The sequence below is a fragment of the Cupressus sempervirens genome, chromosome 2, assembly GCF_028749045.1.
Source record: "Cupressus sempervirens isolate cs-2001-9-10 chromosome 2, ASM2874904v1, whole genome shotgun sequence".
Taxonomy (NCBI): Eukaryota; Viridiplantae; Streptophyta; class Pinopsida; order Cupressales; family Cupressaceae; genus Cupressus; species Cupressus sempervirens.
Window position 1 is genome coordinate 290,255,689 of NC_143119.1, and position 144,179 is coordinate 290,399,867.

Here is a 144,179-nt window from a genome sequence, read left to right on the forward strand (position 1 = left end):
ACTCCACAAATGCCTCGACTGGAACAAGACCAAGAACTAGCATAGGAAGCACAAGAGGTGTCACCACCTATACAAGAGGAAGAAGCCTCTCTTTCACCCACTAAGAAAGCTAGGGTTTGACCTATTATCAGAAGGACTATAAAAAAAGGATACAAAAAAATGTTATACGTATTCCTTAGGTGTCGGAAGCCATCCCTGAGGTGGATGAAGAAGATGAAGAAGACAACCTCCATTTGAATACAATGACACGCTTGGCTAGGGCTACCTAGGAAGAGAAAAGGAGAAGCTCCACCATTACGCTGCCATCTATTCCTAGGAAACCTATTGAGGTTACCAACTTAAGAGGATGAGCAACAATAGTGGATGGATGAGCAAGAGGGGAAAGGAATAGATATTTTCACCATATCTAATTTCAACTTTATGCCAGTAGGAATTGTAATGGTGGATGAAAAAATATGAGATACACCCACAAAGCAACCTTTGGGAGAGGATTGGAACCAAATGCCAACTCTACCATAAGGATCTTTGGGTACCTCACCACCATCATTTTAGGATTTTTCATCTTTAGAAGAAGGGTCAACCACTCCTCTCCCTCTTGTTACCAAAGAAGAATGAACAAGGTATGAAGAAGAGCTTGAACAAAGGCCACCCGATGAAGTATCAGAGGAAGGACAAATACCTAAAGAACCTCAAAAAACTTCTTAGGAAACAAAGGTGAGAACTTTGGATACTACAAATACAAGGACACTAAATCTAGATCTCTCTCTAAAGGAGAAGACTCTAGAAAGGAGGGATAAGGGAAAAGGTCCTACAGGGAGAACCTTCTCTTCAACCAAATACATATCTCCTATGGGCACTGCATCGACTTGGATGAAGAGGGAGGTTATGGTTCAACAAAAGAGGCAACTAAACCTAAATGAAGAGGAGAATATGGATGCTCTAGTAGAAGTCATCAAGAGACTTGAGCCACCTATGGGTGATGCACAACAATTGATCTTCATAATGAAGAATAAAGATCAGGAGTTACTATCTCATATAGCCATTCCTCCTCCACATGTTGAGACTAAAGATTTAACTCCTAAGGACTATTAGATTAAAAAAGTCCTATTAGAAAAGCCCACACTAGATATGGCTAAAGTAATGATCACTATGGACATCAAGGAGGTGTTCAAGCATTTATTTGTAAATGAGAATGAATTGATAAAGCTATGTAAAGAGAACAAGCTACTAAGAGGCTATCTACATGGAATAGTAGGTCCATAGGATTAAGATCACCCAGAGGTTACTCTCATTGTGACACTAGAAAGGAGAGATAAAGGAAGTGTCCAAGTTGATTCATTTTTGAGAGCATGTTAGCAACGGTGGGGCAATTTTGAGCAGAAACGTGTAGAGATAATACATGTTAATTTGAACCTATTACATAATGTTCATTGTAGTGCGGAGAAATTAGTATCTATGGTAGACCAAGATTTTAGACTTATGGATGAGGTACATACCTAGGGAAAAGACCTTCAAGCACTCCAAACAATAAAAGGCCAAAGGTATCGTACACTCACGAAAGTGTATACAATAGATGAGATTGATAAACTTGAGGATTGTATTGAAAAGATAGTTGTCAAAAAAAAGGTTATGGAAGAACTTCATGAAGCTATTCAAAAGTTAAAAGGCAAGTCTCAATAAAAATTTTTGGATGCAAATAGGTATTATGATTCTATTTCCCTTGAGATTTTTGAAGATGAGTCAAAGACAAAGCTCAAGTTAGTGCAAGCAGTGGTTGAAGAATTCCAAAGGACTTTTGAGGATGCTTTGTCTAATGAAGATATTAGGCAAGCATTCAAGACTGAAGAGTTATTGTTGAAACTTGATAGTACAATTGATGATTTTGTCGAAACTCGAATGAATATCAGTAATTATCGACAAACAACCATGCATAAATATGAGGCTTTACAATTTCTAGAATCTTCCCAAGAGATGGAGATTATAGAGAAATTCAAGAGAACATTTAGACATTGCTCTAGTATAAAGTGGAAGAAAACCTAGAAGCTAAAAATTCAGTTTTGACACTTTGGGAAAATTTTGGAATTTTTTGAACCTGTCATTAAGTTGTACAATGTGTGCTACTCCAAAGGTGCACTAGAATATTTGAAGAAGTCAGAGGTGCACTAACAATTAATTGCCAGTTCAAAATTTAGAGCTTTCTATGCACCAAAAATGCATTCTGACAGTAGTTTAACTGCTAGAAACATTCAAAGAAGGCCAAGCTTCCATTTTTAGAACTTCTAATGATTTTGAGATCTTCTTACAACTTCCTTATTCTTATATATTGCTTCTAAGACATGTAAAAGCTCATGCACCCATTAATTCATATAAACAAGGATGGATTCCTACTTAGCACCATTTAGAGAGTCAGTTTGTACATAATTAGATTTGTCTTATTATTTTTAAGCATATATTTGCATGAAGAGATCTCTCACTCTCAACACAAATTGAGGAGATGATTTCTTATAAATTCATGAATGTAACATGTATTCAATGCCGTTATTTTGATGCAATAATATATGCTATTGGTGCTTTCATTCTGAGCGGAGTTATTCTTGCTGGAGTGTGCTATTTTTGGGGATTCTTGTTCATGATAATAATGGAGCAAATAGTTTTTTGTGTTGATTTGATTGTGCAATATTTTAGTTCCAGTGTTTGCCACGTGCTGACAAATTTCACTAACGTACTGAGTTGGAGAAGAGATCACCCTATTGTTCCTACATAGCTTCTCGTCTTGCATGAGCGCACTTTCCATGGCCTTGTAATTTGAGAAGAAGTGAAACATCTTTCAGTTTTATTAAATTCCCATTGATGATTGCATCGGTAGATTTGAGGAGGCACTACTCCTATTTTTATTGGTTTCCTACTCGATCTTTTCAATGATTTAACTTTGAGACATGTTGTTACCGTGGTTTATGTCCATTAAGAATTTCCCTTTTATACTATTTGTTTTCATTTCTTGTTACCTTTTATTTGTTTGCTTTGCTAACCCTTGGTTAAATTAGGAATTCATATAGTTGTACTGTTAGATTGCATTCATAAAAAATAGAAAATACCAAAAACACATATCTTTTATGGTTAATTTTGAAACAAGCAGATTGAATATCTTATATGAAATTGGTTCGAACCAGAAAAGACATCCTTGTGAACAAACACATTTATCTTTAATTGAGTTGATTCCAATAGGTCACAAGATTGCCCAAAACCTTGGAGTTGATCCCAGATTAGCTTTTCAAGAGAGGATTATGAAAGGATTCCTTTCGTTAAGCATTGTGCAAAATGATAGGTCAACACTACCCAAAACATAGCATAGGTGGGGGAAACATTTATCAGCATGTATAACTACTTCATTATACCCTTTATGTCCAAGAATTTAAGCAAATATCTCGTCTTTAAACTATCCATGTTTCTACTTCATGTCTTCACACACACACACACACACACACACACACACACACACACACACACACACACACACATAAAAAGCATAAGTTCATATGCTTGAAACCATAAAGTCATGATTGTTTGCAAAATAATTGTTTGAAAGTAAGATAAAAAGAATTAGAAAGACGGCCTTTTGGAGGCCCATCGGTAACTAGTAAATTCATCATAGCTTTTTCTGTACTGATCGTACTGTCATGCAAACTTGCACATGTCATCTTTATTATCTTAGACATCTATACCTAACTCTAAATGTGTCCATAATATGCCTATGAATCCTTCCAATCAAAATTCTCTATGTTCTTCCAAATAAAGCATATAACACTTAGGCAATTTTCTAAGACTAAAGTGCCATAACTTCATCTTCATGCTTTATACACTTCATGTGACTAATATGTTGCCATGAATAACAACATCAAAATGTCTAACCTAGTGAAATTGTCAACAATAGACAACCAAATAACATATTTAATAATTCAAGCTAAGGGCCAACTGACATCATAAAACTAGTGGTTATTCAAAAACATCACCACCTCAAAAATAAATTCATAAATAATCTTGTTCAATCCAAGAACACAACACTTTAATACAATAAAAAAATAGAGAACTTCCATATACAATCATTCATGTGAAGACCCTAATGAATTTCAAAAATAAAATAAACATCTCCAAAGCATCCCAATAGTTAGGATTCCCTTGAGAAGAACCATCAGTGCTAAATTCAATACTCTTTGGAGGGAGATAATAACTATCCCAATTTATCTTTCACATGGGATGCATGCATTTTTTATTCATTGTCTATCTAGTACTCCTAGCACCAAGAGAAAGAGAATTTACCCAAAAAGTAGGCTTGAAATAGTTATAAATATAAACCTCTACGATCTATACATACAATTAGAGTTTGATTTAAATTACAATGTGAAATTATGTTTAAAGTTCTCTATATCACATTAGATATGTCAATTAATTTGTAAGTGATGATATGGTTCCACAAAAATATAAAATATAGATAATTTAAATGCATTAAAGATTCCTAAATGTACATATGACGTTGCTTGGTTATTTTATCCCTTTCGATGAATATATTTATAATTTTTATCACACAATAATCTAATATATAAATGGACTATGAATGTACTAGATGAATGGTCAAAATATATGTACTTTTTTTGGGGACTTATTCATATTAAAACTATATTTTTTAAATGACATAATTATAATGAAATCATTCATTTTTTTTTTTTAAACATCGGATTATTAAACCAAGTAAAAAAATATGCACAATTTTTTAATTTATTTTTAATATAGTATTACATGTTTAATATTTAAAAATATACTCTAGTCCATATTGGTATTGAGTATATTAAAGTCCCAAAAATGAATGTTGGAAATAGAGATAACAATATATACACATAAGCCCTCCATGAATGGTTACTTTGATGCATGGCTTGAACTTCTACTACAAATGTTGACACGGTACTCATGCACCCTAGAAACCCAAGTTGAAAGCCTTCTATCACAAGTTTCCATGTATGATCCTTAACCTGCAGTAAGAAAAATTTATGTTCAATACACTACTATAGTGAAAAAAAATTGAACTATAATACAAAATAATTTTAAAAGAATGTTGTACCACTAGATGAACTGATGATAAAGTGGCCATCATGATGCTTGCCATGAGATTTGTAAGTAATGTTCCCACTGGAAGCCATTTGAAGTGTTTTTGTGATCCGATTCCTTGGCCATTGAGACGTGCCATAAACCATCTTATCCACACTCCAAATGGTCCAACAATACATGCTATCCATAATTTTTTCTTAGCATGGGATGTAAAATCAAACACTAATAGAAGAAGGCTTCCTCCCCATAATATTCCACTGATGGACATAAGCATGATAAAACCATATAAGTGAAAATGGTTGTGTTTATTCGTTTGAATCCATGTCAAGGTAATTTTCTTCCTCTTGAGTTTACTATGAATATACTCAAATAACTTTGCAAATTCAATCCCCAGTATAAGTGACATTTGAGAAAGCTCCATTCCTGTCAATATTTTTTTAAATATACATAATTTATTCATTAGATTCTGTATATTGAAAATCGCTAGAAAATGTTTATACAAGAATAGAATTATACATACACATACACACTTAATTTATAAGTTTACTTTTTGATAAGTAAATATTTACTTTGAATATTTTTTTGGTTTCATAACTTACCCAAAAGGAGACCAATTATTCCAGTTATCCAATGTCCCTCAGTGGTTAGGTTCACTATTTCTTGAATCCATGATGTAAAAGTTGTAATGCTTCCCATCAATCCAGTTGTTAATCCAATGGCTAATGCTTCAGAGAAATAGGAAATTTTATTTTTGAACACAACTCCAACCCATCCCATGAAAAAGCTTCCAACCTATCACCAATGAGTAGATAATTATAAATAAGAATATTTTCAATGAATAATAGGGGTTAGCAATTTCTAACATCTGTAAAGGATAATTATATTATGCATTTAAAAAAGTCATAAAAGTAATGTAAACTCCTTACCATATTTGAAGGCAAATCAATATATAGAGCACTATGATGATTTGTCGCATTGGCTACATTTGATTCAAATAAGATTTGTAATGTGTATCTTATAAATATCTACAAACAAATGAATGTCAATATTTCAATATAAAAAATAATAATTTTTACATAATATAATTTTTAATCTTATTGTTTTAGATCTTATATTAAGATATTTTTGCATAGTAAGAAAAAAAGCATTGTAAACCCTCTTTGAAATATTAAATATATAAGATAAAAATGTATATACATTACTTCCTATACCTCATCTAACCTAGAGTTATATTTGTACATTTCATGAGCTAATGTGATGGTAACAAGTTATTATATACTTCTTAAGACAAAAATTAATAATTATTTATTTTCATATTTGTGACATATAATACAAGTTTATCTATTTTTCTTTATATACAAGAGATAAGAAATGTATATAAGAAGATTGTACATGTATACGTAGAAAAGAAAAAATCTCGTTTATTTATGATATTTAAAAATATAAAAAATAAAAATATTAAATCTTACCCCAATAATCCCAAATATTATTAAATGAGAAAGGATCATTATGTATTCCATGAATAGTGAGCATTTTCCTCGATTAACCTGTCAATTATTTTCGTTAGTAATATGGATTGAGTCTTTAAAATTCTAAAAGCTAAATTTTTTTTTGAAAAACAAAAATAATGAAATTCAATTGTAGTAATTCAAACTTCATCAATGGTTAGGCAAGAGCCTACAACACAACGGTAACTTGTGAGCCTCTCATGTGGGAGATCTTGGGTTCAAATTCGCTTATTAAAAAAAAAAACTTCATCAATGGCAAATATTGTTGAGCCCATCACTATCATTTGAAATTGCTATTATGTCATCTAAACAAAAACATGTATACAAATATTAACATTTAATTCATAATTGACATCACTATAAGGTTAATTCAAGTAGTCATAAAATCCATTATCATTCTTACTGAAAATTAAAGATATTCCTTTTAAATGAATCTGGAACTACAGTAATTTTTCAAAAATTAAACTATTTATTTTCTTACACTATCTAGTATCTATAAATATAAAATAAACCTCTACACTATAAAATATTAAATTTAATATTTAAATGTACGTAAAATTCTTTTATTCATAAGGAGAGAAATATTAGACAAAAATTATTGTGATAAATAGATTACCAAAGAAAAATTAGTAGCTTTAGATGAAATGGATTGAAAGACAAGACATGTTTAATGGTGGGGAGGTGGAACAAATGTGCGTAGGAGCCAAATCACATGTGTCCTAGCTTTCGTCTTGTGCTTGTGCTATGTAGGGTGAGGGATTTGCACAAGATATTGAGAGGAGTGGATAGGGATGGGGGTTTCTTTTTTTGTTTGGTATTTGGTTTTTTTTTAATCCATTAAGAGTTCTGTTATATTTTGTGGGTTGTTTTTTGCAACATTGGGTTTTTTGTAGTGTAGTTAGTTCTTCTTAGAAGGTTTTTTGTGATTTTTGTAATGCAAATTTAATTTATTTTTGGGTTTCATGTGTCAAGGAGGTGGGAGTCAATTTCACTCTACGGGGTTTTTATGGACCAACTTGGACCTTCCCCAACTATTGCACTCTTGCAAGAAACATCTTATTTAGATCATTATTCTCAACATGCAAGCATTAAGGACCATTTAAGCAATAATTCTATTGAGGGTGTTATTTCTTTGTTAGGAGTTTTGGAGATATCCCAAAAACATCATGTCGTTGTCATTCAACCATAAATGGTATTAAATTATGTTTTGCATTGGAATAATCATGCTCCCAAGTGTAAATTCATGGGACTTCAAGTTTCTTTTCTACTCCTAGAATCTTGAAGGCAAAACGTTTGGAACCTTGAAGGGGATATGAACATAGTGTTGGTATATCACATTTATTTTTTGGGGGTTTACTCATGGATGAAAGACAAATATAAAGCTACGTAAGGAGGCTGACACTTCTTTGATCAAGTTGGGACTTTGGTCAAACATTGACATGTGGGCTTCAATTCATGTGTGGGTTCATCTTCTAAGGCTTTACATAGAGTTTTTGAGAGGTGAAATTCTTCACTTCATTAGTCTTCTACAATGAAATTTTTTTATCTCTACTACTTGTTAAGGGTGAAATGTGACTCAAAGAAAGAAAACCTAAGCTCATCACATAACCACACTTACACAACTAAAAGAGGGAGTCAAGTAAATTGATCCTTTCAATCCCAATTCTAAGTGACTATATCTAGAAAGATTAGTTCTACCAGATTGATAAAGGAGAACTAATGACAATCTAGCATCTAGTGAGTAAAATAAGAGCTAAGACAAGATTTGTGAATATTATAAAGAGATATGTTGAAATGACAAAGGAGACTAGGAGACTCATCTTTGGATTTGAGTATTCTTTTTGTACAACTCAAGGTGGACAAACATTGTCGAGCGTAGGCCTGAAAATACCAAATTTGCAAAACCCAAAAATTGTTTGGTAATTTGGCAAGGTCAACTTTTGGACAATGTAAAATTCTCCAAAATTAGGGAAGCATTACATCCCTAATCAACTATGTCCAATCATGAATCTGAATTCACAATTCTAACAAATGACAAAAATGGTATCTGAATCTACAATTTGTTTGTTGATCCAAGATTAAAAACCTATAATTAAAAGGCTTTTGTTTGTTGTTGTGGGGTTCACCTTGGTCAAACCCTAGTTTAGGGATTAACCTTGAATTAAAATAGTTGAACTGTAGAAATTTAAAGAAAATGTATAAGCTCACCTTACAATAGTAGGATCTTGTGAAATGAATACAATATGCTCTCTTTACTAACCAGCTTGGATTAAGAATGTGGGTGAATGGATATAGAAGATGCAATAAAGGATTTTAAATGGATTGAAGGAGACCTTGAAGATAGCTACTTCAATAGCTTGAATCCTTGATCTTCAATGGAGGGGTTTTCTTGAAAAATGCTTGAAGATTTGAATGTTTAAATGCTAGTGTGCATGAATGATTGTATGTACTTGAACATGTGAATGATGGATTAGATAAAAAATAGAGAAAATGGAGAGGTTTATAAAGGAGTCAAAATTAACTTTGTCTTGCAAGCAAACATACCTCAAATTTTGCACCACAGGTAAACCCTAACTTAGGATTTGAGAAGGGGATTAATGAAGGGTACTCCTCGACAAGGAATCTAATGCAAGGGACTCCCCTTAATACCATAAACTCATAACTGAAAAAAAAAAAAGAAACAATAGAAAATGCGAGAAACAAAATATGGACTTCTTATGATCATCGCAAATGCAGAATTACAAAATTCTCAATTACAATATACTAACCCAAATGGGTGCCTTCATTATAGAAATTTGTAGGGTAGCACTGCGAACTATCACCCATAGTTGTCCTAGACAATCTTCGAGCCTTTCTTAAATAGGCAGTTCTATGCCGCCCGGGAAGGTTCTAAATGCTTAAAATTAATACCCAGGGCCGATAGACCCTAAAAATAAACATAGAGTTGAACAAATACATCTTTGACAAATTATTTTAGAAATTTCGGCAGCCCAACTTCCGAAGGCCATAACTCAAAAATCGTTGCTCCAATTGGCTATTATAACCACTTTTCGGAAAAGCCAGGGCCTGATCTATAGGCTTGGAACAACACTAGTGCTCTTTTGTTGAGTTTTCAGACCTCATCCGGGCACTCTAAGGCCTCCAACGATGAGCCTGAATATTTTTCTACAAATTTTTCCATTGAAAATCTGCAATAACTTCTCTAACACTAATGCTTGAGCAATGAGATTTTTATGGTAGGCTTACAACTCTAAAATGAATCTTCTTGTAGAAAATGAGAACATTATGAGCTCGTATGACAAACTTACTAAAAATAGCAACCTCCCTATCTACTAGTCCTTATTAAAATAGAAAAGGCTGAAAATGAAAATATTTTTGGGTGATGCAAGATTGCTCATACACCTAGGATGCTCCTGCATCATAATCTAATCAATGGGACAAGATATTCTTCAAATATTTGGTTCCTTTTATTTCACTCAATATAACTATCTAGTATCTTTTTGATTTCCTTTGTAGCTGAAGTAGTTGTCAAAATAATCCACTTACCTTCTTTGACCTCATCTCCAATACCTCCATCATGATACTCTATCAAATCTGAAATGTTTAATTCAACAAAAAATTCTACTTCATAGGGGTTTCCTAAATCATACTTTTTTAGTATCTTGCATGGTCTAAACTTCTTTATTTTTAGCTTGTTATATGTACCTATTAGAAATCTCTCCTTCATCAAATAAACCATGACTTCATCTCTAAACTAAAACTTATTCTACCTCCTTTATCATCTTCCTTATCCTTGTATTGTGTATTCATCTTTGAGATGTTCTTTCTCACCTCCTCATGGATGTTCTTCAAATGTTCTGCATAATTATTGACTTCAACACTACTTATCTCTCCTTTATCAAACTTCCTTAATTCAAAAGAATTTTTGGGACTACTCCATATAAAATCTACAACGGTGATTTACTAGAACTCCTATTGATAGAATTATTATATGAAAAAACTACCTATGGTAAAATCAAATCCCATCCTTTCAGCTTATCTCAAACCAAACATTTCAAAAATTCCCCAAACTCCCAGTTACAACCTCTGTCTATCCATCAGTCTATGAATGATGTGATGATTTTAACTTTAAATTTGTCTCCAACTTCTTCCACAATGTGTGACAAAAGTACCCAACAAAATTGGTATCTCAACTTGAAACTATAGGTTCTAGTGGATCATGTAGTCTCGCCACTCCTCTAAAAAATAACTATGCCACATAAACAAAATCACTAGTCTTCTTATAGGGAATGAAATATACCATATTTGAAAAGTTGTTAACCAACAAAGAATTTGAATCATGCTCTTGTTGAGTCCTTGGTAAACTAAGAATGAAATCCATAGTGACATACTCCCACAAATTATCTAGTACATGTAATGGTTTATACAACCCTATATTTTGCTTCACTCCTTTTTCCATATGACATACTTTGTAGATCTATACAAACTTCTTGACATCTTTCTATAATTGTAGCCAATTATAATTCTCATTAACCAGAGGAATGGTTTTATCTCTACCAAAATATTTAGCTAATCCTCCACTATGCTTCTCTTTGATGAGATTCTCCCTCATAGAGCTTCCTAGAATGCATATCTAACTTCCTCTGGATAACATACCATCTTGGATTATGATATCCATCTACTTTGTCCTATTTAGTTTAATAGGTTCTTTACGAGCTTTCCAAGTTTCACCAATATTAGAATCCTCTAGATACAAACTTGTGAGTTCCTTTAATACAACCAGCTCACTCTACATCTCCATTAATAAAATTTGTCTCCTTCTAAAAACACCTAGAATACTACTAGAATTCCTACTCTAGTATTTTAATAAAAAAGTGTAGCTCTACAAAAACTCAACCCATTTTAAATTCCTTTGATTCAACTTTTCTTGACTATTCAAATATTATAAAGCTTGACGATTAGTATATAAAAAAAACTCCTTAGGAATAAGATACTGTCTCTACTTCTTCAATACCTAAACTATAGCATAAGACTCCTAATCATAAACAAAATATTTTCTTTTAGCATCATTCAACTTTTTAGTGAAATAAGTAACAGGTTATCATCTTGACTCAATATAGTTCCTATTATAGTACCACAAGCATCAAAATCTACCTGAAACATCTTGTTAAAATTTGGAAGTGCTAAAATAGTTTGTTCTATAACATTCTATTTCAACGGATTAAAACTCTCCTACAATCCACTTAAACTCTTTACTATCCCCTCTCATTGTTTCAGTCAGGGGTCCACAAATGTTGCTAAAACCTCTAATAAATTTATTGTAAAAGCTAGCCAATCCATAAAAATATCTTACCTCAGTAGCACTCCTTGGAGTAGGTAATTCTATGATAGCCTCCACTTTCTTAGCGTCCACCTTCAGTTGAAACTAAAAATCCTAGATACGCTAACTCTTTCTTCACAAAACTATACTTCTTTAAATAAATCAACAATGTTTTCTTCCCTCACTTTCTCAAACACGCTAAAAATATGCATGATATGATCCTTCAATGTCATACTAAATATCCAAATATTATCTAGATAAAAAATGAAAATTTAGCCAAAGATTACTGTAGTGCATCATTCATGAGCTGCATGAAAGCTCTTGGTGCATTATTTAGCCCAAAAGATATGACTAACCACTCATACAATCCTTCCATTATCTTCAAGACATACTTCTATTCATCTTCTTATGTGATCCAAATCTAATGATATTTACTCTTGAAATCTTTCTTTGTGAAATACACAACTCACTAAAATGCTCCATAATATTATCCAACATTGGCAATGGAAACTTGTACTTTATTGTGATCTTGTTGATAACTAGAGAATATTTATACATCCTCCATTCTCCATTCTTCTTTGGTGCTAATACTTATGGTAGAGTACATGGACTCAAACTCTCTCTAATCAACCCCTTCTAACTCGTATACGTGTCTATTCAGCTCTTCAGTTTCTACTGGTGTTATTCTATGCACTACCTTAATTAGAAATCAAGTCCATCCAGTAATCGATCTTCCTCATTGGTGGTAATCCATTAGGAACATTATTGGCCACAATATCTCGAAACTCATCCAACAGATTTCCAAGTTCTACAGGTACCTCTTCTACTTCTTCTTTACCATCCTTTGGAATTATAGAAAAATGCATATGATCATGCCTCACACCCTCTAGGAACTTCTTTCCATCAATAGAACATACTATGGTAGTACTACATACATTGTCTTCTTTATCCTTCAATTGTTTCAATTATGTTTCACTCCATCCTTTTCTATAGTGTAGGTATTTGCACAACCATCATGTACAACATGCATGTCAAACTATCACACCCTACCTAGCAAAAATGACATATGTCCATAGGTACAATATCACATAGTACCTCATCATAATAGCTACTAATCTGAAACTTGACAAACCATGACCTTGTAGCCATCCTACACCTAGGAAATATGGTTATGGATATAGGTGTTTCTACTTATTGAGCTTTAACTTTGTGACCATCTATTCAAACACCAAATTGTAAGTGCTTCCACCATCAATAATTACATTGCAAAATTTATCTTCACACTTGCACTTGGTGCAAAACATGCTCATCTTCTAATCAAGTTCATTCTCCCCACTAAGAAGGACTATTCTATAAACTAGGACTTCTCATCTTTTAACAACCCCAAAATGTGATGAATTGGAATCCTCATCCACATGTGCAACTCTGACCTAACCTTATTTTCCTATATTTCCTTCATTGGCACTGGGGATATTCAAATGCCCTACTCCCTTCTTCTCTGTAGTGAAATAATGTTCCATGAAAACCTCCTCTTCCAAATCCTTTCCCTCTTCTTGTTCCTCTCTTATCTCTTTTTATTTTGATCATGGAAATGATTGAAAATATTTACCCTCTAGTTTTGATTACTACTACTTGCCTCAACCTTCTTCTTATGATATTCGTTTCAACCTCCATAAGATTGTCCACCAAACCTTAGATCATGACCTCTTTTGCTTTGTGGACTCTAAAACTTCTTGTTAAGATTCTCCTCTACTCTTTAGGAAAACTAGTATGCCTCCTCAATATTGTTCATTCCAACCAAACTTAAATCCACCTAAATGGTTTGCCTCATAGCCTTTATTGGAAATACTAAAATAGAAATGGAAATATTTTTGTGTGATGTAAGATTCCCCTTACACCTAGGATAATTTGAGAAGTGGCCCTATCACATCTCAGGTGTTTAGAGGAAAACCAAGATGGTCAACCTCCTCCCTTATTAGCCATGATGCATCTTCTATTGGTCATTATTTTCATTTGACTATATATTCGTTATATATTTTGTTCCTTGTACTTTTGCCAACATGACTCTCCAATATCTCCTCATTCTCTTGTGTAGTTGAAGTAGTTCCCCAAATATTCCACTGTTCTTTTGTGATCCCATTAGCAATACCTCCATCTAGTCAAGTATTTAGTTCAACAAGAAATTCTATTTTATAAGCCTTTTTTAAATCATTATTTTTCAATAGCTTGCAAGTCAAAACTTCTTCATTTTTAGCTTTTTATATGTACCTACTGGAAACCTCTCATTCTTCAAATGAACCATAACATCTCCAACCTAAAACTCCTTATAACTCCTATTTTTCATCTAACTTAGCCTTATATTGTGTATTCATCTTTGTGATGTACTACCTTGGCTCCTCATGGATGTTCTTCAAACATTTTGTAAAATCCTTAGCTTCAACAGTACATATCTATCCTTTATCCAACTTCCTCTATTAAAAATCATTTCTAGGATCACCCCCATTACAATCTAGAATGGTTATTTACCAATAATCCTATTGGCAAAATTATTAGATTCATACTATGCTTGTAGTAAAATCAAATCTCATCCTTTTGGCTTATCTCTAACCAAGCATCTCAACAAGTTTTCCAAAGTCTTATCCACAATTTTTGTCTATCCATCAATTTGTGGATGATGTGATGAGATAACCTTCAAATCTATCCTCTTCTTCTGCCATAATATGTTCTATAAATACCCAAAAAACTTGGTATCTCGATCTGAAACTATACTATTTGGTAGACCATGTCGTCTCACCACTTCTTTGAAAAATAACTCTTACCACATAAACATCATCACTAGCATTATTGTGGGAATAAAATGTTCCATCTTTTAAAACATGTTTACCAGCAGAAAAATCGAATCATAACTTTGGTGATTCTTTGGTAAACTAGGAATGAAATCCATTGTTACATCCTCCCATGACTTCTTTGGTGGATTTAAGTCTGGTTGGAATGAAAAATATTGAGGAGGCATACTAGTTTTCCCTAAGTAGAGGAGAAGCTTAAAGAGAAGTTTTAGAGTCCACAAACAAAAAGAGGTCATGGTCTAAGATTTGGTGGATAATCTTACAGAAGCTTAAAATGATTATCAGAAGAACAAGGATGAGGCAAGTAGTAGAAATCAAAATTGTGGCCATTAATAATTCTCATTAACCAAAGAAATCATTTTATCTCTACCAAAATGTCCACCCAATCCTCCACTATGCTTCTCCTTGATGTGTCTCCCCAATAGAGCTTCTTGGAATGCACAACCGAATTCCTTTGAATAAAATATCCTCGATTATGAAATCCAACCACTTTTCCCTATCAAGTGTAAAGTGTAACAAGTTATTTATAATATTTCTAAGCTTCACCAAAATTAGGCTCCTTTAGATACAAACTCATGAGTTCGTTGAACCCAACCACCTCAATCTACATTTGCATCACCAAATGTTGTCAATTGCTAAGAGCATTTGCAATCTAAGTAGACTTCCCACTCCTATTTTTCAAAACCTAATTCAACTTTATTTGACTATTCAAAAATTGTAAATTTTGCTGATCAATATATAAATAAAAACTCCTTAGTTTAATGACTGAACTATAGCATAATATTTATGATCATAAATGTAATATTTTCTTTTTGTATCATTTAGCTTCTCACTAAAATAAGTAATAGATCTACTTGCTTGGCTTAACATAGATCCTATCAAAGTACCACTAGTATCACAATATACTTGAAACGCTTTGTTAAAATATGGAAGTGTTGAAACTAGTTATTTTGTAACTTTCTGTTATGACAAATTAAAACTTTTATCTACTCTTACAGTCAACTTATACTCTTTCCTATCCCCTCTCATTGTTTTAGTTAGGGATCCACAAATGTTGCTAAAACCTCTGATGTTTTTTTAGAAAAGCTTGCCAATACATTAAAATATATTACATTCATAGCATTCCTCAGAGTAAGCCATTCAAGAATAGCCTTCACATTCTTAGCGTCCATTTTTAGAACTTCTATTAAAACTACAAATCCTAGACACACTAATTCTTTCTTCAAAAAACTGTACTTCAAATTAATAAACAATTTTTCTTCCCATAACTTCTCAAAAACCCTATGAATATGCATGATATGATCCTCCAATATTGTACTAAAGATCAAAATATTATCTAGGAAAATAATGAAAAACCTACCCATAAATTTGATGCAGTGAAAGGCTAGGTATACCCCCTTGCATATGACCTTGCTGCCAACAAATAACCACATAATGGAAACCAAAGAATGGCACAGAGACTCATATCTGAAATAACACTTATTTTAATAATAGAATCATAATATTTGCATCCAACATGTCAGGTTATAAGGCCTTCCAACTTATAGCAATTGCAAAGAAGAATAAAACTCAAATCTCATATGCAAAGATCCACCTCCTATCTATCACTCCTCAAGATGCTCCTAGATAGTCAATGTTTAACTACACATTCTCTAGACATGTCAATACTCTGTACTTATACCTATCCATCCAAAAGTTGGCTTGGCATATTACATTAGACAAACATTCAACCCACAAGTCAGCCTCATAGATTAAATTAAATAATACTTAGGATAGGCCCCAAGATTACAAAAATAACTAACTCATAAGATAAAATAACATTATGAGGCCTTAGACATAGGCCCATGCACCATCCAACAATCTAGATCCAAGACCACATAAGCTAACTCCTACAGATTGAAGATCACAAAAAATAATCTCCAATGTCTGCCTAACAAATGAAGAGCATGTTAGCAACAACCACCAAAAAGTGTTGTAAATCAAACATGATCAATAAAAAAGTTATGTGAACATATGAAAAGGTCCAAAATGCAACCCTAAGATCCCCAAACATAAGGTCCACAAAAACCAAGATCGATGCTCCTACATTAGACTCCCAAGATAAATAGAAAAGTGTGTTGCACACTTTGATGGCAAAAGAAATATCTACACTCAACTTTATCTTCACCAAAAGCTTCCAATACATTAAGGATAAGAGAAAAATCTAAAAATCCACCATCTTTGCTACATCCATTCAAACATCAAAATATTTAGTGTCATAGCTAGCCAATTAGCATGCTCACTCATAAGACAAACTGAAAAACATAATGCTTCACCAATCATTTTTGCAACTAATCGCAACTAGCTATAATAATATCTTCAAAAATGAAATCCATGTTAGAAACATTATGAATATACAAGCCCAAGTCCATAATAGTAGTAACATGTAAACTCTTAACCACGTCAACAATAAGTGAATCGACATCATAAACATATAAATCCAACTCCACATTAGTAGCATCATCCATATCATCAACATGTAGATCCATGTCCATATAAATAACAATAGAATCCCCAGCCATATTAAAAAAATATGTGAATCCAAAACCATATCCACATTAGCATAAATATGTAACACCTCATCAAGACAAGTGAAAATATCACCATCAATGATCTCATTGTCCACAATAATATTCTCTTCAATCTTAGTGTTAAATCCATCCATCTACTCATGAAAACCAACACATACCTCATCAACTTCAATGAATTCAACCTTTACCTTTCCCCCTTTAGGAAAACATTTTTTTCTCTTAACAATCCTTCTAATAGGTTAGATAGCTCTCTTCCTGATCAAAAGTTGCTAACTTGAACAAAAATTCATCATATCTTCAATCATTGTTGATTGAATTTAGCCCAAAAATGATCCAACTTATCCATCAAGTTACTCTCAAAGTGCAATCGCCCCACATCGGTAATTAGATTGCAAGACTCGAACTACCTCACACTTGGAGATCTTCTTTCCATTTTTGCAACCTACAACAATTTAGAAATCTACTCACTCAAGGAAAAAATCATCTTCTTGTATCATATCAAGGTTTCATAATTGAAATGGTCCATCTACAATTCCTCTTTAATTGCAAGCCAAAGCCATGATCTTCCACCTCACAATAAAGAGATCTAGGGTGCCACATTTAATAAATCAGCCAAAAACCTAGTACAACATGAAATCTGTTGTGATACTATTTTATTCACTACAATATTAGGTTCACCCCCCTTAGAGGTGGCCTAGCCCCCAACAAATAACTCCATAGTAGAAAACAAAGAATAACAAACAAATTCAGATCCACAACAACACTTATTCTCATAATATAATCATAAGATTTACAACCAACAAGTAAGTTGTAAGGCTTTCTTGGTTATGGCCATTATAAAGAATAATACAACTCAAATATCATATGCAAATATCCACCTCCTAGATATCATCCCTCAAGATGATCCTAGCTACTCCATGCTTAACCACATATTCTCCAAACATCTCAAGACTCTATACCTTTATCTAGCTAGCCACTAGTCAATTCGGCAAATAAAATAAAATAAAATTTAGGACATGCCCAAAGTTTACAAACATAACTAAATCATAAGATAAAATAACATTATAATGATTGAGATCAAGATCGCATAAGATAACTCCTAGAGATTAAAGATCACGGAAATAATATCCAACGTCCACCCAAGAAATGGAGAACATGCTACCAACAATCACCAAAAGAGTTGTAGCTCGAACATGGTTGATCCAAATGTTATGTTAACATAGGAGAAGGTGCACAAAGAGGCCCCAAACATATCCCTAAGATCACATAACATAGTGTCCACAAAAACCAAGCTCGATGCTCTTGCATCAACATTCCTTCAAGACCTCATTCATGAGCCAAATAAAAGTTCTTGGTGTATTGGTTAGCCCAACATGCATGACTAACCACTCATACAATCATTCCCTTCTCTTGAAGGAAGTATTTCATTCATCTCCTTTGATCTAAATATGATAATATACACTCTACAAATCTATTTTTGTGAATTAGACAACTCTACTCAAATAGTCCATAATATCATCCATCCTTGGTAATATAAGTCTGTGCTCGATCATGATCTTGTTCATAGCATAAGAACCTTTACGCATCCTCCATTCTCCATTATTATTTGGTGCTAATAATTATAGTACATAACATGGAATCACCCTCTCTCAAATCAACCATTTCTTTAATAACTCATGTACTTATTTGTTCAACTCTTCACTTTCTGATCATGTCATTTTATGTCCTTCCTTATTTGGGAAACTAGCTTCTAGAATCAAGTCCATCTAGTGATAGATCTTCCTCACTATTCATCAGGCACATTATCAAACACAATATCTGGAAACTCATCCAATAAATATGTAACTTTTTTTGGTACTTATTCTTTACCATAATTTAGAATTATAGAAAAACACATTCTTATGACTCATACCCTCTACAAACTTCCTTTCATTAACATAACATACTTTAGTAGCATTGCATGCCTTTTCTTCTTTATCCTTCAATGGATTAAGATTATGATTCACTCCATCCTTTATCTAAGTATAGGTACTCACATGACCATCATACATAGCATGCATGTCAAACTACCATGGCTTACCTAGAAACATGACATATGTCCATAGGTATGATATCTCATAGTATTGTTAGAAAGAAAAGTCCACCAAGATAATCGAGAGTGGGGGGGGGGGGGGGGCTGGGTCCGAATCAGTTATCATATTAATATAACTATTATCAACCTTATTAAACCTTAAACATGTTATCAATATACAACCATAAGAAGATACACATACACAATAACACTAAATATGTTAACTAGGGAAACCCTTGATTAGAGGGAAAACCCTAGTGGGGATGGTACCCAAAAAATTATGTACTAATATATAAGTTCCCTGTAAGAGGATATACCCTATTAGGAGTCAATCAAATATATTTAGTACATATTAATTCCTATTAGGAGACTTTGAATCCATGTTAGGAGACTCAAACCCTATTAGGAGTTGTGTTAACCCTATTAGGAGTTGTAGAAGGAAGATGGACCCAATGTCCAAACAATGTTAGGGGAAAGACAACTAAACTCATAGTCCAACTAACCTCTGTATTATTCCTTTCAAAATAAAAGAAGTGCAACTGATTTCAACAACTCAAACTCTTGCTATGTCCTCTTACTATGCCAATACAACACCCAGTACTTCATAGATCTCAATACCAGATCTCCAACTTCGCATCACAATGATCCCTTTGATCGCTTACTTGCATTTACCAAATTTGCATATCCAATGCAATTCTCTTCCAACTCATACACCCATATGTCATCACAAGGAAAATAACTTTCCTTTGTACCATGTCCTCAAAATAATTCATTAAGTTGGCCTTGAGACTTTCGCGGTTAATTACAATTGGACCTCATTAAGATAATACAATTCATTACAACTTTTCACAATTATAAAACACTATCGGCTCACAGTCTTCGTAACTTTTCACATGTGCGACCTCCAACCTTGCACACTCACTGACATTATCATCAGGTTGTCTACTATCACTATTTAAATTTTCTCATCATGATTCTATCCCTATTAGGAGATACAATCTAAGCACCAGAAACCACTTCTCAGGTACTTTGTCTATACTTTGTCTTATGTAAATCACAAGTAACTCTCGCATATCTTTGACTTCTTGCACGTTCTCTTTTCCATGTCATCAGGGTACATTGTAGAACATATCCTCAACTGCACTTGACCTCATCATCAATACTCAATCCATATGACCTAGTTCTCTATCAACTACTCTTGTAGTCTGTATAGAAACAATACTATAAAACAACCATAACAAGATACTCACAACAATATAATCAACAACTATAACAAGATACTCATACATAATAACACTAGATATGTTAATTAGGGAAACCCTTGATTAGAGGGAAAACCCCAATAGGGATGGTGCCCACAAGATGATGTAGTAATATAAATATTTCTTGTTAGAGGATAGACCATGTTAAGAGTCTATGAATAGATTCAATGCATGTGAGTCCCTATGAGGAGATTTTAAATCCCAGTTAGGAGATTCCAACCCTATTAGGAGTTGTGGAAGACAGTTGTAGCCACTTTCCAACTAGCTTCAAGGATAAGACCAATGAACCCACTATCCAAATGACATTTGGATTATTCCTTACATACTAATAGAAATGGAATGTACTTCCTTCCTCTTCCTTTGTCCTATCAACTAAACCTCTGATCCTTCTAATCTTGTAACCAGATCACAAAACTTGCATCCAATAATCCCCTAGATTGCTTACTCGCATTCGGTAAGCACTCCACTCATTTTTGCACTTTGCACTTCATACAAAAATGGATACTTTTACAAACAAGGAAAACATCATTCCTTTATACCATATCTTCAAAATAATTCCTTGAGTCAGCCTTGATGATATCCCAAATAATTATAAGACAATTAATTAATTACAATTACAATAGCACTCTTGGCTCATAGTCTATACAAAACTTCACTTGTGCGATACTAGGGCTTGTGCACTTATTGATGTCACCAACAGACTGTCCTCTATCACTGCTTGACTACACATCTTCTCATTACATCTCAAAAGAAAGATAGTGAACACACATCAAGAACTACTTTCCTAATGCTCTATCTCTGAATTGCTCTCTATAAATCTGATACAACTTCCATATGTCTTCGACTTAGACTCTGTGCACTGAACCACATCATCAGGAAATGCAGGAAACTGTGCTAAACATATCCATCACTACACATCACCAGACAATCAAACCATTGTTTGTACGACTAAGATCTCTATTTGTTATTCAGGCAGTCTTTGCAAAAACCATACTATGTTGACATCAATGACAAATATAGTCATGAATGCAACATGTTAATACTTTCCAATGCTCAAGATACTCCCCCAAAGTAGTATCATCAAAATTCACGCTAAGAATCTCCCCCTCTGGCATTGATGGTAACAGATGAAAAATATCTAAGTTCCAGAAATACGAAAATAGTACTCTATTGTTGTTGTCATCTTCTCAAATCCTCTTCATTAACCAAGCCTAAAATCCTCTAGATTCTAGGATTAGCGTGAGTTGTTCACATGCTAAACAATTCTCAAAATATCAAGTGCATATCTCCTACTTCCTTACATGAACCTTTCTAAAGAGATATCTCTCCCCCATTCATACTTAGCACTTCTTCTCCCACATTACTTAGGATATTTTTTCATCCATATTCTCTCGCATTCACATCAATGTCAAAGGACTCAATATTGCAAAATAACAATTTTTAAATACTAATTGTGAATACATTGCTCTAATTCTTCAACTAGCTCGAGTGTCCAAAGACACTATTCAAAACCAAACATGAAGAGTCCTCAATGACTTAGCGCATCATAGATACTCCCCCATATGGGAAGCATCAACATGCAATCCAATCTAACAATAGTGCTCTGTACCACTAGACTAATGTACTTACTGCATCAGCTACTTAGAAGTAGGAAGGGGCATAACCCCAAGCATACCTCTCAAGTATCCAAATGTATCTTTAGGTAAGGGCTTCGTAAAGATATCTGCAATCTGATCTTTATTACTCACATACTCTAATCTGATTTTTTTTTTGTTTATTTCTCTCTTAGTACATGATACTTAATAGATATATGCTTAGTATTAGAATGCAATACATGATTCTTAGATATACTCACTATACGTGTGTTATCAAAGTAAATGATAATAGGTTCTTCAAAATCAATCTTGGTATCCTTCAACATTTGCTTCATCCACATAACTTGATTACAATTATTTGCTACAGCAACATACTTTGCCTCAATTGTACTCTGAGAAATACAATCTTGCTTCTTGCTTAGCCAAGAAACCAATATTCCTCCAAGAAAAGAATGCTCCACCATTGGTGCTCTTTCTGTCATCCATACTACCTTCCCAATCCACATTAGTATATTCACATAGAGTGAATTCACTTAATCTATCATACCAAATTCCATAATCAGATGTTCCTTTCAAATATCTGAATATCCTCTTTACTGCTACAAGATGATACTATTGTTTAGTGTGGAGCTTGACCAGTCCCCAAGTGGGAGATTTTTAGATTGTGGTGACTAATCAAGGAAGTACTGTAAATACTCCATAATTCCTTGGCAAGGAAAAATAAATTTGGACCCTATTTTATTGGGATTTTGGGTTGACGTGTAAATATTAAATGTAACCCTAAAGTGGTAAAATACTTGTATAAAAGGTCTTAGGGCTAGGGATTGTTTCATTGTTGTGATGCAAAAATTAGTTCTTGCAGTAGTATTAAGCTATAAGGGATTATAGATTGTAACTAGGTTGTAATCACTGGATCGTAGTAATATCAAACTTGTTGTTTGGCAGACGTAGCCCAAGGATTGGGTGAACCACGTCAAATCTTGATGTCTAGTGTTCTTTTCTTTGTCATCTATTATTTTCTAACACTGTTTATATTTGCATGTAATTGTTATTTCTATTTGTGGTTTAATCCTAACAAATACTCCTTAGGATCATCTTGAAATCTAGCTACAATCCCAACTATAATTACTATATCTGGTCTGGTGTGAGTCAGATATTGCAAACCTCCAATCATGGATCTATACTTCTTCTGCTCTACCTATAGGTGTCTCATCTTTGTTGGATAACTTGTGACTAGTTATCATAGGTGTACCACCAAGTTTACAACTTTTTGAACCAAATATTCAACAAGTCTTTTAGATACTTAGCTTGTGAAATGAAAATACCATCATTGTTTTGTACAATCCGTAATCCTAGGAAAAACTTCATTTTGTCTATCATGCTCATTTCAAACTCATTCTTCATTTCTTCAGCAAACTTATCACTTGCTTCATCATTACCTCCAAATATGATGTCATAAAAAAATTGCTCTTATTAGCAAACCATTCTCAATTTCTTTCAAATACAACTTACTATTTGTCGTACCTTTATCTAATCAAAAAGCTTTACCAATAGTTGTCCAACCTTGCATTCTAGGTTCTAGGCGCTTGATTCAGACCATATAGATCTTTCTTTAGTTTGTATACACTGTCTTTGTCTTCTTTCAAAGGGAATCATTCATGCTGCTCAATATATACCTCTTCTTCATGTTCTCCATTCAGGAAGGCTAATTTAACATCCATCTGATATACCTTGAACTTCTTATTTGATGCATAAGCCAGAAACAATCTTATTGCTTCCATTCTGGCTAAAGGTGCATATGTCTCCTCATAGTCTATGCCTTCTTGCTGTGAATATCCCTTGTATACAACTCTAGCCTTATTTCTCACAACTTCGCCTTGCTCATTCATATTGTTTCTGAATACCCATTTCGTTTCTATCACATTCTTATCTTAAGGTCTAGGAACTAACTCCCATGTTTCATTCTTCACAATCTGATCTAATTCTTCCTTCATTGCTTGAATCCAGTGATCATCTTTACATGTTTCATCTATGCTCTTAGGTTCAACTTGAGAAATCGAACATATCTCTTCATTAACTATGTTTCTTGTCATCACAACTTTGTCTTTGCATCCAATTATCTCCTTAGGAGGGTGATTCTTTGTTAGATTCATGTTAGGGGTAGGAGTTGACATCTCAACTCTTATCTCATCTCTAGGTTCAGATCTTTGCTCTCCTCTTTGCTCAACAATTAACACATTATTTTGTAGATCATTGTTACTCTAAAAAAAGACTTTTGCATTTTGTCTAACAATTCCAGAATTATCTTCTTCTTCATCTAAATTATAATCTACCATATTTTCCTTAGTACCAAACTTTTCATCAATCCTTACATTTGCGTGTTCAACTATTGTATTAGTTCTATAGTTAAAAAATCTATAAGCCTTTCTTTTCAATGAATAACCAAGAAATATAACTTCATCACTTCTTGGATCAAATTTGCCAATGTCATCATCTAACTTAGTGTAACATTTGCTTCCAAATATTCTGAAATACTTAACTGATGGTGAATGACCAAACCATAGTACATAAACTACCTTGCTCATACCTTTTCTCATATGTACTCTATTTAGAGTGTATACTATTGTATCGACTTCTTCTCTCCTCATTGTTTTAGAAACATCATTCTCAAACAACAAAGCTCTTGCTACCTCTGCCACTGATTAATTTCTTCTTTCAGAAATCCCATTCTACTCAGGTGTTCTAAGTGAGGATAGTTGTCTTTTGATTCCATTCTCTTCACAAAATATATTAAACTCTCTAGAGGTGAACTCTCCTCCTCTATTTGATCTCAAACACTTTATCTTCACATCAGATTCATTCTCAATTCTATTCTTAAATATCTTAAACTTCTAAAAAGCTTCAGATTTATATTTAAGAAACTCTACGCACACCATTCTAGTGAAATCATCAATGAAAATCATAAAATACATTTCACCATAAAATCCTCTTGTTTTTGAAGGACCACTCAGATCTATGTGAATGATCTCCAACTTCTCTGTGGTAGTGAACTTCTTGTTAGGATATGACGCTTTTTTCTATTTAGCCAAGATATATTCTTTGCAAACAACATTAGTAGGCTTTGTTATCTTAGGCAAGTCTTTGACTACAAATGTGCTAATAACTTTCACAATATTATCAATATTTATGTGACTTAATCTTCTATGACACAACCAACTATTGTTCACTTTAGCTACCAAACACGTCATTTCAATAGGATTCAACTAAAATACATCACCTTTGGATCTTGTGCTCGTTCCTGATGCAAGAGCATCCTGGGTTGCCTTGTTATCCTACTCATTTTTGTTCATTCTGCAAGTTGGTGCCTAGCAGTTCCTTCATGTCCCTAGCAGTCGTTCATGTGCCTAGTAGTTCCTTAATGTGACGAATTACTATAGCAATTCCTTCATGTGCTAAGTTACCCAGCATATGTTGAGTGACTCTTCATGTGGCGAGTTACCCAATGTATGTCGAGTGTCCATATTTGAATGTTATTTTTGCGAGCTGACTTGCGAAATTTATTTTCGATCGTGACATTTATGTTAAAATCTTGTCTTGGGATGTGTCTAGACCATTGTTGGGTCGACCCTCCTCTTATGTAATGTTCTAGAATAATCTATAAGCTATTTTGGTAAGTATATATAGAGTGTTTAGGCTTAGAGTTAGGAAAGTTTTTGGAAGCAGATTGGAGAGTAGAACTTAAAGTGTGAATTTGTAGTTGGATCTTTGAATGTAATTATATTTGTAATTGGCCATAATCTAGAAAGCCTTATAGCTAGGCATGTCTGAAGATATTTTGATGAATCAATAAAAGTATTTCACTCTTCTTCCTCCTTTGGTTGTTGTTCCCTGTGTTTGCTTCTGTTGTGTTAACTCTTGCAGGGTAGTTTGGATAGCTGGGTGAGCCTTTGGCCCTAGTTATTCATCCCTTTGTCTGCATCAGTGCATCAGTTGGTATCAGAGCTTGACGTTCATCCTTGTGGAGATTGGATCATGTAGAACTCTGATTTGGATTTGGTTGTAAGGTGCCAAATCTATGGATTTGACCTATAACTTGCAGAGGGTTACAATCTTGTAAGAACCTAATTTGTAAAAATGGGTCGTGGTAGAGGAAATAATGTTGATGATGCTATATTGGATCAATTAAGACAAATTGCAGCTAGATTAGATGATGTGGAGACAACCCAGAGGAGAAGAGTGCATCTTGAAGATATAAGTGATGATGAAGCAACAACACCAAAACATAATCCAGAACCTGAAGATGATCAAGATGAGGAAAGATTGTTGCAAGTGTTGTCTAGGGAAAATTCAAAGCCTGCTGTAGAAGTTGTTCCTTATGATGAAAAATTGGATACCAATGTTGTGTTGGATTGGATCTCTAATATGGAGAAGTTCTTTGAGTATGAAAACACTTCTCATAATAGAAAGGTGAAGATTGCAATCATTAGGTTGAAAGGTCATGCATCATTATGGTGGGAGCACTTGCAAACTGATAGACAAAGGAGAGGAAAGGAGAAAATCAGAACTTGGCCAAAGATGGTGAACAAGGTAAAGTACAAATTCCTTCCTGCTGATTAACAGGTTAGCTTGTTGAGAAAGATGCAAAATTTGAAACAAAAGGATATGATTGTGAAAGAGTATATTGAGGAATTCTATAGATTGGACATCAGACCTAGACATATGGATGATGATGTTGAGAAAATTGCAAGGTACATAAATGGATTGTGATTTGGAATACAAGATGAAATAAGCTTTGTGAAGTTGGAAAGAGTAGAAGAAGCATATCAATATGTCTTGAAAGCTGAGGAGATCTTGACAAAGAAGCATGAACAAAGACAAAGAGGTAGAGGTGGTAGATTTTGAAGAGGCAGAGGTAGATCTTATGGAGAAAGTGGCAGATCTAATAGTTCTATGCAGGATAGAGGCAAATCTGAATGGAAGAATGATGACAAAGGCATGACCGAATGGAAAAGTGGTAATTCTTATCGAGGAGGCATTAATTATTACCGAGGAAGAGGTAATTCCTATTCTAGAGGTGGATTTCATGGTAATTGTTTAAGATGTCGCAAAGAGGGACATAGATCTTTTGAATGTAGATCCTCTGAAAGTAGGCAAGGTAACAAAAATGTTGTGATTCAAGAAGATGGTGAAGATACACCAAGTGTACCTAAGGCTAGAGAAAATCAAAGGGTCAGAAGAACCTTATGTAATAAGGGAAGTGATGAGGAACTTTTTTTAAGGAGAAGTCTTTTCAAGACAAGATGTAAGATGGCTAGAAAATGTTGCAAAGTGATCATTGACAGTGGATGTTCTACAAATCTAGCATCAGAAGAACTGGTTACCAAGTTGCAGTTGCAGAGGCTAAAACATTCCAAACCTTATCATGCTTCATGGATCAAAGATGAGCATAAGATATTGGTAAATGAGCAATGCCTTGTGAAGTTCAAAATTAGACATTACTTTGATGAAGTTTTGTGTGAATGCCCATGGATTGTTGTCATATTTTGTTGGGTAGACCTTGGCAATATGATAGATATGTTGCACATGACAGAAAATTGAATCAATATACTCTTTGGGTAAATGGGAAGAAACAAACATTGCTGCCTTCGATTGAAGGTCCAGATAAGGTTAATTGTACTGCTGTAAAAATTTGCATGGTTAATGGGAAACAATTTGAAAAGGAAATGAAAAGGAATCAAGTTTGTTTTGCCATAGTTCCTAAAGGACCAAGTGTTGGTACTAATGGTCGAGCAAGAAAAGCTAGTAATGACCAAGTGATAGCCGATAGTGATAGCCGAATACCAGTATAAATTACAGAATTTTTGAATGAGTATAATGACATTATTGCTAATGATATTCCTGATGGTTTACCTCTGTTAAGAAGCATAAGTCATTGTATGGATCTAATTCCTGGAGCTAGTTTGCCAAAAAAGCACCATATATATTGACACTTGCAGAGAATGAAGAACTTAACAAACAAGTGCATCAATTGTTGCAGAAAGGTTTGATTAGAGAAACCTTGAGTCCATGTGTTGTACATACTATATTAGCACCTAAAAAGAATGGAGAGTGAAGAATGTGTACTAATTCTAGAGTCATTAACAAGATAACAGTGAAATATAGGTTTCCTATGCCAAGGATGGATGACATAATGGATTATTTGAGTGGAGCAAAGTATTTTACCCAGATTGATTTGAAGAGTGGCTACCATCATATCAGAATTAGAGAAGGTGATGAATGGAAGACTGCTTTCAAGAGAAAAAATGGTTTGTATGAATGGTTGGTTATGCCTTTTGGTTTGACTAATGCACCTAGTACTTTCATGAGGTTGATGAATGAAGTTCTGAAAATATTTTTGGGTAAGTTTGTGATTGTTTATTTGGATGATATTTTGATATTCAGTAAGACTAAGGAAGAACATTCTAAGAATATTAGACAAGTATTGCCGAGGTTGAAAGACGAAAAGTTGCTGATTAATCTGAAAAAAAATGTTCTTTTATGCAAGAGGAGATTGTGTCTTTGGGATTTGTGATTTCAGCCGATGGATTGAAGATGGATCCTAAGAAGGTTAAAAGAATTTTTGAATGGCCTACACCTGAGAATGTGAGTGAGGTAAGATCATTTCATGGTTTGGCTAGTTTTTACAAAAAGTTTATAAAGAATTTCAGTGCTCTTTGTAATGGTATGACTGAGACAATGAAGGGAGATAAAAAGGAATTCAAGTGGACACAGAGCTGATAAGAGTTTTGAGACTTTGAAACAAAAGGTTGTTGAATTACCTGTAATAGCTTTACCTGATTTTAACAAAGTATTTCAAGTTGAATGTGATGCAAGTGGTAATGGAATAGAAGCTATATTAAGTCAAGAAGGTAAACCTATTGCTTTCTTTAGTGAGAGGTTGAATGATGCTAAAAGAAAGTATTCTGTGTATGATCAAGAATTTTATGCCATTGTTCAAAAATTGAAGAAGTGGAGACATTATTTGATTCCTAAGGAGTTTGTGTTGTATATTGATCATAAAGTTTTACAATACTTAGAAAGTCAACATAAATTGAATCAGAGACATATGAAGTGGGTTGAGTATTTGCAAAGTTTTAGATTTGTCATTAAGCATAAGAGTGGAATTACTAACAGAGGTGTTGATGCATTGAGTATGAGATGTTCCTTGCTGACAAAAATGAAGGTTGAAGTTCTTGGTTTTGATGAAATAAGAGTTGTATGATGTTGATCCTGATTTTTCTGAGGTGTCAAGAGAGTGCAGAGCACCAAATCTGATAGATCACATAAGTAAATATGATGAATATTTCATTCAAGAAGGTATGTTGTTCAAAGGCATTCAGTTGTGTATTCCTAAAAGTTCTATGAGGTTGAATCTGATTAAAGAAAAGCATAGTGGTGGATTAGCTGGACATTTTGGAATTGATAAACAATTGAGTTTGCTGAAAGAGAAGTATTATTAGCCACAAATGCATAAGGATGTTTAGTAATTTGTAAAGAGTTATGGAGTTTGTCAAGTTGCATAGGGAGTGAATCAAAATACTAATTTATATACACCTATCACTATTCCTAAGAAACCTTGGACTGACATCAATGTGGATTTTGTTCTTGGATTGGCCTAAGACAGTGAAAGGGTATGATTCCATATTTGTGGTAGTGGACAAATTTTCTAAGATGGCTCATTTCATACCATGTAAGAAGACATCAGATGATGAGCGTGTTGCTAAACTTTTCTTTAAAGAGATTCTGAGATTGCATGGATTACCAAGAAGTATTATTTCTGATAGAGATAGTAAGTTTGTAGGTTATTTTTGGAAGACTTTGTGGAAGAAGATGGGCACTCATCTAAAGTTTAGTTCTACATTCAATCCACAGAGAGATGGACAGATAGAGGTTGTGAATAGAAGCTTGGGTAATTTGCTAAGATGTTTAGTTGGGAATAAGCATAGTAATTGGGAGATGATATTGGCATATAACAATTCTGTGAATAAGAGTACAGGGAAGATACCTTTTGAGATTGTTACTAGAATGCATCCTAGAGGTATATTAGATTTGAGAGATGTTGCTGGTGAAGAAAAGAGAAGCGTTGCAAGACAAGAATTTGTTGATTTTATGGAGTTTTTGCATAAGGAAGTGAAGTTGAGGTTAGAACAAAGTAATCAGAAGTATAAGGAGAATGTTGATCAATCTAGAAGACATCATGATTTTCAAGTTGATGATGAAGTGATGGTTTATCTAAAGAAACGAAGATTCCCAGTTGGAACATACAGCAAGTTGAAGATGAAGAAATTTGGACCTTATAAGATCTTGAAGAAATTTGACAGTGGTAATGTTTATGAAGTTGAGTTCCCTGATGACATGGATATAACTCCTATATTCAATATTGCTTATTTGTATAAGTATCATGAGTCAGAGGATGAAGTTGTTCTATCAAATGATTATCCTAAGAAGTAGATTGAAGAATTTGAACAGATATTGGATCAAAGAGTTGGCAAGAGCACAAGAGGAAAAGATTACTATGAATATTTGGTGAAGTGGAAGAACTAACATACTAAAGATGCTTCATGGATTTTTCAATTTGAGTTGGATTCAACTCAAGTTGTGACATCTCAATGATTCAGAAGAATCATTTCTTTCAACCTCGATTGTTTGATGCAGGAGCATCTTGGGTTGCCTTATTATCCTGCTCATTTTTGTTCATTCTGCAAGTTGGTGCCTAATAGTTCCTCTATGTGCCTAGTAGTCCTTTATGTGTTGAGTTATCCAGTATATGTCGAGTGACTCTTCCTGTGCCGACTTACCCAGTGTATGTCGAGTGTTTCTTCATGTGCCAAGTTACCCAGTGTACGCTGAGTATCAGTATTTGGACGTGATTTCTGCAAGCTAACTTGCGGGATTTATTTTCGATCATGACATTTATGTTAAGATCTTGTCTTGGAATGTGTCCAAACCGTTGTTGGGTTGGCCCTCCTCTTATGTAATGTTCTAGAATAATCTCTAAGTTGTTTTGGCAAGTATATATAGAGTATTTAGGCTTAGAGTTAGGAAAGTTTTTGGGGGAGCAGATTGGAGAGCATAACTGAAAATGGGAATTTGCAGTTGGATCTTTGAATGTGAATGTATTTGTAATTGGCCATAACCCAAAAGGCCTTACAACTGGGCATGTATGAAGATATTTTGATGAATTAATAAAAGCATTTCACTCTTCTTCTTCCTTTGGTTTTTGTTCCTTGTGTTTTCTTCCGTTGTGTTAACTCTTGCAGGGTGGTTTGGATAGTTGGGTGAGCCTTTGGCCCTAGTTATTCATCCATTTGCTTGCATCAATTCCAATCAACTTACCATCTCTATCTTTGATAATGCAGGTCTTCTTAGTAAATTTTAATGGATAGCTCTTGTCCACCAACTATCTTATACTCAACAAACTATGCTTCAATCCATCAACAAAATAAAACATCATTAGTGTTAGTTTTACCATCAAGAGTAATGGATCCAATTCCTATTATATGATAGGCAACATTGTTACCAACTCTAACAATACCTCCATCAGGATTCCTGAACTTAACAAACTTACTCATATCATCAGTCATGTGATGTGAACAACCATTGTCAATTATCTAATTAGATTTCTTTTCAACTTGGGAAACCATAGCTCTTTCTTTTGTAATTTCTCTATCAAGATCATCTTCCTTGATAGCCACAGATCCCAATTCATCATCACTTTCACTTTGACCTCTTTCATTAGATTCTTCATCTTCATTTGCATACAAATAATTTCTATCTCTTCTAGGCTTGATCTTTTCCTTATACTTTTTCTCTCTTTTAGGATATTTAGATTCATAATGACTGAATTCATCACAAATCCAACATTTAAAGATTTTCTTACCATCTTTTTTATGTTCTTACAATAAGGGCTATACCTTCCTCAATCTTCTTATCTTCATCGGATCTGCTGCTACCAGCAAAATCTCCATGTGTGCTTGCACTCCTTGTTAAATTAGGTTGAATGTTAAGGGCATTGAAAGTTGTTTTGACTATTACTAGATCTCTAGATTGTCTCAGATCTACTTTTGCAGGTTCTAATCTTCAAAGCAATGTTTCCTTGGTGAAATCCTTAGTGCAGGGTATCAATAGCTGAATCATTTGAGCTACTTCTTTGAATGGTGGCATCAAAATTTTCAAGATCTTCCATACTACCTCATCTTCTTCTTTGGTTCCACCATGAGACTAAATTCCTCCAATAATTTATGATATTCTACCAATATAGCTACCAACCTTTGAACCCTTGTTAGGATATTCCAACCTTGTTAGGAGTTGTGCCAAACCTGTTAGGAGTTGTGTAAGACAATTGGACCCATTGCCCAAATAGCCTCAAGGATAAGACCAATGAACCCATTGTCCAAATGATCTCTATATTATTCCTTGTAGAATAATATAAATGAAATGTACTTCCTTCCTCTTCCTCTATCATGTCAACCGAACCTCTGCTCCTCCTGATCTTGTAACCAGATCACAAAACTTACATCCAATAACCCCTTGGATTGCTTACTCGCATTTAATAAGCACTCTACTCATTTTTGCATGTTACACTTCATACAAAAATGGATACTTTTACAAACAAGGAAAACATCTTTCCTTTATACCATATCTTCAAAATAATTCCTTGAGTCAGCCTCAAGACTTTGCCAATTAATTATAGTATGATAATTAATTAATTATAATTACAATAGCACTCTCAGCTCACTATCTATACAAAACTTCACATGTGGGATACTAGGGACTCTGTACTTGCTGACATCACCAACAAACTATCCTCTATCACTTCCTAATTGTGCATCTTCTCATTACATCCCAGATGAAAGATAGTGAACACACATCAGGAACTGCTCTTTGTAATTCAAGTACATCTTCAATTTAGACTCTGTGCACTAAACCACATCATCAGGACATTGTGCTAAACATGTCTATCACTGCACATCGCCTAACAATTAAACCATTGTTTGTACAACTAAGAACTCTACCTGTTGCTCAGCTAGTCTTTACAAAAACCATACTATGTTGACATCAATGACAAACATAGTCATGAATGCAACATGCCAATACTTTCCAATGCTCAAGATACTCCCCCAAAGTAGTATCATCAACATTCATGGTAATAAAATCTCTTCAACAAGTCTTTCATATACTTAGTTTGTAATTGGAAAATATCATAATTGTTCAGCACAATCTATAAACCTAAGAAATATTTCATCTCACCAATCAAGCTCATCTCAAATTTATTCTTCACTTCATCAACAAATTTTTCACTTTCTTCATCATTACCTCCGAAGATTATATCATCCACAAATATCACAATAATAAAAAATGATTTCTCAATTTCTTTCAGATATAAGTTACTATCTACAATACCTTTTGTAAATCCCAATTTTTCCAAATACTTCTCCAACCTCACATACTAGGTTCTAGGTGCTTTCTTTAGTCCATACAATTCTTTCTTCCACAATGCACTTCTCATTCTTTATCAACAACCAATATCCTGGACTCATGCATAGTAGATATATCTTCAACTTCTCTTTCTAGTTGTCATAGTTAACTCTCTCACTGTTAGGACTTTCTTTTCTAAAATGACCTATCATTGATCTCCTTAAGCTATTAATCTTTTCCTTCAAGGACATGATGCTCTGATACTAGTCATTGATAGAAAGTAAAGCCCACCAAGATAATTGAGATGGGGTGGGTGAATCAGTTATTAGACTAATATAACTATTATCAACATTATTAAAACTTAAACATGTGATCAATATAATCAACAACCATAAGAAGATACACATACACAATAACACCGAATATGTTAAGTAGGGAAACCCTTGATTAGAGGGAAAACCCCAAGTGGGGATGGTACCCACAAAGTTATGTACTAATATATAAGTTCCCTGTAAGAGGATGGACCTTGTTAGGAGTTAATGAAATACATTCAGTGCATATCAGTTCCTATTAGGAGACTTTAAATCCCTATTAGGAATTTCAACCCTATTAGGAGTTGTGTCAATCCTATTGGAAGTTGTAGAAGGCAGATGGACACACTGTCCAAATAACTTCAGGGGAAAGGCTATCGAACTCACTATCCAAGTGGCCTTTGTATTATTCCTTTCAGAATAATAGAAATAAAAAACTAATCTCAGCAACTCAAACTCTTTCTCTGTCCTCTTACCGTGCCAATACTGCATCAAATACTTCATAGATCTCAATATTAAATCTCCAACTTCACATCACAATGATCCCTTTGATTGCTTACTCACATTTACCAACTTCTCATATGTAATACAATTTGCTTCCAACTCATACACCCATATGTCAGCACAACGAAAATAGCTTTCCTTTATACTATGTCCTCAAAATAATTCATTGAGTTGTCCTTGTGGCTTTCTCAATTAATTACAATAGGACCTCATTAAGATAATACAATTCATACATCTTTTTAAAATTACAACCAATGTCATCGCACAACCTTCAAAAACTTGCTGACATCATCATCAGGTTGTCTACTGTCACTATCTAAATTCGCTCATCATGATTCTATCCATGTTAGGAGATACAATCCAAACACTAGAAACTACTTCTTAGGTACTCTATCTGCACACTGTCTTGTTTTGCAAATAAAAAATAACTGTCACATATATTTGACTTCTTGCACATGCTCTTTTCCACATCATGAGAACACACTATAGAACATATCCTCAACTGCACTTGACCTCATCATCAATACTCAATCCATATGACCTCATTCTCTATCTACTACTCTGAGAATCTATACAGAAACAATACTATGTTGACATCAATGACAAACACAGACATGAATGCAACATGTTAATCTTCCAAATGTTTCAACAGTGCTTAGGATACTCCCCCAAAGGAATACTGTCATCATTTATGCTAACAAGTACATCACCATGATAGCTTCCAATCTTGAAGTTTACTAAGCACTATTCAAAGATCATGACCTTTTGGTCACCCTACACCTAGGTAATAGGGTATAGATGTGGGTGTTTTTGCCTCTTAAGGTTTAACTTCATGACCATTTCTTCTGAAATTTTTTTTTAAGTGCTTCTACTATTGATAATTGCATTACAACACTTATCTTCACACTTAAACCTAGTATAAAATGAGCTCCTCCTTTGATCAAGTTCATTCTATCCACTCAAGATGACTCTTCTATTAACTTGGAATTCTCCTATTTCAACATCTTTAGAATGTGATGATTTGGCATCTTCTCCACATGTCCAATTCTATCCTAGCCTTTGGTTCTCCTATTTCTCCTTTCTTGGCACTAGGGACATTCAAATGCCCTATGCCCTTCTTCTCTGCAATGAAAACATGTTCCACGAAAACCTCCTCTTCGAGATCATTGCCTTCTTCCTACTCCTCTCCCTCTTTGATCTCTATTATTTTGATCATGGAAATGATTGAGATGATTTCTCCTTTGGTTTTGACTTCTATTACTAGCCTCTTCCTTCTTCTTTTGATCTTCATTTTGGTCTCCATGAGATCTTCCACCATGACCTCTTTTGTTTTGCTGACTCTCAATCTTCTTATCTAAATTCTTCTCTACTCTGAGGAAGAATTGGTATACCTCCTTAATACTATTCATTGTAACTAGAATTCTTGAATGGTTGGCCATAATCCATTAAGGTAATATGAAACTTTCTCCTTGTTAGCCTTTTCATTACATGTCCTAATGAGAAGTTGGTAGAACTCTTTTGTATAGTCTTAAAAAGATCTCCCCACTTTCTTTAATGCTCGGATTCTCTTCAATGGATCAAGCTCATAATCAATGGGAATGAAATGTCATTTCAATTTATCCACTATTCGATCCCATCTTATGATCTTCTCCTTTCCTCGTCTATTTCACTCCAATTGGATCTCCTACCACTAGATATTTGTATCAACCTTTAGTCTAGCCTTTACACACTTGACCCTATCAGGATCCTCAATATCTTCATACTCAAAATATTCTTGTAATTCATTGATCCAATCAATCAATCAAATATGTGGGAACCTCAAACTTAGGTATTTTCCAAATCTTGCAAACAAACCTAAAAAGCCTTTCTTCCTTTGAGTTAAGACCTTCCTCTTTTTCTTCCAAATCAACTTATTCTCATTCATCATCACTTTCCTCTCTTATGGAGAGAGTCATACCTCTATTCATTTGTTCTTTCAATGCTTGCATAGGTCTCTACATGTAAAACTCTTGTGTCACACCTCGATTCTTCTGCCTCATTCCCTTTGTACAATTGTTTTAAATCATATTGCTAAAACTCCAATACAAACTATATCTACAGGCTCAATCCAAACCACGATCTCTGTGCAAACTACCCCATGATCAACAATCTATTTTTAACACTTTGTTACATACGGTTGGATCAAGACAATTTACAAATTATATTTTGGATGGCCCATAAGTTACAAAGTATTTATCGGATTGGCTATTATAAATTGTTTTTAGAAATGGCAACTACTTTTCTATAGCAGCTAACTACATAACCATGTGATCTCATTTTAGAGCCATTTAGGTCTTCATCATTGAGCCTAAACTTTTGATACCAAAAATTCATATTGAAAATCTACAATAACTTTCCAATACATGTGATATTGAAATGAAACTCATTTGGTGGGCTAATATATCTAAGATAAATCTCTACATATGAAATCAACATATTTTGAGTTCACATGACCAATCTACTCTATATGGAAATAGCCCTTGTTGAAAAGAAGAAAAAATAGAAATAGAAATATTTTTGGGTGATGCAAGATTTCCCTTACACCCAAGACGCTCCTACATTAGGGACCCAAGAGAGGGCTCAAGAAGGGACACACTAAATCCCAATAGTGAATGGACATGTTGTGTCCTTTCCAACCAAGGCACAAAACCCTAGGAACACTGTTGGGATCCCAAAATAGGTTTCAAATCTTAAAAATTAGGTACAATTTGTAAGATATGACCATTATAGTGCAAAAATAGATTCCAAGTGATTAGATGAGGAAAAAGGAGGACCTATGTGGTTAGATCCTACATCAAGATTTACTTCATAAAAATAGGATTTTTAATGAGGATCAATTAGGTCTTACCCCAAGTCCACCTAAGAGGAAAGAGAAGGAAGGGGAATTAAGGAGGAGAGGTGCAAGGAGATAATGATCTCACATTAAATAGGTGCTAAACCATCATTAAATTGCAGTATTTCTAATTTAAGATGGTACGCTACTCAAATTCAAGATAGAAAGGTAATATGTTATGTTCACATCTGGTTTGAGGGTTATTTAAACAAAGGAATTACTAGATTTTTAAGAAATATGTCTTACATTTTCTTCCTTTATCAAACAACATGTGCAACTACCATTTAAATATATGATTTATCATGAGTATGAGCATTTGCAAAGGAGATGCCCTAGGTCTAGGCCATCATTTACAACAAATAATGCCATTTAAAAAATTTCTATTAAAGTGGATATAATGAAGGTTCCTATATCTAAAGTGAAATTAATAAAGAGGAATTCATCTAGGTTAAATATGACATTAAGTAAAGAAGTGTAGTGCCTTTTGTGGTTATATTTTGTCCTTTTCTACTTTGATGCAACCTAGACATTTTGATGTGATTATTCGACTATTCACATGATACTATTTTGGTATTGCCATTGAGGGATGCACTTAGTATAATTCTATTTTTTTTTCATATTGATATCATTCTTGTTTTAAATGGTAGATTACTTGTGTTTCAATGATAATCATAAAAGCATTATGACTATATTTTATGTGACATGATGTTATATGATGATATCTTATTTATTTCATATCCAAGGATATTTGATTATGTTCAACTTAGTAGAATTAAGGAAGATTCACTAATATGTGTTATGATGGTCATTGAGATGTTAATAATGATTAATTAATGAATATTTCACTGGTCACTATGATATTGTTTTTTACTATGCTTAGTTACTTCTTCTTTTTTTGATTTCTTTCAGGTTGGTATTATTATCGTAATTAATAGTTAATGTCTAATAAAGATTAAATATGAAAGGAATTGTTTTGTATCATTCAAATGCATAAATTTCATTAACTTAGTTTCTAGATTATTATATATGTGATTTGGCTAATTATCACGTGAGTAGTTAAACTTGATGTGCATATGTTTTAGCAAGGATAGGTACCAAACATCATATCTGCCAAGTTCCATAGGTTTGCATTTCTTATTATTGATAATGAAACATGAGATAGTTGTGTTGGTTCTTTCCTTGCATCTAGCCAATATTATCCTAGTATGGATGATGAATTTGTATTATACCTCAATTACCATATGGGTAAAGTCCACATTGATATTGCATACTTATGTGAGACAAGTGATGCTTGTGCATAGCCATGTGGCTATAGTTGTTATAGCTAAATGATTTGATTATATGCTTATTTTATTAATTAATTGGTTATTTTAGATTTATCGTAAATCGATCATAGTCACATTCTATTTTATTAGAATATGTTAAATAATCAAGTGGGTTTTTTAGAGATTTGTGACATTAATTTAATTTAAGCACTTTTATTTTACCCTATTTTTGGTTCAAAAAGTTACTTTATATGTTATAAAAAAATTATTAATAGAAAATATAGGTTAACATCATTTATTGAGCAAAAAGAAAAATAAAAACATGACTTTATATTCTATAAACCAAAAAAAAGAATTCACACTTGTGAATTTTAGGAATATATTTTTGTGAAAACCTTACAAGAAAACTATATCTTTTTCTCACTGGGCACATGATTAGTTCACCATATTTTTGTGGGTGTTAGCTTGTTAGATTTGTGCCATAATTTCTTCACTTTTTAAAACATTATTCAATTCCATGGGGTGTAAAAGTTTCTCCTTCATTTTTTGTTTTTGTGATTGTGTGAGGTAGGATTCCTCATAACTAATTCCTTTCTCTATTATACGGTTACGTATTGGATGCATTTGTGTATTGGGATGATTTCCTTTCCTTCTCTATTATATTTGATTCGATTGGATGTTATTTGTGGGTTAATGGGTATTATTGGGAATTTGAGTATTATTCTTGAAATTTAGGCAATGTCACTCTACCTGTCTTTTTAAATAAATATAACTTGAATTTTGTACGAGAAATGAGTTGTGTATGAGAAAAATAATAGATTTTCCCTATTTTTTGTTACTTGTACATTTAAAATTCAGTCGAATTTGGAAGTTCACAATGGAAGCTATTGATGTGGGGGCATCTTAGGTTCTTGGCAATCTCGCATTATCTTGGGGAATTTTCTTTTGGACTGATGAAGTTCCTTATTTCAGGAAGTTTTCAAAGATTCTATGTGCAGTCAATCTATGAGAATTTCTAGCATGTAAAATGAAAAGTGTTTTTTTCATTAGTGTTCATGACCTAGGGAGAAAAAAGATAGGTCTAAAAAAGATAGGTGGAATAAATTGAGTTTAGATAATCAACACTTCCTACCCAGAGTTACACACATAAGCTACAAATAGATTAAAGAAACCATAGAGAACACAAGGTAAGATGCAACATGTATGTAGGTGTAATAATTTAACTTCACATAAAGAGAAACCATAACATGCTCTATTGTGAGGCCTTCCAGGTTGTGGCTTTATACAAAACAAGAATTCCTTAAGCTCAAAACCTTAGCTCATATATTATATCTTTTATTATCTAAGAATGATATTTTCCTATATCAAACAAAGCTTCTTTTATAGCCAACGAAGCTAGAAATTGGCTAGTCTAGCATTTATTTACAATTTAGGCCCATACATGGGAGAGTAAACTAAATCTCACACAAACAATCATATTAAGTGGCACACATTTCAAGGTAGGTCCACATGAGTGTTAGGAGTCGACTCTAAACTACGTAAGATGCCACATATTCAACTGAAACTATGCCAATCAGAACAACATGCTATTTAAGGTGGAAATAGTAGGAAAATATGACCACATAGAAAAATGCAGAAATCAAAAAATAGAGAACATAAGAATTCACACACTTAGAACAAGGATCAAGGATAGGTCCTTGGCATGATAACAACTGCACACAACATGGAAAAAGAAGAAACAACTAATTCACAAATAGTAGACTGGTACAAAAAACTGGAAATGTTTTTGGCTGATGCAAGATTACTTAGAGACCCAAGATGCTCCTGCATCAAACACTTGGGGTTAATAAAGAACTAATCTCCACATCAAGCGTGACTGATATTCTAACTAAATCATAGAGATCCAACTCACCTTGCATAATCTTGTCTTCAGTTGGTTTGTTATTTCACTGAACTAGCTATTTAGTCTTTTCCTCTAGTGCTTTTACTTACTCGGCTTCTCAATATCATTTCAATGCTATCTATTTTCTTCTTAAGGTTATCCAAGTTACCTCTTAGCTTTTCATTTGATTCAAAATAATCAAAGATATCTGCAACATTAAATATAGGCAAAATATCCTAAATATCCATGTCTTCTAGCAATTCAACTTCAAAGACATTTCCACTTTCAAACTTTCTTAGAATATTACAAGGACCAAACTTCTTTATCTTCAGCTTACTATATGTGCCAACTAGAAATGTGTTTTTCTTTAAGCGAATCATTACCTCACAACCAACTTCAAAAGATTTATGTCTCCTTCTCTTAGCTTCTCTATGTTTGTATTCTAGATTATTGTCTTCCAAGCTCCTTTCGACTTCCTAATGTAAAGTCTTCATGAAAATAGTGAATTCTTCAACTTTAACATTTCTCTCTGTCTCAAGAATTAGATTTCTTAGTTTTGTAATTCCTTTAGGATTCATTCTAGTAATAATCTCAAAAGGTGTCTTCTTAGTGCTCCTATTCACAGAATTATTGTATGCCAACTTTTCTTGTGCCAAAATCAAGTCCCAATTAGTAGGCTTATCTCCAACCAAGCATCTCACCAGGTTACCCAAACTTCTATTTACAACTTCAATTTTTCCATCTATTTGCAGATCAGTTGTAGAACTAAACTTCAACGTCTTCCAAAGTGTCCTCTAGAAATAACCAATGAATTTAGTATCTCTATCCAAAAAAATAGTTTTGGGCAATCCATGCAATCTCACTTCTTTAAAGAATAATTTAGCTACATGTACAACATCACATGTCTTTTTGCAAGATATGAAATGGTCCATTTTTTAAAATCTATCAACTATCACCAAAATAGAATCATTCCCTCTTTCATTTATAGGAAAACCAAGAACAAAATCCATACTAATATCTTGCCAAGGCTTATCAGGTATAGGCAATGGTGAATATAATCACAAATTCTAACTAGTCTATTTTGTTGTTTAGCAAATTTTGTGACTTATTACCATATTATGCACATCTTTATGTATCTGTGGCCAAAAGTATCTATCTAAAATCAACTTCATTGTCATATCAATTCCAAAATGTCCAACAAGTCCACCATTATGTTTCTCTTTTATGATGTTATGTCCCATAGATCCATGCAAAATTGAATTCCCTTAAACAACATGTCATACTAAATAAAATAATCAGTCCATTTGTCCCTCACCATATGTCCCTTACAAGCTTTCCAAGGATCTATAAAATCAGGATTAGTTTCATGCAAATACTTCAATTTATGAAAACCAAGTACCTCAATTCTCATCTTCATCAGCAAATTCCTTCTTCATCTCAAAGCATCAACAACCTTGTTTGACTATCCACTCTTATGTTTCAAAGAAAAGGAATTTTTTTGAAAAATTTCAACCCACTTCACGTGTCTTCAATTCAACTTGTTCTAACTTCCCAAATACTACAAAGCTTTATGGTCAGTATACAACACAAAATCCTTAGGCATTAAATAATGTCTCCATTTCTTTAGAGCTTAAATAATAACATAGAATTATTGATCATAAACTAAATATTTCCTCTTAGTATCCTTCAACTTCTCACTACATAAATCTATAGGTCTTCCTTCTTGACTCAAAACAACTCCAATAACACTTCCACTAACATCTTGTTCTTGTTTTGAGATCAATTGAGTTCCCTACATCTCATCATAGGTTTTTCTTTTGAGTCTTGTATTACTTTGTACATTTGTTGCATTAAAGCTTGTTGTAATGAGATGATCTTGTTTGGTGTTTCAATGGTGAAGTGGTTCTGCTACGTGGCTTGGTACAAAAAGAAGTCACTAGGGTAGCCCTTAGGGAGTTCTTGATAAAGTGATAATTAGATAAATGATTTTTTTTAGACATGTCAATAAAAATTAATATGAATATTTGACACAAGAGCATTCTAGGCATAAGGAAGATCTTGCATCATCCAAAAATATTTTTCTTTTGTCATTTGTCAATAAGGGCTATTTAAGTACAAAGTTACTATTTGTGAAAACTTACTATTTTTAGTAAGTGGGTCATACAACCTCAGAATGTTCTGATTTCATAGGTGGAGGTTAATTTTTGTCATGTCAACCTGCTAGTGGAGTTGCATTGTCATACCATGTGTATTCTAAAAGTTATTGAGGTTTTTGGGTATGAAACTTTTGAGATCATGTTTAAAGGCCTTAGAGACTCCAAGATGAGGTTGTTCCTAGGCTAACTAGTACTTTCACATGTCAAGCATTGTAGTTTATGAGCCAACAATTCCAAAAAGTACTTATAGTTGAAAATCAAACATACGGTTTGAAAGTTATGGCCTCTAGAAGTTTGGGTACCTAAAAACACAATCAGGGTTGACCTAATGTAATAAGTTAGGAAATAATTATTCATTGGAATTTTTTTGGCCTCAAGGACTAGGGTTAATGTCTAGAACCTTCCCTGGTAGTGAAAAATTGCCTATTTAAGGAAGGCCCATAGTGATGTTTAGGAAGTTTTGGGTGGTAGTTTGTGGCTCTATGTTAAAGAATGTTGTGGAGAAATTGCCCGTCTAGATTTTCATAATGTATTTTTGAAAGTTTATAATTTCACATTTGTGGTGATAATAAGAAGCCCATTTTCTATTCATGCAAAAAAAAAATTGTTCTCTATTTTTGTGTGTATTTGTGGTATCAAGGGGATTACCCTTCATCAATATCTAGATGTCCTTTGAGGACATTGATATATGGTATATCATTTTCTTGTCATTGTTTAAGGACATTTATATGGCACAATGATTTTCCATTATTTGAGGATATTGATATGGAACAATACCTTTGTGTTATTTTTTGATTTTTTGATTAAGTGCCTACAGGTTTTGAAGGGACTCTGAAACCCAATACAAGGTAGATTTTTAACTGGGGGACCTAAAACCCACAATGTAAGATATGCAATAAGCTCCACCAAGAGAAATGGAACAAGGACAAAACAAGATAAACACAAAGACAAAGAAAGGGTAGCTAAATAGCACTCTTCCCCCACAAACTAGATCAGGCAGTCAAGAAACAATAAGACAATCAATCATCAAACTGCCCCATAATAAAAAAATATATATTTCCCCTCAATTCCCTTCTTCTGGGATCTAAGGGTCGTGTCAGAAGAAAAGATCTTTCAATATTTTTCTTTGATCATAATTCAACCTTCTTCAAACTCTATTTCCTCATCTTTCCAAGCCAATAAGTCATTGGATCTATTAGAATTAGTAGAGGAAGCAGGCTCTCCAAGGACATGGATAGATGAAGAAACAATGCCTATTGAAGACATGATGCCTCAAATAGCAATAAGCACAATGAGATCCTTACGAGTAGAAGAAGAAGTAGAGATAATAACAATAGTTGAATCTACACAGTTACTTTTAGAAGGGACAACAATCACACCTTTATATCCAACATTAGAAGGAACAAAAACAACATGCAAAGAGGAAGAAAACATAGTGGGATCAAGGAGAGACTTGCATCAAGGAACAACTCCAAATCATTAGCATGCCCATCCAAATGAGGAGAGACCTTAAGAATTGTATAATGATGAGTAGAGGAACCTTCCACCATGAGGATGAAATTTTTGGTTTATCTTTCTCTATCCCAAATTTAGTCATTGCATGCCCATACTTGAACATTTTCTGCATCTGAAAGAGATGCCCTCATAGTCCAAAGTCTAGATCTGAGAACCCTCTGGATATTTGAGCTTAATCTTTGCAACTAGAACATACTATGGATTTATCCTTTCCATTTATAAAATTGGTACAACATGGTATAGCATCCTTGATGAGAGAAGGGTTTCTCAAAATAGCACATACCACTATGTGTTATGTGATGATATTACATTCTTAAGTCTTGACAAAACCCATTTTTTGGTTTGAGCAGTGACTTTAAGATATATTTGTTGGCTATCTTTTATCCTAAGAGTTGTATTATATTACATCATGCCTTCTTGAAATTTTTCACTTGTATGGCATTTTTAAGCCTACTTCTTTTGTGTGTATTATGCTTTCTTGGTCCATGTGACTCTCTCTGCAAGTGTGATGGAGTAGTCATAAGGGTTCACATGGTCCAATAGTGTCACACATCATTGTTAGGAAGTGACATATAGGTTGTAAATTGGATCCACTAGCTACAATACTGATAATTGTTTGTTCTTTTCTATCCTTATGTTATTTTCTAAGTTTTTGTACTAGTTGTATATCATGTTCTATGGTTTCATTATTTTCTTCTTATATTGATTAACTTGAGTAATTATCATATTGATCTTGTTGTGTATTTGGTACTCCCCAATGTGTGGCTAGATGCTTTATAGCCATATGTTGGAGTTGATATAGGTTCTTGAATTAATTGTCTATGTTTACAAAGGTTCTTACAAATCAACATCTACACATGCTCAATTCATTACAGTAATCTGTGAATCTATCTTGTAGAGCAGTATTTCTACCTCTCTAGATTGAGACTTTTTTAATGTTTGGAATGCTATAACTAGTTTATGTGACCTATAAATTTGCATCATCATTATTAGTGTCTTTGACCTATAGTTCACTATCTCTACCTCTATGAGTAAGAAACTCTAATCAGAAATACATTATTTATATAGTGGCACTTGTATTCATAAATTGATGTCTACATGGTTCAACATCCTACCTACATCAACATTTACACTTATATTTATTGTTGGTTCATTTTCTCGGAATAAGTTATTACGCTTTCTTTCATCAAAACCTCTATATGGCGTATAGCCTAGTTAAATAATATTGAATGCTTGATCATCTTAAAAACACATGACTTTTGATGTTTAAAATGAATCCTTGTTTATATGGTCTCTAAGGATTGATTTAGTCTCCTTTATTGGTTGCCCTGATTTCTTGACCACCTTGACCTCTTAAATCTTATTGGACATTGTTTGAGCTCCTAGCTAATTATGAAGGATAATTGTACTCCATTTTGAGTGTGTTTGGGTTTTCTTGTAAGACTTGGAAGTGTGTAAATACTTCTATTTATGCACTATCATAAAATGGTTATTGTCATGTTGTTATTGCATGCCTTTTTCTTATGATACACACATGTAATTGTGATCTTTCGAAGTAATATTCACCTAACCTTATTTATTACCACATACCTCTTGAATTGGGTCAACTCTATCATATCTATCTCACTAACCAACATAGATTGCCAACCTATTGGGATCGGAGACCAATTTACCAATTGATTATCTTTGTTCAACATTGTTCTCTACAAGACTGATACTCAAACTATCATAACTTTATTACTAATCATCACTAACTAAAGAAAAGCTAGAATCTTGTAGATTAGATTGTCTTGAAGCTTCCCCTGGGTTCCCCCTTTATAATTCATCTACATCTATATCTACCAAATCCTTTACTATACCTTGCTTGTTTTCCCTATTCTACCATACTTAGTCAATTTTTTATTAAGACTTTCTATAATCCTTCACACTGACAAGAGACCATGGGAAACATGTAGTGTTTCCATTATTCAAAACATACAATTTATAATGCAATTTCTCTTACCAATTAATTTGATCTGGAAGGATGTAGATTACTAGCATTAGAAAATATGGTTACCATTACTCATAGATAGTTATAAATCCCTTAAAAATTCATGATTGTATAATAGTTGGTAGGGCATACAAAGATGTTTGTGTGCAACATGAGTCTTAGGTTTTTAAGTATCTCACATGAAGATTATTGATTATTTCTTATGATCTTTAAATTTTTCTTTGTTAAAGGGATTGTTGCTTTCTAACCTTATGGACTATATTTTTTAATGTTTAATGGGTTAGGACCCAATAAATGCCTCACTTTGCCAATTAAAAATGAGAAAAAAAAAGTACATATGAGCTCCATGGAATTTTTCATAATGTAAATGGATTGGCAAAATACTAAATTAAGAGACAATGATATTCTAATAAACTTAACCAAAAATACTAGAGAATCCAACAATAGCTTTTTATAAACTCATTTACATTGAAAAGATATTATTATTATTATTATGTCAAAATTGTGAGATGGTTGATAAGAAATTTAAGATTATTAAAAATTAAAAAGGGTAATTTCTCTAAGTTAATATTGCATACACAAACATATTTTTATGATTATATGGTAAAGATACGATATTTTAAAAAAAAATGCATGAAATATATCATATCAAAATAGGTATTTACAAACTAACTTACTTTTGTGGGTGTTGATGTTGTTACCTTTTGGTCCACATCTCCTCCTTCTGGTGCTAGTGATAGATGGCTTGACAAAGGTAGCGCAATAATATCAGAAGGAAGTGGTGTTACAAGTGAAGTTGTAGTCCATTTTGAATCTCCATGTGGGAAAGAATAAATCAAAGCATCATTTGTCATTGATACCACATCAATTGTATTCTCATTAACTTCAAGGCGTGTTCTACTATTAAATGACCGCCTTCTACCATCATCGCCAGCCTCTGCCACTTTCTCACTTTCATCAATTTTCTCACTTTCATCAATTTCCTCCATCACCTTTTTTGTCACATCATGTGAAAGGCTAATTGAGCCAATATCGTGCCAATTAGCATTCCCATGTTGAAAAGGAGAAAAGTTTAAATTTGAAATTGTCTTGATATCAAGGCTTGAAATATCTTCTATTATTGGGCAATTTTCCATCCACCGATAATGATTTTAGCACCAGTGAAGCTGCATCAACCAAAAACATAGCTATATAATACATGTGTTTTAAAATAATTTTTTTATGATAATACTTGATGAATATTATCAAATCTATATTTTTCTAACTCAACTATTCTTAATATTATTTGTAAAAATAAAAATCAAATATTAAGCCACAAGAGAAAAGAAAATTATAAAAACTAGCAATTATGCGTTCTCATATTTACACTTCCAAACTTAAAAGGCTATATATTATTAAAGATGTGTTATCAAGAAAAGTTACAAATAATATTTTACTATTTAATTTATTCAATATTATATTCAACATTATTTCAATAGTTTTGGACTTTATTTTTAACAAGAGCTTTGGGAGAGCTTGAGTCCCTTCCTTGTGCAAGGGTTGGAAGGTATATGCTTGCAATAACATTGTCAATCTATTTATGTTTTCTATGTAGAAATGGAGCCCGATGGAGTGAAAATCTTATGTGAGTGCAGAGATAGAAAAAAATGTCATAATGTTAGATTCATAGTAAAACCAAAAGGCATAAGTATGAGGTTGACAACATGTTTTAAGCACAATTAGCTTCAAATGAGGTTAGTTGGGCAAACATCATTTGTATTTCTTAGAAAATTTAAAATTATGTTTTAATAACCCATATTGTGCATATGTTCTAACCATTACAAACTATTTTGAGAGCATTTGGTATGAGCTACAATATTTGATTATAAGTGGGAAAGAATGTATTTATCTACATGCATTGGCAATAATGCTAGGTTGAAACTTTTTTGGACAAAAAACCTATGTATTTTTGTTGATTTTGTATCCCTCATAAAATACAATTGGCTAGTATAGAGCCTATATCTACATACTTTCAAACCATAGATGATTAAAAGTCATCTATCCATTCAACTAGATCTAAATTATGATAAATGGATAAACCTTAGGCAATTAAAAGTCGTCTATCCATTCTGCTAGATCTTATGGGTTTGACTCTTTAAGGTGTAGGTGAGGTTTTTAGCCTATTGGGTTTTCTTTTATTAGGAATTTGGAATGCTCTGAAACTATGTTAGATAAAACATAAATGCATAAGCATAACACAATTCAGAGACATAATACAAATTCTGCTGAAATGGAGACTATGCCATTGAAATAGGGGAAGAGAGAAATGTATTCAAGTTGTTCATTATATGATTCAACAACATAATTGTATGATTACATATGATTAATCTACATAACAATATATATCACTCATTGCATTACAAACATACATTTGATATATATATAATAGAGAAATAAACATGAGCACCAAAACTCTATTTCAAATTATAAAAATGGGTGCCTAAATCTGGAAACTTCTTTTTGCCTAACGTTCAAAATTCCTATGAGGTTAACAAGTAGGTTAACATGCACGACAGTTTTTGTTGGAGTCATAATTACTTCTGACACTCCCATTTAATTTTGACTCCATGAATGCTTCTGTATTTTCAAATTTTCTACTTCTTTGAAACTTTGTCAATCCATATTGCTGCTTTATTTTGTTGAAAAAGATTTTCTTCCATTTGAAAGTTTCTGTTGTAGTATATTTTTTGACTCTGCAAGGTAAACATGACTGGTTTACCATATCCTTTCTTTGCAAGGTTCTTCTATCAATGCAAGGGAGAATGCAACTGATTCTCCTTTTGTATCTGCGGGGTAGAACATGACTGGTTCTCCCAAATCTACTTGCTTCCTTTTCTATAGGGTGGAACATGACTCTTCCAGCCAAAAAACCTCTTTCTTTTGTCTTTACAAGGAGCAAACACGACTAGTTTTCCCTTTATTAGCACTTTCTTTATCTCAACCATTCAACAAAAATATTTCTGATTCCTTTTTTTTGTCATCTTCTTGCAGTCTTTCACTTTATCTCATCCATTTAACACACTTGTCATTATATTCTTTAAATCTTTTCCTCAACATTGCTTCTTTTCCTTCATTTCGATTTTCCTTCTTTCTTTCTTCTTGTTTGTTTCCATCATATCATGTTGTTGCACTTTTTCTTTTTCCATGTTTTCTCTCTTTCATTCTTTTTATCCATGCTCTTTTACTCATCATTCTTTTTTCCATTTTTTGTTTTCTTATTTTTCTTATCTGCAGTCCCTTAGCACACACTTCTACATCTTTCCACACTTCAACTTAAACTTCTCAAACACAACAACCAATTTTCTACTTCTCCTTTTTGGACAAGCACAATGGTGCCTTTACATTCTTCGTTGCTCTCTTCACTTGTCATCACATCTCACTGCATTGTCTCTTTCACTCTCCCTCGCCATTTTTCTTCATCATCTTTTGCACTACACTTTTGTCTCTTCTTCTTCACCTTTATTTTTATATCATCCACATGCAGCTTATCATTTCTACAACTTTGCTTTCACAAAGATTTTTGCACTTTTTTACAGTTTTCTTATAAACAATATACGTTGTAAACTTACAGTTTCTTCAGCTCTCACTCATCCATTAACACATTCAAACAAACGTATTTATTTTCTACCGCCATATATTCTCCTGCTGATATCTTTTCTCCTTTTAAAACATCTAATCTTCCAATAGTTGTGGTAGTCCTTCATCCTTTCTATAATTGCTGATATTTTTCACACATGAAAACTTATATGATCTTTTGAACTTTTCTATAATCTTTCTCAAGCTAGATCCATAAATCCATCTGCAATCCATTCTTACACACTCTACCACTGATTCTTTCTTCCATTCTCTATTCCAACACATCTTTTTAGAATGATTTTTCAACCCATAAATCTTGCATGGATACAAGTCCCAACACTTCTCTTTGTTGTGACCTTCTCTATCACAATGAGCACATTTATTATCTTCCTTTGTGCTGATTTCTTCACACACACATCATACTGAACATTATTATCACAATTATCATATCCGAAACATACATTCTTTGGTCTCCAAATGGCCTCAATTGGCTCTTTCATTCCTTGTTCATTCTTTCATAATCCTCTTCCTTCATAACCCATCTTTTTCATTTTTTTCAAACCAATACTATTATTATCATAACAAACAAAATCTGCAAACTTATTGTCATTTTCTTGCTTACATTTTTCATCACAAACACTTTCAACTTCACCAAAATCACATTTCTCAATTGCATAATCACTCAAATCATTTATGTCACATGATACATCACACAAAGATGGATTAGACTTCAAATTTCTACTCTCTTGTTTCAAATTAAACAATTCCATCTTCAACATACTATTTTCCTCTTCCAATTTCTTCATCTTTTCTTCTAAAACTTTGTTCTTTTTCTCAACACCATCAAACACGTTTAATTCTTCTAATTCTTTATTTCTCTTTTTGACATCATTATATAGTGTTAACATTTCTTCTAATTTCTCATTTATCTCTTTAACTTTGATCAATTCCTTTTCTAAATGTTGAATTTGACACAAATACTCATAGTTTTATTTTCCAACTTCTTTGAAACTTTTTATCAATTTTGAATTTGACTCTTTAACACTCATCAATTCTTCTTTCAAACTATCTTTTTCCTTCTTTACTCTTTAAACTGCTTTCCCATTGAAACACAAGAACTTAGACTCACCTTTTTTTCTATCAAATTTTTAGAACAGCTCCCTTCTCTTATTTTCCACAATATCTCAGATCTATTAAAAGAAAGAAATTAACCCAAGACAATAGAACTCTCTATTGTTCATAATACAAAATTTTCAAACATTCTAAATGAACAAAACAGGGGAAATGATTATCTCACCCTTTCAAATCAGCAAATAACATTATAGAGTGGTAGGACAGTTGATTTTTCTACACTTACAAATTTATCTCTTCATTCTCTTTATGAGATTTCCAACAATCTCCTTCAATAATGCTTGTTCTTTTAATCTCTAACAATAGCAAGAAATCCTTCGCTTCTCTTCTCTAACTTTTTCACACACTTTTTGTTTCTATTTACATAGATCTCAAACGTCCTTTGGAAAACAACACTTTTTCAATCATCTCCATGGATCTGCATTCTTGTCTACCACAATCTTTAGGTCTTACAAACATTCTTCACACTTAATACACTTATTCAAAGAGAACTGGAACTTTCAACTATTCACAACAGAACATTTTCCATTTGTTGTTTTAACCACTCAATATAGAATATTAATAAATAGTTACCTTACCTGCATTTTTCAGCTCCACACAAGCTCAAATCTCTTAACAACTTACCTCTCTTAGCTTTCAACACAACATCATTACTTCAAATTTGATTTTGCTTATTTGTTTAACACTTTTAGACACAAAATTGATAGCAGGGGGGATTAATCGTCTCGACAGAGACACTCAACAATAATAGAGACTGACTCAATCAATCAACATAGAAACAAAGAGATGACCGAGCAAATGTTAATCTTTAGAAATCTGACGTGTTAACCCACCATGAAGATGCACATATCACTAAAAAAAAGTCTTCTTCTTGTTGCACACATACAACTTTATTCTTTGTTGAACTCTTCTCTGCTCTCAACCATCACTTTTCACCCATTGGCTTTCATATCTTCAGCTCTCCTTTTAAAACTTGAGCTCTACCTCTTCTTCTATGCTTTTATTTCTACCTCTTCTTCTATGCTTTTATTTAGCAATCTCCAACCATTATCTTTGCTCACTTTGTCTACAACAAATCCTCACTGGTACAAATCTTTAGCTTGATTCAACATTCATATCTCTTTTATCATTGGCTCGGATCCACCATCAACACTAAACTCTCCATCTCCCCTAGATTCTTTACCATGGGCTTTGACTCTTCTATTGGTTTCTCCAACACTCTCCAACCATTGGCTTTGTAATCTTCAACTCTCCAGGATTTCGATCCTTGGGATCTAATACCATATTAGGAAAATTAAGAATGCTTTGAAACTGTGTTAGACAAAACATAAATGCGAAAGCATAACACAATTTAGAGACATAAAACACATTTTGTTGAAACAGAGACTATGTCATTGAAATAGGGGAAGAGAGAAATGTATTCAATTTGTTCATTATATAATTCAACAACATAACTGTATGATTACATATGATTTATCTACATAACAATCTATATAACTCATTGCATTACAAAGATACATTTGATATATATAAAATAAAGCAATAAACATGAGCGCCAAAACTCTATTTCAAATTTAGAAAACAAGCACCTAGATCTGGAAACTTCTTTTTGCTTAACATTCAAAATCCTCACACGGTTAACACACACGACAATTGTTGTTGGAGTCATAATTACTTCTGACATCTTTGTCCACTCTAACCAAAGGGCTTCTCACTCTTTGCAGCCTATGAGCACGATTATCTTAGGCAACCTTATGAAGGATTGAAACCCCAAGTAGAGGATTGACTGGGACGTGGTAGCTCCCAACTAGCATGGATTCAAGTAGAGATTTGGCATAGATGGCTTTGAAGAATCACTTATTTCATTTTACAAAAGTCTTCTTTCCTTGGAGAGGGAGTGATTTTATATACATCACAATAAAAATGACTTTGGTTTAACCAGAAGGGCAACTTCTTGGACTACTTTTATTCTAATGATTTCGCTAGAACCTACATTAAATAGGTTTACAGATCATTTAATTATGTTTCTAGGGCCTCAGAGTGTGCCAACTTGCCCCAAAACTAAATACCCTAATTTATGGTAAATTGGAACAATATCATTTGGCGAAGGCAGTTCAACTTGTCATCGTTAAGCCTCTAAATAATTGAGGCAATATCCATAGACTATTCAAGCATATGTCCAAGTTTGAATGCTTGATCATCCATTCTCCTTTAGCACCTCATAACACATTGCTGATAATATTAATGTTGCAATGGTGTTTCTCTATCTGACAGGTAATGTGGATGATAGGAAAAGTACCAGTGGTGGTGCGTTCTTCTTGGGAGGAAGATTGGTTTCTTGGCTAAGAAAGAAATAGGATTGCATTCTACAATAGAAGAGGAGTATATAGCAAAAGAAAATAATTGTGATGAGATAATTTGGATGAAGAAAAATGTTGAGGATATAGCTATTGAGTTTCAAAAACCTATTATTAGTAATTGTGATAACACAAGTATAGTAAGCATGTCAAATAATTTAGTTCTACGTTCAAAGACAAAACACATTGTTATAAACTATTAATTTTTGAGAGATAAAGTTGTTGAAAAGGATATTAGGTTGGAGTATGTCAACATAAAAGAGAAAAAATAGCTAATATCTTTACAAAACCTTTGGCTAACAATACTTTTGAGTACCTTAGAGGTATGCTTGGAATAATCTCCCCGCCTATTTTAGAGTAATCGATGCAAGCATTGCATCAGTCCAGTACAATCAGAGCACTATTCATTCTGGACTAGATGCTTGATGCTTCTCCTATTGGGGAGTAGTTCCTTTGGGCAGAGTTATTCAAGAACTCTTATGTAATGTTTTGGTACAAAAGCATTTGTTGTCACTTGATATTTGCATATTGGTTCAACAAGTAAATAATGAGAGAACTTTGGATTCTAAGATTGGCATAATGGCAATTTTATCTTTAATGTCAATGGGTAAGAGTGGTACATGAAAAAATCATAGATGAATGAGGAAGAGCAAAACATTTATGTATGAGGGAGAGAAATATACATGGGATAGAGAATGTATGTTGAGGATATACATAAAATTGTATTGTGATGTTGATATTTTGGGGAGATTATTCACTAAGCATATTTCTTTTTTGGGTTGATGGTTTTCATCATATGTAGCCATCAATACCAAAGGGGGAGATTGTTAGCATTTGGATTGATTGCTTATGTGTCACACTCATAGCAGGTTTGTCATTGGCATCAACATATATGTGATTTGGTATGTGACAAACAGAGTTTTTGTACATCAAAGAGGCATATATGATCAACCAGGTTTGGATATGGTGAGTTAAGCTATCCAAAATTAGATTCATATTCATGGATGTATTTAGATGATACATCTATGTTTTCTCGTGCTAATATGAAGGATTGGATGAGTTATAGTTAATTTAGAGAAGATTGGTTATAGAACAGTGTGTAGGAAATTATTTATGAGATGGAATGAAAGTAAGTGAGCTTATATCATAGTTGAACACTTGTTCATGGTGTCATGTTTGTGATATAAGATGTTGAAGATTACTTTGTGGAGGTTGCTAAAGTGTAACGTGTGATATGTTCATTGGCAACCAAATTTTGTAACAAGATTTATTTCAAAAGTTTTAAAGTGTAATATAGTGTGTGGAACTTAATTTTAATATATTATTGAGTTCTTATATTATTCATTGTATATTGGGAAAGCTCAAAATGCCAACTTAATTAGTTATTAGGACAAGGTATAATGGAAAGATTATTTCTTTGGGTTGTTAGTGTAAAATTGTGTAATTGATGTTTGGGTGTTGAGGAAGCAAATTTGATAAAAAAGAGAGTAGAGTATTATGTTATGATTGATTTGAGAACTTCAAAGTAATTGTATTGGAAAAGAGGTTTTTGTATTGGATAGTTCACTAATTAGAAATGTTATCTTGAATATATATGTCTTGTGTAACAATTCAAGAGCAATTCAAGCAATGAGTTTAGTTGACTTCTTTATTACTCCCAATAGGGATAAAATATTTTGACAGATATTCAAAGTCTCCTAACGGGGGCTATATGCACTGATTGAATTGAATTGAATTTTAACAGGATCATATCCTCGTGCTAGGAACCTTTATATCAATAATCATATTGTGGGTTTAATCTGTACCAATGTTTTCCCTCTAATCAAGGGTTTCCCAAGTTAACAAATTATTGTGCCATTGTGTATGTTCTATCTGTTCACATTATTCACTTTATTGGTTATTGAAGTTGGATTTGATAAGTTAAGTTTGATTAAGTGTAAAACTGATTAACCCCCTCCCCCTCTCAATTGCATTGGTGGACTTTACTTTGTAATACATCTAGGTAAGAGAATTTTTAAATCCAATTTCACTATTCAACTTATATTTATTACAAGTATACTGGAAAAGATTTCCAACATGTTATCTTGAACTTTGTGTTTCTATTGTGAAATCCCTATATGACACATATCTAAATATGTTAGGCATTAAATTATGTATAAAATCCATATATTCTAACTATAAACCTAATCTAAAGCATAATATTTATTTGAAGTGTAAACATTACCTCAATAGTATTAAGTAACCCTTCATGCTACATTTTTACATAAAGCATAACTAGTACTAACCAGTGATCTAAATATAAACCTAAATAGGAAAGATTGTAAGTCTAATTAAGGAACAACATAATCCTTCTATTGCTTCATTAAGTTGAGAGGCATGTAAAGTGGGAGAAAGAAATCCCAACACGAGAACATGTCAATGGAATAAATTGTGTACCCCTAACGCTTTTTGTAACATCACTACTAAATAATAATAGTCCTAAACATAGCACCTATGATAAGTCTTTCCCTAACCTTAACTCTAACCCTAACCCTAATCCTATCTATAACCCTAATCCTATCTTTAACTCTAACCTTATCCATATATATACACGTCTAGTCTTATCCCTAACCCATTTGCACAATTATAATCCTTTTTGTAACTCTTATAGCATGCTTAACTATAACAATTACTCTCTTTCTAAGCCTAAGCTTAACTTTACTCCTTAACCTAACCCTAACCATAATCCTAACCCCTATCTTATCTACACTTCACCACTAATTATAACTCAAAACCTAACCCTTACCCTAATTGTGACTCTAAACCAAAACCATAACCCTAACTATAACTCTAAACCTAACCTCAACCCTCATTGTAAGTGTGTTAAAAAAATTAACTCTAACTCTAACCATAGTCCTACTCCTATCCCAAACCTTACCCATAATCAAAATCCTATCACTAACTCTTATAGTATGCCTACCTATAATAATAAATCTAATTTGAAATCCTAACCCTAACTCTACTCCTAGTTCTATAACAATAACTGTAATCCTAACACCTAGCTTATTCTAAGTGTGCCTCCAACCATAAATCTAAATCTAACCCTAGCTCAATGAGTAATCCTTGTCTTAACCCTAATCTCATGGCTAAAGCTTCTCTTATCCTAAGACTAAGCCTAAGCCTAAGCCTACTCTAAATCATAGGTCTAACTCTAACCCTATGCTTAATCCTACTATTAAATCTGATCTCTTACCCAATCATAATTCCTAACCGTAGATCTAGCTTTGACTATAAACCTTAATCATAAGCTTAACACTTACCTTATCATAACTTTCAATCTAATCATAATTTTATTTGTTGTAACTCTAATGAAACGTGTTATTCTAATTGTAATTGTAATTCAAAGCCTAACCCTAATTGTAACCATATCCATAACCCCAATCACAAGTGTAAAACTAATCTTTACCATAAGCCTAACCCTGGTCGTACCCATATTCTTAATGCTAAGTTTAATTGTAACCATATATATGTAATCCTACTTCCAACCCTAAGCCAAACTCTAGTCCTATATATAAGCCTAATTATCATCTTAACAATTATCTTATTGTATGCATTACTTTAACCCTAACTCTATCGCCATCCCTGAACCTAAGTATAACTACAAACTTAACCATATTCCTAATGTTAAATCTAATTGTAGCCCTTTCCATAACCCTATCTGTAAAACATATTATATATACTTCTACTCCTATCCCTAATCATTTCAACCCAAATCACAAGCCTTTTTATAATTCTTATAGTACACCTAACAATAACAATAACTCTATTTCTTAACCCAACCCTAACTCTACTCCTTAACCTAACCCTAATCGTAAGGTTAACACCTACCTTATTTTAACTTTGACTCTTGTAGTGTCCACCTATAGTTGTCTTTTCATTTCTTATTGCCAAACTATTATATGTTGGTTTTCATGTATGTGTTAGTTTTAGATATACTTGATTTATATTTATATGACACAACTTTATGATTAGATTATATATCCAGATTAATTGTATACTTGATACATTTCATGTGTTTGTTTAATGATTATAATTACTTTCATAATGATGGTTTGTTGATTTCTCTTAGTAAATATAATTTCTTTCATGATGATGTCATATGATATATATTTGAATGGTGATTATTGTATCTTCATGATGATGAGTTTTCTATATTACAATATAATGTTATTTATACTTGTGATTTATTTATGACACATACCCCATACTTAAATGTGTATGATGTGTGTGCATGTTTTGCATTGTTGTTTGATGTGCGTGATGTGGATGAGGGAGGAGGTTGTAGTTACTTGCAAATTGGGATATACATGATGCACAACTCCTCGTCATTTCCAATTTAGTTTAGATAGATATGTGCATGCACATCCTTGTTTGTTATGGAGGTTTGCAAATATTGGGCATCGACTTCCCTAAATTGCCAAGATGAGCATGCCCTAACGTAAAAACTTAATGGTAAGAATGGGGAGATAATGTTTAGGTTTGATCGTAGCCTAAGCTTAATCATTGTCCTAACAAAGACATGTATTTGACAGCCTATCCCTTTTTCAAACCCATGAGTTATCCTTATGCATGTTGTTTAATTTTGAATTAGGTATATTTTTTATTTATTTTGCATTTAGGTGGTTTGGGTGATGTGATTTATTTAGTAAATAAATTGATTTTGGTATTCAAATAATTATATAATATTTGAATTATTAAATATTAATTTAAATAAAATGAAATATTAAAATATAAAGATATTTAATAATTTGAAAAATAATTAAATATGTGCATTTGATTAAAAGACTTAATGTATAAGTCTAAAATAAAGATTGGAAAGGTAATTAAAATATAAAGGATTTTTTATTAAATGAGTGCTAAGTGTTCCATTTATTCTCATGAGAGTTGGATTCATGTGAATTACTACTCATGAAACATGGGTCAATGAGTTTGAATCAAAAAGTACATAGTTAAATCCTAATAGAAATATCACAATGAAATACCCCCCTATCATATTTATTTAATTGGTAATAGTAAAATTAGAGTTGCACATAACTAGTGATTTTTAAATCTTATTATTAATTAAAATAATAATTATGCTTTTAAAAATAAGCATTGTGTGCATTTAAATAAAGTGAGAAAATAAATAAAACAATATTTTAGTTGTCTCCTCCCTTCTTGCTTACTTGATGACTCTCCTTTCTTCAATTGTCCTTGCCACTTTAATTTCAAATGAATTGGTCTGAGTTGTAACTCCCTTTGGTTATTTCACTATTGCATTTGCCTACAACATTTAAACTACTGTCCCTAATCCCCCTCCCTAATGGGCAAAGGTTTGGATCCCTGATTTTTTTTACTTAAAGTTAACATTTTCTTCTAGATCCTCTTTCAAAACAAGATTCTCACTATGGATAACATATGCAAGAGAGGTTTCTCTCTCCCAAATAGGTGTGTTCTCAGTTGCAACAATGATGAATTGGTTAACTACATTTTCATTCATTATCCTTTTGCTAGGGATATCTTGTCTTTTTTCTTTAGCGAATTCAATTTATGTTAGACTTTCCCCCTTGTCATTTCTAACTATTTTAATTAGTGGTCCCCTCCCTCTTCCTTTTCTAAGGAGCTCAAGTGTCTTTGGTCCTTTTCCCTTCCCCAAATTTTTTGGGGCATCTAAAAACATCAAAAAAATTAAGATTTTTACAAATAAATCTTCTAACCCCAAGGTGGTGTTTTCCAAAATTGAGAGGGCTATTTTGGAGAGCTTCAAATGCTCTAGATCCTACTCCTCCAATTTGGTCATGTTGAATGATATTATATGGTATTCTCCTAATCTTGTTGATAATACAAAAAAGGAAAGAAAATGGTTCTTTCCTTGTGTTGATTGGCTCAAAGGTAACTTTGTTGGGGCAGCCAAGCGAAAACTCGAGCTGGCTAGGTGTGGGAAAGTGTTCAAAAATTGTTTTGGCCAATACTTTATTGTTGTGGTGCTCCCCTTGGGATAACAGACAAACCACTATACAAAGGCAATGGTATCTCTTCAAGCTATAAGAATGGCTAAGGATATGGGTACTTCTAATCTTTAGTTGGAGGGTGATTCAAAACCTATTGTTAATCTTTTGAAGGGGTTTTCTATTCCCTCTTGGAAAATATCCAATGGAGACCTCTTTTCCCTATGGATAATTATTGCATGGCCCATGCTTTTAGAGAATCTAATATGGTCGTTGACTCTCTAGCAAATGTGGTAGTCTGGATGAATCAGTAGATGAGTTGGTAGGGTGACGTGTCTTTACCATTGTAGCTCATTTCTTGTATTGATTATGATAGGATCAATGGTAAGGAAGGAATATATCATAATGAGGAAAATGGTACATCAAGGTGATGCATTTATGATTCCAAGGTAAATGATTTACCTCAATGATAGGTGTGATAATTATTACCTCATTTACTCACATTTTGTGGGCTATTTTGATCAGTCTTTTACTTCATTTATTTAACACTGGGTTTCCTCTTTGTGTTTGGTTTTATTTTCCTTTCTATTTTGGAGGGAATTGGTTGATTAAGCTGGATTTTGAAAGGTGCACAATCAAGATGGTGAGGGAGGTGGCGGGGATTAGAGAAGACGTCCACGGGGAGCTTGTCAATTGTGAGAAATGGAGGAAGAGAATGAAGGCTTGGGATATTTTAAAAGCCAAAGGTTGGACATCTTTCATGGAATTACTAAGTTCTTTCACAAGAACTAGGACAAAGGGCATTTGGTGTACCGAGGGATAAAAATCATGGTCACAGAGGACAAGATATCTTAGATTACAAGGATTCCCATTGTTGGAAATAGTTGTTATAGAGATAGGAAGCATTCAAAGACTGTTGTGGAGGATTTTTTGAAGGACAAGGAGGAGTGTGAGGCTCTAGTCAACTCTGGTAAGACATATTGTTCCCCAAAGTCTATCAAGAAAAATTAGAGGTTTGTGCTCAGGGCTATAATGCATTATATTTGCTTGCTGGGAGATTTTCTCACATTTACACCCACCACTTTGTATTACTGAATCATTTTACACACAACATAAAAATCTTCATCCCTTTTACTTGTTTACATCCCTGAACTCTAGTATTAATGGGATTTTCTCCCATGAGGATATTAACCCTCCCTACATGATGGTCTCTTGGTTGTTATCTATGAACATATTAAACCTCACTCTGTGGGGATTTTAATTGAAGAGAATGATGACTCTAGGAAAGAGACAGATGATTCTAAGTCCTACACTAAATAGAATTTCACTTCAATACAGAGGCCAATGAGGATTTAGGGTTGGAGGATATCAAGATGAAGACCACCAAGAGAAAAGGTAAGGGGACTACCTCTAAGAACCTCCTTAAAACAACAAGGTTGTAGGCAAGAAATGCAAAAAATCTAAAGTGGTTGTGTCTTCTAATGAAAAGTGTGATGAGAAGGAGGATGACATGGACACAAGCAGAGAGGAGCTTGGTAGTCAAGGAAAATATTAGAGCAAGGTGTCCCATGTGATAGATGCAAATGAAACTTCCCTGACACCCACTCATGCACCCACTATGGATAATCCCACTTATGTTCATACCCCTCCTGATATGCAGACCGTAGATTCTAAGGATAACTCTTCTTGGATTTTTGTTGATTTGGGGAAAGTTAAGTTTGGAGTTCCTAAGGTGAAGATTAATATGGTAGTTAGGGTGAAGGAGAAGGCAGATGAAAATATCTTCCAAATGATGGATCTCTTTGTGTTGATCCTAAGAAACTCTAGCAAAGAGACCAATCTAGATGTTTTTCTCACTGCTAGGAATGGGATGCTAGATTTCTATAGATCCATCAAATGGTCTTTTCATGAGCTTAAGGAGGAGAATTTGAGGATTAGGGCTCTTGAGAGTAGGGTAAAAAACCAAGAGGATACCACTAAGGATACAGGTGTGGGCAACAATGAGAACTCGCCTAATGGGGAAACAACTAATAAAATAGGTTCTATGACAAGTATTATTGCTATTTAGAAGTTGGAAGCTAGGGTCCTATCTTGGAAAGGCCTCTAGCCTAGATTCTTCTTTGAAGGGCATTGATGACAAGAGATACAAGATACTAAAGGCTTTGAACGAGCACATGAAAATTTTCCTTAGTAAGTTAGAGGGGTCTACTAATGATAGAGTCATAATCCAAGTCATGGATGACAACAATTCACCTAATGATAGCCTGGCTAGCCCTACCATAAGAACTAGAGCCAACTCTATGAATAAGTTTCCCTCTGCTATCATGGAGGTTAAAGAGATCAAGAATGTGACTGGGGAGATGGACAAGCTCGAGCTAGAGGTTATCGAGCTTCTAAAGTGTATAGGTTAGTTGTGTATTGGTGTGTGTTTCTTGTCTTTATTTGTTTTTGGGTTGTGCTATCTTTTGGTCTTTGCCATTTTCTTTATATCTTTGTTCCTGGCTGGCTTTTAGCTATTGTTGAACTATTTTATTTCTAGACCTATTTTATTTCCTATGTTGCAATGATATACATCTATACTTATATTTTGTAAAAGGGTTTCAGGGTCCCTTCAAAACCTATTTTCACATAATCAAAAATAATATTTTAATTCAAAGGCTCTTTAAGTGTGCATAAAAGGATTAGTAAACTAAATTATTTAATATTAAATTAGAGATTAGAAAACATGGTACAATCAAGATTCTTTATTAGAGGCTTTTCGGTTCATTTGGCACACACGGGTTTTGGGAGATTTAAACTAAATAATTTATTGAAAGCTTAGGAATATTCTGGATCACAATTATTCAACAAATTATTCTAAAATTCCAGCTGTTAGATTGAGGTAGGGTTTGAGAATCCATTGTGAAATTCTATTGGAAAAAATTGTCTACCTCATGTCTATCAGGTCATTAGAAATTGATTGTTGAAAATTATGGAATGGAATATCAAGAATAACCATAGTTTGTGTTTTGAAAATGGGTTTAAGTCCTTTATTGTTTGAAAAATATGTGGGAAGTAAACAATAGATTCATCTGTTGAAATTTTATCAAAACCTAGTTCTAAGCAACTGATAGAAAATTCAACAACAACCAGTGTAGAAAATACATAATTGATCAAACACACATAACATAATATTTATATGAGAAAATATGATAAAACTTATACTAGTAAAAAACCACAGGATAATATCTTAACTTTTATTAATCAAGAATTTTGACAACTACAAAAGTATTCAAATTATATGAACAATCAGGACTTCGAGTTGTAGATAACAACCAAGTTGTGGAGTTCAAAATATAGACCACTTACTAAATTTAGTAAGTATGACATGTACAACTACATGCTAAACACTTGTCAAAATTACTATTTTAGGCAAGCAAACTACATGATCATTTGGATGACTCGACCACTATTGATGCTCAACCACAACGAGATGACAAGATGGACGACTTCACATTCCAAAAAATTCAACATTAAATTTTAGAGGCTAGTTTTAGATCAGCTAGGATTTCAAAGAGAATTATTCTTGAAAACTTTAACCAAAACCTTCACAAAGAATTCATCTACAAATTTTTTTACCCACCTCACACATTTAAACATAATTTATTGGTTAATAATCTTTCTAGAAAGCAAATACATTTAAGATAGAAAACTAAGTATATTATGCTTGTGTGTTTCAGAAGATCGTAGGCATGTAAAATAATATTGACATGCTTATTTTTTATTTTTTTATTTTTAAAAGAAAATATTATTTATTTATTTCAAAAATTATTAATATAAATACTACTTATTTTTCTTATAAGTGAATTTAAGTATAAATGCTTTTTAGTATAGTTAAACTCTTAGATGGATATAACTTATTATATATTTACTAATGCAAGTGTAGTTATAAGTTAATAAATATATATTTGTGATGTAGTTATTTTTTAAGAGAAGTTATAGTGGAGTTCACCATATAACTGTCTAGTTATAATTACTTGATATTATGGGTGAAATTATAAATAATTTAATTAAATTACAATTTTGAGTTGTTTATAATTGTCCTATGAATTAGAGGAAAAGTAAATATTAATATTGGACTTAAATAAAAGTCAAATTAATAAAAATAGAATTTATATTAATATTTAATCTATCAATAAATATTTATGTTATTAATTAAGCCATTTATAGTTTAAGATCATTTAAATTAATAACATGATATTTTATATACACAAGGAGATTTAGCATTTAAATAAATTTATTAGCATGAAAATGTATACGAACATATCTCTAGCCAAATTGGACATTAGTAAACAATTGTTTTATTTTATACATGATGATTTACTGTTTTATCTATTTGGATGCATTTATTATTCTATTTGAGTATTGTTCACATGAGAATTGTGTCATCTTCAAAAGTCGTACACGAGAGGTTTTGGGTTTTGTTATCTATGTGACGTGTGTAATTTTAATATTTTTGCAATGTTGCCCTGGTCATGATTATTATACCCAACCAAATTTCGTCAAGTCATTATTTTGTGAAGTCTTTGAGAGAGTGTGTTTTATGATGTTCTGGTTTGAGGACCAACATGTACTTATTAGATTTTGGTTTAATTTCTTGTTAAGCTTTTCATGGAATTGAATTTGATTATTATTTATTTTTTGATATGAGAGACATTTGTGATTGTGAGTACAGGGAGGTTGTCTCTACATATCCTAAGGAGTGACTTACAATAAGGGTCTAAGGCCCAAAGTGATTAGTGCCATGATAATCTATCATAAGTTGTGTAATAAGAGATAATCTAGTAATTAGTATTTGGGTTAAAACATTAAAAAGATAAATAGAGATGGTGCCCTGCCCATGCCTTGAGTGTTTGTGTAGGCTAAGAATGAGAATGCGATGATATATAGTGAGAGGTATGACTAGTATTCGTTGTCTTCATGAGAGGGTATTCTAGTTCTGCATGGGTCACATCGAGAGTTTGGGGTCCAGAGTGACTAGTCCAGGGTAACTTAATGCTTTAAGGTCTAAGGTCTAGTGAGAGATCAATCCATCGTAACTAACTCAAGTAGTTTGACCATGTGATGGCACTCCTTGATAAGTAGCCCGAGTCTCCTCTGTAGATTTTGTATTTACCTCTTATTGGTTGTTAGTTGTTGTTGGTAGTTGGTACTTATTGATGATTACCAATTATTTATTAATAATTATTATTTTGACATTTGGCTATTTTTATATAGTTGATATTCTTTCTATTGTTGTCTCCCTTTGATTTGATTGTTGACTTTGGTATGTGAATTTTGGTATTGGGTGATTACTATTATTGCGAATGTGTTATCTTTTCTCTATCAGTAGTTGTGGTTACCTTAAGGTACATAGAGTATTTAGGACTCCTTGCCTAAGATCTAAACTTTTGATTTGATATTTGTGTGTAGATCATACATTATCTCCCTAACATAGTGGGAGTGAGGTTGACTAGGTTACCACAAGGTCATGAGGTAGTGACTTCTTACCATTTGGGCTTTTCCCCACAAATTTCAACACCAATGTTGGTTTTTCCATGGATGTATTGTACCATTCTTATTCTTATATCTTGAAGACTTTTATGCATTTGATGCATTCATGTATCTTGTATCTTGAGATCCCACAGGATGATTATTGTATTCTATTATACCTATGTCTGTGATTATTACCCTACAACATGTGTTGTGGATGTGATGTATTAGATGTATTTCATTGAATTTATTATACCTATGTATTTTCTTATGAGATTAAATGTATCTATTATTTCATCATGGTTATGGAAATGGTACTTAAGATTATATTCAATTACTAGAACTTTCATACATGTTATTCAATGTGAAGGAACCCTTGAGAAATATAAAATTGTATTTGCATTACTTATGTGTATTTGATGTGTATGTGTTATATTGATTTTGCATTGTTATCAAGATGTATAAATTTTTAAGAAAAAAATAGTTCAATAAACATTGTAACATGATAGGTTAGTTTCTCTTGGGTTTCGAAGCAAAGTATGATAACTATAATCATAGCTCTATTTATTGTTTCTTTAAACATAAAAACATTACTCTAAGCGTAATTCTAATCTAAATCTAAATCCTAACTATAACCATATCCATAACCCCGATTGTAAGCCTAATAGTTATCCTTATTGTTTAACCCTAACCCTAGCCTTAACCATATTCCTAAGTCTAATTATAACTCTACTTCTAACCTTAAGCCAAAACCCAAAATATGAATCTATCATCATACCAGTTACCTTATTCTATACCTCACTTTAACCCTAATCCTAACCATAGCCCTATTCCTAAACCTAGGTCCAAGTGTAACCCTAACCATATTCTTGATGCTAAGGTTAACTACAACCATATGCATAACCCTACTAACCCTAAATATACAACAAATAAAATAAATATTACAAAATTTAATATTAAATAAATTACTAATATTATACTAAATTGAAGAAAATTTATTGTCTTTAAGTTATGCAAATAAGACACTATATATACATATATATATATATAGTAAAAGTAAAAGAATAATTTCATACTCACCTTACAAAAATATAGTACTAATAATTGTAATGCGAACCCCAAACCTAACTATAATCATATCCCTAATAGAGTTTTTAAAAAATAGAAATTAGAAATTTAAATAAAATTATTATGTTAAGATTTCTTCAAAAATTCCTTTCATAGTGTGTTGCGACTTCTATATATAATATGCCAAGAGTAATACTTCTCGAGGTTCTGATTTTCATCAAATCCTAAGTTTTGTTTGTGTGGGTTAGGATTATATGAAAATAGGCACCAAACAAAGGATTATTCTCCACACACACATGTATACATACATTATAGTTTAATAAAAGATATTTTTTAGTGTGTTTGGACTTTTTCCTTCAAGTTTTTAATTTTTCCTAGGAAAACTTGTTGTGTCTCTATGTGTCTTATTGTTCTTGATGTTGTTTATTTATTTTTATCATTATTTCTGGGCAAAATGTTAACACTAAATAGTGTACAATTTTTTATTATCATATCAAATGTCTTTTTGACAAGAATTGATAATTGATTAATGACAAGAGTTTGTAATCGATAAAGTTCATTGTTTGGTCAACTTGGAATTAGCTCTCTTATTGTGACAATCAAAGCAAGGAGAATGTTGTTGTTGTTGTTGAGAGGGAGCCTCTACTAAGAGAGAATCTCAATCATTCCTATACATGTTGGTAATAAGTTATTCTCTATCAAGGAGAAGTTTGAGGTGCAAACTCTTGTTCCACCCTCTGCCAATAGGTTTGGTGCATCCACCCACTCCAAGTAAGCATAGTGGAAATGCATCTTCTCTAGGAGAAGTCTGAGGTGAGAACCCTTGTTCCACTCTTTGTGAGTAAGCATAGTGGAAATGCATTCTTCTCTAGGAGAACTTTGAGGTGAAAGCCCTTGTTCAACCCTTTTTGAGTAGGCATGGTAGAAATACATTCTTCTCTAATAGAAGTTCAAGGTGCAAGCCCTTGTTCCACCCTTTGTGAGTAGGCATGGTGGAAGTAATGTGTGTTACTCCATGACTTATCTTATGTTTTTATGGTTCACCCTCAAGAATTAGCTATGGTGAATAGTGTTATGTTGAGATAACAATAGTTTTTTAAGAAATATGTGATGAGAATTTGTTATTGACATTTTTGTTGCAACTATATGTGCATGGACCACGCAAAAGATCTCTCTTGCTAAGAGAGGTTGCTGAAGACCATAGCTATGATAGAGGTCTTTAACTCTAATATTGTTAGAGAAGAGATCAATGACAATATTTCATATTCATTTCTATCTTTCTTATAACCAAGTGAGCATGATGTGGCATTCAAGGTGTGATAGGTGTCACACCTTAAATATCTAATATTTTAATATATAAAGAAATGTGCATTTAGAAATATGAAGAAATTTGCATTTGAAAAATGAAGAGACTTTTTGAGTACAAGGCCTCCAACATCTAAATTTTTAGGATCATGCCTCATGGAAATTTGGCAAAATGGATACCCCTTAGTCCTTGGATCTTAAACAAAGAGGCTACACAAAAAGTATGGACCTCCTAAAAAATGAAAAGACTTTCAATTATAATAAGAGTCTTTCATTTATATTAGACTATGTGCAAAAAGCATTGTATTTAGTTAGAAATAGGCTATTTTATTTGGAAAAGGCCTACAACCAAAGTAACCAAAGTCCTCTGTTCTCACGCCGAGAAAATAGCTTTTTTGGTCACATAAAAATTGGTGGCTGATGGTGAAATAAATGTCATAAGAAATATGACCACTTTCCAGAGAGTTACTTTAGGCTTTGGCTAGAGAATGGGATGTCTCTTATCGGGAAAAAGAAGTCAGTAATGGACTATTTTTCATCAACATTGTCAACATCACCAAAAAATGTTCAAGATAATGGAAAAAATTAAGAAAATCTCTGGCGAAAAATGATCATTCTAGTAAACTTTTGGCATTTAATGGATGTTCAAACCCTATTCCAAAGCTTAAATTTAATACTATTTTTAAATTGGCAGTGCTTGGTACATATGTTCTATGTTATTTTCATTTTAACTTTATTTTAATCAAATGATCTTTGATGAAATGTGTTGATACAAATATTAAAATTGTACTTCTAATATGTCTTAATAGAATAATTTAAATTTTCTTAAATTTAATTTAATTAAAGTTGTGTTAGCCTAATGTAAAAACATCGATAAAATAAATAAGATTAACAATACATTTGTAATATTGATTAATAATATTTACATAAGCAATGTATTTACTAATCAATTAATATTGTTATGCCATATTTATAAATGGATGATTTGATATATTAAAAATTGTAAGAAAAAATATAAATTAATTTTGTAACAACTAAGAAAATAATTCAAAAATTTAATTTTTTAAAAATATAATCTCAAATTCAAAATAAATTACAAAATTTTCTATAAATATTAAAAATCTAATAATAAGGAAAAATATTTTAATCTATTTATTTTTGACACGCGAGACAAAAGTTGTTTACTTCTTTTTTTATGCATGATTTTTGAGACAAAGAAATGTAATAGAGGCTCACAATTTAACGTAATATTTTTATTTCATTTAGACATACTTTATATTAAATACAACTTCTATTAGTACTATTACTATTCAAGGCACATTTGTCAATATAATATTTTCAAATAATATTCTTCCTCATAACTATATAAAATACAAGGCACATTTGTCAATATAATATTTTCAAATAATATTCTTCCTCATAACTATTTATTTTATAGAAGAATCATAATGACTAATTAATAATTAACTTTTTCTATATAAATTATTATCATAAACAAGTGTCACATAGTGGGATGTACTTGTTGTCATGGTTGTTATACTAATTAGAAATTAGTAGAAAGTCAAATAGGAAAAAAATTCTAGAATATATAAATTAAAAATAAAATTTTAATTGATCGAAAATAGTTAAAGTGAAATTGGTTCACAAATAATAAATAGTATATTGCAAACTATATTAATATAAATAAGATTTAACTTAGAAAACTTGTAAAAGGGCCTAATACAATGTTAAATAAGTAATACATGATAAACAATTTGACATATTATAGTAAATATCTTTATTTATAGAAATTACAAATGTTGGCAAATTTTTTATTATGAAAAGATAATAATTTTCAATTATAACAATGATCATGTCAAAAACTATATTTATCATGTTGAAAAATTAATAAAACTTAATACCTAAAAAAAAAAATCAATATGGAGGAAGATAAATGGGGTCCTATAACGCCAAATGAAATGAACCAATTATCATTTAGATAAATAGTTTAGATATAATATTAGAATAATAAATTAATATATTAACTTTAAAAATATTTGATTAATTAAAAAATAGTTTCTTCTGATTGGTTGATTGGTATTAAACTAATTCACTAATTCAACGAAGTGAATGCAATAGTACTAGCCTACGACGAGCACAATAACTTTATAATACTTCATGTAAAGCCCTTATGTGAGATGAACAATTTGAAATATTATTGTATTTGTGGTATCTTAACTTATGATTAAAATTTTCTATTTCACCCAATCAAATGTAATTTTATTTTTTATTTTTTTCATTTTTCATTTTTCATTTTTCATTTTCATTTTGCTAATATTTAAATGTGAAAATTTTAAGTGCAAAAATCATTAAAAATATTTTATGTTAATTTGATTGGTTCATACATATAGAATTTTTATATAAAAAAAGATCAAACATATAAAATTTGTTTAATAGTTTCTCAATTTAAATAAAAGATTTATACACTAAAATACAATTGAGTTAAAATAGAAACTAATGTGTTTGAAAAGGACTTGAAATATAAAATTTGTAAGAATTCAACTTACTATAACTACATTACTTAATTTTGAAGAATAGAAAATTCAAATCTAGTTCTTCCTTACCAACTATAGACTTTTATTCCAATTTCCTTCAAGCATTATGATTGAACAGTGGAACTAACAAGTTGCCTACTATTTATAGGTAATTCAAGGTTTTGAATTGACATTTTGAATTTAAGGTTTTAAGGTGTTAAAATTTCAATGTTATGATTTCCTAGGATAGTAATGGTGACAAATGTAAATCTTCAAATTTTTTTGATTGATTGTTTCAATTCAATATTTAATTAGTAGTATGTAATGTAAAAATTGATAAATAATTTAATTTTTATTAATTATTTATAAATTCTTGTCATTTTTAGTTCATTTATCGTTATGCAGGTTAAAACTATAAGTAAGAAAGTTGATTCTATAAACAATAAATCATTACTTGCTTTTAATATTTTTTTTTTTCAACAAGACTATTAAATTGACAAATAGCAATTTGACCAAAATAGGACATGTTATGCCAAGTAAACTACAATATCTTTGTATATCAAAACTACAAGTTTTTGACACATGCAGTAGATACCAAGAAAACTATAATCCTTGAGTACTTCTCTCAACACAATTTACTTCCATGTGAAGTTTTCAAACCTACACCTTGAAATATCATTATTTTAATCCAATTCATTTTTGCACATAGATTTTACCATAGTCAAAATTTGAGAGTAACTCAATTTAGACTTTGTACTTGATACTTCCAACACATTCTAGGGTTAATGTTTATAAGTTACAATTCAAAAATGAATCATCAAAATAGTGAAAAAACTATCTATGGACGAAAATTGAGTACTTTTAATTAGTATTTTATATTTAATACAAGTCACTGCGTGGCACTTGTTTATTAATCAATTATTTAATTATTTAATTATTGTTAAATAAGTTCTATGTGTTTGATATATAATTAAGTTGATCGGCTTCTCCTATGGAGCGAATGCTCCTAAATAAATACATTATGTGTTTCACACACATTCACTTGTCTCATCCAATAAATAAGATGCAGTTAGAAACACCTATTTGTACAAAAATTTACATCAAGCCACCAAAGTAGTAGCACTATAGGACACATGTAGTTTTAAATGGGAGAAAACTGACGTCAAAGATGGGTTTGGAGGGAGAGGAATGAACGAAGGACAAATTAACTAACTCGCGTCACATCTTAGCAGTCAACGTTTGTTTGAGATCAGTAGCAATTTCGAGTGTGCATACTGTAGTCCATGCCTTCATTTACATTTTTCTAGATACATTATTGCTATCATGGTCGAACTCTGTTACACTAGTTTTATGTTGATGGTTAGTAGCATTGTTTTGAGACTATCAAATATTGTGCTATGGATTCAGTTGATATGTGATGAGATTACTTAGACTCCACATTTCATGTATGCATGATGTTATTACATTATTTCCAGTTACTGATGATTAGTTAGATGGTTTATTATCACATCTATTTTCTTATGGATACTTACCCCATACTTGCATGTGTATGGTGTGCATGTTTGTTCTCTTTTTGTATGGCGTTTCTGATGTGGTTTTAAGGAAGGGAGTCGTAGTCACCTGCTAGTCGGGATCTACACGATGCACCACTTCCTGCCATTGCATGTTTAGCTTAGCATATATATATATATATATATATATATATAGTGTATTTACATGCATGGATTTTATGCAGGTTGCAGGTACCGGGTATCGACTTCCCTGAATTGCTAGGATGAGCGTACCCTATCGCACTATCTCAATTGTAAGAGAGGGGAGATAAATTCTCAAGTCCAAATCCTAAACCCTTAAACCATTTGTCTTGGAAAGGTAGGACAAGTATCTGAGATGTTTTACCTACTGAATGTGTCGAATGACGTAATTCATGATTTTAACCCCTTAGACTGATTTTGTATGGATTGTTCTATGATGAGTTTTCATATTTTATTTTGGAGGTCTTTGGTGAATTTTCTATTAATTAAGTCTAAAATTAAAAGATTTAATTAATGATTTAATTATTTCAGGGAAAATTAATATAATGTTATGATATTTTGATATTTTGATTTTCATAAATTAAATGGGAAATTAATTAAATTAAAGAATTAAATAAAAGAAATCAAAAATTAATAATAATAAAATAATAAATAAATAATAATAATAAAAAGAATTACAATAAAAGTTATAAGTCTATCTAGGAGTAAGTGCACCCCTTGAATGCACATGTGTGCACCCCTTGAATGCACATGTGTCTACAACAAAGGAGTTAGCGCACAAATTGAGCACATGGTGTCTACAACCTTGTGACTCATTTGGAAGGTTGGAAAAGACTCGTTCTTAGTTGTCAACTCTTATCTCATCTTCTAGTTGTTTCTAGAGACATTCTAGGTGCTTCCTGAGAGTTCTTTATATTCAAGCACTCCTAGAAGCTTGGGGAGCGTGTTTGGAGGACCCAAGAACGTTGGAGAAGGAAGGAGCTTGCTCTGCAGATTCTGAGGAGAAGTGATTTAGCATCAGTGTCCAGGTAGACACTCGTGATTCTGCATATGTTATTTTCACTTCTTGCACTTCCTGTCTTCTTCGTGTCTTCTGAATGCTTTCTGAGGATTTTACGTATTGAATATCTTGGTTGTACGCATTCTTGTTATGGGTAGTTAAATTACTATATGAGAAAATTCCACACGCGTAAATCTGAGGAATCTAGTGGACTAGGGTTTCAGATGCTTATGGACAACCTATTAGAAAGATTAATAAGTAGATATAGAGAACGATCATTATAGGGAAATTCTTAATTTATAAAATTGGAAAGCCCTTTTTCTTTAAAAATTATGTATATGTTCGCAGGCGTTATTGTAAATGTTTTATTTTAAAAATATATATATACATACATGTTTATAAATCTGCATATGTGTGTGTGTGTGTGTGCACGTGCGTGTGTGTGTGTGTGTGTGTTTGTTTGTTTATTGAAAAAAGTTGTTTATAAAAATCGCAGTGGAAAAATATTTATAATAAAAAACTGAATCGCTTTTGGAAAAGCGTTTTTAGAAAAACATACTATAAAAAAAAAAAAAAATGTAATGGGAGGGCGGGGGTTTCACCCCACCCCACCCCTTTTGTATATAAACACCGGCCTACGGTCTGCCGACGCAATCGTAACTGCGACTACGGTCGCAGGGCCGACTATGGCGACAGTCGTCAATGCACGGCACTGTCACCTTAAATAGTGACGTTAAAATTGCAAGCCACGGGCACATGTACAATATACTTTTTTTTTTATCGACGTTGGTACATGTGGAATCAAATTTTGTAATTTGATTTTTATGTATGATGATAGTATAATTTATTAATATTAATAATTTTTAGTATTATATATATGTATATGTATATGTATATGTATATGTATATGTATATGTATATGTATATGTATCTATGTATGTATATGTATATATATATATATATATATATATATATATGTTATATCAGTGGAATTTTTTTTTAATTATTCAAGTTAATAAAAAATTTAATAAGGGATATGGTTTTATATTTAGAATTAATAAATTTATTTAATTAGAATGAGTTTAAATAAGGTTAAAGAAATGTTATAATAGAAATATACAAGCTACCAATTATTTTGGGTTTCTCAAAATTGTAAATTGAGTTATTTGAAATGATATATGATTTTAAAAGAATAATGATGCATGTAGACAGAGCACCGACTTCTACCGCAGCTTCTGAAACATTCTATTTGGTCGGTGGATGCCTACTAGCACTTTCTAGAATGTACTCCTAGTCCTTAACCCTTCGGGGTCTATTTAAGGAGATTTCTGGCATTGTAAAAGGCAGTTCGGAGTGGAGTTTGAGAGGAGGTACTGAAAGGAGAAATTATCTCCAGATTTATGCTATTGTAAGCCCTTAGGGCATGTTTTGAAGTTTATTTTCTTTGTACTGTTTGTACTAGCTTATTTTCTCAGTTAATATAATTTCCCCTTTTCTGTTGTGTCCATTCTGTTCTTGGGTTGTGTCCCCATCAAGTGGTATCACGAGCGAAGCTTGTCCATAGGGCTATAGAGCACTTCGAGAGCTTTCCGAAAATGTAAACAGTTCGTCAATCGGAGAGCGGTTGAAACCCTCATTCCTCTGGTTCCTGCTAGTACCCACATCTTCATTTTTCTTTTGGGTTTCATTGCGGCCTCTAGATGATCTACCGCTTCCCCTTCCTCCTTGACCGCGCCCTCTTTGTCTTCCTTCAGACCTTTTATTCAGCTTCTCTTCAACTCGTAGGGGAAACTGGTATGCCTCTTCAACGCTGGTCATTCTTACCAGACTTAATTCCTCCTGGATGCTAGGTCGCAACACACTGATATAACGAGCAACCTTCTCCTTATTTGCTTCTGCATGCCCCACTCTAATTAAGAGTCGGTAAAATTCCTCTGTATATTCTTGGACTGATCTTCCTGTTTGCTTTAACCCATGCATCTTCTTAAACAAATCAAGCTCGTAGTCCACACGAATGAAAGAAAGTGACGAAAATAGAAAGAAAATAATAAAAAATAGAAAAATAGGAAAAAAGGAGAAAAAAAGAAATTTTTATTTTCAAGGTGCATGGGTGGCATAAAAAAAGAAAAGAAGTTGTTATTCCATTAATCGAGGTGTGTAGGTGGCATTTTAGAAGTTTGTGGAAAGTTCCTTAAATCATGCATTTAATATTTGTTGTGATCCATAAAGAAAATTTAATTTTGTAATTGGGCCACATGGTGGTGCTTAGTTGTATTTAGGTGGAAATTCTAGAAGGTTGTGGATATTGTAGAAGGTTGTGGATATTCTAGAATGTTGTGGATAAATCATGCCTTGGGTGGTAAGTGCCTATTTAAGGAAGGCTTATGTTCATTTGTAATCAAGTTCTTCAAGTAGAAGTTGGGGAAAATAGAAGTTCTTGAGTTGTAAGCTCTTCAAATGTAATCTCTTCTAATGAATTTCAAGTATTAATGGATGATGCTTTATGAAGCATTTTTGTCATCTCTTTGTCTCCATCTTGTTGCATTTTTTTGGTTGTGAGTTGGTACGACTAGTGTGGCCCGTCATCAGTGGTATCAGAGCAGGAGTTCCTGAGCGTGCGGACAAATCGTCGAACGTGAAGCAGTTTGCACTAGGACCTTGAGTTGGGTGAAGTTTGTCAAGAAGTTCTTGATTGTGTAGACAGAGCGCCGACTGTGAGGCAGTTTGCACGAGGTTCTTGTGTTGCACTAGAGACTTGATTATGGAGAAGAGAAAGAAGAAGATGACTTTTGTGATTGGATGGATTCTGAGGATTCCTCGACTAGAGAAAATTAGAGCAAGAAATCAAGAGGCATTGCTAGTTGGTTTACAAAAGCAAGTGAATGAATTAGAAGCTGAGTTGCAAAAACGAAGAGCATGTCACCAGAAAAGAGATGTTGATAATTCCTTGGATGTGGAAAAGGAAGATGATCCAATGGAAGAGGAAGCGAATGAAGAGAAAATTATTTGCAAACCAGAAGTTGAAGAAGATGAAAGAGAAGAGGAAGAGCATGAAGATAACCATATTTGTATGCCAAAAGTAGATGAAGGTGATTGGAAGACTAAAACAATGGAGGAAGAGTATAGTGTCTTAGTTGGAGATCAAGCAAGTGGAGTAGTTACGTGCATTGTTGACAACATAAAAGAGGCAAGCGAAGATGAGGATGTTAAACAGGTAAATTCTTATGAATCATGGGATGTTGTCTTTGAGATGAGTTTGAAAGATACTAATGATGGTTTGCATGAGGATCTTGCTAGTCATGTATGGTATGCAAAGGAAAATTGGTATGGTGTTGTTGGGTTTATTACAGGTGTGATTAATTCAACAAGATTGAATGAGGATGAGATTTATACTTGGATAATGTTCATTGCGAAGGAGTATTTTCAGCAGCAAACACTTGTTCTAGCTAGGTGTTGGAAGAGAAGAAAGAAAGAAATATATCAACACCGGATACTTGTTCCAGCTATGTGTTGGAGGAAAAGAAAAAAAATATGTCAACAGTGGCTACTTCATTTTGTGAATCCATATTCACAAAATTTTTCCTACCATGGGAGTCGGATGCAGGAGCATCATGCATCAGCAAAAAAAAACAAACATGTGGAAGATTTTCATGTTGGTTTTCCTGTCCCTGTTGAGGTGAAAGCTTGTGGTGAAGATGAAGATGGTTGTATATCTTTCTTTTAGCGTCAAAGTGTGGGACACACTTTTCTATCTACCAAGGGAGTCTGATGCAAGAGCATCTTGCATGGGAGAATTATTTATTCACAAAAAAAAAAAAAAAAAATAGAGAAAAGAAAAACAAATTGTGGAGGAGAGAGAAAGTGACGAAAATAGAAAGAAAATAATAAAAAATAGAAAAATAGGAAAAAAAGGAGAAAAAAAGAATTTTTATTTTCAAGGTGCATAGGTGGCATAAAAAAGAAAAGAAGTTGTTATTCCATTAATCGAGGTGTGTAGGTGGCATTTTAGAAGTTTGTGAAAAGTTCGTTAAATCATGCATTTAATATTTGTTGTGATCCATAAAGAAAATTTAATTTTGTAATTGGGCCACATGGTGGTGCTTTGTTGTATTTAGGTGGAAATTCTAGAAGGTTGTGGATATTGTAGAAGCTTGTGGAAATTCTAGAATGTTGTGGATAAATCATGCCTTGGGTGGTAAGTGCCTATTTAAGGAAGGCTTATGTTCATTTGTAATCAAGTTCTTCAAGTAGAAGTTGGGGAAAATAGAAGCTCTTCAAGTAGAAGCTCTTTGTATGTAATCTCTTGTAAGGAAGCTTGAGAAGTAGAAGCTTGGGAAGTAGAAGTCTTCAAGAAGAAGCTCTTTGTTGTAAGCTCTTCTAGTTGGAAGCCCTTAGTGAGGAATCTCTCTTTTATTGTAAGAATTTGGAGTCCTTTCATTTGGAGAATATTGTAATGGATTTCAAGTGTTAATGGATGCTTTATGAAGCATTTTTTTCATATCTCTATCTCCATCTTGTTGCATTTTTTTTGGTTGTGAGTTGGTACGGGTGGTGTGCCCGTCATCAAATAATTATAGAGATATTGATTTAAATATATGGAAGAAGGGATCATTTCCAACAAAGTGGTCTTAGAACATTTTAGAAAAATTGTTTAAAAGACCTATGGAGGAAAACTTTTATCTATCAAACAAATATGAGTTAGAGGAAAAACGTATAAACATTTCCTCACTTGATATCTAAATCCGAAATGAAAACTGGAACCTCACACTTAATTCAAACTATGTGATTTGTAACAAACCCAAACATGTGCTTCTATTTTGTGTTTTCTCTATGTTATCTGTTTTGGGTTTTTGGGTTGAATAGATTGTTGACCAATTATAGGACGTCTACCAGAGGCTCGGGGGTTATGATTGTGATGTCATGATGATGTCTTTTGATTTCGATCTTTATAAACCCAACCATGGTTATGAGATGGTATGTTGATTGATATTGTTTCCAGTCTTCTAGTATAAGCGGTGATATATGTAACCATTTATGAGTTATCGATCAGTTGTATTTGGATTACTTTTCAGTCACTTTGATAGGACTGAATTTTTTATCTGATCTTGATGATATCATGTTGTGACATGTTTTGACTGGACCATTTTGGAGTCTTCGATCAGTATTACTTTGAGATACTTTTTGGTTGTTTGTTGAGAACCAATGGATATAGTGTTTATCAGTGATACCTTCAGTTGCCAATAGAGAACTGTTGTGGTCATGATTATCTATGGATGCTTTTCAGTTGCTCATGAAGATTTGATGCTCTTATTGTGGATTATCTTTTGGTATTTTTCCAATCGCTTGTATAAGACTGTGGTGATTTTGTGATTTATGATTCCATGAGCTTAGGGTAGGTTATCTACTTGTAGTGTCGGGAAGTGGCTTGCAATGGGGGTCGGGACCCTAAGTGGCTGCTAGGGTAACTCATTGTAAGTTGTTTAATAAGTGAAAACATTACACCTAATACTGACTTAAATGAACCTAATAAGATAATTGTTTGTTCTCGCCCATGCCTCGAGTGCTAGTATAGACTAGGATGGGAGTAGAGAGAACGCTTGGTTGCGACCTTGCATTCTGTAGTATGCCTCGTCAGTATGAGAGGATACTAGTGGCCGCATAGGGATCACTAGGGGGTCGAGGTCTATTGACAGACTACCAGGGTAACTCTAGCGTGATTTGTGCGATGACACTTTCCCGCTTACATAGTAGGTTTCCTACATGTCTTTGTGTGCCTCTAAGATTAGATGTCAGTTTGTGTTGAAACCTTTGAGTTAGTATACTTTTAGGTTTCCTGGATTTAGAGAGTATTTGTGCTATGTGATTTGATAACCTGTTTGGGACTTGAGATTATCTCCTCAGCGTGATGGGAGTGGACCATTTAGGTTCCACACGGTCGAGTGGTAGTGCTTTCTCACTCTTACCATTTGAGATTCGTCTAAGACACAGTGGTTGATGCATTCTTTGTTGGCATCTATCTTCATTCTATTCTTGGATTATGATGGTGGACACATATCCTTATATTGATGATTAGCATATGATAGATGATGTTATTTACTTAGTCAATTTAAATGTGCTTCAGCGTTAAGGGATCCTTAAGGAATGTAACCTGTTATGTATGTTTATGTATACTTTCAGTTGAATGTTGTTATTGCTTCCGTTACCATGTGTATGTTGTGAATGGTTTAACTTCCATGTTTCAAAATTAAAATGCTAACAAACTTAGTGGAACTTTAAGTTAATTCTTTTGGATCCCTTGGTGGGGCATTACATTTGGTATCAGAGCCTGAGTTTCTACATTGGGAGCTCTGGGTATTTTGGAACAAAACAAGGACTTTGAACTATCATGTGTATCTCTTTCAAACTTGAAACTAGGTGAACTAAAACAAAGTCTAAAATTGTTTCTTGCATATGTTTCACACTACAACACTTAGCTTTCAAAATTGAAAATTCTACTTAAAACTAAACATAGGCAAAACTGAAATTGAACTTAGTCTATTTGCAAAACTTGTGCCTTTTATGCTATATAGTAGCGTGCTTTATGGTTGTAATAGCACTTTGTATCTTGGATATTGTTGTAGGATGGTATTTGGGACAAGGTCTTCTGTTAGAGGCCGTGGTAGAGGTCATGGAAGAGGCCATGCACGTGGTAGAGCTATTAGTGTCCATGAGTCTGTCTGTGGAGGACCTGCTCATGAAGAGAGCGGGGGAGAGCACATTAGTGAGCAGCAGGAAGAGAGCCTTAGAGGGGACCAAGCTAAGTCTGAGGAGGTTAACTTGAGACAAATGATGCAGACTATTCCTGATCGCCTACCTCCTATTCATGATCAGGATAAAGCACATCAAACAGAACAAGAGCATAGATCCAGGTCTAGGAGCCCTCAGAGGGATCGACAGAGATCCATTGTAACTAGTCAAATGAAGGACCTTTCGAGATCCAAGGTCAAGCCCTTTAACGGGTAGGGTTATGGATATGTGGTCGAACAGTGGCTTATTGCCCTTGACAGGATTTTTGCCATGCAAGACTTTGACAGTAATGTTAAGGCGAGATTCGCCATTACCAATCTAGAGAATTTTGGGGCCACTTGGTGGACAATTGAGGAAAAGAAGCTGGGCATAAATATGAACAATGTCACTTGGGAGCTTTTCTTAGAGAGTTTCCACAAGCGATTCCTACCAGAGGAATGGAAGCAACAAAGAGCAGATGAGTTCCATAACCTCAAGCAGTATTCTATGACTATAACAGAGTATGAGTGCAAATTCTATGAGCTCATGTTCTTTTTAGGATTTAGTGACAACTTGGCTCAGTTGACACAGCATTTCATCAAAGGATTGAACAACCGTATAATTGGGGGTATCAAGGTATTTGAGCCTAAAACCCTCAAGGATGTGGTATGACAAGCCATCCTTGTAGAACAAAGTGTCAACCTTGGTCAGGGAGATTTTGTGGGTGCGCCTACAGCATCGGGATCTAAGGGCAACCACAACATAGGTGGAAACAGGAAGCCTCCTTTTCCTAAGGGGAAATAGTATCAGCAGCAGCCTTAGTAGACACAGCAGTAGAAGGGATCATACCCTTGGGCTCAAGGTGGTGGCAAAGGTTCTAACTTCAAGAACAACCGCAATGCTCTACGCAATAAATGAAAACAGCCCACTTAGCCTGCACAAAACAGTCAGTCTTTTGTTAGCAAGGATAGCCATCAACAGTCGAATGCGCCACCTATAGGGAGAGGTTCTAGTAGAAGTACAGGATGTTTTATATGTGGCCAAGCTGCAACCTCAATATTCAAGCCCTAGGCCAACAACATCAGAGCCTACAGTTGGAGATGCAGGTAGAGCTCATAGAGTGTTTGCAGCAGTAGATCACCGTTAGGCAAATCATCAGGGAACAGTGGTTGAAACCACTAGAGCTATTCGAGGTACACCTCTTTCAGTGTTGTTCAATTCAGGTGCTACAGATTCTTTTATTTCTCCATCTATAGTTGCTAAGTGTAAGCTGGATGCGGTGAAGCAAGATCATGGTTGGCAAGTGGAACTAGCCTCCGGTATTAAGGTCTCCACAGATTTTGTAGTTCATAAGTGTGGGCTTAGCATAGGAGGATTTGATACTGCAGTTGACCTTCGGGTTATACCTCTTGGTTCCTATGATGTGGTTTTAGCAATAGATTGGCTTGGCTCTCATAGAGCCAGTGTAGACTGCAGGAAGAAGATTATTATGTGTCAGGATGACCAAGGGAAGGATGTGAAGATTGTTGGGATACCAAGGCCTATATCTCTACAAATGATTTCTGCTATGCAATTGAAGCGGAGTTTCCGTAAGGGATGTCAGATATTTGCGGTTATGGTAAATGAGCTTGATGAGGAAGATCTTCTGAGAAAGACTTTAGATCACCTGATTTTACAAGAGTTATATCCCTACTTGATTGTAGGCTTCTAGGAGTAAGCCTAATCCTAGGGGGGGTGGATGTAGTGTCTGCCCTCATTTACATTTTTCTAGATACATTGTTGCTATCATGGTTGAACTCTGTTAGACTAGTTTTATGTTGATGGTTAGTAGCATTGTTTTGAGACTATCAAATATTGTGCTATGAATTCAGTTGATATGTGATGAGATTACTTAGACTCCACATTTCATGTATGCATGATGATTATTACATTATTTCCAGTTACTGATGATTAGTTAGATGGTTTATTATCACATGTGTTTTCTTATGGATACTTACCCCATACTTGCATATGTATGTTGTGTCTATTTGTTCTCTTTTTGTATGGCGTTTCTGATGTAGTTAAGGAAGGGAGTTGTAGTCACCTGCTAATGGGGATCTACACGATGTGTCACTTCCTGTCATTGCCTGTTTAGCTTAGCATATATACATGTGTATGAATTTTATGCAGGTTGTAGGTACCGGGTATCGACTTCGCTGAATTGCTAGGAGGAGCGTACCCTATCGCACTATCTCAATGGTAAGAGAGGGGAGATAAATTCTCAAGTCCAAATTCTAAACTCTAAAACCATTTGTCCTGGAAAGGTAGGACAAGTATCTGAGATGTTTTACAGTCCAAATGTGTCGGATGACGTAATTCGTGATTTTAACCCCTTAGACTGATTTTGTATGGATTGTTCTATGATGGGTTTTCATATTTTATTTTGGAGGTCTTCGGTGAATTTTCTATTAATTAAGTCTAAAATTAAAAAATTTAATTAATGATTTAATTATTTTGGAAAAAATTAATATAATGTTATGATATTTTGATATTTTGATTTTCATTAATTAAATGGGAAATTAATTAAATAAAAGAATTTTTTTTTAAAAAAAATTAATAATAATAAATAAATAATAATAATAAAAAGAATTAAAATAAAAGTTATAAGTCTATCTAGGAGTAAGTGCACCTCTTGAATGCACGTGTGTCTACAACACAGGAGTTAGTGCACAAATTAAGCACATGGTGTCTACAACCTTGTGACTCATCTAGAAGGTTGGAAAAGACTCATGCTTAGTTGTCAACGCTTATCTCATCTTCTGGTTGTTTCTAGAGACATTCTAGGTGCTTCCTGGGAGTTCTTTATATTCAGGCACTCCTAGAAGCTCGGGGAGCGTGTTTGGAGGACCCAAGAACGTTGGAGAAGGAAAGAGCTTGCTCTGCAGATTCTGAGAAGTGATTTAGCATTAGTGTCTAGGTAGACACTCGTGATTTGGCATATGTTATTCACTTCTTGCACTTCCTATCTTCTTCGTGTCTTTTGAATGCTTTCTGAGGATTTCATGTGTTGAATATCTTAGTTGTATGCATTCCTGTTATGGGTAGTTAAATTCCTATATGAGAAAATTCCACACGTGTAGATCTGAGGAATCCAGTGGACTAGGGTTTCAGAGGCTTATGGACAACCTATTAGAAGGATTAATAGGTAGATCTAGAGAACAATCATTATAAGGAAATTCTTAATTTATAAAATTGGAAAGCCCTTTTTGTTTAAAAATTATGTATATGTTCACAGGCGTTATTGTAAATGTTTTCTTTTAAATATATATATATATATATATATATATATATATATATATATACACACACACACATACATGTTTATAAATCTGCATATATATATTATGTGTGTGTGTGTGTGTTTATTGAAAAATGTTGCTTATAAAAATCGCAGTGGAAAAACATTTATAAAAAAAAACTGAATCGATTTTGGAAAAGCGTTTTAAGAAAAACATATTATAAAAAAAATTAAAATTAAAAAAAAATGTAATGGGAGGGCGAGGGTTTCACCCCACCCCACCCCTTTTATATATAAACGTTGGCCTACGATCTGCTGACACAGTCGTACCTGCGATTGCGATCGCAAGGCCAACTGCGGCAGCAGCCGTCAGTGCACGGCATTGTTGCTTTAAACAGTGATGTTAAAATTGCAGGTTGCGGGCGCATGTACAATATACTTTTTTTTTATATCAACATTGGTACATGTGGAATCGAATTTTGTAATTTGATTTTTATGTATGATGATAGTATAAGTTATTAATATTAATAATTTTTAGTATTATATATATGTATATGTATATGTATATGTATATATTATATTAATGAAAAAAAAATTTAATTATTCAAGTTAATACAATTTTAAATAAGGGATATGGTTTTATATTTAGAATTAATAAATTTATTTAATTAGAATGAGTTTAAATAAAGTTAAAGAAATGTTATAATCGAAATATTCAAGTTACCAATTATTTTGGGTTTCTCAAAATTGTAAATTGAGTTATTTGAAATGATATATGATTTTAAAAGAATAATTATAGAGATATTGATTTAAATATATGGAAGAAGGGATCATTTCCAACAAAGTGGTCTTAGAACATTTTAGAAAAATTGTTTAAAAGAGCTATGGAGGAAAACTTTTATCTATCAAACAAATATATGAGTTAGAGAAAAAATGTATAAATGTTTCCTCACTTGATATCTAAATCCGAAATGAAAACTGGAACCCCACACTTAATTCAAACTATGTGATTTGTAACAAACCCAAACATGTGCTTCTATTTTGTGTTTTCTCTATGCTATCTATTTTGGGTTTTTGGGTTGACTAGATTGTTAACCAATTATAGGATGTCTACCAGAGGCTCGGGGGGTTATGATTGTGAAGTTATGATGACGTCTTTTGATTTCGATCTTTATAAACCCAACCATGGTTATGAGATGGTATGTTGATTAATATTGTTTCCAGTCTTCTTGTGAAAGCGGTGATATATGTAACCATTTATGAGTTATCGATCAATTGTATTTGGATTACTTTCCAGTCACTTTGATAGGATTGAATTGTTTATCTGATCTTGATGATATCATGTTGTGACATGTTTTGATTGGACCATTTGGAGTCTTCAATCAGTATTACTTTGAAATACTTTTTGGTTGCTTGTTGAGAACCAATGGATATAGTGATTATCAGTGATACCTTCAATTGCCAATATAGAACTGTTGTGGTCATGATTATCTATGGATGCTTTTCAGTTGCTCATGGAGATTTGATGCTCTTATTGTGGATTATCTTTTGGTATTTTTCCTGTCCCCTGTATAGCACTGTGGTGATTTTGTGATTTATGATTCCATGAGCTTAGGTAGGTTATCTACTTGTAGTGTCGGGAAGTGGCTTGCAATGGGGGTCAGGGCCCTAAGTGGCTGCCAAGGTAACTCATTGTAAGTTGTTTAATAAGTGAAAACATTACACCTAATACTGACTTAAATGAATCTAATAAGATAATTGTTTGTTCTCGCCCATGCCTCGAGTGCTAGTATAGACTAGGATGGGAGTAGAGAGAACGCTTGGTTGCAACCTTGCATTCTATAGTATGCCATGTCAGTATGAGAGGATACTAGTGGCCGCATAGGGATCACTAGGGGGCGGGGTCTATTGAGAGACTACCAGGGTAACTCTAGCGTGATCCGTGCAATGACACTTTCCCGCTTACATAGTAGGTTTCCTACATGTCTTTGTGTGCCTCTAGGATTAGATGTCAGTTTGTGTTGGAACCTTTGAGTTAGTATACTTTTAAGTTTCCTGGATTTAGAGAGTATTTGTGCTATGTGATTTGATAACCTGTTTGGGACTTGAGATTATCTCCTCAGCGCGGTGGAAGTGGACCATTTAGGTTCCACGCGGTCGGGTGGTAGTGCTTTCTCACTCTTACCATTTGAGATCCGTCTGAGACACCGTGGCTGATGCATTCTTTGTTGGCATCTATCTTCATTCTGTTATTGGATTATGATGGTGGACACCTATCCTTATATTGATGATTAGCATATAATAGATGATGTTATTTACTTATCCTATGCTTTATTTGCATGATTAGATTTCTGATGCATATGTTGTAGCATGTTAGATTTCTTTCTGCATATGATGTAGTATGTTTTAGGAGTGACATTCCTACTATGATAATACCGATGATCTCTTCGGTGATTTGGGATATTATGCACAGAGGGATGGCTAGGGCCCATGATGGTCTAATGATGCTATTTACGGTTGGGAGGAACCGTGCACTTAGATAATTATGTGTTGTGATTTTTGGTTATCTTTTACGATGGATGTTTATATCTTCTATGATGATGTATCATTTATGGAATATGGTTTCATTTACCTTACTGCACTTGCATCATGGGTTAGAATAGGATGATGTACTTTATTTTCCTACATGTATATTCTTTTATGTCTTTCATACGTTGTGGCATGTACAATGGATGATTGAGCATTCTGAAATGTAATTTACCTAGGGACATTTGGAACCAAAGTATATTGTTTAAAGAACGTTGAACTTTTCATTATTATATTATGTGGATGTGGTGTTAGATGGAATCAATACTAGTCAATTTAAATGTGGTTCAACATTAAGGGATCCTTAAGGAATGTAACCTGTTATGTATTTTTATGTATACTTTAAGTTGAATGTTGTTATTGCTTATGTTACTATGTGTATGTTGTGAATGTTTTAACTTTCATGTTTCAAAAAAAATGCTACCAAACTTAGTGGAACTTTAGGTTAATTCCTTTGGATCCCTTGGCGGGGCATTACACATAGCAAAATATAGTGCATTGTTTTGGAATGGTGTATGGCGGACAAGGATTTGCAATAATTTATCGGCTAGTGAAAGCGCTGGCAGAAATTCAAGATGGGTGCTTAGAGAGGTATTCGTCATTGTACGGAAGCGATCAACAGGTGCACGCCTATTTGGAAGAGCTCGAGGTACCTCTCACGAAAGAGTCAAGATTTCACCAATAAATTTTAAGTCAATTTCAAGTTGGGAATCTTCCCCATCATAAAGACAAAGATATTACAGATGGAGAATAGCTAAAGAATATGACTCCTCCTACATATAACCCTTAAAGATCGACCATTAGAACACTACACTTCTAAAATTGTCTATATTTTAAAGCTTTAAATATCAGTCATTCCATACAAATAAGAACGTTCAAGCATCATTAGACCGTCTACAGTGAGGAACACGTGACTTATGAAGGCAAATTCAACTTGATTGATGGCATCAAAATTGATCTCACCACATTTGCAAACAAATGAAATCTCCAGAAGGTAGAAAGCAAAAAGTACTACATCAAATCTGATCTCACCTATTATCATGCAATCAGCAGAAAGAGTGGGGCAGTGAGAAGGTAAAGAGGATAGAGTTGTAATAGATAACATTGACCTTGTATTTGCTATGATCTAGGTAGTCATGCATCAATTTTTTATATAGTCCTAGAAAGCCACAACCACTACAATCCTTTTTATTCTTCTGCTCATTCAAATATTTCGCAGATGACTAAGTCTTGCGATTCTTCATTTATAACACTTCCATTGGGTACGATTGTCCACTATTTCTCTGACGCATCACTTAGCACATAAAAAAATTTTGTGTTGGTTTTCTATTTATTATTTAATGGAAAAGCTAGGAATGGTTTTTTCCTTCTATAAGGCTGATTGATCATGATGCGTCTTAATTAAATATTGAGGCAGACAAAAGAAGGGGGATGGGAAGGAAGGCAGGCCTCATGACAATATCAATTTCTCCTCTCAATTCTTCCACAATACTCCTATTTCCTCCACGCTTCTACACAAGAGAGATATGATAACTCCTCTTGTGTAAATCAACAACAAAGCACAACTATGTAAGTGGTGTGATGATGTGTTATCTCCCTTTGTCATCTCAATTTTCTAATGCCAACAAAAACCACTCATTTCCCAACACTCCAACCTTTGTTTATCCACTGTTGCACAGATCCAGTGTAATGACCCTTCTATGTTTTGCACTAAGATTTTTTCTATCTTCACAAACTAATGACTATATTATGGATTTTAGGTTTTGGTCAAAGGATCTAATGAATTTCTTGCTATGTAATGGGAGTGCAAGGATATAATATAATATTATTTAAATATATTTTTCATATCCCTATTCTGATTGATCTATCCTTGCTCTCTCTTGTAATCATGTGATTAGCTTAAAATATAGATAGTTGTTCATATTCTTATTAGAATTTTGTAGAATGAATCCAATGGTCTACTAGATTCTTTATAATAATTATGTATAACATTTTAGATTATGTCTCCAAGCAATAATTCTAATATAATTGCAAAAGTAAGGATGAGAACTAGTTGGGGATGACCCCAATCCTAAGGATTGATATACTTTAGAATGAATATCTTTTCTTTGTAACTATATACTCTCAACATATCTTTGTCGGTCCGACCTTGCTAAATTGTGAGAAAACCTGGGCGTATATGAAATGGAATGCTTTGAATGTTCTTCTCATCAACATAAACTGTAAGGGATAACATAATGATAAAAATATTCGATGGTCCCCCTCCATTTATGTTTGAACTTCCTATTGTATGCCACCAAGAGGAACCTTGTGACTCTTCACTTAATAACCACATCTCTTCATTTAACGCTCACATCTCTTTCGTTGATGAATATTGACTTTCTACAGATTGTACCTTGCCCTCTAATCACTGCATTAGTTTAATTATAATGAAGTTAATCTTTACCTGAGCAACAAGTAAGATAGTTTTATGAATTGTCATATGAACATGACAATCAAATGCAGAGTGGTTCAGAACCCATATGGTTATCTTCATAGTCATATATAAATTGTCATGATTCTCCCCAATTTCTTAAAGGTTACATAATTCATAGAAGACACTGAATATCAAATTAACTTCTCTGATCTTTTCTTTACGAATCAATTCCTTTGTTTGTACTCCTTATTCTTCTCTTGTGGTGAATTATGTTTGTTGGAGATGCTCCCATGATTTCCTTCATTCTTATATCTCTGATATGAATTGCTCAACGTGGTTTAAAGAAATAATATTCCAAGAGTATTGTTCAGAAATGTTCAATATAACTCATCTATTCATTCAACCATATGAATCATCATAGAGAGTGCTCACACTTAAAAGTAAAAGTCATGTCTCTCCTCTATATCCATGGAAACTCTTAAGAGTCGTCGACTGTAATTTTCCTTAACTCTATCTGCTATTTATGCACTAGAATAACAATCATGCTCGTCTTATTTATTTATTTTGCTTCATGTATTAGGGATTCCATCCATAGGTAATCCCCCCTCAATATTTGGATAAGAGCTTCTTGTTTGCAAAATCCATGTCAGATGTATATATGCCTTCAACCCATTTTCAGAGATGATTAGGGGGATAAAAAATTAATAATGATTTTTATTTTTATAGGTAATTGGCCAAAGCTTAGATTATTCATTATTCATTTTATTATTGTTATTGTATTAATTATTATTGGGTTAATCTCGAGTAGATTTGAACCTAACACCTCCATGATGAGAGGCTCGCAATTTACCGATGCGTTGTAGGCTCTTGCCTAAAATTAATAATGATTTTTGTGTATTATTATACTATTATTAAGAATTTCGTGTATGTGTTGATGTAAATATTAATTTTAAGAATGGATCAATATTATAAAATCAATTGATATTTAATCAATAAATAATGTATTCAATCATTATATGTTATATCATATTATAATTATTATTTCTTTATTTTCTTATTTATTATTAAATTTTATTTGATAACAATGGGGACATGACACTCCAAGTAGGCAAAGCTTCGCAAAAATCCATGGTTGCTTGTGCTCTGAACAACTATGGAGAATAGGATATTCAATTAGAACAAACCCTTTTTCTTATTAGGGTAGATCAAGATCTTGGGGGTGGGTTTATTCTCGATGCGAATTTGAAAATTTTCTTGTCATTGAAATTATCTGCCTTTGGAAATCTGTGTTTTCCATGGTAGAAAAGTTTGGGCGAAGACCTACTTTCAAATAATTTTCCACAATTTGTCTTCAATCTTGAATTATAACGCGTGGTACTTGGATCGAAATAAGTAGGCATTGGTAAAGTTTTACCTATACAAAAACATTGTACTATCAAATTTGGCACACTTACCTTTACTTACATACAATGCATCTATTAAACATTATGCATGCTTCTAATGGTAATTTACAATTATGTTGATAAGCTACTATTCACTTTCAAAAATACCTTTGTTGTTAAGCACTTTTGAACCACCCTAGCCATTATTGTTTGATGACCAACAATCCTATATATCATAAGAAAATTATGTTGAACCCTTTAGTGATCTATGCAATTTCATAGAATGATAATATTCATAAAATATACTATTGACTTATCCCTTGAACCTCTTACAAGTACAAGTGCTAGTTTTATATATAAGTCATTCGTAAATAAAGCCTAATAATAGGGGTAGTGCTTCTTTAAAATCCATTCCTATAAGACTCAAAATATACCATAAAATAGTTTTAATCAATTTAGAAATTAAAAATTTCACAAATAAACATTAGAAAAATAAAAAATAAAAATTAGAAACAAAAATATTTAAATCTAATTGATTGACATAGAAAAGATTAATCACCACTTAAGTTCAAGTGATCATAACCGAGGACAAATACATTTTGCACCATACATTTTTGTGTCTCAATATCTCTTACTATTATTCTTCATTTTGTTTATTTGTATTTTTCTTTTATAACATTACACTAAAAACTGTTGAAGTTTGTTTTTATATCAAATATCTTTTTGACAACAACTAGTAATTGATTTGACAAGAGTTAAGTGAATTAAAGGCCCAAGGGGAATGGAACTGTACAACGTTGTCTTCACTCCGCATGCGCTGTCGTTTTTAAGATATCTTGAAAAACACAAGAAATCCGTCTCCACTTTTATTTCATAGTCGTACATGTCTGTGTTTTTCTTTCGCTGGGGCCCACAATTTGCCTCACTCATGTGCCAAAGAAGAAAAGCAAAAGGTATAATCAAATAAAATACTTTGCGGCATGCTAAAAGGAAGAATATCCACTAGCTGGCGGATGGCTGTTGTCATAGACTTGAATAGTATCTATAGATCAGTCCTCAGGTCTCAATCATCAATTACAAGTAAGTCCACCTCATCGTGCTTATCGTGACAAAGGTTTCTATTGTACGAGATTTTTCAATTAACAGCACATATTTATATTTGTATCTACTAATACGTTTTTTTTCCGCAGTTTCTTAATCGAGATTACAAACAAATGCGGCAATTAAAAATTTAGGGGAAGCTTAATAATGAATTTAGCCCCTAAATCAAATTTAAGGGTGACTGTGTTGTACAAAGCGTGCTAGTTTACTCTGCGCGGCTGAACATGTCTAAGTATTCACTTTCGGCTAAGGAAGTTTTTTTCATTCTAATAATACAAAGATGCACATGAGAGCATTTTTCATTTGAAAACACGGAAATTTAGCTGAAATGTAACAGATCCTGGCAAAAGAGAAACCAAAAGAATGCCTGAAAATCTAGGAGACGAAGCGAAGTAAAGGTTCTTAAATGCTGAGGAGGACACCTTTTGTTTTCAAGCATTGCCTAAGGGAGTCTCAAAAGTTTTCAGAACTGCCGCAATTTTTAAATGGAAAGGAAGATCAACGATGAATTCAACCTCTGTATCAAATTGAAGTCTGGTCTTAAAGTATTCTATTCAAAGTTTTTCTTAGTTCGGGCGAAGGAAATATTTTTTATTCTAATAATGTAGAGTACTTACACAGCATTTATTATTTGTAAACACGGAAACTTAGCCGAAATATAACGGATTCCGGTAAAAGAGGAAATAAAAGACTGCTTAAAATGCTAGGAGATAAATAGCAGTAAAGATCCTTAAATGCTGAGGAGCACACCTTTTATATTGCAAGCCTAGATGCAGCCGACCTCAAATAATGCCTAAAGGAGTCTCCAAAGTCTTAGATCTGTCCAAAAAGATCCAGGTAAAAGAAGAAACAAAAGACTGCATAAAACACGAGCATACTCAAAGAGAAGTAAAGTTCTTCAAATGCCGTAAAGCACACCTTTTAGCTTGAAAGCGAAGATGCAGCGGACCTCAAATATAAGCTAGTCTCCAAAGTCTCCAGATCTGTCAAATCCAGCCCTTTCACGTCAGATTAAAAGCATTCAACAAAACGAAGCTAAAAACAGAACCTGCCGGGCCTGCTTTCCCTCGTACATAAAAGCTTAATAACAATGAAAGCAAATTCCAACCAGAGCAGAAAACCTTGAAGTACAACCCTTCTGCGTCCCTAATTCCATACCTTTCCTCATTTCTCTCCCATTCAGATAGCACTTCCCTTAGAAGCTCCCCGCCTCCTTCCACTCGAAGAAAATGACAGAAAATGTTTGAAATAAAAGAAGGCCACTCATTGTGGAACTTTATAAAGCATGCTTCACGATGTTTTACTGCAGCCGTACTCGGGTTCGAACCCACGACCGCTATGGTTTACGATACCTGTACAACGCGTATTTGTCCTTGCCGGTGGAAAAGATTACGATGCGCCGCTCTGAGTACACGTGGCGGCCTCTCATTGCGGCAATGACGGTTGAAGTAGTTTTCTGTGGTTATCGGTGTGGGCACATTTGCGAAGTGCGCTGAAACGGCACTAATGGTCAAATAAGACCACTCTCTCCAAAGGATTTTTATTCGCTTTAAATATTCTTTAATTTATATTTATGCAAGGTTTCATGCCTGCTATAGGTTTATTAGTTCTCTTATTTAGGTGGAGGTACTAAAAGTAAAAAAAACATAAAAATTACAGATCTGGGCAAATAATTATTTTTTCTTAAATATTTTATTGTTTTCAAATACAAAACATATAGATCATGAAGAACAAATGTTTCTGTTGTGTTTTCGGTTTTTTCAATTTTTGTTAAAGGTTTTATTTTCGGTTGAAGCATTTAGTTATCATGTTTTATAATGTTGGGTATGCTTTTATTTTTAAAAAATATTTCTATATTTTGATTGGTTCTTACTATTTTGCGGAGGATTGTTTTATTTTTTAGTTTAATAAATTTTGAAGAAAATTATGAAAAGATCTGTAACATTTTTTATTAGGCTTTCTAAAAACTTCTTAGCATGGTCTGCGGTTTGTAATCAAATCAAATTTGGAGAGCGAGATTAAAAGAAAGAAAGAATACAAAGTTAATACAATATCTAGTTTTTTTTACCAAGCTCAACTCAAACACCTCTACCTACCCCTAGAGAACCTATCCAAGTGAAAACTTCAGAAGATGAACAATAGAAATGGATAGCTAAAATGGAAGGTAAGGGAGCTGATATTTTTGACCTTTCGGATTTTGACTTCATGCCCATAGGCACCAAGACAGTGGTTGAGAAGATAATAGATACTCCAATGAACAAGCCATTAGGAGACGATTGGAATCATTTGCCCCCTCTGCCTTAGGGACCTCTTGGCATTCCACCACCACCACCACAGGACATGGCCACAATAATGGATAAAGGGTCAAAGCTCCACCTCCTCTGACAATTGAACCGGAAGTCAGAACACAAAGGAAGGAGAGTATCAACAGTTGCATGCTGATGAAGTATTTGAAGAAGGGCAAATAGTAGAGGAAACTCCATAAGTTCACCCAACTATAGAGATAAGATCCTTTTTCCAACAAAGCATAGGAACTCCTTTTGAAGTTCTTCCTCGACATGAGAAGACTCTAGAGAGGAGTAATAAGGGAAATGACCCTACTTTGGAAATGACCCTACTTTGGAACCAATTTCTTCAACCAAATATATGTTACCATTGGGGACCACACTATCGTGGTTGAAGAAGGAGGTCATGTTTTAATAAAAGAAGTAGATGGAACTAACATAAGAGGAGAAAATAACGAAGTTGATAAAATCAATAAGGAAGCTTGAGCCACCTAAGGGTGATGCTAGAACTCTTTCCTTAATCACGAAGAATCAAGATCAGGATCTTCTAGCCCATTACACCATTCCTTCTCCACATGCTGACACCAAAGAACTGACTCCTAAGGATTACCAAATGAATGAGATCATATTGGGAAATCCCACAGTGGATATGGTGAAAGTGTTCATCACTGCAGGCCTCAGGCAAGTGTTCAAACACATGGATCAGGATGAGTTGGAGTTGATATCGTCGTGAAAGCAAAACGAGCTACTAAGAGGCTACCTGAATGAAGTGGTGGGATCTCTTGAATTGGATAATCTTGAGATTGCTCTTGAAGTTGCACTTGAAAGGAAGTAGGCAAGGCCACAAATGAATTCATTTTTGGAAGCATGTCAGCAATGACGTGACAATTTCAAAGGGAGAGGAGTGTAAATAATACAAGGCAATTTGCACCTATTGCACCATACCCAGACTAATGCTGACAATTTGGTTTCCATTGTAAACTAAGATTTTTGGTTGATGGATGAAGTGCGTACTTGGACTAATAATTTACATGTACTTAGATTGATAAAGGGTCAAAGGTATCAGATGTTGATGGAAGTATACTCAGTAGAGGAGCTAGAGAAGGTAGACAATTGGATAAGGAATATATCTTTGGGAAATAAGGCTATGGAGGAATTACATGAGGGAATCCAACAAATAAAGAATAAAGCTCAAGAGCAATTTTTGGAAGTGGAAAGGTACTATAACACCACTAGCCTTGAGAGTTTTTAAGATGAGTCAAAGACCAAGCTTTCCTTAGTGCAATCAATAGTTCGACAGTTCAGAGACACATTCAAAAATGTTTTGTTATTAGAAGATGTAAGACAAGAATTCAAAACCGAAGAAGCATTGTTGGAACTCGACATCAAGCTTGAGGATTTTGTGGATAGTAGAATAGAAGTAAGTCCCAACAAGTGGTCAAGAACAAATATGACACATTAGATTTACCAAAGGCTAGTGAAGTTGCGGAGATAATAGAGAAGTTCAAAGGAAAACATCTAGACATCATTTTGGTATAAAGGGGAAGAAAACCCAAATACTGGAAATTCATTTTTTAACATAAAATATTTTTTGGTTTTTTGGATCCTATATCAAAGGTGTGCAGGTGTGTAAGTGCATTCTTCACAGAGGTGCACTGACAGTTTTGAAGAAGAAGTAGTCCACTAACAATTAACTACTAGTTTCTATTTTAGAATATTTCATGCATTGGAAACATATTTTGACGGCAGTTCAACTCCTAGAAACACCTAAAGAAGAATGACCTTCCATTTTTAGAGCTCCCAGAGACTTCCACATCATCTCACAACTTCTATCTTCTTATATTCTCATTCTTTTATTATTTTGTGGCTCATGCACCCATTAACAGATATAAAGAAGGGTGGAGACCTACTTAGCACCATTTAGAGAGTCAGTTTGTATAAAATTAGCTTTATTTTATTAGTTTTTAGCATAATTTTGCATTTAAAGAGCTCCCACTCCTAACACAAAGGGAGGAGAGGATTTCTTTTAAATACATGGATGTAATATGTACTCAAGGCCATTATTTTGATACAATAATATATGTTATTGGTGCTCTCATTCTAAGTGTAGTTTTTCTTGCCGGAGTGTGTTATTTTTGTGAATGTATGTTCATGAATAATAATGGAGCCAACGGCTTTATTGTGTTGTTATGATTGTGCGATATTTTAATTCTCGTGTTTGTTTTATGTTATGAATTTTGTTGTTGTGATGAATTGGAGAAAGGATCATCTTTGTTATTACATAGTGTTTTGTATCGCATGAGTGCACCTTTTGTGGCCTCACAATCTAATGAAACGTGAAACATCTTTCAATTATTATTAAAGTTCCCATTGATGATTGCATCAGTGGAGTTGAGGAAGTGTTGCTCTTAATTTCATTAGCTTCCAACCAGATCCTTTTGATCATTTTAATTTGCAAATGTGTTGTTACTTTGGCTTATGTTTGTTAGGAATTTTCCTTTCAAGCTATTTGTTTTAATCTCTTGTTACTCTATCTTTGTATTTTCTTTTCAAACACTTGGTTAAAATAGGAATTCATATAGTTGCATTGATAAAATGCATCCATCATAAAATAGAAAATACAAAAATATATCTCTTTTGTGATTACATTTCAACAATAGTTGTGTAGATTGGTTAGAACCAGCAAAGGCCTCGTTGTGGACATACACATTTATTTTCAATTGAGTGACCCAATAGGTTGAAAAATAGCCATTTAGAACCTTGGAGGTTGTCATTGATTATATTTTCAAGAGAGAGATAATAAAGGATCTTTGTCATTCACCATTGTGCAAAATGAGAGCTCAACACATCTATTGTTTACATTTTTTAGAATTAATAAGGATATTGAGAGTTTTTTTAATTGCATAAATGATTCACCCCCCCTCCCCACCTTCCCTGCCCCCCAAGTTATCTTGGTGGACTTCTCTTTCTAATAGTCACATGTTACAAATGTAATAAAATTTGTACACATAGCTAGATATTGTAGATTATAGGTTAATCAAATGGACCAAGGTATGGAGGTTCTATTGTTACATGTTACAATTGTAATAATTTGGGTCACACAACTAGATATTGAAAATTTAATGGATTTTTAATTAATATGAAAATACCTAATGTCAAAAGGAAAATCATTTTGGGATGAGAAATAAAATGTCAACACAATTTAGTATGAGAATTTTTATAAGACTTTTGTGAAGGATAGTAATTTTGGTAGCGAAAAATAAGGAAAAAGGAAAAGAGAACACATGTGCAGAGAACAAAGGGGTAACAATGCCAATCCCTAAACCCTAATCTTCAACCTAAATGGCTATTATTGCCTATATGAATCACTACAAATTTTAGATCACAGGGAATGCGTATATTTGGAAGAATTAGAGTGAAATTTATAAGTTAGATAAGACCCTTAAGAGTGAGTTTCAACACTTAGCTAGAAAACCTAAACTTTTAGCATGAATGCTAGTGATATTCCTATGAGAAAGTATATTAGCACTACAAGAGACATAATTAAGAGCTTATGTGTTGTATTCATTACTATGTTTTTCATTGATGTCAACATACTATTTATTTTGTGAAATCTTGGTAGAGTTATACAAGTAAAAGAATTTGGCATAGTTTTTAGATTGAAGATCATCTTATACTCACTCACGGTTATGTTCTATAGTATGTCTAGATACTATAGTCAAGAGCATGTATAGAAATATGAAGACTGGACAAAATTATGAGGATTTTAGTGAAGATAGCTTTTAGAAAACATTTCTAAAAGCAGTTAGTGTTGTTTTTATTCTATCTCCTCATAGGCATGGAATTGGACTAAGAATATTGAGATAAAGGTTGAAGACATGTTAGGGATGCCTTGGCTAAGAGGGCATAATCTAAAGATCATCCAGTGAAAAGTCATGAAGATTGAGTTGATAGTTTATTTGTAATCTCAAATAAAGTATAAAATTATAATGTAACATGTATTTTAATATCTTAATATGGTCCTATATTATTAGTATAAATTGGGAAAGCCTCAAGAATGGCTCCATAACTTATTTAAGGACTTGGTATAAAGTAAAGATGTTTTCCTTGGATGTAAGAGTAGTATGCGGTCATATCTTTTTTATATGTATTGTGTGGAGTTAGTATGCAAACTTGTGAAGATCATAGCAGAGTTTGGTGTGATTGAGGCACAGTGAGATTACAAGGAACTCTATTTCGAAAGACAATCTTCTATTTGGATAGTTGTTGTTTCATACTTTTATTATTAGAAGGAATAATACTAAGGGTATTTGAACAATGGGTTGAGTTGTCCTCCTTTCAACTCCTAACAGGGTTGGAATCTCCTAATAGGGATTCAAATACTCCTAATAAGGACTCATACATATTGATTATATTTTATTGACTCCTAATAGGGTCTATCATTTCATAAAGTACTTTATTATTAGTACATCATTTTGTGGGTACCATCCTCACCAGGGTTTTCCCTCTAATCAAGGGTCTCCCTAGTTAACATATCTGGTATTATTATAAATGGTTGTATTTCTATGGTTGTTGCAATTGGTAATAGAGCATCAAGTCCTTCAAGGAAAAACTTAATAAATTGTGGAGATCTATGACATATTTCATAAAAGATAGTCTGAAGTTTGATGGAGTTAACTATGATAGATGGAAATAAAAGATGAGCACACGCCTATTATGCGTGGGTCCAAAATTTTGGTTGGTTACTACAAAGACTAAAGCTGTGATTGAAGAGGATAAGCTTCATGGATTTGAGGAAGTTGAGAAAAATCTATTCATGTAGAATATGCTTGCTACAGAAGAATTGTTATCAGCTCTTCTTGAAACTAAATATGGAGAGGTCAAAGGTTTAAGACTTGATAATGAGATTTGGAATGATTTAAAAATTACATTTGAGGGTGATAAGCATGCTAAGAAGGTGAGATTATAGGGTTAGATATGTTTATTTCAGGATGTTAAGATGTTGGAAGATGAAAATGTAAGAGGATATTTTTCTAGAATATCAAAGATTGTCATGGGAATAAAGAATTATGGAGGAGAAAAGTTAGAAGATGAAGTTGTATGGAAAATATTGAAGACCTTGATACCTGCTTACAGACAAATAACATAGATGATAGAACATGTAATTCCTTACATACCTAGCTTTACAAGAGTGGCTCTTCTTGTGAGATCACAAACATCTGAAATGTGGATGAAACAAAGTGGAGAATTACCTAGACTTGAGACTTTTTTTAGCGTACATAGAAAAAAGCATATAATGACAAGAAGTGCAAGTACAAGTCAAGACTATGCTAGTAGTAGTCAAACAAAAGATGAGGAAGACAAGAATAATAAATAAGGACTTTCACTTATTATAAGAGATAACCTGAAGTTAACAAAATCCTTGTTTGTTGGAAATGTAAGGAATTTGGTCGTTATTCTTCTAAATATGCTAAAAGAATTTTATGGGTATAGGACCCCCACCCCCTACCCTATATTGAGTGGGGAGTGGGGACCCCCACAATGGTAATAAGGGCCCACTCCCCACTCAATATAGGGTAGGGTAGGGGGAATCTTGCAATAATCTAATAATAGGACAAACCCCTTTGCCATATAACAGGGTAAGGGCCCCAATAGAATAGTTAGGGGTTAGGCATGTTACATAGAGACTCAAAAGAAGAAGAAAAAGTTTAAGCCTAGAAAGCCCTATAAATCAAGAGTACCGAAGGATTTTATTTATGTTAATGAGGATGATGAATTTGATTTCAAAATAGTATACTTCTTAAATGATAATAATGATGAAGATGATGAAATTTGATTTGTTACTATTAAAGAAGAGAGCCCTAAAATAGAATAAATGAAAGAAGAAAGAGCATTAGTATCACAAGTTGAAAAGAAAAATATGGATTGGATAATATATAGTGGTTGTTAACATTATATGATAGGAGACATGAAAAAAATTGTTGAATTAAATAGTTATGATGGTGGAATTGTTAGAGTTGGAAATAATATATCATGCCACATAAAAGGAAAAGGATCTATTACACTTAATGGTAAGACTAAAACATAAGATGTTTAATTTTTGAACAATTTGAAACATAATCTCTCGAGTGTTGGAAAACTTTCTAATAGGGGATATCAATTGTAGTTCATAGAGAAAACTTGTATTATCAAGGATACGAATGACCCATTGATTGGCATTGGTACAAGAACAAGAGGTAATGTATTTCAATTGAATTCTACTGAAATGACATGTTTAGTTGCTAAGGTGGATGACAATTGGTTATGGCATAAGAGATTTTGTCATATTACCTTTGATAACATTATGAAATTTAGTACTGCATTTGTAGTTACAAACCCCTAAGATTATGAAACATACTAACATGATGTGCAAAGAATGTGTGTTTGAAAAATAGAAGAAAATTTCTTTTCTAACAAAAAAGTTTATTACTCCACTAAAGTTGGAGACTGTGCACACAGATTTGAGTGGTCCTACAAAGACTAGAGCATTTTATGGTAAAAGGTATTTTATGATTCTTGTTGATGATTTCATTAGAATATTGTGGGTTATGTTTTTAAGAGAAAATAATGAAGCTTTTGAGAAATTCAAGATATTTAGGAGCAAAGTTGAGATTGAATCTAGTTTGAAGATTAATTTCTTGAGATTTGATAGAGGAGAAGAATTTATTTCAAATGAGTTTAATAATTTTTGTGAAGAAACGATATAAAGAGATATCTTTCAACCCCTAAGACACCAAAGCATAATGGGGTAGTAGAAAGGAGAAACAAAGCAATGACTAAAGAAGCAAGAACAATGGTGTTAAAAAATAATGTCATATATCCTTTGCAGAAAAGTAGTAAATATAGTAGTATATACTATGGATAGAGTGCAGATGAGACAAGGCATAGTTAAGACTCCCTATGAACTTTGGTTTGAGCATGCACCTACTATGAAGTATTTTAGAATCTTTAAAAGTAAATGCTATATTAAGAGAGATGATGATATTGGAAAGTTTAATTCTAGAAGTGATGAAGAAATTTTTCTTCGATATTCGTTGAAAAGAAAAGCATATATAGATGTTTTAATCAAAGATCCAAGACTATTGTTAAGAATGATAATGTGATAGTTGATGAAAACTATAGAATTCAAGAAAGGATACTGGATTATAATTTAGATGAGGAAACTAATCAAAGAACTATCAAGTAGAGTGTTGAGTAGGAATTATTTTATGAAACTGCCACTAATTTGTAGATTGAATTAAGAGAAGAAAAGAGATCATTACCTAAACTAGAACTTGGAGCAGAAGTCAAAATTGAATAAGTGACACCTTAAAGGAATGTGGCAAAGATTCACCTTTATGAGAAGATCATTGGGAGTAAGGAAAAGGAGTTATGATAAGGAACAAGATACATGAAGAATTATGGTTAATTTCTCAAGTTGATCCTAAGAATACTGATGAATATAAAAAAGTTGATTATTTGATAAAAGCTATAAAAGAGGAATTAGATTAGATTGAAAAGGATAAGACTTGGGAATTGGTTCCTAGACCTAAAGATAAGAATGCTATTGGAACTAAATGGGTATCTAGAAATAAGATGAATGAACATAGTGAAGTTGTGAGAAACAAAGAAACATTGGTATGTAAAGTTACTCACAACAATAAAGAATTGAAATTGAAGAAAATTTTACACCTTTCTCTAGATTTAAAACATTAAGAATGTTTTTGGCATAAGCAACTAACAAGAACTTTAAGTTTTATCGAATAGATGGCAAGTTGGCTTTTCTAAATGTAGAACTAGAGGAAGAGGTATACATTGGACAACCTAATGGTTTTCCTTTAATGGATAAAGAGGATATGGTTTGTAGATTGAAAAAAGCAATATATGGACTAAAACAAGCATGTAGAGCATGGTATGCAAGATTGGATAAATACTTGACAAATTTGGGATTTATAAAAGGTAATGTTGATATAAACTTGTATCTAAGAAATAATGATAAAGGATTACTAGTTATTGTAGTATTTGTGAAAATATTATTTTTCAAGGTAATTATAAAGCAAGGCATATTTAGAAGAAATGAAGAAATAATTTGAGATGAGTATGATTGGAGAGATGAAATACTTCTTGGGATTACATATTGTAGAGAAAAAAATGATAGATTATGGTATGATAGATCACATGATTTATTTTATGTGCATAAACTAATATTTATTGGATGGGAAGTGTAGATGATAGAAAGAGCACCAGTGGTGGAGAATTCTTCTTGGGAGGAAGGTTTCTCGGCTGAGCAAGAAATGAGATAGAGTTCACTAAGAAGAGCATGTAGAAGCAAGAAATAATTATAATCAAATTATTTGGATGAAGTAGTTGTCAAAAGACATTGGGATAGAGTTGAGTGAGCATGTTATCATACTTTATGATAATAGAAGTATATTAATTATGTCAAAGAATCTAGTATTACATTCAAGGACAAAGAATATATCTATTAAGTAACACTTTTTAAAAGAGAAAGTTGCAAAAAAGAAATCATATTGGAATATGTTAGCACAAAGGATAAGATAGAAGATATATTCACAAAACCCTTGGCTAAGGATACATTTGAGTATTTGAGAGGTATGCTTGTAGTTAGGCCCCAACCTACTTTTGAATGGTTGATGCAAATATTGCATTAGTCCAACTAGTAGAAGAAGACTATTATTATCTAGACTAGAGGCTTGATGCTTCTCCTATGGGGGATTAACTGTGTTTGAGTTGAGTCGTTGATGACACTTGGTAATAGTATTTAATAGTGTCCTTGGATACTGGACCTTGAACAAATTGTTTTGGAAATGATTGAACTTTGAGAATTTTCCTCATCAATGTCAATGAGGAAGAGATGAGTACATGAAAAAAAATATACTTGATACATCCTCTTGGGGGAGAAGTGTATTTGAAAGAGAGATTATTGATTGGTTACAATGCTAAAAGACGATCTAAGAAATATGTTATTGTATGTGAGAGATTAACACCTTCCTTATGCATAGTAGTTGATGCAGGAGCATCCTAGGTGTAAGGGCAAGCTTGCATCACCCAAAAATATTTCTATTTCTAGATTTCTTGTGTTTGTGTTTTTAATAAGGGTTATTCCCATATAGAGTTTCTATTTGAGGGAGCTTTCTAATTTTAGTAAGTTAGCATTATATTCTTAGATTGTTCTAATCTCATATGTGGAGGTTTATCTTAGACATATTAGCCTACCAGTTGAGTTTTATTGTCATATCATATGTATTGGTGTAGTCATTGTAGACTTTTGGTATCAATTTTGGCTATCCAAACTTCAGGTCCAATGACGAAGGCCTAAATAACTCCAAAACAACAAAGAACCCTACCAAATAAATGATTGCATAATTAATCCCTTTAGATCGCTAGTTGAGGATTCCAAATTGCAGGTATAATAGTCCATCGAGTCAACGATTGGCTAGTTATGGCCTTTAGAAGTGGACCTATCCAAAAATATAACTTTTAAATTGTCTTGAGTCAATCATATGCAATAAAGTGTAATGAAATAATATAGTATGACATTAGTCAAACTCAAGATTTTGGTTTTAGTGTCTAGAACTTTCCCAAGTGGTTAAAAGTGCCTATATAACACTAGTACATTTGAGGTCATTTTTCAACCATTAATGATCAAAATTTTGACCCAATTTTCGACCAAATCTCGACCAAGTTCGACCAACCCATTGGTCGATAATTGGTTGGTCAAAATTTCGACCAATACATTGGTTCAAACCTTTGAACCATGTTGGCACAAGTTTTGCCAATCATTGGTCAAAATTTTGACAAATGCTTGTTCGAAAACTGCCAAGTATTGGTCGAAATTTTGACCAATGATTGGTCAAAAACAAGTAAGCATTGGTCGAAATGTCGACCAATGCTTGGTAGAAAATTGTCAAGCATTGGTTTGACCAATGATTGTCAAAAATAGCTAGGCATTGGTTGAAATGTCGACCAATGTTTGGTAGAAAATTGCCAAGCATTGGTCAAAATTTCAAACAATGATTGGTCAAAAACAACCAAGCATTGGTCAAAATTTTGACCAATGCTTGGTCAATTTTTTTTTAAGCCTACACTTGTTGAGGTCCACTTCAACAATGGCCCTTCTTGTGAAATTGTTGTCAAAAGCCTTTCAAATGAGATAATGTGTTATGAGCTCTTCATCAGTGGGACAGAACGTGAATCCAGGAGGCAGTTGTGCATCACCCATATCATGCCTATAACTAAAGTTAAGAGCATCTACTATTGAATTCTCTTCCCTATTACCTCCTGGATCCACGTTCCATCCCATTGATGAAGAGCTCATAACACATTATCTCATTTGAAAGGCTTTCAACAACAATTTCACAAGAAGGGCCATTGTTGAAGTGGACCTCAGCAAGTGCGAGCCTCAGGGAGGGTTCAATTCCCTCCTTTATTATTCACTATGCGTATAATCCCACACACCCATTTGATCTCGAATGATGATATGTACTGAATGCTGAGTGTCTGTGCTGAATGCTCCAAAACCATCCATTTCATGTCTTCAACTATAAACAATGTCTTTCTAGTTTCTTTCTACTCGCACGCCCATTTCATTTCATATGATCATCTAAAAATTGTGTCACTCTAAGCTCTCAACGGTTTCCTCTTGATTGATCATCTCATAATTGGTAAATCAAAGCTTTAGGATAAGCTATAGGCATCCATCAAAGCATAAAGGATTTTGTCAGACGGTGTAGATGAAGTAGTAGCATTTGCCTTGGGAGACATGCTTGCAAAATGGAAGCATAGATAAGTCATGCGAACTATTTGACAAGATGCTTGAACGTAATGCGGTCATCAAAAGCCATGGTTGCTGGATATGCACAAAATAGATATATTGAGAGAATATGTTTGTTTAAGTTGAAACTGCCCTGGTAGACATGCATGCAAAATGTGGAATCATAGGTAAGGCATTTGAACTATTTTATTGATTGCCTCCATGAAATATCGTCTAATGGAAAGCCAATATTGTAGGATATGCATATTGATTTGTTGAATATATCCAGATGATGTAGTGACATTCTTGTTACTGCAACCAATGCCACATATGTATAAAACTGGGATTCCAACTCTTGTTGAGGTTGTAAATTATGTTGAACATATTCTCAAGCCATAATAGTGTTCTATCTGCCAAAATTAGAAAGAGAATCATAAAAACTTGTGCGAGCTCTTTGTATTTTCTTTGATATGATATTCAGGAAAAGGATGAGAAACAAAAGTCTAACTAAACAGGCAAGCTCTCCATGTGCTCTACACCCCACCGGTAAATCTACTCTAATAAAAGAGGCAATCAAAAACCAGTTCACTTTGCATTTGTAACCTTGGGCAGGCTCTTAGCAACATGCCAATTATGTTATGTTATAATACTGACAATTTGACGAGTGATGAGTAGAAAAGAGAGAAAGCATATTCCAAGCACTATGGTCTCCCACCTCCACTGCACATCGATGCAATTACAAGAAGACAATAAAAATAAGTTGGAAATATACTTTATTCAAGAACGAATTCTTTACTCTAGATGTATTCGAATCACTAGGTTGCTGATTCATTGTATATAAACATACCTTGTGAGTTTGTCCCCATACTGATCTCATGGCAGACACTATGTCTGTCTTTGTAGTAAAATGTTGAAGACCAAGAATACCTTTTATTGGAGAGAAACAATAGTGGCTGCTCCAGCCATGAAACCCACGATAGTTGCATGCGATAGAAAGTTTATAATGAATCCCAACCTGTAGTAGAATCATAAATGATGTGACACATACTATTAGTGACCAAAATCTAGTTGTTTGGCTCCACTGGAAAAGATTTTAGTGTTGTCCATGAACTTTAAATAGTTATATAAATCAATATGACTTTCTCATGCCATCCCAAATTATAAGCAGAATTACATAACTAAAAATAGAAATATGGCACTTGTTAAAACCATTGAATTAACGAGTTTTTAGTGCAAGCCTCCCACTCAATTATGTACAGTCACATGTATCTTCTCTATAAAAGAAGAATCCTATGAAGGATAGACATTGAGAGGCTGGCATAGTGACAATATTGCATTATTAGACATGTAAATCATCAACCTAAAAATACCCATGCTTGCTTGAAAAATCCCAGCAAAGAATGTTGCAATCAGGGCCAAGTGCAAAGCTAGTTGAGGATTTTGTGTTGGGGAGACCTCCTTGGCAATCAATGATCCTATAAGAAGTGACACAATCACCAATGATATGTAAGATGGTTTATAGCCTCTTCCAAATCACCTGAGAAACTCTGAGATTAGAACAAATGCAAAAGGCAATCTATGTGATACCCTTCTAGAAATAATATATGACAGCCACTCTACGGATTCTATTAGCAAAGAGTTAATACCATTTGACATTGCCTCCATTGCTTTATCCTTGGCTACTTGGGTAGAATCTCATTGCTCTTCAATTACTTCAACAAAGGGATTTCTCATCTGTCAGTAACTACATGTGTTAATTAAGGAGTTGATGTTAACAACATCAATCATGTAGAAGCTCCAAAAGCAAAACTAACTCAGACTCAGAATGTACTATGACATACATATTTTAGTTTTCAATAGAAAATATTATCAATCGAAGCCTTACTTTCTGTGGGGGGTCATTGTTTGGTTCAACAACTCCTTCATTGCCAAGTTCAATGTCTAATTCAATAATCTCATCATCACTGATGTTTTCTTCTGACACTTTTGGTGTAGCGCTCAAAGTACCAAATTGTTCATCCATATCTATATCATCATCACTTTCGTCCTCGAAAGTACTTTTTTGGAGCACATTTTACAGAAATTCAATTAAAAAAGCTACAAACATTTTGGATTCTCATGAATGTTATAATTCAGATCAGTATAAAACTCCATAGAAACTAATAAAATTGATTCAACACATGCTTGCTTTGTTACAATTCCTACCTAAAACTCCTTGGAATAGTACTAGTGAGTTCTCAGGTGAGAATAAGGTTAAATATGGGAACCAATTTTTATTTAGAAAACCAACTAATACAGCGCAAAATGTACACAAAAGAAAACTTCAAAAGCACAAATACCAAAAAAGATGTTTGGGACTCAACTTTGGAGTACAAACATATGATATTAAGATATTTTATAAACTGTAATTCTAATATAAACCTGCCTACTAAATCATAATATGCTTGTTTGCCTCAAAAGCACACAACTAAATCCTAATAGTAAGATCACAATTTGACTTCTTGTGTAAAGTATCTCCTACTTATCAAGCTTCAAATATCTTAATCTTTTTCTACTTTACTTCTTCTAGTAATGCTTGAGAATTCAATGGGACTTAAATGTTTCAATTTGAAACAAGTACAAATTTCTCGATATCTAAGTGTCCAAGTCATTTACTATAGTCTACACTAATGCAATGTCTTTGTTCCTCATATATTTTGCCTAAGAAATTAATTAAACTAACTAATTAAATATCAAATTGTCTTGATATTATTGATATTCTTTCATTCCATCTGTCCCATATGATGATTATCAGGAGAATTTTCCAATAGAATTTAAAGGTTTTCTTTCAATTTTCAATGTCTATCCTTCTATAAGGGACTTAGTAAATTTGGACAAGGTCCTTTCTAGGTTCAAGTATTTTCACAAAGAGGAACATGAGAAAAATTTGGTCATTGAGGGGGGGTTCCAGATACTTCTATGCTGTGAAAACAATATTAACTATTTAAGTTATTACAAGCTCAACACAGTAACCACAAGTACACTTAGCTAGTTTGCTAAAGTCTTGATTCCCAATTAATGGGTTGCATTAAATGCAAGCATGCTGCAATTGATCTTAATATTAGCATTAGTAATGATTTGTTGTATTGAAATCATAGATTGGTGAAGCCAATGGCAAGAGCTATTTATTAACGAATTTTTAATTGAAATCATGTATCACTAAAACCCATGGTAAAAGCATTCAAGTTACTAGATGAAACTTATTTTATGAGCCCATATATTTGAGTTGTAGAGTTTTGCCACACAATCTTTCTCCATCATCATATATTGACCATATCAACTCCATGCAAAATTTATACAACTGTGGTACTTGGTAAATAACATTCATTCCTTTGCATTTTCTTCATCTTGTGCTTCATTCACATTGACTGTGAAAGTGTACTCTTGATCACACCCAAGCTATCAATCACACATGAAATATAGTGTATATGTCTTCTGTCCAAGCTCTAAAGGTGCAGTAAACCCAAGCTTGACTTTAGTCTTCCTTTGGAGCAATACCCTCTTAATGGCCAGTAGCTGATTGCTTTTTAAATCCCCAATTACTAGCCACCATACTTCTTCCTTTGCTTTGGGATACCTTGGTGCATCAACTGAACCCAACTCATGTCTACCTTCAAGATCTCTTTCTAGAGTGACCTGCACTATTACATTCTCTCCATCCCTCACATCATCACTGTCAACTATGTCATATGCCAAATTAATGTTTGGGAAGTGATTACAAAAATGAGCAATGTCTAACAACTATGAATCTATCATTTGTAACAATTCACGCCTTTCATCATCCTCCATCTCAACTAAATCAAAAATAGTTTCAATGTTTTTCCTTGGATTTTAATGGCACTTCTTAGCAAGTTCCTCGGTGAAATGTAGAAGCTGTAACAGGACAAAATCACAGTCCCAAAGACCTTGTGTAACCATTTGACTCAATTCCATTGCTACAAGAGTTGGATTGAACCAACCATTACCATAAATAACATCCACCATAGCTTGAAGAAGCTGGTTAGCAAAAAGAAGCTCACTGATCTTGTGTTAGGTTGCCAACTATGGCATGCCTTGAAAAGTGAGCTTACAACAATGCATTTGCATTTACATGTGGATCGGTATATTTTGGTTTGTCAATAGCAAACTTTTGATGATTTATCAATTTTCTTATTGTTGCTTCTTCACCTGGCCGTATGGGAAGTTGTGAATACTCTGACCAATACCCTACGACCAAAATAAAATCTGTAATTAACCATTAACCCAACAAACTTCTGCACCTTGGAACAACAAAGCAACTAAAATCACAGCCCAATCTTCTACAACCTCCACAAGGTTATACAAGGCTTGACTCACCTTACAAGAAGGACCTTACTGAGGTTTGCTACTACTTCTTTAAGTCATAGACCCAATTAATATAATCCTATGGTCCCTCATGAATAATGATGAGTTCACTGTCAATTTGACTTACAATTCTTTTCTTAAGGTTGCTACAGACACTACCTATTGGAAAAAAGTGTGGGAAATCTAACCCATCCACAAAGTGAATTTATTCTAGTGGATTGTGTTGCATGGTAAATATCTTACACTAGATAACCTTGCCAAATGTTTGTTTAGTCTAGCCAATAGATGCAACCTTTGTTTGAAGGAAGAGAAAAGGATCAACCACCTCTTTTTGCACTGTGAATGCTCCATTTTTATTTAATAACTCATCCTCAACAATCTCAACCTCCCTAGGTTGTTCAATGAGAACATACAACAATTTACTAATGGCTAATATTTCCCCTCCTAGCACCCTTTTCTCCAACTTCTTTGACAACAACACCCCCTACCCCCAATTTCTGTTGGAGCATCTAGAAGGAGCATAATAACAGGATATTTAGGTATACTAAACTATCTCCTCTTATTTTATTTTTTCTTGGAACCATGTTCCTAATCGAGAACCCTTTAGTTTCCCATTGGAAGAGCCCTAGCCCCCAAGTACCCCCTTGAGGTTGCTAACCTTCACATTACTAAGAATTGGAAAATTGATAGAGGGTTTAGAAGACATGATAATTCTAAAATCCTCACTAGAAAGGCAACTAAATGGATCCCATGAACCTCTTGTGGGACAAACTTAACTTTGAAGGTGAGGTGACTAGTGGTAAAGAGGTTGTGGGAGGATTAATCTACAATGGCAAGAGTTTCCTTATAGATGTGTATGTCAATCCTTTCAGGGACCGTACTGTCAAAAAAGTGGAGGGTATGGCCCTCTTATGGGGGTTGAAATTTTCCCTTGATTTGGGATGCAAAAAATTGGAAATTGAGGAGGACTCTAAAATCATTATTGATGTGGTTAAAGGTTGTTCTAGGGTAGGGTGAAATGTGAATACTATCCTCAATGACATCCTTAACCTTCTTTATAATTTTGATATAGAGAAAGTAAAACATGCCTATAAGAAGGGTAATTCATTGGTAGATTCTATGGTTGTTGTTGGTCTATTGTTTATAAGCTTGAATTGTTAGAGGGCAATCAATCTTATTCCCAAGACTACCCAAAACCTCATAAGGTAGGAGCAGGGTGTTGCCAATATTAGTGATTGTGATATTTAAACTTTATAGATAAGGATATCTTAAACCTAACATGTAGGGCCTTGCCTCCTTGGATTCATATTTTTTAATATAAATGTTATCATGGATTACTCATTCAAGATGGATGTTGATTAGGATTTTGTTTCCATGGGTTGGTAGAGTTGGACTTACACTCATAACCTTGTTCTATGTACTACTCATGATGGTTTCACCATATGCATGTGACCTCACCTTTTTTATTGGTGTTCTACAATAGATTTGGGTGGGACTACTATATAGCTTTTTATTGTGAGTAATCTTTCACCTCTGAATTTTAATCTTTATACTATGCGGATGAGGTGGAATTGCAATAAAATACTCCTTCAGATTAATTATAAAACACTCCTTTCTAGTCAATGACTTCACTTACAAAATAATATCTTTTAAGTATTTGTATAACTCAACCTTTAACCTTAATTATTAACTAACAATGTTATTGTTCAAAGAATTCACTATTCTTGCTATAAAATTTGATTCTTGATATTGAGTATTCAAGATGACATTGACAGATTTCTCAATTGTAAGATACAATATGGTCTTAAACTCCTTACATTCACTTCCTTGACTTGACATTATAATTCTATATTCAACATATGGTTTGCAGGTGTACATGGTAGATATAATCTTGTAATGTTCCCTATCCCAGTTATATGCTATTTGGGATTCACTTCTCTATATGCTTCTCTCGATATAATTAATATCCTTATATTTATCTCTTTAAATCACCTTGTTTGATTAAATCACTTTTTCTAAAATATAGGTAATCCACAATTGGTGTTTCCACTATGAGTAGATATTATTACCTCTTTTTTTTCAAGTATAGGTTTTCTTTGTTAAAGAATGATATAATGATTCTTCTTGTAACTGTTTGTTATCTATAAATAATGCTCTGAGCTCATAATACTCAACTCTCTATTCTAATATTAATATCTGATGTAAATAAATGCCCCATGACTGTAATTTTGTATTCTTTGGCCCCTATAGAATGTATGGTATTGATATCTCTATAGTATTCTGCCTTAAATTCCTACTGAATGGACAATGTTTTACTATATTGTAGTTGATGATAATGTCAACACTAATTTGGAAGATTAATTGATGACTATATTAGATTGTTAAATCGATCTTCAAAGATGATTTCTATGTTCGTCTCCTTACCATCTGTGCTAGATACTCTATACCAATGGTTTGATGAGCCTCCTCCATTATTTGTAGACTCAACAAACCCATAATTCTGGAAGAAGACATTTATAGTAACATAATGAGTTAACTACAAAATTACTAAGCTCATATTATATTAGCATTGGCTATTTGGCTCTTTCGCTGGTGTGGCCCACTAAAAATTTGAACGAGTCCTTCTTGACCAGTTCCCTATTCTCTATTCTTTGAGAGCATTGTGTCTGATGTTGTTGAAGCCAAGGTCCAACGAAAAAACTAGTTATCCTCCATCAAGAGCCTATGTTCAAACTTTATGAGCTTCATTGTGCCCTATGTCCCCTTCTAACCACCAATGTTCTCTCCATCACCAACCAAAAACCTAAACTTTCTCCCTCAATGTGTTGCCCTTTAGAGGCTAAAATTTAAAACTCTATAGCTACTCCCAATGTGAGCTATATTTCTTCTAGTGACTCCTATATCCTAGATACCTCAAGTGCTAAAAATTGAAGAGAGGCCTTGTAAGCCCAAGAAACATGCCTGGACAAAAAAGCCAAGAAAATGGTCCTTGACCTTGACTATGATAGTGATGAGGACACTCAACAAAAACAAACATGTTGCTTGAGTAGGTTGGCTAAGGAAAGGGGTAAAAAAGGTATCAAAGACTTGGCTAAAAAAGAGGAGACATTATGGAAAGTGAAAGCAAAAATTTTGTTAAGAGTGAATCACATGACTCTTCCTATAAGGAAAACCAAAGCCCCACGAGGGACCCTTCCCTAAACCCTTCTATTAATCCCCCTTCCCTCACCAACCCATTTAGAATAACTTCTACTCCAAGCCCCCTACAAACCCCCACAATGTCTCCCCTATTGAACCTAAGCAATGTTGCAGTTGATAGTTTTAGCAAAGGAAAGACTAGTGATCACTTCATGAAATGTTGCAACTCTTATTCTTCTCACTTATACAACCCAAGCATCATGCACGAACCTTGACACAAGGTGATCAACCAACCCCAACCTTCCTAACATCCAAGGGAACCCAAACAAACATCAGCACACCCAAAACAAATTAGGTATATGGCAGACTTGCTGTTAGCAATCATAAGGTAAATTACAACACTTGACTCTTATACCATACACACAACCAAGAATGCAATTGGATCCTCCAGGACTCCCAAGCACAAAGGATAGTTTAGAACAACTCCTATGTGACCAAAACAAGGTGTAACAAAGGTTGGAAACCCTGCCAATGCAGCCATTGTCTCATTATTTTGTTCTGGGTTCATATTGTCAAGTGTGGTCTTTCTTCACAGGAAAATATACTTGCAAATAAATTGGACATGTTGTAGTTAATGTTTATATCTTCACATATGGAAATTGTTGATAAATGTTTTCAAATGTAACTAAAATGATCCTATAATTTCTAGAAGGCCTAGATGTTTGCAAAATGTGGATTTATAGACAATGTATCTTAGTTATTTGAAAAATGCCTCAAAGAGATGTCACAAGCTGAAAGTTACTTAGGTGCTAACAACAGCATGTCATGACTAATCCTAATAGCAATGACTAATCTGATTAATGCATCAACTAATGAAGATGACTAAAAGATTGAAACATATTAATGCAATCTTCAATCAAGAACATGTGAGCTCAAAAGATGGGTAAATCTCAAAAACTCGTGAGCCTAAGATCAAAGTGCCATTGTTTGATAAATTGTTGCATTGAAATATGATCTACAAAGGGCCTTTCCACATAGTATGTTGGCACTATTTGGCAATCATCGATCATGTGGTTATTGCAAAGAGGCTAAGGACCAAACATGGAATCATGGAGATAGTGCACAAATGTACAAAGAAAATGCAAGAAACATCAAAGAGATTGTTAACCATTCAATGGCCTTAGTAAAGACAAAGCTTGGCACTTGAAATGCATAGTGCAATGGGATTAGTAAGATATCAATTTTTTTTCCCCTGTTGTTCCACACAAAAAAGGCCTCCTGCCCTCTGCGGTCACCAAGGACACGTTCCCACATTTCCTACCATTCCAATATTAGAAAAACCATTAGATGTGGGAAAAAAAGCAAAGTCATGAATAGAGGCTTGGAAGTAGTGGATAGAGGCTTGAAAGCCTGTTGAGGAATATAATAAGAAGATGAACAAAAAATGTGGACAAATCCCAAAATGATGATTAATAATTTTAAAACAATACACCGTTAATCAATTTAGATGACTCCATTCAAAGTGATTGTTGGTTACAATTCTTCTTAACTAAAAGATCTGACCATTGAGTTATAGAAATCTCCAACAACTCAAAATATAATCTAGAAAATTGAAGATATCAAATATGTTGAAAGATAACTGAGTTGTAGTCATAAATATAATGAAGGAACTAGTGTACAAGTGTTGAAGTAAAATGAGTTTTGAAGTTACAATCATATGCCTTACGTGAATTCCAAAAACTAATATGCAGATAACATTAAAAATAAAAGTTGAAACCTGAACAAAAATTCCTAGATGATAAAACGTGCAACTTATCAACTCTAAATCAGACCTTGCTGATGCTCTGATGCCACCTGATGGATTTACACAAAGTCATGTGTGGTGGCACATGATAAAATAGAGACTAAAAATTATATTCGTACCAGTTTCCTGCGAGTGAGCTCAATTGCTACTTTCACACTACCAAGACGATGAATATTTGAGGCAAATTGTGTAGTAATAACTCTTCCTTTTGTAGAAGCAATCTTTCTAAATAATGCTTTGGCAACATCTGTTTCACTGGTAGTTCTTCCAGGCGAAAGAATGTGGAGTCGCTCATCATCTAACAATAGAACTAATTTAAGCAAGGAGCATAATCTTGCAACTATCAAGTACATTTGATATTCCAAGCACTCTAATGGACCATAGAGAAGCTAATCAATTCCTGAGCATGGAAAATAAAATAGCAGTTTTATAATTCGTTGACACAGATTAAATAATAATTATCTAAGAAGTATTCAATTATATTAGACACAAAACCTTGATCCTTGGGAAACAACCATCTATTCATTGATTTTATGCTAAGACACTGTGTCAAAGGTATTCTATTTCCATTTTTCATTTGACACCCTACTAACAAACAAATAGAAAATATTTTTAAAACTATATCCACAAAAATCCTCATCAAATGGGTATATGAAACTTCAATAGAACAAAATTTTATGTGAACTGTAGTTAAATAATATGGCTCTAGTTTTTCATTAAGATTTGCAACTATTATACCCCATTGCAATTTTATTTTCAAGCTTCTTATGCAAAAGGATTTTCTGGAAAACGGTCAGAGGTCATTCAGTGAACTAGAAATTGAAACCTTCTTGAAATCTAGTCAAAAGATTGATGTTAGATATTTTCTAGGGCAATTGAGGGATACAAATCCCTATAATCATCTCAATCCACATATATGATGTGGCTTTGAAGTTTTGAATGGTTTAGAAAGATACATATTTAATAAATAAGCTTCTCAAATATAGAGTAAAGAATTGTTTGGTCTGACTTCTCAAAATTCTCCCTTGATCCCCTAAAATTAATAGCATTCTCATCTTCCAGGGAGCATATATGTTGGCAATCATATCAAGCCCTAAAACATATAAGACAATAGCATAACATTGCTAAGATACATGTCGGTAAGGATAGATGGGAGGAGGGTGTGTAGAGATAGCTGGACCTTTTATTAGACTGAGATACAACACCCATCCAAAAAAATGCCACACTCTTAGAGTGGTGTAGGATATTTGTGGAGATTTCTGCTTGTATAAGATTCCCAAGCTTCACCATTCATGGATTTTGTTATCTTTTCATTGCTAAAACTCAGTTGTTTCTAAGATTTTAACGCATTCACCTTTAGGTACACAATCGAAGTTCTTCAAAGTTGTATCATAAGTTCAGTTCCTTCTGAGGGATTCCTTCTAAATTCTTATGCACAGAGATGTGTATGTGTGTAAAAAGATAAAGATATTGTTAAGAAGTGGGGGGCATTGAGAAAGACTGGATGGATAAGTAATGCCTTCATTTTCCCAATCTAAGCAATGTTACAGAAACTGATTTGTATGAAAAGTGGCAAATTTGGAGAGGACCCATTTCTGAAACTTCAAGAATTGATTCAACTCACCATAAAATACCCAATATCTACCATTAAATTTTGGGTTGCCCAATTCAAGCACACTTATTGAAAGGTGTTATATTATCAACACAGGGCTCTCAAATTGCCAAGTCTGCAAAAATATTTAGGAGTCTGCAAAATAAGAATTCATGCTCAAGATGTTAAATTTTGGATTACCCAATTCAAGCACGCTTATTGAAAGGTGTTACATTATTGACATAGGGCTCTCAAATTGCCAAGTCTACAAAATATTTAGGGGTCTGCAATATAAGAATTCATGCTCAATATTTTAACGTTTATACTTCACTTTGATAGCCTCTCTTCAGTTTTTATCAACATAAACTAAGGTAGCAAGAGTCTAAACCATGAATAGTCCACAACAAATAAGAGTTTTTCCAAGAGATATTGGGAAGTTTTGGATCTCTATAAGTTGTGTTTCACTATCCCCGTCTCTTGTTGCATGAAAAAATAATCTCCAGGGATGCATCATTGGCCTCTCATACGGCCCAAGATCAAGCCTCAAAACAACATTTTGTCTCATTGGAAATCCATGTGACAATTACATGCGGTATATCTTAGATCATATTAAATCCTCTGGCTATTGATAGTTTGGCTTAAAATTAAGCATTGCCTAAATATGAAATGTTAGGTACTGGTAAAACCTAAGATTAATTGTTTATGTTTAGCCTACATTAATTCTCATTGCAAATGTGGGTTTCATGGAGTAAAATTGATCTTCCTTACCTCCTTAACCATTTGGAAGTATTTGGAAGTAAGAGATATACTAATGAAGAGTTTGTTTGCTTTCATTGTTCTTTGATTAAGACCATTAATGCTTGGTAACTTATGCAGGAGAGAAACATATTTAGGTCTTATTTTCTCTCTAATCTCTATCTACCTGATGAGGGAAAATTCAATATGATATAGACGGAGGAAAGAAAGATAATGTTGATGAAAGATCAAGTAATACTACTCTTAAGGTGAAACAGGGAAATACTGAAAAGGGAATCTTCGAAGGCTCCATCTACACCTACATAACATAATGGGCAGAAAGATACCATAACAACTGAGTTACATATGCACAACTTAACTACCAATCAAGGCATCTTTGATCAATGTCCTTGTTTTTGTATTCATTCTAAGTTACTCTTTGGTGCAAACTGGTTATAGGTGAGTAAATTGCTCCATTTGTAGGGTTATCAAAAAGAGTTATAAAAGTGAATTAAAGATGCATTTAGTGTCTCTGTCAGAAGGTGTTGTGATGATTATGCAATAAAGATAATAGCGGAGCCTCACAACTGGTGAGCTGAGTTCCCATGAAGACACTAAGAACTCACACCCATGTGAGTTAAATAATCAACTCCATATTCATGCATTGTGATCCTCGTGACTGACTTAACTACCATTTGCTACCCAATTTTTCTTATAAAATAAAATTAGGGGCAATAAATGTTCATCATCAGTACAACTATACATCTAAACTTTTAGGGCTAGAACAAGGGACTGAGTAGTAGAAATGTATGTGATAGGACATAAGTCAAGATTGTTACCAATGCTGAGTTGGCTGCATTTTGAACTCTTACAAATTTTGAAAGGAATTCTCCCTCTTATATTGACAACAATTTGAGTTACAGTCATGCGATAATATCAAGCACACACTACAAATTTTATTTATCTTTTGCAAAACTGTTCTATTAACTATTACTTACGCACTAAACTACTACTTTACAGGGTACAAAATTCTGAATCCATTCCCTATATTGATTTCCATTTCTATAAATTGACACAATTAGAACAAAAATGTCCAGCTAATAATCTATGCATTGCAATGTCATAAAATATTTTGAATCTTTCAAAAGGCCTGGGTCAACATACTTATTTTAGCAAATAACCATTTAATGTCTTTAACAGATCTCTCCAAATCAGAGAGAGGTGTGCAAGCCTACTCGGTCAGAGTGTTTCTGCTCACCATACAACATCCCAAATGTAAGTCTCATCTAAGAATATCCTGTAAACTACATCTACTAAATAACACTACATGCATACAAACCTGCTTTCCTATGGTTTGATATTATGTATTCTCTTTCTTTAATTGCAAATTTTGCCTGTTTGTAATCTTCCTTTAAAGTTGATATTGTTTTCTTGGATTGCTCAAGAATTTTTGTACACTTTCAAATATAGTTCAAAAATGTGGGCCTAATGTACTAGTGGCATCATAGTTCCTACCAAGGAAAATTTCATTGGAAGATCAATATAGTAGAAATAATAGATTAGATTAGGAATTATAATTATATTAATCATGAGAGAAACCTAATATAGCCATTAGGATATGTGAGACTAGAAGGAACAATATGATTAATCATGATAGCCTTTTAAACAACACTAACTCAAATAACTTGTGGTGCAATATTATTTTGCACCTTGAAAATGCACACATAAATCAATATCTAATAGTGTATCAATTATTCATAATTTTAAATTGTTGTTCAAAAATTGATGTTTGATACAAAAGTTTCAAGTGCAATGTTTCTTTAGCACTGTGGCTGTCAAGTTTTCAAGGAAAAGGGGATTGGTAGATCATATTCCTTAACTAATGGTTGAAAAGTGGATCCAACATCAAGGAGCTTTCCTTTAATAATATTTTTAACATCTAAGATCTATAGCTTAGCTACATTTAGCTCTAGTAAAACAGTGTAGACTAATGTAGAAAATATATGAAAAAATGAAAAATGTTTGATGTGTGCATAGTATGTTAGAAGAAAATTAGAACACGATTGGCAATAGAGGTCGAAAATTACTAGGCCCAAATAAGTGATCACTTTGTCTGCCTTATTCAATTCATTCCCTACAATCAATAATCGAAAATATTCTTTTGACTAATTAAAAAAAATGTAAAGAGATATCCCAGAAAAACAAAGAACTCAAAATTGACAACCACAGAAATTATGAAAAATCCTATGCATGAAAGACATTTTTTTTTTCTCTCCTCTCATGGCATTTACACAATGCAAATATTTATTATCCTTTTTTGATGGAGCCATGAGAACACAGGATATGAAAACAATTGCAAGAGACGTGAAGAGATCACTAAACTCCCTATTTTCTAAGTATTGGCCACATCTTCAACGCATGCAAATTTTGAAAACATAGCAAGGCATGTGGACTGTTAAAATATATCATCTGGTGCTCAAAAGTCTATTATTTAATTGATGCACAATTTACTAACATAAACTAAGTTTTTATGTACATTCTTGCATCGGTATCTATCATACCTTTGTCTGCCATCTACGAGCCAATTGTAGCATATTATGGCCTCTGCAAAATGTAATATGCTTATAGACATATGGAAAAACCTCAGAATGGGGTCATTTACTGGACTAAAAAGATAAAGTCTAAAGAGAAAATGGAAATTTGGAAGAAGAAAGAAGACTTCCTTGAACAGATCTTGAGACCATTGGTAGTATAAGAGTCGCTATGTACTATGAAACAATGAAATTCTTAAGGAGAAAATAGTTCTGTTCGAAATCAATAGCACCAAAATTGAGGATTTGCAAAGCCTGGGACATAGTAGATGAAGCATTTTTCTTTCCCACTGTGCTTGCTAGTTTGGATTGTTATTGATGGAAAAACTACTTTAAATGTTACTTTGGATTGAGATTGATTGAAAAACTACAACTATTGTGTTAAGGATATAGAATTCTGCAAAACATCAAATAGAATTACCAAAAAGCCATTAAAATTGTTCTACCTATAAACAATATGAGCCACATTAAAGTACAAGATTGCAATAGTAATCATATATGCCAAAATCTCCTAAAGCAAAGTTCATGCCATTGATTATTTTTTAACAAAGGCCCAAGGACTGAGATAAGAAAGTGGGAAAAATGTAAATCCCAATGTTTCAACTGCAAATTAAAAATAACACAATTTTTTTAATTTAAAAAACTGAAAATCTTAAATTTAATTCAATAAAATGATTTCTTTTGCATAAACTATCAAACTTACATAATCATAATAGCCAATATGAATCTACTCAAAATGATTTTCATCAATGCAATCATTCCATTCTATATTTAGTAGAAGCAAATGAAATCCCTCCAAGACCAATAAATTATAATCTACTATATTATCTATAGCGTTAATTCTAAGCATTGTCATTACTGTAATTTTGTTTAACTGAAGAGTTACCCTAGAGAAAACTAGTTCAAGAATAAAGATCTATTAGTAATTAATGTTATTTATATAGTATAATTTCATCTATAAAAGAAAACACTAATGAAAGGAAAGAGAAAGCACCAATTTTGCATTGACATGGATACAGTCCTACAGGTACAATGTTAGATACTGACACAACCATTTTAAAGACCTCTAATATGGATATAGAGGTGTGTAGATGGAAGGTATGGACATAGACCAAAGTAACTGATAGAATTTTTTTTTCCCAATAACTATGGTTGTGCTTGCCCTCATAGATTTTCATCCAAATGTGGATGTATCAACAATGATTTTTAACAGTCTCTCAGAAAGCATCAAAATTTTTTGGTATCTTAGAATAAGGTTGTGCTGATATGAGTTTCTTGCAAAATTTCAGAGACTTATGATTCACAATCCCCCTTCCAAGCCAAACTTTCTGAAAGCTAAGTCACTCTTTACTACTACGAGGTAGACTTGAAAATGAAGAATAATATGAAGACATTTAGGAAAATCCTTGTACAAAATTTATCTAGTTTTATCTAGTTCCTTGTCTCACAATAGTCAAAAACTCTCAGCTCCAAATGCTCAATCTATAGCAGTTGAGACCTAAATTTCTTAAATTTCTTATACACCTCATACTACTATGGATAGTTGTTTCTGTTATACACTCCCACATGCTCTTCACCAACAAAACACCTATCTTTAAATATTCTAAATCAAAGAATGTAGAGATCAGCTCAATATAGCCTTGTCCAGCCTGTAGTCTACCATCTACTTTACTTTTTAAAAAATTTCCCATTCTGCACCATAGCTTCTGCTAAATACTAACAAGTATTTTAAGAAGGAATAACTTAAACATCACATACTAAGCTTAATTCGTAGACCAAAAATGTTAAATAGTCAAAGTTACTTTTTTTTGACAAACTTAATTCTTCCCTTAGTGTGTGATGTTTAAGGGTAACCCCTCAAGAAACATACCTTCTCTTGCATTGGTATTTTGAAAGCACATTTGCCAATCCTCTGCAACACTAATCAAAGAGGGAAAAAATAAATTTGTCCACAGTTGAGGTAAGAAACATGCAAGTTTTCCATAATGAACATAGCAAAAAAAATTTATCCATGAAAAAAAAGAACAATTCTATTGGCTAAAAGGAAAAAGATTAATAACTGTATAACCATATAGCCTTGGCAATAGTTCTCAGGAACTAATAAAAAATAATTACCTAAATTTCTTACTTCTTTGACCGGTGTCTCCTCTGGCAATGTCGTGACTCCTCTACCTCTATATAAACTTTACACTTTGACTTTTGATGATTTGGTAAGAATTAAATCATATCCACCATTCAAACAATATAGAACTTTCTTTCAATACTGAACCGTGTATCTTCCACACTATTGAAAATGTTGTCAACACGGTAAAACTAGCCACCTTGCAGTTCCTAGTTTTCAATACTAGAAGGTGACATGCAAACAAGGTAAAACAAAACAATACTAGTGCTTGAATACTATGAAGTGCAATAAGACTTTTGAGTATTTCGGTCATCCCAACTATCATATCCTTCATGTTAGACAGTGTAAATTAATCATCTGATATTGACAAAATGGTCGGTAAATAGTTGCTCAACACCCAATTTAGTCAACTACACAGCTATTCACTTTACCATCCACCATGAAAGCTGCATGAAAATTTGACCAACAGTACACTTCACATTTATTATGTATTTCTATATATTGGATGAATTAGTAATGCAATCTCAGAGCTCTTTTATAGAGTTTCTCCTTTGTGCCTTGTTTTCCAGCATGGTATCAGAGCCGATGGTTTTGGTGATATTGGTGGATGTCACTTTGTCTAAAATTGCTTACAGTTGTGGATACTCTATTAAGGATGGTACTGAAAGGAGGTGGCCATCAAGAAATCTAAAGTTGCTCAGTCAAAGGAAACCATTGTTTCAAGTCAGTGCTGAAGTTGTTGATTATATATCTTGCTGTATGTGCAGATCACCACTTTCTAAAATAAGGACAAATGAGAAATCAGAAATAGTTGCCAAAGTTTAAATCTGTTGACATGCTGAATGGTGCTACCTGTAGTTGAGCATTATAAGCTATTATCAATCATTGGCTTGTTGATCACTTTAATGTCATAAACATTTGGGGTGTTCCAATTGAAAGGCTCTAGAAGAATACTTCACATTTTCTTTTTATTGAAGTGTGAATCCAAGATCAGTGTGTCATCGATGTATTTCTTTGAGAAAGTCCTCAACCTATACAACTTCATGTTTTTTGTTCTAATTTGGCAATGCCTCCATAAGAATTCATCAAAGTCATCTTGACAATCTGCTTATAAATCCTCAAGGCAAGGGAGGTGACCACCATAGCTAGTGGTAAATGTCTTGTTTAACTTACCTCTTGGTGTCAAAATTGGGCCTCAACAAGTAGAACTTTCTCAGTTTAAGGATTTCCAATTTGGCACTTGCATCTTTAGCAGTTGCCAAAGTGCACTTGTATCCTCTACATGATAATGAGAACCCCACAACTTATACCTTTTCTATGGAAAATACATTATGTACATCCAAGATTTACTTGTAGAACTTGAGCATGATGATTTGATCACTATAATGTTGAGGTAGTAAATAGGGATGTCAGTAGAACCCATACACATGGATATAGGTGTGTCACCAACTCTTTATGAACCACATCCCCCATGGCTTGATAAAGGTTTTCTCCTTCTTGGACGATTGAAATATGGGGTCCCCTTGTAGGCATATTATTGTGTTGTATAGGAATGTACCATTAGCCTTGCAAAATATTGCAAAACATATTTAAAAATGGAGCCCCCATGTGGTCTTTAGTCTCCAATGCTTCATATTGTCAACACAAATCTATCATCCAAACTACTTATGATGTCATATAAAAATTGTGAGTCTGCTACAACTCTTTTAGTTGTCAACCAATATTTTCAAAGATCATTTGTGCCTAGTTAAAAAAGGTAGTAGATTCAATAATGTTGAGATTAGATAATACATCCTTGGGGAATATTCTTTCACATTTAATTCCATAAATATGCGACATAAAATAATGATGATCCCTTGGATGGGTAATATGAATTTTTTCCTAGAGATAGTTGGTGAGGAGAATTATCCACTATGTGTTCACTTATCGCTTGCATTCATGCTCCATGGATTGATACTCCCTAAGGGTAAAGACCTTATTGTTCAAAGTCATGTACTTTCTTCTAGGAGTCTAGAAGACTATGGTTTTCTTGATAGAATCAAAGGCAACAATGATAGTATTGTCTAGTAGGGAACAAAATCATGTAGCTGGTGAGTAATTATTGTCCAAGGTGTTGCTGATTTTTGGACAGTGAATGGATGTAGGAAAGAAGCACTTCTAAACTATCCTAGACTAAGAAGGTTGGTATAGTATTCCTATTGAGAAACATTTCCTTTGTGTACATCTTCCTTGATTTCCTCTTAAGTTGCATTCTTTGATGTCTATGTCCATTAGAAACCAAACCAAGTTCTCTATCTTCAACACTTGGAGCACATCATCCTTCATATATTTCATTGTTAGCACTACCTTTGAGGAAGCTATGCTCTTGACTCTATCTTTTCCTACAAGATAATATTTTATTAGTATACAAAGCCAACACAATATTAGTAAAAACCAAATTAAATTATTACTTATGTCTAAGCCTCAGGGTTTCTAATTACTCATTCACAAGTTACTTAACGAGGAGTAAGGAAACTTGAAGCTTTGATATTGAAATCCATAATATGTTCTCAGGTAATTGATGTTGGAGTAGGATTAAAGAGGAAAATATTCTCCCAAAAGATAATCACTTGTTGAACATTATAACGAGGGCTTAGGTATGCAAAAATCATTTCTTTACTACCAACTGTGAGAAAAAGAGTAAGTGGTAGAATGGGATCCTAGAACCTAACGATCTATTGTCTAGTTTTGAATAAAGGGTGTCAAACCAAAACTAACAAGGGTACTTCTGATGTGCGACCTTTTATTGGGCCAATGTTAAAGAGGATTTCAAGGGAAACCCTCTTTTCAACTACAATTTTGGACAATGCACTTAGGGGGGGGAGTACTTCAAACACCAAGGCAAGGATCATGAAAGGCCAAATTAGGGCATCAAAAGATAAGCTCCAAGGGAACTTCCTTCTACACATTTCTGACACAAAAATTAGCAACCTTTCAAAAACCCTTTCAAAGATATGCCCCAAAGGTGTCTTAGATCCAAGAGGAAGAAGCCCAAAAACAAGACCAAATTTAGGCAAGGTAGAACACTCAACAACCTATGACTAGGATACACACCAAAGGCAAATTGCCTATGAGTGAGGAAATGGGAGGACATTTTCACCTTGTAAAAAAGGTGTTTTGTTCAATGCATTTCTGCAAGCATTGGACATCTACAGAGCAATCTTTAGGGGGTTCGTGTGTTGAAAGAAAAATGTGAAGCATCTCCTTCAACTGGCCCTCTATAAATGGGCAGTATGGTGTGAGATTGACAAGAGTAGGGGATGCAAATGGCATTTTGTCATAGTAAAATATGCAACGTAATTCAGTCTAATGATATTACACCAATGACATTATCGGTGGAAGGCTTTAGGTTTTCAATACACCTCATGAAAGAAGAGCATGCCATATTTAGCGTAAGCGCCTAAGCATGAGACAACTCAAACCACTGGAAGAAATGAAATAATCAACCAAACATATAAAAACATAAAAAATGTATGAGGTAAATATCAGTTTAAGTGCAAAAAGTGTTGGATTCAGAGCCGGATGCGAGAGATGGAGTCCAGTGTTCCAAATGAGGAGCCAATAGCAGGAAAGTAAGCAGCACTAGCATGGGTCGACCCTACTTCGCACGCTCAACGTCAATGAAATTGAAAACAAATTTGCATGTTAAAGTTAAGCCCGTGTTGGTCAAAATTTTGACCAACACGAGCTTAGATTTTTAAAAATTGAAAATTTTCCTTCTACAATCCGACCAATCAAAACCTTATTAATTGATAGTCAAAATTTTTGGTCAAAAAATGACCTCAAATGCACTAGTGTAAGGAAGATTTATAGGTTATCTAGGGAAACTTTGGGTGATAGTCATAGGTATGTCTTATAGACCATTGTAATGAAAGTGCCCATGTGGGTTTTAATATTGTAATTCTATAATTTTGTATGTGCAGTGATAATAAGAAGCCCATATTTTGTTCTCTCAATTTGTGTTGTTCTTTATTTTTGTTGTTTGTTACAGTATTAAAGGGAGCACCCTTCATCAAATGGTATTAGAGCTAGGTTCCTAAATGTGTAAGAAGATCGCTGATTGGGAGGCAATTTGCACTAGGACCATGGTTTGGGTCAAGTACATGAATAGATCATTGATTGTGAGGTAAATTGCATTAGGGTTTAAACAGAAGTATAAAAATGCCTCTATAAAGAGAGCATGGTGGAAGAGTCATAGGTGTCAAATGTGAGGGTTTTAAAGCCCTCTAGAGATGTAAGCATTGGAAGAACAAATGCATAGAGGAATAAATCTTGCCATAAGAGATGTATGTGAGGAAGAAGAAGAAGAAGAAAATATTGAAGAAGAGGTAGTTTTGGACCTAGGAGAAGAGAGGTTTTTAAAGCCATTTCCAAGATTGGGAAAAGACCTAAGTTTGAGGTTCCCACATTTTGGGGAAATCTTAACTCAGAGCAATTGATCAATTTGATCAATAAATTTGAGGAATACTTTGAGTATGAAGATATTGAAGATCCAAATAGGGTCAAATTTGAAAACACTAAACTGAAGGGTCATGCGAAGATCTGGTAGCAAAATATTCAGTTGGAGTGAAATAGAAGAGGGAAGGACAAAATCACAAGATGGAACTGGATGATAGCTAAATTGAAGCGACAATTCATTCCCATTGATTATAAGATTTATCTATTGAATAAAATGCGAGGGTTGAAGCAAGTAGGAAGATCCATTTAAGAGGATACAGAAGAGTTCTACCAAGTTCTCATTAGAACATGCCATGCAAAAGCTAATAAGGAAAAAGTTACATGTTATCTTAATGAGTTTAAGACAAGCATTCAAGAGGAATTAAATCTATTCTTAATGAATACTTATGAAGAGTTGTACCAATTTTCCCTAAGAATTGAGGAAAAGATGAACAAGAAGTTTGATAACAAAAATAGTAGAAGAGGTTGTAGTGGAATATCTAGTGAATGATCTTATGGAGGCCAAAATGGTGATCAGAAGAACAAGGATGAGGCCAACATTAGCATTCAAAATTAGATCAGAAAAAATTCCAATCATTTCCATGATTAGAGCAATAGAGATCATAGAGGAAGAGGAAGAGGAAGAGGAAAATGATATGGAAGAGGAGGTTTCTGTGGAAAATATATTCACTACGAAGAAGAAGGGTATAAAGAATTTTAATATTCCTACCACCAAGTAAGGATTGATACAAGAAAAGAAGGCCATGCCAGAGTTGCACATATTGATGAAGATGCCAAATCATCACATTATGAAGATATTGAAAGAGCAGAAATCCTAGTTAATAGAAGAGTCTTGTTGAGTGGTGAGAGTGAACCTAATAAAAGGAGGAGTTTGTTTCACACCAAGTGAAAATGTGAAGATAAGTATTGTAATTTGACCATTGATGATGGAAGTATTGACAATCTAGTGTCAGAAAAGATGGTCATAAAGTTAAATCTCAAGAGGTAGAAATACACGCGCCTATAGCATATTAAATAGGTGTAGGATGACCACAACGTCATGGTCAATGAACAATTCTTAGTGAAGTTCAAGATTGGGAGCTACCAAGATGAGGTGTTATATGATATTACACCTATGGAAATATGTCATATGAGGTTAGTTAAGCTATGGAAGTTTGACATGCATGATGTAAATTATGGGCATACAAATGCCTACATTGTGAAAAAGGATGGAGTGAAACATAAGTTGAAATCATTGAAGGAGAAAGAAGATTATGTATGTTGTGTTGATAGAAAGGATTTTCTCGAGGGTATGAGGCATGACCATATGTGTTTTTCTATAATCTTAATAGATGATAAAGAAGAAGTTGAGGAGGTACTTGTAGAAGTTATAGATTTGTTGGTGTTGGAATCCATAAAATATTTTCATCATGCATGCATCCATTAGATTATGCAATTGTAATACCCTAAACTTGGCTCATTGCCATGACAACTAATTTTGGCCTATTTTGATCAACTCTAAAGTCCCCTTTTAATAGAAAATTCTTATTCTAATTTTTGCTACTTGACTTAATTGTCAAATGCAGGAAACCTTAATCTGCATTAATCACATTACTCATTTAATTCCTGAACTATTGACTCATATTAGCTGCATTAAACCTATTGATTGAATTAAATTAAATTATAAGTGTTTATACTTTAACTAAATTAAATTACTTCTTTAGCTAATATAAAAAGGAATTAAGTATATTTTATTTAATTAAATATTTTCATTCTAATTGTTGAATTTAATATTCAATTTAGAATACTCAATTATGAGGTCATATTTAATTTCCTTAAATAAAATATCTTCTCCAATATTCTCTCTTCAGTTCAAAAATAGAAACTCTTAGTTGATTGAAATTAGAAAAGGAATGAAATCAGTTAACTTACTTTTCATAAGGAAACTTTCCATTCTAACTGAATCTCATTTCTAATCTCGACTATTCATCCCAATTAATCTTGACTTTTGATGGATTTTGGAAATTCTATTTAAGAGGCTTCTAATCCCCCATTACGGAGGTTGGAATTTGAATTGCATCAAATTTCTATCGAATTGCATACTCACTTGTTTTATGTTATCATAGCTTTTCATTGCTTAGCATCAATATCATCTAGCTTAATACAATGCATACATATAGATTAAATGTTTTTTCTTATTCGTAGATTAAACTACACCTCTCATCTAGATTAATTGCACTTTCATTTATTTGCATAAAATCCTTTGTACTAAAAGGTTTAGTTATTTGCTTCTCGGTCTAAGAGCAAATAAAAAAAATCCTTCTAGTTAGAAGGCAATAGGTCGTTTTATTGGATCTTTCAGATAAATGATCCAATGTTTATTACAAGATGATCTTTTAGGTATGGACTATGTTGAAGTGTATGTGAGGATCAGAGGCCCCCAATTTTGCATATACAAAAATCACTTAAAGTTGTGGGTTATTGTCAAATCAACATTGCAGAAATGTAAACATGAAACATAATGGATTCAATAACACATTTGACACAATGATTTAACATGAAAACATAATTTGGTAAAAACCACTAGTAACATGCTACTCATTCTCACTCTTTTGAAGTGTTGCCCAATGAAAGGCCAACCCTATTAAAGGTTAGAATGCACACTATTAAATGTGACCTAGTTAAAGGATTTTAATCACCCTGTTAGGAGTGACCCTTGCTAGAGGACTTTAAACCATTCACTTGGAATGTCACTCAGTTGAAGGATTTACAAATGATTATTAGGTCAATCTTAATCCAAATGATTTACCCTAGATCGGTACAATGATTAGAAGGTAACAATAAGGTTTGATTTGATAACAACTTTCAACACACTTACAAATTATAGATCTTTATTTAAATCCTACATTTTTCTTGGCTTTTACACACTTCAACTCTAATAGCTTGTTCACCCTTCAAGCATCCATACACTTAAGCCTTCTTGCTTTGCTTGCCAATGTAGTCTCTTCACTTAGGCCATTGAATGAAGCAATAGCCTAGACTCCTTATCTTCCTTAGGTTCTCACACATGACAACCTTTTCTTCTAACCCACCATCTCTATAAATAGAGAATTAAGATCTTTTTCCGTTCATCCTCCATCATCCATTTTAGGGTTAGGGTAGATTAGGTAGGATTCAATGAATCTACCCCTCATTTCATTTCATCCCCTTCTAAAAAATTCTCCTTCAAGTCTTTTTGAATTTTCCTCAAAATAGTTCATGGTGAATTTTGTGCCACTAGCTCATCAAGCTTATCTTCCACACAGTTCACACAATCCAAGAAATCAAAATTGTCAGCTCAAATTCATCGAATTCTTGATCTTTCTCATAATGTTGACACTCGGCATTAATTGACTTCTATTTCTTGGCACATATTGCATTGCTTGACATCCTCTATCAAATCACTCAGCATGAACTAAATTATAAAAGTGTTTGGCATCAACTAAATTTTACTCGACTTACACTCTATCACTCGGCTTACACTGAAATTAACTTTGATTGGCTTCAACTATTTTTTTTCTTGGCTTACACTAACTTTACTCAATACCTAATGTATAGAATTTTAAGCTTGGCAAACAAACTTTGTTTAACTTATTCTTTTGAACTTAATCAATGTAACCATCCTTTGTAACCTTAAGTATATTATCAATGCACTACAATATCACTATCTTAACTAATTCTTGTACTCCTTTTCCATCTCATAACTCAACCTTTCCTCTAGGTGCTATTGTTACCTCATTTGATCAAATGCTCTTCATCAATCAAATAAATGATAGTACTTAAATCATATAAGAAATTGTCTTACCAACAAGTAACAGGTTTGACATTAGTGACAAAACAATGATTGAAACATATTATCATACTTATATCAATCTATTTTCAATAGTTGGGAGAGTTTCTTAATATTGTGTTAGATAATGTACCTAATGGATTACCCCTAGTGCAGAAGATCAGTCACTAGAGGGACGTGATTCTAGGAGCTTGTTTTCCAAATAAGGCAACACATAAAATGACACCAATAGAGATCGAGGAGTTAAATAGACAAGTTCATGAGTTGTTTTAGAAGGGTTAATTCAAGAGAGTTTTAGTCTATGTGTTGTACCAATTGTATTAGCACCTAAGAAGAATGCATAATGGAGGATATGTATAGATCCTTGAGCTATCAAAAAGATCACAATCAAGTACATATTTATATTATCATCGATGAATGATATTATGGAATGTTTGAGTGGAGTTGTGTATTTCACTAAGATAGATTTGAAGAGTGGAAACCATTAGATTTGTATCAGAGAATGAGATTAGTGGAAGACCACCTTCAAGACAAGGGAAAGATTGTATGAGTGGTTAGTCATGCCTTTTGGGCTAACAAATGCACTAAACACTTTCATGAGGCTCATGAATGAGGTACTAAAGGATTTTTTTGGGTAAGTTTGTCTTTGTTTAGCTAGATGATATTTTGATCTTTAGTAAGACATTGGAGGAGCATTATATGTACATTTCTAAGGCATTTGACAAGTTGAGGGAGGAAAAGTTGCTGATAATTTGAAGAAGTGTAATTTTGTAAAAAAGGAGTTGGTGTACTTAGGCCTCGTGGTCTCAATAGAACATTTGAAAATGGACCCTAAGAAAGTGAAGGCTATCCTTGAATGACCTACTTTTAGGAGTGCAATAGAGGTAATATCTTTTAATGAACTGGCTAGTTTATACAAAATAATTATTAGAGGTGTTAGTAGTATTTGTGGACCTTTGACTGAAATAATGAGAGGAGATAGGAAATAATTTAAGTGGACTCTAGGAGCAAATAAGAGTTTTAATCTATTGAAATAGGAAGTTACAGAGTACCCTGTTTTAGCACTTGCAGATTCTAAGAAGGTATTTCAAGTAGAATGTGATGCTAGTGGTACTACAATAGGAGCTATTTTGAGCAAAGAAAGTAGACCTCTTTCTAATTTCATAGAGAAATTGAAGGATTCCAAAAGAAAGTATTATGTTTATTATTAGGAATTTTATGCTATATATTAGGCATTGACGAAGTGGAGACACTATCTTCTTCCTAAGGAGTTTGTTTTGTATATTGGTCATCAAGTTTTTCAATATTTGAATATTCAAGGAAAATTGAATCAAAGGCATTTGAAGTGGGTTGAGTTTTTGTAGAGTTATACATTTGTTTTGAAACATAGAAATTAGAAGTCTAACAAAGTTACAAATTCTCTTTGTAAAAGACATGTTTTTTTTGAAAAAAATGCAGATTGAGGTGGTTGGGTTAAATGAACTCAAGAATTTGTACCTAGAGAATTTTGATTTTGGTGAGACTTGGGAAGATTGTACAAAACTTGTTATAATTGACAAGACCAAGTGGTTAGATTTCATAATCCACGATGGTATGTTGTTGAAGGGAAGTCAATTATGCATTCCTAGAAGTTCTATGAGAGAGAATATCATCAAGTAGAAGCATAGCAAAGGATTGTTTGGACACTTTGGTAGAGATAAAACTATTTCTTTGGTTTTTGATAATAGTTGCTAGTCATAGTGGCAGCAAGATGTAAAGAAGTTTGTATAGAGTTGAAGAATATGTTAGAAACATGGAGTAAAGAAAAATATAGGGTTGCATCATCCTTTACCTATAATTAAGAAGCCATGGGAAGATGTCAACATGGATTTTATTCTTGGTTTACCAAGGACACAACATGGGCATGATTCAATATTTTTGGTGGTTGATAGATTTTTAAAAATGACACATTTCAATCCCTACAAGAAGACTAGTGATGTTGTTCATGTGAAGGAGTTATTTTTTAAAGGAGTGGTGAGACTACATAGTCTATCAAAGAGTATAGTTTTTTAATTTATTGAGATACCAAGTTTATTGGGTATTTCTGGCATACATTATGGAATAAATTGAAGACATTTAAATTTTAGTTCATCCCATCCATAGATTGATGGGCAAACAAAAATTGTGAACCAGAGTTTTGGGAATTTTTTGCAATGCTTGGTAGGAGATAAACCAAAAGGTTAGGATTAGATTTAACGACAGGAAGAATTTACATACAATAATATTGTCAACAAGAGTATTGGTAAATCACCATTCCAGATTATATATGGGAGTAGTCCCAGAAATTCTTGTAAATTCGGTTAGTTGGATAAAGGAGGTGATTTTATTGAAGTAGTGCTGAAGTAGATGATTTTACTGAACATGTGAAGAACATCTATGAGGAGGTGAGGAAGCACATTACAAAGATGAATACACAATATAAGGCTAAGGAAAATGTAAAAGGGAGGTATAAGTAATTTTATATTGGTGGTGAAGTCATAGTTCATTTGAGGTTGGAGAAATTTCCAATGGGAATAATAATAAGCTAAAAATGATAGTGAAAAAATATGATTTTTGGAAGTAATATGAAGTAGAGTTGCCTGTTGAACTAAATATTTCACTAGTATTTAACATTTTAGATTTGACCAAATATTATGAGGGAGATAATGGAGATGAAGTTACAAAAGCATAGTGGAGTATTCTAACATCTACTTTAGCTGCACAGGAGATTAAGGAGATATTAGATAGACACGTGAGAAGAAGTACAAGGAACATAACATATGAGGAGTATCTGTTGAAATGGAAAGGGAGGCCAATAGAGGATTCATCATAGATAACGTGCAACAAGGTTGACCATCTTGGTTTTTCTCTAGCTACCTAAGACGTGATAGGGTCACTTCTCAAATTAACCTAGGTGTTTGATCTAGGAGCATCCTGGGTGTAAGGATAATCTTGAATCACTTAAAAATATTTCTATTTCCAATTTTTTAGTTTTTGTCTTTTTCATAAGGGTTATTTGTGTACAGAGTTTCTATTTGAGGGAGGTTTCTAATTTTAATAAATTGTTATTATGTGATTAGATTTTCCCAATCTAATATATGGAGGTTCATCTTAGACATATCATCCTATGAATTGAGTTTTATTGTCATATCATATGTATCGTTGCAGTCATTATAGATTTTTGGTATGAGTTTTGGCTATCCAAACTTTAGGTCTAGTGAAAAGGCATAAATGGCTTTGAAATGAGAAGAAACCATAATTAATGAATACTTGTGCAATTAGCTGGTGAAGATTGCTAGCCAAGGATTTTGGAATGGATTTATAATAGCCCATCGAATCAGTGATTGGCTAGTTATGGTCTTTAGAAGTGGACCCATTCAAAAATGTAATTTGTAAATTGTCTTAAGTAAACCATATGTAATAAATTATAATTGAATAATATAATATGAGGTTGGTAAACCTCAAGGGTTAGGGCTTAGTGTCTAGAACCTTCCTGGGTAGTAAAAGTGCCTATATAAGGAAGGTTCGTAGGTTATCTAGGGTAGTTTCTGGTGATAGTCACAACTTTGTCTTACATAATATTGAAAGGAATGTGTTACCATTTTTCATCTCCATTAATTCTAGTGCCATGAATGGTCTAATTACTAGGTGTATTAGATATCTATGATACCTTACTTTGTGGTTGTTAACTGATCTTGTTTAAGATTTTTTATTCATTTTCCATGAAATGAAAAGTATAGATAAAGTAATGAAGCATGCTAAAGGAAAATAAACAAAAATAGATATAACTAAACATTATGTATATATTTTTGGAATATCAAGTTTACATAATGTAAAGTGCATGAAAAGAATATCAAAGAAAATGAATGAGCTCACATCGTCCATGAGCACAGTCAAACACATACTTCATATCACAAAAACAAATACATGCATACATGAAGATAAGAGAAGTGTAGGGTACCATACATTGCCTGTGTAAATATTGGAGGGCTTTGACCCTTTGTCTATTTCTTGCATCCTCACCAATGTCCAAATGCTAGATAACCAACATGGGTTTTAGAGAAGAAAAGGGGGGTTAGATCTTGAAAAGATCTAAGCAATGTTTGATATCATACAATCTAATCCTATAGTCATGCATACATACATTCCTACAGTTCGCTATATCAAGTTGGTCATACCCAAGACAAGTGCAAAATGATCAAAGGAACCATACAAAAGGAGATGAACTACCATATTTTTATCTACAAATGTTTGTTCCATGTGTAGGTAGAAGTTGTTGATTCTTACTTCCTAAATGTAATAAATGCCCTCACCTAGAAGATCAAAATTCTATGAGGTAGCTGTTTTGAGCTTCTTATTAGATTGATGGATTTCTAGGAAAGAACTCTTATCGAGGTTTCATTATTGAAGCCAAGGGACAATTCCACTAGAGGAAAAGGAGTAGGCCTAGGAGATCACTGTTATATTAGCCAAAAATGATTCATCATACATTTTAGAAGTACTATGAAAGAGCTATAGGAGACAAATTATGCTATAGGAAGTTTGAAATTTCACTATTATAGCCACTTGATAAATTTGGTATGACCACATATGGATTGATATGGATCTACAAATTGGTGATGAGTTAGATATCAATGATAGGAGCAAACTTTGTCATTACTAGTAAAAATTTTATGGAGGTCTAAGGGGTTGTTTTATTCATTTTTTGAAAATTGCATAAAAAATAGTACTTGTAGCAAAGAACGTAGAAGGAATCATGTAGCAAATAAACAACACTACAAGAGCTTTGGTGACGTGAACATAATATTGCAGGAAGATATATGTAAGGTAAAGATGACATGAAAGGCATATATTTTGTTTCATGTTTCATCAATGCCTCATGAAGAGAAATAATACTTTCATCATGTTGATAAATGATAGAAAGGTCATGCTCATTAGCTTCCACACATGTTTGCACATATACAAATTAAAACAAGATGCATACATGCATGCATATTTGAAATGATAAAGTGTGTGAAAATTTTCTGAAATAATATGCTAATAAATCAAATGGAATTATAAAAGTACAAAAAAAAAAAACATATGCAACCATTATCATGAAGCTAGCATAATAAAGGTATGCACCATACATATTTCTTGTATCATACAATTGAAATTAAAAAATATGAAGCTATGGCCTATAATATACATGGAATTAGCAATAACATATGACTAAATGATTCCTTAGTCTATATGTATAGCTACAACCATTAATATTGATGTAGGAGCATCTTGGGTTTGCTTGGTGGTTACTTTGGAGTTCTTGGGAGGAGGCTCCATAGTTGCTTTGGAGGTTGCTTGGATTGATACACAGTCAAAGAAGAGGTGCTTGGTAGATGTTACTTGGCTATCTCCTAGTAGTTCTTGGTTGAGATCTCAGTAGATGAATGGACTCAACAACCCTAGAGGTTCCTAGTTATCAAAGGAGCTCAGAATAGCTTGGGGCACTCAGTCATTGAAGGCGCTCGATGATCCTTGCAGGAACTTAGCACACACTAGGAGCTCGGTGAAGCTTGGTTACAATGTTTTCCAAGTTTCTTAGTCTTTGAAGGAGTTTGGTTGCTAGAAGAACTTGATCTATAAAGGTGTTGCTCAACATATTCTAGGGAGCTCAGCTAGTTCAGTTATTGTGTTGATTGAGTAGTTCGGTCAATGAGGGGCTCGGTTATGCTTGGTAGAGTTGTTGATGCTCAAAGGTTTTTTCTAACACTTGGATTTTGTGTTGCCTGAGTTGTCTATGTTTGGTCTCTAGTGTGAGCCAACCTTGGCATTTAATTTAGTTATATGTATTTAATTTCTATTGTGAGATGACTTGTGACTTAAATAGGCATTTAATGTAAGATTTTATTTTTGTATTGGACTAGGCTGACCTGTGGCTTAGTTGGGTATAAGTAAGAGGTCTTGTGGAGTCTTTAGTGATATCATCCAGCTTAGAGAAAAGGATGTGACAGAAGAGAAAATTTTGGGAAGGGCTAGTAGTTGAGGCTTGGGAAACAAGGAGATTTCTTGGTGGGCTTGTGAGAAAAAGATTAAATATTCCTTGGAGGTTTCTACCAAAGTGTGAATCTAAACTAACTAGGATTTGAGTTAGATCTTGAGGAATCTCGTAAAACTATTATTGTAATTGCTATTGTATTTTTCCCTAACCCGAAAGGCCTTACAGTCAGGAAAATTGCATCTAAATAGTTATTTTATAAATAAAGAGTTGCATTTGGTATCAGATTGTGTATCTTGTGTTGCATTTCCACTATGTGGTTATTTTCTAGGGGCTTGGACATCTCCTATACTGATTCTCCTACATCTCACTGCATTAGATAGTATCAAAGCTTAGTTGTTCCTAAGTGTGTAGACCGAGCATAGAATAAGAGATAGTTTGCACCAGGACCTTGGGTTGGAGAAGTTGATCCGAGAAGATCTTGATTTGGTTGTGGATTTTTCTTTCTAGAGTCCTTGGTATTGAGGTGGTAGATTGTGGTTCTAACTTGCAATTGCAGAAGACTTGTAGATGGATTGATGGATGAGAAGATGGAAGGTTGATCTTGTTGGAGCATGATCACAGAGAGTTTGTGTGATGTGTATGGAAGATCCATGTTCTTGGACTTTTGATTTTTTTTTGGTTGTTTGTGGGAGGTGGAAGGTTGCATTTTGACTTGCAAACAATTTGGGTTTTTCACAAGGAGGGTGGGAAGGATTTATTGTAGAGGGTTTACAAAGATCTTGGAAGATGTCTCCAAGAAGATTGGACCCTAAGATAATTGTGAATCTCCATGTGGTGGTGGAGAAGAGGCTTTCTGATGTGTCTGCCTAGTTTGAATCTAGTTTGGTTGATCAAGTTAAGGATAGGATGGAGAGGGCATTCCATAGATGTTTGTGGAGATGGAGTTTACCAATATTGAAGAGAGTTATTTGGCCAGTTAGAAGATTTGCTTGTAAGAAAAGATGGAATAACAAGGTTGCATAGGAGACACGGTATTTGGGGTTGGTTTTGATCAGTTTGTGGAGTCTGATGGGAAACTTGTAGAGAAATTAGTGGTTGTTACTAAAATACTTGGGCTTACTTGGGAGATTCCTAATCTTGTTGATGCTGAAATTGAGATTGGTTCATATTCAGTCAGTTGTGTTTGACATGGAAATTGCAAACCATCTTGTTGTGAGCAATGAGAAGACTAGTGTTGGGGGTTTGGCATGTGTTGATGGAGATCTACATATCGTTGCTAATGTGGAATTTGTTGGTGCTAGTGTGGATTCACTTGTTGTTGATGTGGATGAGGATTTGTTGATGAAGCATTATGTTCAGTTTATTTCTAGGAGTGAGCATGTTGATTAGATGGTTGAGATTATGGTGTTTCACAGATGGATGCAGATGTGGATGATTTGCATGTTGATTTTCTTGTCTCTATTGGAGTGGAAGCCTTTGGTGAAGATGAAGATGGTTCTAGATCTTTCTTTGGACATCAAAGTGTGAGGCACACTTTTTTATTTACCTAGGGAGTCTGATGTAGGAGCATCTTGGGTTTTCTTAGTGGCTACTTTAGAGTTCCTAGGAGGAGGATCGATAGTTCCTTTGGAGGGTGCTTGGTAGAGGTTACTCGATCATCTCTTGGTAGTTCTTGGTTGAGAAATTAGTATATGAATGGACTCAACAATCCTAGAGGTGCTTAGTGGTTGAAGGAGCTCAGAATAGCTTAGGGGTCATTGAAGGCACTTAGTGATGCTAGTAGGAACTTAGCACACACCAGGAGCTTGGTGAAGCTTTATTACAGTGCTGCCTGAGTTTTTGAGTCTTTGAAGGAGTTTAGTTACTAGAGGAACTTTGTCTATGAAGGTTTTTCTTGTCATATACTGGGGAGCTTGGTTCGTTCGATTATTGTGTTCACTAAGTAGCTTAGTCAATGAGGGGCTTAGATATGCTTCGTGGAGTTGTTGATGCTTTGAGTTTGTTTTTGACACTCAAATTTTGTGTTGCCAAAGTTGTTTGTGTTTGGTCTCTAGTGCGAGTTGACCACAAAAGACATCATGTTGACATCAATGACAAACCCAATCATGAATGTAGCATATTATCATCAAACCAATCTTCCAATCTTGCCAATCTTCCAACAATCTCCCCCTTTAGCATTGATGGAAACACAGATAAAAAATGTCTAGTTCCAAGAATACCAAAAAAAGATAAACATTCTTCAAATCCTCTTTATCAATCATACTCCCCCATTGATGTACCTCAATGTGCTCTATACCAAACTATTATTTCAAATACATGCCAAGTTCTCCCATATACTTAGCATAATGTTTTTCATGCCAATCTCTCTGTCATAGTGTTGTATTTTTCATGCCAAACTTGCCCCCATTGACATCAATGTAAAAGGTTTCTACAACCAACATCTCTACATCAAACTCTGCAACAACTGGTACTTTTTCAGCTCAAGTGTCAAAAGACACTATTCAGAGCAACCTCAATAAGAGTCATGAGTGACTCTATCCATCATAGATACTCCCCTATATAGGAAGCATCAACATCTAGTCCAGAAAAACAATGGTGCTCTATTACCCTAGATTCATGCACTCTTGCATCTTCTTACTTTGATATAGGAAGGGACATAACCCCAAGCATACCTCAAAAATACTCAAAAGTCTCTTTGGGAAGAGGCTTACTGAATATATTTGTAATTTTCTCTTTAGTGCTTACATACTCCATTTTGATTTCCTTTTCTGCAACTTTTTCTCTCAACATATGATACTTTGTAGAAAATTGCTTAGTCTTTGAATGCAATACTAGATTCTAAGACATATTTACTATGCTTGTGTTGTCACAATGTATAAAAAATAGGTTCACTGATTTCTATCCTTATATCCATCAACATCTGCTTCATCTAGATTACTTAGTTGCAATTATTTTCTGCTGCAACATACTCTACTTCTGTTATACTTTGAGACGTACAATCTTGCTTCTTGCTTAATCAAGAAACCAATCTTCCTCCAAGAAAGAAAGCTCCTCCACTAGTGCTCTTTTTGTCATCCATACTGCTTGCCTAATTTGCATCAATATAAGCACTTAGAGTAAAATCATTACATCTGTCATACCATAATCCAAATTCTGAAGTTCCTTTTAGATAGTTGAATATCCTTTTCACCACTACATAATGTGCTTCTCTGGGATCAACCTGAAATCTTGCAACAATTCCAAATGCATTTGTTATATCTAGCCTTGTGTGAGTCAGATATTGCAAACTTCTAATCATAGATCTATACTTTTTCTGTTCAATAGTAGGTGTCTCATCCTTTGTAGATAGCTTGTGTCTAGTTACCATAGGTGTTCCAACAGGTTTACATGTTTCCAAACCAAACCTTTTTCAGCAAATCTTTCAAGTACTTAGTTTAAGAAATAAAAATTCCTTCTTTATTCAGTACTATCTACAATCCTAGGAAATATTTAATCTCTCCTATCATACTCATTTCAAATTCTTTTTTCATTTCTTCCGCAAAATTCTTACTTTCTTCATCATTTCCTCCAAATATGATGTCATCAATAAATATTACCAAGATCATCAAACCATCATCAATTTCTTTCCAATACAAATTACTATCTACCATACCTTTTCTATTTCTAAGCTTTGCCATATGCTTATCCAACCTTGCATACCAGGTTTTGGGTGCTTGCTTCAATCCATACAATGCTTTCCTTAGACTACATACTATGTCCTTGTCATCTATTAGAGGACATCCTTTAGGCTACTCAATGTATAACTCTTCTTCAAGTTCTCCATTCAGAAATGTTGACTTGACATCCATCTAATATACTTTGAATTTCTTCTATGCTACATAGGCTAAGAATAATCTTATGGCTTCTATTCTAGCCATTGGAGCATAAGTCTCCTCATAATCTATTCCTTCTTGCTGTGAGTAACCTTTACATACCAATCTTGTTTTATTTCTTACAACTTCTCCTTGCTCATTCATCTTGTTCTTGAATACTGATTTAGTTCCTATCACATTCTTATCTACTAGTCTGGGGACCAATTCCCATGTTCCATTCTTTTCTATCTAGTCCAATTCTTCTTTCATAGCTTGCTTCCAATAGTCACCTTTACATGCTTCATTTGCATTTTTCAGTTCAACTTGAGATATCATGCAAAGTACTTCATTAACTCTGCTTCTTGTCATCACACCTTTGTCTTTTCTTTCGATGACTTGTTCGGATGGGTGATTCTTTATCATGTTCTTTCCTAAAGTAAGAGTTGTTATCTCAACTCTTGGCTCTACTAAAAGTTTTGACTTTGTTCCTAACTTTGCTTTCCTTCATTCTACAAATTATTGTTAGCCTCAAGAAGCACCTCATCATTCCTTGGCTTAGTAACAACATCATCATCTAAATTTTAATAAAGTATTCTCTCTTGTACTCTAAATTTCTCATCAATTCTTACATTAGTACTTTCCATAATAGTCTTAGTTCTCTAATTATAACATCTATAAGCCTTTCTTTTCAATGAATAACCAAGAAACATGCTTTCTTCACTTCTAGCATCAAACTAACCAATGTCATCATCTCTCTTAATGTAACACTTCCAAATATTCTGAAGTACTTAACTATAAGTGAGTGACCAAACCATATTTCATAAGGTGTCTTTTTTGTGTCCTTCCTGACTTGAACTTTGTTCATAGTGTAGACTATTGTATTCATTGCTTCTCTCCAAAATGCCTTGGATATATCATTTTCTGCTAATATGGCTCTAGCTACTTCTATAACAAACTTGTTCCTTCTCTTTGCAATACCATTCTATTCAGGGGTTCTTGGAGCTAATAGCTCTCTTTTAATTCCATTTTCCTCACAAAATATGTTAAACTCATTCAAAGTAAATTCTCCTAATCTTCATACCAGATTCATTCTTAACTCTTGAATATCTTAAACTTGTCAAATGCCTTAGATTTCTCTTTAAGAAATGCAATCCACATCATTCTTGAAAAATCATCAACACGAATCATAAAATACCTTTCACCATAGAATCCCCTAGTCTTTGTAGGACCACTGAGATTTGTGTGTACAATCTCCAACTTTGTTGAGGTGGTAAATTTCTTGCTGGGAAAAGAAGTTCTGTTATGCTTTGCAAAAACACACTCCTTGAAAATTGTGTTAGTAGGCTTTACAATCTTTGAAAAATCTCTAACAAAAAACATTTTACCAGTCCTCACAATACTATCAAATTTTATATGATAGAATCTCTTGTGCCATAGCCAACTATCATCTACATTTTCAACCAAACATGTCATTTCAGTAGGATTCAATTGAAATACATTACCTTTGGATCTGGTTCTTGTTCCAATTACATTTCCATCTTTATCTTTGATCATGCATGTCTTTTTTGTGAACGGCAACTGATAACCTTTGTCTACTAGTTGTCCAACACTCAAAATATTTTGTTTTAAACCATCAAAAAAGTATACATCCTTAGTATTAGTTTTACCATCAAGAGTTATAGATTTAATACCTTTTACTTGGCATGTTGCATTATTTCCCACTCTGAAAATTTCTCCATCCTGACTTTTGAAGTCAAAAAACTTGTTCATATCACTAGTCATATGATGTGAACTAACACTATTAATTATCCAATTAGATTTCTTCTCAACTTGTGATACCAAAGCTACCTTCACTGGAATTTCCTCTTTAATTGCTACAAAACCAATTTCATCATCACTAGCACTTAATGCTTGATCATCAAAATCATTTTCTTCATTTGCATACAGACAATCTCTATCTTTTCTAGGCTTATGAATTCCCTTATACTTTTTCTCCCTTTTAGGACACTTAAATGTATAATGACCTCTATCTTCTTCAGATATATTGCTTCTAGAAAAATCTCCTCTAGCACTTGTGCTCCTTGATAGGTTAGGTCGAATACTCAAGGAACTGAAAGTTGTCTCTATTTTGGTCAATTCTCCAAACTATCTAAGTTCATTCTCAACTACTTAAAGTCTTCCAAGAAATGTCTCCTTTGTGAAATCTTCGGTACATGATATCAACAACTATATCATCTAAACTGATGGCTTGAATGGTGGTGTTAGAGTCTTCAATATCTTCCATATAACCTCATCATCTTCTTTGTTTCCTCCTTGAGCTTTAGTACCTATAGTAATTTCTGATATCCTACCTATATATGTTCTTATAGATTCATCTTCCATCATCTTAGCATATTGAAACACACAAATCCAACTTTGTAGCCTCAATTTTTTAAGTGTGCATCACCTTCAAAACTATTTTCCAAAGCTTTCAAAATCAAATGTGAAGTAGGAAGTGATTTTACCTGATTGTACTCAATTTTAGGAAGTGCAGTTAATAGTGCTTCTCTAGCTCTCATGTCACACATGAAAAGATCTCTTTCTACCTTAGTGCAAGTTTCCAAATCCTTTTATTCAATGATTGTCTTCGCTGACTTTGTCAAGATCTAATATCCTGAACCCATACACAACAAATGTGTCTTCATCTTTTCCTTTGAGTTGTTGTAGTTTATTCCTTCAAACTTTAGAATATCTTTCTTGAACATGTTCACCATGAATCTCCCAAAGTTTTTAATCTTTTTCTTCAAGGACCCAAGGCTCTGATTCCAATTGTTAGAAACAATAGTCCACCAAAATAATTGAGAGGGGGGGGGGGGGGGGGGGGGGGGGTGAATCTGTTATTTCGTAATTAAACCACTTATCTTCATTAAACAAACTTAACCATTCAATCAAAGCAAACAAAAACCATACAAAGATGCACATAGACAATTACACTATATATGTTGACTAGGGAAACCCTTGATCAGAGAGAAAACCCCAGTGGGAATGATGCCCACAAGATGATGTACTAATATAAATATTCCTTGTTAGAGGATAGACCCTATTAGGAGTTTGTTAAAAAATTTAGTATAATGAGTCCCTATTAGGAGACTTTGAAACCTTGTTAGGAAATTCCAACCCTATTAGAAGTTGTGGTATAATGTATGGAAGAAGAGCCCACTGCGCAAACATGCAATTTTAACTACAAGAAGAGCTCACTGCTCAAACAAGTAATTTACTAGTATCTTCTTCTTTCCTCTCTACTTTCCTCTATCCCGTCAATCAAACCAATCACTGTCAGACCTTGTAGACTAGTTCATGAACCTCAAATCAAAATCCTAAACCTCGGATCACTCAGCAAAACCTTGGCAATGAACTTTCCTTCACTTCTACATTGCTCAACTCAACTTCGTATTTCACACTCTCTACTGCTTTCTGAACATTCACAATTCACATATCACCATTCTCACACATGTCATGATAAAGAAAATGTCATTCCTTTATACCAAGTCCATAAAAAAATTCTTCAGTCGGCTGTTAGTCCTTCTCAACTAATTATTATAGGACCTCAATAAGAACACATTACACTTAGCGATAACCTTAATCTTTCGTCTTACAACTTGAATAACTTTCCATACACACAAAATTATTATGAGTGAGTATAGCCATGTCATCCTCAACATGTCTTCTTTATGTCCTCAACCTCGATCCTCAAGATATCACCTCTGCTAAGAGATATAACAAGTTTACTAGAACATACCTCTGTAAACTCTATCTCAAAAAAACATAACCAAAACTTACATAACTTCTTCTAGACTTATCCTTTTTGCTTTCAATGTTAACTCCATATACCAGATACTTAGAAGTATCTTGCATAACCTCGGGTGATTATCATGCTCAATTAGCCATCCGTACCAATTAAATCTTTCCATTGTTTTTCTGTCAGATACCACAAAAGACATCAAACATGTTATGTTGACATCAATGACAAACTCAATCATGAATGTAACATATCATCATCAAACCAATCTTTCAATCTTACCAATCTTCCAACATTTATTTGATGTATTAACTCCTTTTGTTGAAAATGATGAGGGAGAGGTGCTTCCAAACACATTATCACAACAATTTTTTTTTAATGAGATGCTCACTAACCAAGGCTTGGAAGACTGTTTTGAAAATATTATAGAGGTTTTCTTGTGAAAGTCTTGCCATAGAAAATTTAGAGCATATTCCCACTATATATGACTCTATATTGGAAAAAAATTCTCTTATTGATTCTAAGCTAGAGACTAAACACAAGATAGAGCCACTCATCAAGAGCATTCAATGGGTTGATAGTTGTGATGACCTTCTAGCTTCCTTAATAGAAGAAGAGGACCCCTTGACAGTGGAGGAAGAATATAAATGGTTGTCAATCATGCAAGATAACCATGATAAGCTTGAAACATAGAGAAATTTTAAAGAAAACAACAAAGAAGGCTCTAAGTTTGTGCTTTCTAGAGGTTGCCCAATTAGGTATTTGGCCCAACTCAAGTTAAGTGAGGAGTCATCATTCATACTAACACTTGAATATGGAGATGTTGAGTAGGCACAAATACAATATTTTGATTTATTTAAAAATGAAATTTCTTTCAATCAGCATGGAGAAGGAAGTGAAACTTCATCATTATTCAAGAGATGTTTCATGGGCTAATTATGCATCTTTCATTTTTTCATCTCTTTGTATTTGCATATATGCTTGTGTATCATTTTAAATTAAGAAGGAACGGAAAATACTTAAATCAACTAGTAAATGGATTTTTTAGCTTCCCTTATTGTTGGTTAGGCTAGGGTGGATTAGTTTTCAATTTTCCCTAAGTGCCAGAGCATAATTTAGTTTCATCTTTTAGTTCAGGTTGTTGTTAAGTTTCAATTTTAGTGTTTTTAGTAGTTGTTGTTAGTAATAAGTCTAGGACTTATTGATGTCATATTCTCAAAGTATGCTTAAATAGATGTTAATCAATGGTATTAATATGAAGAATCTTACTCATACAAGTCATAGGAACATACTTAGATGGACTCTTTATATGACATTAGTATATCCCAGATGGTTAGTTTGATTTTAGTTTTGTTGTTTATTGTTGCTAGTTTTGAGGCCTTCCCTTTTCAATCAGTCCAATGAAGCACTTCTACAACAGTGAATGTATTAATCAAATGAGAATCAACAAGCCACATGGAAATCATGGTTTACAATTTTGAGATCATTTCTTAGCTATCAAGAACCCATGCCCAATGGATAATAAAAGGAAATTGGTCATGATGCTTAGTAGGCAAGCATTCATTAAAAGTTGCTAGAAATGTTACCATTTTTTAATGTCCATTTAGTATTGGTTATCTATGATACTCTAGTTTGTGTTTATTAAGTGGTCTTGTTTAAGATTTGTTGTTCATTTTACATGAAATGAAAATTATAGCTGAAGTAATGAAGCATGCTAAAGAGAAATACAAAGAAAGAGATATAATTAAACATTATGTATATAATTTTGGAATATCAAGTTTACATAATGTAAAGTATGTGAAAATAACATCAAAGAAAATTCATGGGCTCACATAGGTCATGAGCATAACCAAGCGCATATTGCATATCATAAGAAAAAATACATGTATACATGAAGATAATAGAAGTGTAGGGTACTAGACATTGCCTATGTAAATCTTGGAGAGCTTTGATGCTTTGTTTTTTTCTTGCATCCTCAACAGTGTCCAAATGCTACATAAGTTGCATGGGTTTCAGAGGAGAAAAGGGGGGGATTATATCATGAAAAGATCTAAGCAATTCTTGATAACATATAATCTAATCCTACAGTCATGCATACATATATTCATTCCTACAATATGCTATATCTACTTGGTCATTCCCAAGACAAGTACAAATTTATAAAAAGAACCATGCAAAAGGAGATGAAGTACCATATTTTTATCTACCAATGTTTGTGCCATGTGTAGGTAGAAGGAGGTTGATTATTTGTTTCTAAATGAAATAAATGCTCTCACCAAGAAGATCAAAAATATGGGAGGTAGCTCTTTTGAGCTCCTTAGATTGATGACTTTATGGGAAAGAACACTTACAAAGTTTTCAATGTTGCAACCGAGGGATAATTACACTAGAGGAAAAGGAGTAGGCTTAGGGGATCACTATTATATCATCAAAAATGAGTCATCGTGCATTTCATAAGTATTGTGAAAGAGCTACAGGAAGTGTGAAGTTTCATTGTTATAACCACTTGAGAAATTTGGTATGACCATATATGGACTCCTATGACTCTACAAATTTGTGTGGAGTTGTTCTTACTAGTAAAATTTTTATTCAGGTCTAAGGGGTCATTTTCTTCATTTTCTAAAAACTACATTAAACATAGTTCATGTAGCAATGAAAGCAGAAGGAATCATGTAGCAGATAAACAATGCTACAAGTGCTTTGGTGATGTGAACATATTGCTATAAGAAGAAGTGGTTAAGGTAAATATGACATGAAAGGAATGCATTTTATTTCATGTTTCATCAATACCTCATGAAGAGAAATAATACATCATGTTGATAAATGATAGAAAGGTCATGCTCATTAGCATTCACACATGTTTACACATATACAAATCACAACAAGATGCATACATGCATGTTTGAAAGGATCAAGTGTTTGAAAAGTTGCTACAATAACATGCTGATAAATCAAATGGAATGATAAAAGTACAAAAAACAAATGTAGATGCAACTATTATCATGAAGCTAACATAATAGAGGTAAGCATCATACAAATTTCTTATAGCATACAACTGAAATAATAAATTATGTAGCTATG

The 144,179-nt window shown here is 33.5% G+C and overlaps 1 protein-coding gene across 2 annotated transcripts; it reads right to left on the reverse strand.

Annotated features, from left to right (window-relative positions):
* Nucleotides 1-4,747: 4,747 nt before the first annotated feature.
* On the reverse strand, nucleotides 4,748-91,004 carry LOC149572208 (fluoride export protein 1-like). Of its 2 annotated transcripts, none has more exons than XM_089810844.1 (9): nucleotides 90,908-91,004; nucleotides 90,668-90,732; nucleotides 90,500-90,568; nucleotides 46,926-47,390; nucleotides 6,570-6,647; nucleotides 6,027-6,125; nucleotides 5,700-5,892; nucleotides 5,114-5,523; nucleotides 4,748-5,024 (listed from the first exon to the last, which is right to left on the reverse strand). In XM_089810844.1, exons 4-9 carry the CDS (start codon nucleotides 47,358-47,360, stop codon nucleotides 4,806-4,808), a joined length of 1,434 nt encoding a protein of 477 aa, XP_089666970.1. In that variant the 5' UTR covers nucleotides 47,361-47,390; nucleotides 90,500-90,568; nucleotides 90,668-90,732; nucleotides 90,908-91,004; the 3' UTR covers nucleotides 4,748-4,805. The 2 variants fall into 2 exon arrangements, with proteins under 2 accessions (XP_089666970.1, XP_089666963.1); XM_089810837.1 differs by having other exon boundaries at nucleotides 46,902-47,390.
* Nucleotides 91,005-144,179: the final 53,175 nt, after the last annotated feature.

Excerpts from the sequence above, each read along its gene's own strand:
- LOC149572208 (XM_089810837.1), bottom strand. The coding sequence starts at position 47,360 with ATGGAAAATTGCCCAATAATAGAAGATATTTCAAGCCTTGATATCAAG. Across the intron at positions 6,648-46,901 it reads CAACATCAACACCCACAAAA|GTTAATCGAGGAAAATGCTC; the intron begins GTAAGTTAGTTT and ends AATAATTGACAG. Across the intron at positions 6,126-6,569 it reads TAATATTTGGGATTATTGGG|ATATTTATAAGATACACATT; the intron begins GTAAGATTTAAT and ends ATTTGTTTGTAG.